Source organism: Polypterus senegalus, chromosome 10 (genome assembly GCF_016835505.1).
Source record: "Polypterus senegalus isolate Bchr_013 chromosome 10, ASM1683550v1, whole genome shotgun sequence".
NCBI classification, from domain to species: Eukaryota; Metazoa; Chordata; class Cladistia; order Polypteriformes; family Polypteridae; genus Polypterus; species Polypterus senegalus.
Window position 1 is genome coordinate 11,649,547 of NC_053163.1, and position 119,443 is coordinate 11,768,989.

The 119,443-nt window shown below is 41.1% G+C and overlaps 8 protein-coding genes and 1 pseudogene across 9 annotated transcripts in view; 3 read left to right on the forward strand and 6 right to left on the reverse strand.

Moving 5' to 3' along the window:
* The window catches only part of LOC120536720 (zinc finger protein 232-like), an 11,682-nt gene extending 1,497 nt beyond the window's left edge, over positions 1 to 10,185 (reverse strand). Inside the window, exons 1-2 of the mRNA XM_039765180.1 lie at positions 10,111 to 10,185; positions 5,979 to 6,518 (exon numbers count right to left, since the gene is read on the reverse strand). Coding sequence (XP_039621114.1) covers positions 5,979 to 6,518; positions 10,111 to 10,177 — 607 coding nt within the window. The 5' untranslated portion in view covers positions 10,178 to 10,185. The remainder of the gene's footprint in view (positions 1 to 5,978; positions 6,519 to 10,110) is intronic.
* Positions 10,186 to 14,677: 4,492 nt separating this feature from the next.
* On the reverse strand, positions 14,678 to 22,565 carry LOC120536728 (zinc finger protein 567-like). The gene is made up of 2 exons (XM_039765193.1): positions 21,872 to 22,565; positions 14,678 to 16,059 (listed from the first exon to the last, which is right to left on the reverse strand). Exons 1-2 carry the CDS (start codon positions 22,251 to 22,253, stop codon positions 15,167 to 15,169), a joined length of 1,275 nt encoding a protein of 424 aa, XP_039621127.1. The 5' UTR covers positions 22,254 to 22,565; the 3' UTR covers positions 14,678 to 15,166.
* Positions 22,566 to 24,574: 2,009 nt separating this feature from the next.
* Positions 24,575 to 33,872, reverse strand: LOC120536735 (zinc finger protein 184-like). Of its 2 annotated transcripts, XM_039765203.1 has the most exons (3): positions 33,027 to 33,872; positions 28,014 to 28,366; positions 24,575 to 25,059 (listed from the first exon to the last, which is right to left on the reverse strand). In XM_039765203.1, exons 1-3 carry the CDS (start codon positions 33,445 to 33,447, stop codon positions 24,991 to 24,993), a joined length of 843 nt encoding a protein of 280 aa, XP_039621137.1. In that variant the 5' UTR covers positions 33,448 to 33,872; the 3' UTR covers positions 24,575 to 24,990. The 2 variants fall into 2 exon arrangements, with proteins under 2 accessions (XP_039621137.1, XP_039621136.1); XM_039765202.1 differs by lacking the exon at positions 24,575 to 25,059 and having other exon boundaries at positions 25,063 to 28,366.
* Positions 33,873 to 37,120: 3,248 nt separating this feature from the next.
* LOC120536723 (zinc finger protein 271-like) lies at positions 37,121 to 43,363 on the reverse strand. The gene is made up of 2 exons (XM_039765184.1): positions 42,705 to 43,363; positions 37,121 to 38,950 (listed from the first exon to the last, which is right to left on the reverse strand). Exons 1-2 carry the CDS (start codon positions 43,204 to 43,206, stop codon positions 37,896 to 37,898), a joined length of 1,557 nt encoding a protein of 518 aa, XP_039621118.1. The 5' UTR covers positions 43,207 to 43,363; the 3' UTR covers positions 37,121 to 37,895.
* A 6,893-nt stretch (positions 43,364 to 50,256) lies between these two features.
* On the reverse strand, positions 50,257 to 60,195 carry LOC120536721 (zinc finger protein 184-like). Its single transcript, XM_039765181.1, has 2 exons — positions 59,690 to 60,195; positions 50,257 to 52,809 (listed from the first exon to the last, which is right to left on the reverse strand). Exons 1-2 carry the CDS (start codon positions 60,090 to 60,092, stop codon positions 51,605 to 51,607), a joined length of 1,608 nt encoding a protein of 535 aa, XP_039621115.1. The 5' UTR covers positions 60,093 to 60,195; the 3' UTR covers positions 50,257 to 51,604.
* A 2,570-nt stretch (positions 60,196 to 62,765) lies between these two features.
* LOC120536719 (zinc finger protein 235-like) lies at positions 62,766 to 71,295 on the reverse strand. The gene is made up of 3 exons (XM_039765179.1): positions 70,620 to 71,295; positions 67,405 to 67,749; positions 62,766 to 64,000 (listed from the first exon to the last, which is right to left on the reverse strand). Exons 1-3 carry the CDS (start codon positions 71,065 to 71,067, stop codon positions 62,940 to 62,942), a joined length of 1,854 nt encoding a protein of 617 aa, XP_039621113.1. The 5' UTR covers positions 71,068 to 71,295; the 3' UTR covers positions 62,766 to 62,939.
* A 10,058-nt stretch (positions 71,296 to 81,353) lies between these two features.
* LOC120536373 (interferon-induced very large GTPase 1-like) lies at positions 81,354 to 89,222 on the forward strand. The gene is made up of 3 exons (XM_039764698.1): positions 81,354 to 81,909; positions 87,496 to 89,146; positions 89,191 to 89,222. Exons 2-3 carry the CDS (start codon positions 87,496 to 87,498, stop codon positions 89,220 to 89,222), a joined length of 1,683 nt encoding a protein of 560 aa, XP_039620632.1. The 5' UTR covers positions 81,354 to 81,909.
* Positions 89,223 to 89,236: 14 nt separating this feature from the next.
* Positions 89,237 to 95,295, forward strand: LOC120536755 (interferon-induced very large GTPase 1-like). Its single transcript, XM_039765240.1, has one exon. The coding sequence runs from the start codon at positions 89,263 to 89,265 to the stop codon at positions 91,084 to 91,086; it is 1,824 nt and encodes a 607-aa protein (XP_039621174.1). The 5' UTR covers positions 89,237 to 89,262; the 3' UTR covers positions 91,087 to 95,295.
* Positions 95,296 to 112,116: 16,821 nt separating this feature from the next.
* On the forward strand, positions 112,117 to 117,025 carry LOC120536374 (annotated as a pseudogene).
* The last annotated feature ends 2,418 nt before the right edge of the window (positions 117,026 to 119,443 follow it).

A 119,443-nucleotide genomic window follows, 5' to 3' on the forward strand; every position in this document is an offset into this window, starting at 1 on the left:
GGTAATATGTGGTTACCTACAAACCCTTTGTACAGCACCGACTCCATCAGCCAGCATACTATTGGCTTTCTGAAAAAGGGACGAGCACAACTATGCTGCAAAGCCATCTTGCTAAATTTGAAATGCCGTGTAAAGACATGGTGCGGGGATGAGATGAGTAACTTCAGACAGCCAGTCTGACATACCCTCCAACTAGAATGCAGGGCTCTCAAACTCTGGTCCTGGAGGGCCGCAGTGGCTGTAGGTTTTCATTCTAACCCTTTTCTTAATAAGTTCACTGCTTTTGCTGCTAATTAACTTCTTTTGAATTAAAAGATTTGTTTCACTGAATTTGTTCCTCATTCCTCTGAATTGCTGGCAGGGCCCTCCTCGCTGTCCTGTTTCACTACGACATGGGCTTTGCCACAGAGGATGGCTAGTAAATAATATATATAATTTTTGGGTGGAGTACCCCTTCAATAAATAATGTGGATGCGTATGACTTGCCAACCAAGGAATGGACAAAGCCCCCTGCCAAGCTAACTCTACACAGCGTTTTACTATTTTATTTATGGATTTATTAATTAACAATATTCTCCGTTCAGAATTTTAAATGTGTTTTTTGAAAAATGCTGACAAAAGAAGGATTTTTCAACATCTTGCAATTTAATCATTTAAATATAATGAAAACAAAGAATCAAAAGGAAAATTGATTTAATTTAAGCAATTTGTACAAAAAAACAATTGAGAAAAAATATTTAGTATTCAGCCAAGTGTTTTCTGAAATCTGGCTAAGAATTTTCATTTTGGTACATCACTAATTGTCAGCCTGCTCATGGTGGGTTCCGGCCTTGTTACTGGGACTGGCTCTTGGACGGATGGATGGACAAAACATTTAATTGGGGGCAGCATGGTGGTGCGTGCTTGGTTCCACTGCCTTACAATTCCTGCTTCACGACTATTCAGCTCTCTGTGTGAAGCTTGCATGTTCTCCCTATGGCCATGCGGGTTTTCTGCAGGTACTCTGGATTTCTGTCCCACCACTAAGACATACAAGTTAGGCTAAATGGCAGTGCTAAAGAGACCCAGTTTTTATTGGGCACTTTGTGCATGTCCTGCTATAGTGTGGCATTTAGCCCAGTGCTGCCAGGATAGGAGATGACTTGGCACAAGAAGGTTCAGTTAACGGATGCCTGGCTGAACTTTTATGTTATTTCTCAATATCTTTCCCCATAGTGCTTCATGTAGGATTGTCAAATTAACTCAGACAGCCATTTACTGAATCTGGTTGGGCCAATTTTAGGTGTTGGTAAAAAGAGCTGAGCACAGCTTTCTGCTCACCGTATCAAGTTAAAATTCAGTAAAATCAGAAGAATGAAAGCAAAGAAGGGTAAGTCTGAATGAAGCATTAGGTGACCTCTTGAACTTGGTGGCTTTGATAACCACAAGGAAAACTACTTTGAGGGGGAAAAAAAAAGGAAGTTTACTTACTCTTCCTACAATTTTGAAATTGCAAGTGTGTGCTAGAAAGGAAGTGAAAGTTGTTTAAAGATGACGAAAAAAGGCAAACCGTTTTATGTGTAAAACAAATTAGTAGAAGATAATTAAAGTCTCTACAGATTAAATCATATAACAACAACATTTATTTATATAGCACATTTTCATACAAATAACGTAGGTCAAAGTATACACGTGTTTAACAAATCGGTGTCTTTATGTGTATACAAGATGGAATTCATATTTTGTGAAGTTAGTAATGCATTTGCAAACATGGTGGCACAGTGGAAGTGCTGCTCCCTCACAGTAAAAAGACTGAGGATCGAAACCTGGGTGTTCACTGTGTGGAGTTTGCACGTTCTTCCCGTGCCCCCTGGGTACACCAGTTTCCTCCCACAGTCCAAAGATGTGCAGGTTGGGTAGAATGGCATTGCTAAATCAATCATAGTCTCAGTGTGTGTGTGTGTGTATATGTGTGTTTTCACCCTGTGACAGACTTACGCCCTGTACAGGTGCACCCTATGCTTGCTATGCCATGCAGCCCTGCCCTGGATAAGCAGGTCAGATAGATGGATGTAAAGATTTACGTGTAAACCTGTCCCAGCACTCTGAGCCCACACTTATAACATCCTCAACCCCATTGGCGAAGGGGTGAAGTGGTGGCTCTGAGACTAAGGATCTGCGCTGGCATCCCAAAGGTTGCCAGATTGAAACCCCATCACTGCCAAAAAGAGATGCTACTCTGCTGGGCACTTGAGCAAGGCCCTTAACCTTCAATTGCTCCAGGGGCGCTGTACAATGGCTGACCCTGCGCTCTGAACCCAAGGGGCATGTGAAAAGATGCATTTGTCCTGTATAACTAAGCATGTAATAAATAAAGAATTATTATTAATTATTAAGAATTATTGTATTGTATCAAACTTAAGGTTGTGGAGGTTTCAACCCAACTCAGGTGAGAACCAGGATGGGACGGGGTGCCCATCCATTACAAGGCCCACTCAGACCCACATGGTGCCAGTTCAGAGTCACCAATTCAACTAACCTGAACATCTTTGGGATGGGGTAAGAAAACCAGAGGGAAACCCACGGGGAGAACCGGTAAACACAACAGAGACATCGTTCAGGCATGGAAGTCAGACACAGAATGTCCGATCCTGTCCAACATGTCACGTTAACATTATCATGTTAACTCAAACTTTTTGCGTAGATGTTTTGGCTATAAATATCAACCTGCAAGCCTCACTCAAGAAACAGAATCAGTTCGCTCACATTTAGGGCAACACACTGAGTGACATGTTATTTTAGAATCTTATCCAAAAACAAATAAATGCGATCAGAGGCACACTTTAAAAGATTCTCTAACATACAAAGAATCACGTCCATTCATTGAACGAAGACAACCAAATCTTTAAGACAGTGTCGAAATGTCCTCTTCTCAAAGATACGTGCATTGGGTCCAACTTGGCCCCATTTAAGCAGGAGTGTGGGCTGCGTGGCACCTCATCCAAAGTTTGTCAAACCTGTACACTTGAGACAGAGAGTCAGATAACCTGGGGGTCTGTCTGGGTCTGACAGTAGATTAAGACTGCCCCATGTAGACAAGAACCAGGGGGCACACTTACACCAGACCACTTTAAAGTCGCTATTAAAGTTAACCTTTATGTCTACAAAATGTGAAATAAAAACTCCATGCAAATACACATACACTTGTGCTTGAAAGTTTGTGAACCCTTTAGAATTTTCTATATTTCTGCATAAATATGACATAAAACATCATCAGATTTTCACTCAAGTCCTAAAAGTAGATAAAGAGAAACCAGTTAAACAAATGAGACAAAAATATTATATTTGGTCATTTATTTATTAAGGAAAATGATTGAATATTACATATTTGTGAGTGGCAAAAGTATGTGAACCTTTGCTTTCAGTATCTGGGTGTGACCCCCCCAATAACTGCAACTAAACGTTTCCGGTAACTTTGATCATTCCTGCACACCGGCTTGGAGGACTTTGAGCCCATTCCTCCGTACAGAACAGCTTCAACTCTGGGATGTTGGTGGGTTTCCTCACATGAACTGCTCACTTCAGGTCCTTCCACAACATTTCGATTGGATTAAGGTCAGGACTTTGACTTGGCCATTCCAAAACATTAACTTTATTCTTCTTTAACCATTCTTTGGTAGAACGACTTGTGTGCTTAGGGTCGTTGTCTTGCTGCATGACCCACCTTCTCTTGAGATTCAGTTCATGGACAGATGTCCTGACATTTTCCTTTAGAATTCTCTGATATAATTCAGAATTCATTGTTCCATCAATGAAGGCAAGCCGTCCTGGCCCAGATGCAGCAAAACAGGCCCAAACCATGATACTACCACCACCATGTTTCACAGATGGGATAAGGTTCTTATGCTGGAATGCAGTGTTTTCCTTTCTCCAAACATAACGCTTTTCATTTAAACCAAAAAGTTCTATTTTGGTCTCATCCGTCCACAAAACATTCTTCCAATAGCCTTCTGGTTTGTCCACGTGATCTTTAGCAAACTGCAGACGAGCAGCAATGTTTTTTTTGGAGAGCAGTGGCTTTCTCCTTGCAACCCTGCCATGCACACCATTGTTGTTCAGTGTTCTCCTGATGGTGGACTCATGAACATGAACATTAGCCAATGTGAGAGAGGCCTTCAGTTGCTTAGAAGTTACCCTGGGTCCTTTGTGACCTCGCCGACTATTACACGCCTTGCTCTTGGAGTGATCTTTGTTGGTCACCACTCCTGGGGAGGGTAACAATGGTCTTGAATTTCCTCCATTTGTACACAATCTGTCTCACTGTGGATTGGTGGAGTCCAAACTCTTTAGAGATGGTTTTGTAACCTTTTCCAGCCTGAAGAGCATCAACAACTCTTTTTGTGAGGTCCTCAGAAATCTCCTTTGTTTGTGCCATGATACACTTCCCCAAACATGTGTTGTGAAGAGCAGACTTTGATAGATCCTGTTATTTAAATAACACAGGGTGCCCACTCACACCTGATTGTCATCCCATTGATTGAAAACACCGGACTCGAATTTCACCTTCAGACTAACTGATCATCCTAGAGGTTCACATACTTTTGCCACTCACAAATATGTAATATTCGATCATTTTCCTCAATAAATAAATGACAAAGTATAATATTTTTGTCTCCTTTGTTTAACTGGTTTCTCTTTATCTACTTTTAGGACTTGAGTGAAAATCTGATGATGTTTTAGGTCACATTTATGCAGAAATATAGAAAATTCTAAAGGGTTCACAAACTTTCAAGCACAACTGTAAGTACCACAGAGGCAATGTCATGGTTGGGATTTCATTCTGGCGCTGTGATACTACATCACCAAACACACCATCCTACCCTTAATCATTGCATCACTGCAATGCTAACAAAGCTAACAAATATTGAGATACTTTACATTCTTGCTGGAATCGCCCCACCGGATGTGAGATGGATAGTAACAAGCTGGGTTGGAACGGTAAACCAAGTCATGGACCCCCAACACATGCTATATGGAAACGAACCGCCAAGACAATGCTGGAAATCACAGAAGAGTTTTCTGACAAAAGCTGACGAACTGGAGCAGTCTCGGCATGTTGACTGCTAGACGGCTGATAACAATGGACAACACCATATGGAGGAACTGGAGCTGAATGACTGCCCACTGGTTCTGATCATGACTGGATGACATGAAAGGCATTGAACAGATTATGAACAGTTGTTGACAGGTTGCGAGTCAACATGTGAAGGTGGGAACTGTCCAGTCAGCCTAAGAAATGAGAATGCGGACATCAAGTGATGGAGCACCTACTCTAAAGTTTATTGTTATAGCAGCAGTGTAGCGAGGAAGCTCTCGCTGGTGCTAACCAGATGTCAGTAGCCTGTGCTCACAAATGGTGGAAGGAGGTGTAGAAACACACTAGGAATTAATTCAGTTTGTATTGGTTTGATTTCAATCATGATAATCATCTGTCATAACCTGTCAATTATAAAATATGCCATACAGCAGGGCTTCTAATTTGCCTGTTGTGTCCGAGTATAAGAAGTGAGGCTCCTGTGTAACAATGGTGGACTTGGGTTCGGCTAATCCTGAAAGGTGTACTCTCACTCATTTACTCTTCAACAAGAAGAGATGAATGATTATGGAATACATAGACATGCATATGGACAACATGGCGGTGGTGGCAATGCTGCCTCTCACTCAAAGTCTGCCTGGTTTTGAGGAGATTGCATGTTCTACCCCAAGTCTTTGTGGGTTTTGCTCTTCTCAAAGATGTGCCCTAGAGACTCTAAACATCGATGTGTTTGTAACTCTATACTGTGATGGACTGGTATTCCATCCAGGGTTGGTTTCTCCCTTACATCTGCTACTAATGGGAAAGGTTGTGACTCCACTAGCAAAGCCATTCAATGGACAGATGATTGGACAAGTGTGAACCGTGAAGCCAGCAGTCAGCTTGCTCTTATTTTCAAACTTACCTTGACCTCCTTTCCAGTTTCCCCATACATGAGTGATAACTGGTAGATTCTGCATCTGGCCGTCTCCATCAACAGATGTCACCCATTTGTCCCCCTCCTTCTGATCCAGCAGGCTGGTGCCAGCACAAGGGGAGTCATCTATCCTATCTTTACTTTCTGAATATCTGGAGGATCCTCTCAGGTCTCCACTCCCATGACATCCAGAAGCTTCCAGGCACTGGGCTCCACAGCTTGTCTGTCCCCGCACAATTCTTAGTTCCTGCCGAGAGATTTCCAGCTGCAGCTTCAGGCAGGCGATTTCTTTCTCTTTTCTGAGGAGCTCTACCTGGAAATCAGCGCACTTGTTGTCCATCGCTTCCATTAATTTATTTAGCAGGACGTCCAGGGCACTCTTATGGAAAGCCATCTTCTGCTTGAAGGTGGCGGTGGTGAGTTGCTCCGACTTTCTTGCCATGGAATCCAACTGTGAGATGCTGTCGACAGATTCAAGGAGAGAAACTGAATCCAGCCGTCTTCGCATTGGATTAATGGTGGCCAGCGCTGTTAATAGAAAACAAGACGGTGAAAACCTGAGTGGCCGACACCTGTGAGTCACCCGGAGGTAGACTCTGGTACTGGTACAAGGTGCAAGCATTGAACTGAACATCACCATTTATTATTATCCATCCATCCATCCATCCATTATCCAGGGTGACCGGGGTCTGCTGGAGCCAATCCCAGCCAACACAGGGCGCAAGGCAGGAAACAAACCCTGGGCAGGGCGCCAGCCCACCTCATGGGATGTGCACACACACACCAAACACACAGTAGGGACAATTTAGAATCGCCAATGCACCGAACCTGCATGTCTTTGGACTGTGGGAGGAAATTGGAGAACCCGGAGGTAAACCCACACATAGACACGTGTTTTTGAAGCAAACCTAGGTCTCCCAACTGCGAGGCACCAGCGCTACCCACCACGCCACCATGCTGCCCCATTTATTATTATTAGAAATGTAAATTAAATAACAGATTGTAGAAATTTTACACCAAAATGCAGTTCACAACATGAAGATCTTATGTTAAAAACTGAAAGTGTAGGCTGTTTTACTTGAAAGCAAAGGTACTTAATTTATGCAGTTATTGGTTTTGCCTAATTTACAAACAGCACAGTGGAGCAATGGCTAGCACAGAATTGGGAGTCCAGATCCCAGGGTGATCACGACCTGTGTGGAGTTCATAAGTCAGGTCTCAAAGACATGCGGCTCGGGCTAAAAAGAGACTCTTAAACTAGTAGTATGTGGGCGAACGACACTCGCGGTGGGCCGCTGTCCCTTTCACTCTGCTGGTTCCTGCCTTGTGCCAGATGTAGACAGACTGGGCTTCAGCTTCAGTGGATGAATATTCCACAACAGTTTCGAACCATTTCATCTGTTTGCTTACGAACCCACTTAGTTCAGCTTTAAGGTGCAATAAGCCACATACTAAAGGATACCTGAGACTCGAGAGTGTGGCCGTCACTTACTGATGTGCACAGGCCTTCATTTTAGAAGCAGGACGGGGCTTTCTCAACTAGTCAGTCATCGTCCAACCCGCTATATCCTAACTACAGGGTCACGGGGGTCTGCTATACAAAGAGGACTGTTTCATTTATGTGAGGTAGAATGCCCAGAGTAGACCAGGTGGTCTCGTGGTCCGGAATTCCTGCAGATTTTTTTTTTTTTTCTCAGGCCGTCTGGAGTTTTTTTTTTTTCTGTCCTCCCTGGCCATCAGACCTCACTCTATTTCTATGTTAATTAATGTTGACTTATTTTTCTTACTGTGTCTTGTATTTTTCTATTCTTCATTATGTAAAGCGCTTTGAGCTACATTTTTTGTATGAAAATGTGCTATATAAATAAATGTTGTTGTTGTTGCTGCTGGAGCCAATCCCTGCCAGCACATAGCGCAAGGCAGGAACAAACCCCGGGCAGGGCGCCAGCCCACCGCAGCTCTCTCGACTAATACCAACCAATTCACCGAGTGCATGAATTTCTGTACCATATGCTGTTCAATGGTGCTCAACAGAACAGAAGGGAGCTTGGATTGTTGACAATGAAGGTAATTAATGAACGACCAGCCAACAAATCATTCAGCAGAAGTGTGTGAAGAAACGCAACTGGGGCTCCTTTATACCGACATAGCCTGTATAGTGCCTCACTGGGACTGGCACTGCCAAGTCGGACATTTTCTTTCTTTTTAATTTCCTTGCTTTATAGTCATCCTGGCATCTCTCAAGGCCAAAGTGTGTGTGCATATTACTTTATTTACTTAGTCATCTACTTAATTATGTAGTTATTTATCTAAAGAGCTTCTGTAAAGAGATGCATTTCCCACTGGGGACAAATAAAATTCTCTCAATCTTTTTTTGTTACAGTTACAGCCTCACGATTGTTTTAAGTTTTTAATAAATGTTTCATTCATTTTTATTTATATACTATTACAACAGTTTTTTGAGCAAAACAATGCAGACTGGCGGGATGGTGACGCAGTGGGTAGCGCTGCTGCCTCGCAGTAACGAGACCAGGGTTCACTTCCCGGGTCCTCCATGCGTGGAGTTTGCATGTTCTCCCCGTGTCTGCATGGGTTTCCTCCTACAGTCCAAAGACATGCAGGTTAGGTGCATTGGCGATCCGAAATTGTCCCTGGCATGTGCTTGGTGTGTGTGTGTGCCCTGCAGTGGGCTGGCGCCCTGCCCAGGGTATGTTTCCTGCCTTGCACCCTGTGCTGGCTGAGATTGGCTCCAGCAGACCCCCATGACCCTGTGTTAGGATCTTGCGGGTTGGATAATGACTGACTGACAATGCAGACTACTGTAATTTAATGTGCTTAGTAAATAAATATATTTCTTTGATTTAACACTGTAGGGGCACTCTTAAAAATCCTGAATCTTTAAAGGCACTTTCTGGTTCTTTTTTTTACTGGTTTGTATGGTTCCTTGTAGAACTACTGCTTGACCAGGCACCATTTCATTTTGGGACGGGTTCTTTGTTAGTTAGTATTTCTGAATATGTGGGGAAAAAACTGAAACCTTTAGTGTATGTTAATCTATTAGCGTCCTGCTAGGCAGCCTAAGAAAAACTGAACTCACCCTAACGATTGTATTCAGCAAGAGTCCTTTTAAAATCATGGCCTGCTGGTAGTTCACAAATCTGTTTATTGCTATTTACTGTATGGAGCCTGTTGCAGATCTAAATAAATAAATAAATAAATAAAAGGTTCTTTCTGGAACTGTCATGTGGATGGTCATTGTGAGAACCCAAAACAGTTCTCTTGTGGCATCGCCTTGAAGAGGTGCTCTGGCGCCATCTTTTAAACTGTGTTCTGTACTTCCCATTAACAAAGTAGCTCAACAGCATATGCAAAGAACGCCATTAGCCCTTCTTTTATTTCCTTCAATCCGCTCACCGACTAGAGAATCGAGGGAGGAACACTGGAGCAGAAATGTAAAAATACAATCTCTGTTCAGAACAAAACAAAATGAAATCGTTTCCAATCCCTGATGCAAAATGTCAGAGGTCACTTTACATCTACTGAGCGATGTATTTAATCTGTGCCAGACATGCGCAGCAATGCATGGAAAGCTGAAATATCCATCTCTGATGCTCACAAAAAAACATTTGTGAGTAGTAAAGCAAACTATTTACAGTATTAAAATCTAAATATAATATATTTAATTATTAAAAGGTCAGCAGTATTCCCTGTCAATTAAAAAACCTAATGACATATTCAAATTCCCTCTGAATTATAATTTATGGTACTTGTGCACTAAACAAACGGCGGTGAAACGTCCCCCACAAGTACCGAATTTATTTTACTAATAAGCTATTTTACTCATGTATTATAATTTCAAATTATGCAGTAACTGATGTAGCCTATTGTGTGAATTTGATATTGTTACAATAAAGGTAATTAAAAAAAAACACTGGAGGAGAGGCTCTATTATTTCCCCACCTAATAATCGGACGAGGAAAATAAAGCTAACATTTTAAAACTTTCCGCTTGTATTTCTGCATAGTTTTAGTGTACCCAAAGTTGCCCTCCACCAACAAACATTTTGAAAAGTACGCTGAGATTCTCCAACTTTGTGATCGAGCGCAAAAGTAAAACGTACCTTTAAAAATGCGGGCTCCAGAGGCCGCCGGGTCAGGAAATGACGTCAAGACACCGTAACCTTTCATTTCTGACACCTGTCTTGTGAACACAAGGACAGGTACCTGTCAATCATTTCGAAAACCACGCCCTAAATGAATGTGTCCGAGAAAACGTCCCTTTTCCTAATAAGTCGGCGCTTGTCTATCGCGAGAGAGACGACTTGTGAGAGCTCACTTCACTGTGGAACGGCGGTCAAGGCCGTTTATTTCATTGTCCATTTATTCCAATTCAAATCCACGTAATATAATTCAGTACAGAGTTAAGTATATAGGCTAACTCATTCGTTTTCCAGGTCTGTTTATTCCAGATTAGCATTAGCTGTAGCCGCAGGCTATCATTAGTGTCGGGCAGGATTCAACCCTGGAAGGGACGCCTTAGTAATTTTTAAATAATCAGCCCTCTCCCAAAATGCATTTTGCATTTTAGTAAGTTCGTAAGTAAAGCGGCAAGAGTCGCTGTTCAGCAGAGACGCTTACTGTGCACATACAGCATACCGTTTCTGTTTTACTGCGTGGTGTGTTATGTTTTCTTAAATGCTGTATTTTTGTGCTTATAAGAGCTTCTTATAAACGCTATGCAATCATTTTTTTTTCCTGACTCGAGAGTATATCATATAAAGTTGACTCGTTTTAAAATGTAGTTATCCAATACATTGAGCTTTTTCTTGCTTCCTCGTATTTCTGTACCCGAAAAACACTCATTTTTAGACGATTTTTAAAATCGTATTTTGGGTAGGAAACCAAAGCCCTAAAATAAAGAATGATCAGAAGGGCTATCAACCGATCCCAGGGGTTCACCCCCATATGGAGACGAAAAGGGTTCAAAGTTACTCCTTTTCATAAAATTTCGAACAAAAAAGGGGGATCGGTTATAAAGGACTGTGGAGTGTCGCTTTATGCCGTTTCGAGGCTGTTGATCACGAATGTAGTATTTTCGACATCTGATTCTTTAGTGGTGGTCCTGGCCCCGTAAGAGCCACTTCCAGAAGGTGAACAGTAATACATTTCAAACATAGGCTGGCGTTCGTAAGACATGTAATGATTTACTTCAGTGGAAAGAAGTATAAACAAGAATAGTTGCATCAGATTTTTGGAATACTAAAATATGTGGTTCAATTTAAATGTCCATCCATCCATTATTCAACACGCTATATCCTAACTACAGGGTCACGGAGGTCTGCTGGAGCCAATCCCAGCCAACACAAGGTGCAAGGCAGGAAAGAAACCCTGGGCAGGGAGCCAGCCCACCGCAGGGCACACACACATAGCACACACTAGGGACAATTTAGGATCTCCAATGCACCTAACTGGCATGTCTTTGGACTGTGAGAGGAAACCCACGCAGACACGGGGAGAACATGCAAACTCCACACAGGGAAGCGAAAACGGGTCTCCTAACAGTGCTACCCACTGTGCCACCGTGCCACCCAATTTAAATGTTTAAAGTCTAAATATTCACGGCAGTAACAGAAATGTCATTTTCACCCTCTGATGGGTGTCCTTAGAATGCTAGATCCCTAGTAAAATATCAAACATAACATATTCGTAAGCACTGACGTTGAAATAGTCTAACGCGATATCCCACACACTTTACGCTAAACTGGTTCCTTTTCAGCTGTTAAAGAATGACTATTTATACCATTTGTCCATAGTTTTGATTTTTTTTGCTGTTTTATTTGAATGAACTTCATTATAGGTAACTGGTGTGGTTACAGCAATATATTCACGTTTAAACTATAGGACACCTTGCCATTTCAATTATATACACACACTAAGTCTCGTGTGGGGTGAGACACATGGAGAATGTACAAATCCCCCAAAGACAGAGATCAGGCTATTATTCTAAGTCAGACTAACCACTGAGCCACTGTACATATTAAAGAAATGTATTAGATACATATTGCTGCACAGTGGTTTAGGGCTCTCGCTGTCAGTTGAACATCTGGAATTTTCTTGTGTGACTGCATGACAGTCGGGCTAATTTGTAACTCAATACAGGCCGTGGATCAGGCTGTGCAGACATGTGACCCATGGCTGTGCCTGTCCTTCCATCCATCCATCCATCCATCCATTTTCCAACCCACTGAATCCGAACACAGGGTCACGTTGGGTCTGCAGGAGCCAATCCCAGCCAACACAGGGCACAAGGCAGGAAACAATCCCAACCCACAGCAGGCCTGTCCTTCCATTCCTGCATTATTCTTGGTTTTGGTACAAGCAGGCATTTCCCTGGCATCAAATGACAAACCAGTCTTTAAAAGTAAAGAATTTCATCGCACTGAGTATGTATATGTGATGATGTTACTATCCGCATACAACCTCAAGGCGGGGTAAACAAGTTATAACACACAAGTGGTGTAAGCAGATTTGACTGTCATTGGGGGCGGCATGGTGACGCAGTGGGTAGCGCTGCTGTCTTGCAGTTAGGAGACCTGGGTTCGCTTCCCGTGTCCTCCCTTCATGGAGTTTGCATGTTCTCCCCGTCTGTGCGAGTTTCCTCCCAGTCCAAAGACATGCTGGTTAGATGCATTGGTGATCCTAAATTGTCCCTAGTGTGTGCTTGGTGTGTATGTGTGCATGCCCTGCGGTGGGCTGGTGCCCAGCTTGTGGTTTGTTTCCTGCTTTGCGCCCTGTGTTGTCTGGGATTGGTTCCAGCAGACCCCCCGTGACCCTGTAGTTAGGATATATTGGGTTGGATAATGGATGGACTGTTGGTTGGACACAATGTTTACACTGTATTTCAAAAATAATTCATGCCTCTGTTTTCAGCCAACCAGGTTACTGTAATGCACTCCTAACAGGACTACCTGAGAAGGACATCAATCAGATGCAGCTAATTCAAAACGCAGCAGGAAGGATCTTAACCAATTAAAGAATATCTGAGCACACCAGTCTTAGCAGTTACTCCGGTTACCTGTGTCCTTTATCATTGATTTTAAAATACTAGAAATGGTATGGAAAGCTTGGTACAACAATTTGGAGCGATTGTCCTCTAAAAATCCCAGTCATTATGTTAACTTCTTGCTAACTTATGGTCCAGATCTAATTATGCAACTTTTAATGCAATGCAGGAAAACAATACAAGAGAAAAGAATTGTTTGAAATATCTTGTAATAAACGAAAATGGACTTGCATTGAATTAATTCACTGATTTTCCATGTAATGTCCCACTTGTCCTCCATTCAGTTGGATACAGGCTCGTAGTAATAAACTTAATAAGTTATAGCGTAATGAAAATTGCTTAATTACATCTGGACCACCCTGATCTAAATCCGTTAAGTAGTTCTGTCATGAAAAGCAGACAGACATACAGACGTTGGATTTTATATATGTAGAGATATAAAAGAACACTAAGGTTTGTGTGTTGTGATAGACGGCCGGGGACCTTGCCCCACCGGTAGACCTGGAGAAGCAGGGGACCGGGAGAGGGGCAATTCCCACCCTGGGACACAATATGGCAGCCCTCTGGGATTGCATGGGAACCACCCTGTCGGGACCCGTGGCCAGGATAGTTCCAGAACTATGGACTTCAGCACTTCCGCTACACCAGGAAGTGCTGCAGGAAGGTCATCAGGGAGCACATGCGGGTACATTATAAAAGGGGAGCCGGAGTCGGGTGGCAGAGGACAGAGCTTGTGAGTGGAGGAGTGAGGGCGGCAGAGAAGAAGGAAAGAAAAGACTGTGAGCAATAGTGCTGGTGGGTTGTGCACTGTGTGTGAGGTGCAAAGGACTGTCTAGTGAAGAAACAAAATAAAAATGTGTCTTTGGACTTGTGTGTGTCATGGTGTCTGACTGATCTTCCACAGTGTCCAGTCCCCTCTGGGCAATCCAATTGGTCAGTTTGGCTTTGGCGGCGCAACAAAAGAGTGAAGTACAAGTGCGAGATGTACGAGGAATACAAGTGTATGAGGCATGCTGGGAAAGATGGCAAGTATAAAACTGGGTATTTGCATATATTTCGGGTACTCAACAATTCTTCTACCCGGTCCCCCTATTTCAGGGCACCATAATGTTTGGGACAATTGGCGTCAGAGGCGTTTGTGATTATTCAGGTGTGTTTCATTGCTTTATTGGTGCAGATACCCTTAAGTGAAAGTTGGAATTACATATGCACTTTAATCACATCTGAATCGTTTGATTTGTAATTTAAAACTTGGAGCCAGAGGGGTAAACCAAAGAACAATGCGTCTTTATCCCAAAACAGTATGGAGGGCCCCATATATATCAGACTGAATGGCAATTCAAAATTGGCCATTCTGAGTAAAATTTTGTGCACCATTATGATCGATTCCTACCCTGTCTACCGTCAGTTCCTATTTGCACCAAACACTGCCAAAATAGGCTCCAAGAACTCCACACGAAATGTTATAAATATTCTTAAATCAATTTAGATTACAATTTAGGTTATATACACCTGCACAAAGTCCTATGAAAATTTTCCATTTTGTTCCAAGTTGCAGGTAATTACACGTCAAGCCTTATATGATCAGCAGCATTAATAAAGGAAAACAAGTGACAATGCCGGCCTGTTGCTTTCTCTTTTTATTGTTCTCTCTCTGCCATTGATTTTCTGAACCCATGTTTTCCATCGTGAAAAGCCGGAGCGGCAGCATCAGACCTGAACAGGACGCTAATCCAATCACAAATCACAGAGACTCCGATTCTGTCAGTTTAGAATGAACTGCGAGTGTTTAGACTGCGTGAGGAAACCTACCTGAAAATAGAAAGAACATGCAAAGTCCACAGAGAAGGCAACCACCATGAGAATCAAACCAGACTGGACCACTGGGAAGTGGCAGAATTATCTGACGTGCCACAACAGAGTATACCGTAACTGAAACACACATATACATACAGTATATGGATATTTTTATGGAAGTAAAACTCTCTTGAACTTGCACTCCATCCAGAAGGAAGGATAGAAGGGTGGAATTATGATTTTTAGTTTACACTATTTATTAAAGGCTCATAGACACCTTTGTTACCTACAGACGATACCATTTGCCTCAGGCTTATTTACACGTGTGTTCTTGAGTGAATCAGCCGATGTTTCTTAAGTCCACCTAACAGTCTGAAGTTCTTCCCACATTCTGTGCACATGTACGGTTTCTCCCCGGTGTGAATCCTCTGGTGCCGCCTCAGGATCTGCGCCGTGACAAACCGCTTCTGACACTCGGGACAGTGGTACGGTTTCTCTCCAGAGTGAATGCGCTGGTGCGTCTTCAGGGCGGGCAGTTGGTTGAAGGCCTTGCCGCATTCGCCACAGCTATACGGCCTTTCACCCGTGTGAATACGCTGGTGCGTTTTTAGGTTGATCAACTGCCTGAATGCCCGACCGCACTCAATACAGCTGTATGGCTTCTCTTCATTGTGAATTTTTTGATGGTTCTGTAAATATTTTTTCAATTTGAAATTCTTCCCACACTCTAGACAGGAAAATAGCTTGTCCGAAATCTGAAGGAGATTACTTCTTTCAGCACTCTCCTCCTCAGCACAACCTTTTCCTGGTTCACAGTCCTCAGGGCTTATCTGCAGGGTGCCTTGCATGAAACCCAGCCGCACATCCTCGTTTCGGAAACAAACACGGTGATCTTCAGATGCTATCAATAAGGCTTTTCTTCCCAAAGACTCACAGCCTGAAGTGTCCAATTCCATCTTGTAGGTCTCCTCTGCGATGCTGCCAGCCTGCTGCTGGTCATTTTTCTGGGTTTCACAGGCATCTGTCCTCGGCTCCTCTTCGCATTCTGAAACTCGGACAGTCTCCTGCTTTACGTCTTTCCATGTCGAGCAGCTCTGTTGCGCAGCGTCAAGGTGTGTCACAGGGTATCGATCCAGAAGATTCTCTGGTGTGCAAGTTCTTGAAGTTGACGTCCCTGTTCCTGCACTGGGGTCTGCAGCTTCACTTTTAACTAAATAAAAAAAAAAGAAAGAATTTAAATCTGTTAAATTCAGTGAATAGATAATTAAAAGTTTATTAACTATGTCACGTTTTTATGCTTGTGCAAATCATTAACTTTTTTACTTACAAAAATAAATACATTGAAATTGATTGGGGTGTCCAAATGTTTACACGTCACTGTACAGCCTCTAATAATAAAAATAATACATTTTATTTATATACTGTAGCTCAAGGCACTTCACAGAGTTTAAGAAGAATGGCAGGGTATACAGTATATAGCATTGTACTAAACCAGATAAATAAATAAAGAAGAGTAAGATAGGAAATTCAGAGAAAATGCCTAACAGACAACATAACTGATGGTCCAGTACACACATACAGGTTACATGAACATCTTGAAATGGAGGTAAACTGAGAGAATGGTAATAAAGTCAAGTAGAGCTAAAAGCCTTCCTGAACAGATGAGTTTTGAGTTGTTTTTTAAAAGAATTCATGGAGTCAGCTGACCTGATTAATTTCGGTAGGTCAATCCAGAGTCTGGGCACTCGCTATACAGCTGAAGGCCCTGCTGTCACCCATGGAGTGCAGATTAGTGTGGGGCACAACAAGATGGCCAGAATCAGAGGACCTTAGTGGGCGGACAGGCACATAGTGATGGAGAAGGTCACTGGTGTAGTTTGGCGCGAGGTTATTTAAGGTTTTGTAGGTTATTAGTAGGATTTTATATTCGATTCTGTAAGACACGGGGAGCCAGTGAAGACGGAGCAGGATGGGTGCGATGTGCTCACTACTGCTAACCGTGTAAGGACTCTTGCAGCAGAGTTTTGAATAAGCTGGAGCTGTGATATAAGATTAGAAGGGGCAACTGCCAGTAGGGAATTATAATAATGTGATGTGATAAAAGCAGGGACAAGTTTCTCAGAGTTAGAAAAGGAGAGGAAGGAGCGAACACGGGATATGTTACGGAGGTGAAAGGAAGAAAGTTTCTTAATGTGATTTATTTGGGCGGAATAAGAAAAGGGAGGAATCAAAAATGACACCAAGATTCTTAGCAGTAGAGGAAGGTCTGATGAGATCACCGCCAAGATGGACTGGGAAGGAGCTCATTTTATTATTAAGTTGCACTTTAGTCCCAATTTGCAGGAGTTCAGTTTTGTTGCAATTGAATTTTAAAGAGTTCTGCTCCATCCAGGTTTTAATTTCACTGAGGCAAGTTGTGAGCTGAGAAAGCTCTGATGAAGTTCCACTTTTAACATTATGCATCGTCTGCATAAAGATGATAACTAGTCCAAAACTATGAATAATATGGCTAAGGGGAAGCATATAAATACAGAAAAAGACTACCAGTAAAATGAGTTTGGATGCATACAACTTTTCAGACCCCTTAACATTTTGCATACTTTACTGTGTTGTAGATTTAATTTTAAAAGGATACATATGTCATGTTTGCCCATCAATCTATACTCAATAACCCATAACGATAAAGTAAAAACATCGCTCCAAAAACCCTTGAAAATGCATTAAAATTAAAAAGAAGACTGAAATCTCTCATTTATAGGATGATTCAGACCCTTAATTCAGTACTTTTTACCAGCAATTCCTGCTTTGTCTTCTTGGCTAAGTCTCCACAAGTTTTGCACACCTGGATTTGGGTAGCTTATCCCATTCTTCCTGTCAGAGCCACTCTGGATGGGAAGAATCTATAAACTGACATCTTTATGTCTCTACACAGATGCTCTATGGGGTGTAACTCTGGGCTTTGATTGGCCACTCAGAGACTTATCTCGAAGCCACTCCGTCGTTGTCTTGGCTGGATTGTACGAGTCATTTCCCTGCTGAAAGGTGAACCATCACCCACAGTCTGCAGTCACATCCACTTCATAGCAAGTGTCTTTAAGGTCCTCTCCCTGTTTGACTGCATTGGTCCTTACCTCAATTCTCACCAGTCACCTCGTTCCTGCTGCTAAGAAGCACACCCTTAGCATGATGCTGCCCCAGACGCTTCACTGTTGAGATGGTATTAGGCAGGTGATCAGTAGTGCCTGGTCTTTGCCAGACATAGTACTTGGAGCTCTTCCCAAATTTTTTTAAAAGCATTTTATTGATTTGATTAAAATCAAATAACATTCCATACAAGCAAGTCAAGTTTAACAAAAGTAGGTTTGAAACAAATCAACCCCCATGACAAAGAGGGCTACACCAATATAGTAAAGCTTTAAACTAGTACAAATACATAAATAGATAAATTAATTAATGAATAAAAATAAATAGAATGAAAAAAGAGGGGAGAGAATCCACTTCCTCAATTGAAATGCTTTTTCTAAAATGTTACGGATTAGATCCTGCCAGGATTTGAAAATGTTTTGCACAGATCCTCCAAGTGAGAATTTGATTTTTTTTTCCAATTTCAGATAATATGTGACATCAGTTACCCGCGGACTGAAAAAGAGGAGAGTTAGGATGAGCAAAATAAGTCCACGTGTTAAGAGTGTAGTAAAGGCCATTGCAGTTTGTTTGTCTTCCTCCACTTTAAACCCATCTGGAAGAACACCAAACACAGCCGTTAATGGATTAGGAGGAATTGTGACAGCAAGGCTGTCTGAAAGGCATTTAAAGATTTTGGTCCAAAATGTATTTAACTTTTTGTCTCATCGGATCAGAGTCCTTTAAATGCCATCTGGCAAATTCCAAGCAGGTTGTCTTATGCCTTTTTACTCAAGAGTGTCTTCTGTCTGGCCACTCTACCATTAATGCCTAATTGATGAAGTGCTGCTGAGATGGTCCAACAACCGAAAGGTTCTCAGCAGAGGACTTCTAAAGTTGTGTTAGACTGACCATTAGCTTCTTGGTCACCTCCCCCTTAACTAAGGTCCTTCTTGCCCAGTTACTCAGTTTGGCTGGATGGCAAACCAAAGGAAGGTTCCTGGGCTCTTGAGGACACTGTGCTTCTGAGAACATTCAATGCTTTAAAAATGGTTTTATTCCCTTGTTCTGGCCTGTGCCTCACCACAATTTGATCACGGAGGTCTACAGAGAGTTCCTTCGTGGCTTAGGTTTTTGTCCTGACAATCCAGTGTGAATAGCAGGACCTTATATAACAGGTGTGTGCCTTTGTAAATGATGTTCAGATTAGTTCAGTTCGACACATCTTAAGGAGAATTAAAGCAAACAGGATGCACGCGACCGTCATTTGAAGTGCAAAACGTTGGAATACAAATTGAAATTTCAGATTTTCATTTTTAATTGAAACCATTCTGAAAACATGTTTTCATTTTGTCACTGAGTTAGTGAGTGTAGAATGATGGGAAAATGGCACATTTACCCTTTAAAAATTAAATCTACAGTCCTATGAAAATGTTTTCGGAACCCCTCTCCGCCTGCATAATAATTTACTCTCCTTTCAACAAAAAAAGAGAAAACAGTGGTATGTCTTTCATTTCCTAGGAACATCTGAGTACTGCGGTGTTTTCCGAACAAAGATTTTTAGTGAAGCGGTATTTAGTTGTATGAAATCTAATCAAATGTGAAAAACTGGCTGTGCAAAAATGTGGGTCCCTGTTTCCTGCAGAGGCATTAGCTCTCTTGGAAATGTGTTCTTTTAATATTGTGGCTTATTAAATAATTAAACAATATCATAATATACCAGAAAAGGCGATATCCCTCCCATAGTGATTACGACTGTACAAGAATCACATGAGAAAAAATATCTTTTAGCTTACATTTACTGATGTTTTACGCAGTTACAGACGGGGAGGCATATGGACAGACTTTTTCCAGGTGGGAATCGGGATCAACACAGTCAGCCATTTTCTCCGTCCCTACGCTGGGAGGTTTTCCAACACCTCGTGTGTCGGCACAGCCTCGAAGGGTCTGGCCACTGTCCAGACCTTTTATATGGTTCTTGCTTCATTTGCTGGTCTTCTCCGTCTCCAAACAAGGTCTGAATTCCTCTCCCACAAAATACAGAAATATCATAGTGCTTACATGTCGATTCTCATTCTCCCAAGAAGGAAAGAAGGTTTGTGCTGATAGAGGACAGAAATACCCTAACCTGTGTTTAAGCTGACTATACAAGCCTCCAGTTGTCTTTGGCTATCTAATCCAATGCTTGGTCAGCAATTCTAACTGCTGAGCCCGTGTGTGCCACAGGTAACATGCACATGTGAATAAAACTCATAACAGTACTGTCCAGATACAGTGACATAAAGAAAAATGTAGTATTACAGTCCCCTTGTAATTTTGCTGACTTGAATGCCTGTCACTGCTCAATCCTGATTACTTGCAACACCAAATTGGTTGGATTAGCTGGTTAAGCCTTCAACAAGACAATGACCCAAAACACAGTTCGAAATCTACAATGGCATTCATGCAGAGGGAGAAGTGCAATGTTCTGGAATGGCCGTCACAGTCCCCTGACTTGAATATCATCGAAAATCTATGGGATGATTTGAAGCAGGCTTTCCATCAAATTGAACTGAACTGGAGAGATGTTGTATGAAGAATGGTCAGAAATCACTCCATCCAGAGTCCAGAAACTCATCAAAAGTTATAGGAGGCGTCTACGGGCTGTTATATTGGCTCAACTAAGTACTGATGTCACATCTCTGTTGGGGTGCCCCTGTCTAATTTTGTTATGATGCATATTGCATATTTTCTGTTAATCTAATAAACTTAATGTCACTGCTGAAATCCTACTGTGTCCATAACGCATGTCGTATATTAAAAGGAAGTCGCTACTTTGTAAACTCAGCCAATGAGAAACAAAAATCCAACGAATTAGGAGGGGTTCCCAAACTTTTTCATATGACTGTATGCATTCTGCAGGGTCTGAATACTTTCCGAATCCACTGTATGTCATGTCTTTATGTTTGTTCTCTCTGAATGTTGTTTAAGGTTCCTTACATCTTTACATAAACCGAATGGGTGTTCAAATTGTTTTAAACTTGTTTGGGCTCTTAAAGACTACCAGCAGAATTATGCTAATCACTCATAACGTGTTACATAACACATTGTAGATGATGCCCCATTAATTAAAACCCATCAGTGTGTTTTTACAGCACCTTGCAGCAGGAATGCCATCAATGTGTTTTATGGAGCTCCGTTCAGAGGAGTACCACCACAGGTTTTTCGACTTTTTATCATCATATTTATGCAGTTCATTATAAAGTGTGGTGCACTTTTACTATCTGACTGAGCAGCAGTGGCCAAGGTATTTGGGCCTTAAACCCTAAGGATGAAAGTTCAGCTCTCACTCTGCAACTCACGCTGTGACCATGAACAAGCCACCAAACTGGTCTGTTTAAAATTTTTAAAAAAGTGTGAAAAAGTTTTAACTGTAAAAAAAAATAAAAAAAATCCCAGTCTTGTAAGTCCGCTTGAAGAAAGGAATCCGTCAAACACATAACAGTAAATAGACAGGCGTTCTCTGTTATTGTTTGCTTTTTTATTATCAATACGTGTGGCGTAGTATTTAAGGCTTTGGGCTTCAAACCCCGAGGTCGTGGGTTCAGATCCCACCATGTGTGACCACGAGCAAGTCACTTGTCTGTGCTTCAACTGGGAAAACAAAAGGAATGTAATCAATTGTATCGCACATGTCGACTCACACGGTTCACGTCCCACTACTCGCACTGTGTGATTATCAGCAAGTCACTTCACCTGTCTGTGATACAACGGTGGAAAAAAAATGCAAGCAATTATAGCTTATAGGGCGTAATCAACTCGGATAAAAGCGTCGGCCAAATAAGAAATAATCGCCTAGTCGTGTCCCGTCGGGTCGAAAGGGTGGGCAGTCAGTCAAGCCGGGGACATCATACACTCACCTTCTTCGGTGTTCCGTCCGTCCCACGCCTCCTGCGCCGCAATCTTCCAGCCGCGCGCTCGGAATCCCCCTCTCGGTTCGGAGCCCACCGTTTGTCTATGGTCGCCACTCACTAAGCCTTCCTCGACTCCTCGGGCGGTCGGCCGGGTGAGAAGCCGGCTGACTGAGCGCAGGTGTCTTTTCATCTCCCTCAGTTCGCTCCGGGAGATCTCCAGCTGAAACTTGAGACTGTCAATCTCCCGCTCTTTAACGGACAGCTCGAGCTGGAATTCGGCGAAGCGGCTGTCCACGAACTGGGTGAAGTTGACCAGGACGCTATCGAGAGCTACCTTGAATGAGGTTAGCTGCTTCTTCAACACCCCGGCGGCTACCCTGTCGACCATTTTGAGGTTTCCAAACGCGTCTTTTTTCCAGATGAAAACACACTTAGGATGAATAACGTCGTTGTGCACGTTTGCGCCCCTTCTACGGTCGGTTCCTGCCTCGTTTCCAGTGTTGCAGGGCTAAACGCAGGCTACAACAAGCAGCGACTCTAAAATGTAACTAAGCGGTAAATATATGGAGGTTGCATAATATAACGGTGTAGGTTAGAATATTTTCTTGTTTTAAGACACAGTGACATCGCGCGAATAAAAGAAATAAAGCCTGAGAAAGACAGCTAGAGGCGGACCCTTTCCCTACCAAATATGTCCGCCCAATGCGGTCGCGCACGTTAGACGTCATGACGGAATGACAAGAGTGAGGCCGAAAGGGTTCAAAAAGCACGCGTAGTGAAAACGATCGGCTTGTGTTGAATCAAGGCACCAAAAGTAAGGTGATTAACCACGAACCGGTTAATGAACACAGCGAAGACCTAAACAAACCACGCTAATCAATTTCCTAAGGGATGTAAACCTTTCTTTTATTCCTGAGCGGAGAAAACTGTGCGACGTGGAGAACCTAAACTGGACAGGACCTCAAAATAGTCAAGGACACGGATAAAATCGATCAGTCGAAATTCTCTCCATTAAATGGTGAATCGCGTACCGAAAAGAATTCTGGTTGAACTGAAGGATTCGCTTATTAACAAAGAGTTGTGGAAATCTGAAAAAAGTAGGAGTCATTTAGTTTAATATAAAACATGGAGAACCGTTAAAAGGTAACTAATGGAAATACTAGGAAAATGGAGCGGTTAGGTAAGAAAATAAATCTAGGCACCCCTGGCACCGAATACTTTCCGTTTAGATTTTACATTTAATTGCTTATCGGACACTTTTACCCAAAGGGACTTACAGTAGGAGTCAACATAACTGAGTAAACAAGAGAACAAATGTGACAGGACAAGTTTAGAAAATCCCATTGTGACATCATCACAAATGAAGACCTCAGAACAAAATACAAGATGGTTAAAAGGACCCTCCATGCAAACGGCTGTTCAGTAACTTCACCATTACACGTTAACTCATCTTGGACGCTTAAATAATCTGTTGTTGCTCATGGGGCCCCTGATGCTTTTTTTTAGGTTTGCCTTGCACTGCTCATCTCACTGCGGCAGGCATGTCCCCTCTTCTCCTAATGCTTCTGCTGGTGTTTCCAGAGGATTGCCACCCAATGAAACATCCCCAACAGTTTGGGCAGCAGTGCATGTTCTCTGATAGAGATGGGATTTCTGGGGCTTTCTCAAGGCATGTGGAATAGTGACCTGCTGTCCACTCCTAACTGGAGTTTCCTGTGGATCACTAGAAGGTACTTTTGACGAAAGGTCACGCCACACTTGCTGCATGTACGTCCAGGGCTTAACTCCCGCATTAATTTATTGTGACCACACGAGGGCGCCAGAGAGCCCGGAACCATAGATCCAGCAATACACCACAAGACCCCCGTGACCCTGTGTTCGGATTCAACGGGTTGGGAAATGGATGAAAGATGTATTAGTAAACAGAATAAAAATATTTTTTTACTCTTCTCCCAGGTACTTTCTCAATCCTCTCCCAATCTCAGGCCACAATAAATTATAAATCAAAACAATTCTTCCTCCTTCTCCACCTGCTGTGAGTTTCCCCAACTGCCTCCAGACTCTGGACTCTCTGAGCCATGGTAGTGGGCTTTCTTTAAAGTGAACCCAGGAGTACTTCCGGTGACGTAATGTGGACTGTTGTAAGCACATTTGGGTTATACACAACCCAAGGAGGTCCTCCAAGGATAACTACAGGGCTGCACATCTGGACTCTAGCTCCCATGCAATTACAGTCTCCCAAATTGTCACAAAATGAGGCTATGCAGGATTAAAATTTGCCAAAGTGCCTTGAGCACGGGAAAGGCGCTATATAAATAAAATGTATTAATAATACCATTCTTATCTAGACTGGTGAGAGTAGCCAAACAGACACAGCGAGCCACAGAGAAGAGAGAGGAATAAGACCACGCGAGAGTGTAGGACTGAGATTAATGGCACGGTGTGGAACCAAAGCTGAAAAGTCCCAAATCCATTCTCTAGGAAGGAAAGGGAGTGCAAAAGACATTGGGATCTCATCTGCTTTAAGCACTGATCTGATTTGAAGATAGAAAAAGGAGGAGGAACAGGAAACCTGCACCCAAGTAACTGGAACATTCGGAGTTACAAATCTTCATGTCACCAAGAATTCTAATGCCCTGTCCAGCCTATGGCCGATGCCTGTCACCAATACAAAGGGCAGGACTCTGGAAGATGGCAGTATGGCAAATGGAATTGTGCCAACAGGTTTCTTTATTTTCTGCCAGATCTGCAGAACCTACAAGACTAACGGACTTAAAGTTAGGGTAGAACAGAGAGGGATCTAGGGGACACCATGTTCATTTTAATAGGAAACCAGGATGGTAGATTTGTGGGAGGATTTAACCAGCTCCATTCTGGCTGAAGGGTAAACACCCGATGATAACTCCAAGTCTGGCAGAGAATCACAAATCAAAGTGGACTACTTAATGGAAGGTGTCTTAGCATTCCATAGGAGGGTATGTAAAAATTGTTGATGAGGATGAGATTTATGTAATCGTGGATCATTGGGTTGGAATGACAATACCTCTCTCTGTCTGGTGAAGGTGTGTCTTGCGAGTCATAAGAGTTTTCCCTTAGAACTGCTGTGAAGTCTCCCATCATTTTTGTCACTCTTCATATTTCTTAGCCACTGCTTTCACACTCACAATCTCTCTTCCTGAATGACCAATCACATGCTGTAGGATTAACAAAAATGAACTTTTTATTATCCAAGGTTACATTACAAAGTATATAAAATTACAAAACCTACAAAGCAGTTTTTAAAAAAAAAAACAAAACAGAAACAACCCACACAAATTCCAACACGATGACCATTCTTTCTAACACTTTGTTAACAATTCAGCTCACATCTTAGTGTTAAATCCCGAACACGCGAACATTAAAGTGGAATGTCTGTGATTTCTTTGGATGATGTTTTGACTGAAACAGGACAGAAAGAAAGTTTAGAAAGCACAAACCTGCCATGTTCTCCACATACATTCTTCTTATGCACAGTTTAACAGTGCAGCTAGTAGTTCACAGTTTGGTTTTATGGAAGCAAGAATTCCAAGGAAAAACATTCATAACACACATTTTCACTCAAGAGAAAGAAACGGGATGGTTCAATGCTTTGCTCTTGCGACACAGACTGCTTTTGTACCAGGACAGAATTATAAATAACAAAGTTTCAAGAATGTTAACTTACCAGCCCCATGGCTTGTGGGCTGTCCCGATTCAAGGACGTAACAAAAACAAAATCTCTGTGGGAGCTAAATCTGGCGGCTTTAACGATCTACCCGTTCTTATGGCCTGCCACTTTAGTTTGAAACTTTAACAAGATTAAAATCTGAACAAATACACAAGGCCAGTCTAAACATTGATGATACAAACATGCATTTGATACATCTGCTCATAAGTGGAGAATTGAACGTCCACCTGGAAATGTCTTGGTTTCTTGTAACCTTGGCAAAAGATTTAAAGAGAACGGTGTGCCAGTAGAGGAGAGACCACCAATGATAAGAAACTGTCTACTAAACATGAACAACAGATCATTTCTAAAGATGCTGAGACCTGCTCAGCCAGGAAGGAGCATATTTCGGCTACACAGGGTAGGGGGATCCCGTTTCAAGGTAATACGTTTTGACAGAAACAGAAGACGCAGAGGACGGGATCACCAGCTCAGAAACAGACAACTGTATACCTTGAGGAAGAGAGTGCCACTAAGTGAAGGCTGCTATATTTTTGACAGATAATATCCAAGTCCCAAATCAGCACTTTCCTCTGTACTTACAAGTTTCGAATTTTTAATCTCACCTAAAAGAATTCAAATATTAGCTTTCCTTATGCGGAGCAGTCATAACTTTTTACAGGCTGAACGATTTATTGACAGGCTTTGCCTTCAGATAGTTTGTATTTAACTTTTTTCTGCTTGCTTAAGTTTATATGTCATGTGCCTCAGAGGCTGTGAACACGACCGAGTAAAAAGAAACCGCAGCTGCCCAAAGACAGCACGATTCCTAACAAGCTCTTCTGTCCTACTTACATAGGAAGGAATGAATCAAAAATTGGAAGTTACAAGTACAAGCTCTTTATAATCATATTAGAATTGTGTTGTCACTGCAAATTAAGTATGAGGACTGTTAAAATTGAATCCAAAAATGCAGTTGCCGTGTATGGAAATCGCCATCCTACCTCTTCAGTGGGTATCTAAGTGTCTAGCCCTTGTGGGAGGGAATAGCATAATTCCAACTTGCATCCTTTAAGGCTGAGAACATGCAAATTTTCATTCAAAAACCAGTGAACATGTCACCAGACCTTATAGCATCCCAGTAAATTGTGCTACTTGTTTCACTTCATGATGATGTGGATTAGCTAGCACCCCATGAAACCTTAACCAGCCACTGGGGGGTATCCACATGTATGCAAACTAACATCATCTTCTATTTCAAATTATTATATGTGCCTAAATAGCTTCAACAAATTCAAATGGGTAATACAGCTAAAAGAACATTAAAACTTATCAAACTATTTAGAAATATCAATCCCCCTACAGAACACGTTCCTTCTGTTCTTTTCGACTTATGCATCTACCAACACCCAGAATGGTTCAGTCCCAGAACACCTCTGTGGCTTCTCCCCACTTATTATCTTGAAATGCTTTTTAAAACTGCTCAGCCTACTAAATGACCTGCCGCACTCGCCACAACGGTGCAGCTGCTCTTGCTCATGGAGCTTCTGGTGATTTTTCAGGTCTGCCTTGCTGCTGAAATGTTTGTCGCACTGGGGGCAGGCATGCAGCTGCTTCTCTTTATGAGTCTTCAGGTGTTTCCGGAGTAGTTCTGATCGTGTGAAGGTTTGGCCACAGTCCACGCATCGGTGTTCCTTCTGCTTCAGGTGGGTTTTCAGGTGTTTTTCCAGGGCTCCTGCAGATGTGAACTGCTCCTTGCACTGAGAACACTTGCTAGGTGTTGTGTCCAGGTGGGTCTGCTGGTGCTTCAGAAGAAGGCACCTTTGACTAAAGCTCTTTCCGCACTTGCTGCAAACGCAGGACTTCCCACTTGCATTTATTTTCTTGTGACGCTCAAAATGTGACAATCTATTGAAAGGGAGGTCGCAATGAGGACATGAGAAGGGCTTCTTTCTGGAATGAGTCAGCATATGCCTTTTGAGATCTGACGCATAAAGGAAGCGTTTCATGCACTGCTGACAGCCATGAGGTCGTGCCTTACAGTGGGTTCTCAGGTGTTTACGGAGCATTGCGGAAGTCTTGAAGAACACTCCACACTGCTGACATGGGCCTGGCTTCTTCACATTATGGACCTTCTTATGCATTCAGGGTAACTGATGAGTCAAAGGTCTCTTTACACTCTTCACAAGTAAGTGGCTTATTTGCATGAGTGGCCTGGTGCTTTTTCAGCTCAAGTCTTTGGTTGAAGCTGCTATCACATTTATTGCAACTGTACACGTGCTGGCCAGAATCCACTTTCTGGTGTTTGAGAGTGCCCCTTAGGTTTTTGAAAGGCTCCCCATTATCAGTGTCTATGGATTTCTTCTTTACTTTTTGAGGAGTTGTAATATCAGAATCCTTTGTTCTACATTTAGTGGGACTGCCTCCTTTTTTCTTTTGAGATCTATCTCTTTTAATGCTCACCTTTGACTGCTTCCTTTTCTGAGGTCCCGGCATGGATTTGCTAACAGATTCAGCCAGAGGGTTTGACTGATTGTTCTCAACCAGACTGCTTGCAGGTTGAGCTGTAAGAGGACTGGTGTAGGTATCATCAACCTTAGCCTGACAGGCTGCCTCTGCACACTGACTTGTGCTACTCTCTGGCAGGGGAAGATCAGAGTCCACTTTGTTTTCATGATCTTCAGAATGCTTTGCTGTTTCTCCTGCTTCATCACAGTGCAGAAGATCTTGATCATCTTCAAGTGTCAGACTCCAAGTATCATCAGGCATCTCTGCATGAACGGTTTCTGGATTTGGGGATGAACCATCATGTGTATCTGTAGAAAATAACAAAAACAGGAAAATAAGTATGTTCATTTTAAAATAGATTAATATATAATTCTTTGTTTGCTTATAATTGGAGCTGGGTCAAGTAAGCCTAAAATTTAATTACTATTTAGGTAATTTTAAGTAAACATATAATGTGTAAATGATGATCATTCAAAAAGTAAATCCTAAAAAAATGAAACAACAAGACACAGGAAAATGTCAATGGCAGATCAACTCTCATCAACTAATGGGTTTGCTTGATCTGACGCTATCTACTAGTTATACCTGTTAGAGCTTTTACATTCTTATTCAAATCTAGAGTATATACCACAATTTGAATATTCAAAACAAAAACAAACTGAATGATTCAAATTAAAATAATACATTTGCTGCAAGCTTTCATGAGGATGAATTCATGATCCGATCACATAGTCTTCTTTCCCTGCATTTCTAACCTACCGAAATTTAGACATATGAACCTATTTTGGCTAGCTAAATCACACAAAACAGCTAAACTGAAATAAACAGTGTATTCTCTGAATATTATAGCATATTTTATGCAAAATATTGTGACATTTTCTAATTGATCATACTGTCAAGTCTATCACTAAGGCAATGCCTGCCTTAAGAGATGACAGCTAAAACCCAAGCAGACTCCAGAGAACAATACCGTGACAATCAAGCACACGTAAGTGCAACTGAAGACAACCAGCTACCCCACATCCCTGTCACTCACATATAGTTACCCACAAGGTCCAAGAGATTCTTAGATTAACAATCCCAAGAATTTACTGGGATTTGCACATAAACATACGAGGGCAGCCTGGCAGTGTTCTTAGTCAACACACATGCGCCTCTTGTTGTGTGTAATGAGTTTAAAGGTGTGCACCACCAGATGCGGTTATTTTTTGTACAAAACTTCAGAAAGACACACTTGACACAATGTTATCCAAAGTATTGACAAATTTAAAAATACCACATTTGAATATGAAACTGTTAACTTAAGATGACCCAGCTGTGATTCGGGTACTTGAAGCCATAAAATACTAGAACTACTATGGTGCAACGCATTGCCACCTGATTTGTAAGCACAAGTTGCTTAACATTTCACACTATGAATAACATGTAAAAATTGAATATCATATTCATAATTTAGAATAGGAAATATTACAGAAAAGGGGATGGCGAGATTGACTGATGGGCCGGGGCAGCAAGCACAGTTACGCAGTCACTGTACTGATCCGTAGTGGTGAAGAAGGGGCTGAGCCAGAAGGCAAAGCTCTTGATTTACCTGTCAGTCTATGCCCCTACCTTCACCTATGTTCATAAGCCTTGGGAAATGACAAGAAAACGGATACAAGCAGCCAAAACGAGCTCTCTCCGCAGGACGGCTGGATACTTCCCTTACAGATAAGATGAGAAGCGCTGCCATCCGGTGAGGGGCCAGGAGTAGAGATGCTAACCCTCACAGCGAGAGGTGCCAACTGAAATGGTCCTGGCATCATATACGGACACCTTCCTGTGAAGGTGTAACAAGCATGACCAGCTGGAAGGAGACCCCAGGGAAGACCCAGGACTCCCTGTGAGGATTATACTTTGGGGTCCTACAGCATGAGCTGGAAAGTGTAGCTGGAGAAAGAGATGATGGGCCTCACTTGTGCCATTGTGATCCAGTCCTGGATAACCAGTGGAAAAGGAATTAATAAATGATTTATACTGGGCAGCTACACAAAAAAAAACATTGTTTTCACTTTTTTTCCCTTTTCAGCCACATAGTAATACAAATCTTCATTAACCCCAATGTGTTGAATAGACTCAAAATTCAAATATACATGCAGGCAACTTTCTAGTAATCTATTCATCCCATCATCTTTAAACTTCCTAGTTCACTGTCAGAAGGAATCAATGTGGACCTTAACAACAAAATACGGGGTGGTAGCTGCCACAGTCACACTGAGACAGGTTGTAATAGGAATTGAAGTCATGGCCTGTCTCTGAACTAATGATTTTGTAAGTCTATATAAGGTGACTCCATCTGGTTATGTTTGCATTTGCAGTAATTAATAGCCCAGGTGGTGGTCTGGCTGTAATGTTTAAATATAAAATATCCACTGGACGTCTACTTTCCTGTAAGAGTGTGGAACCAAAATCGACATCAAATTCCAGTCATAACTCTTTAACTTCTTTATAACCTCCAAATTAAACTGGATCTTGTAGTTGCATTGTTGAAACATGATAGAGAGTGTATGGCTGGTGGTTGTGAGAATCTTGCTGCTGTAAATATTTGCAGCTCAGTAGTTGCATATAAAACCAATAGTAAAAATGGACAATATTTTTCCCCCCTTTACTTCACTAATGTCATCATTATTTTCAGAGGCAAGTCGCAAGAAGTTTTAAAAACAAAAGTGGGTTGCACCCTTAAAAAGGATAAAAACTCATGATGTATGTACATGTGCACTCCTGAGAACACTTGGCAGAGTAAGGGTGGAGCATACGGAGGATGTCCAACGTCAACCGGCAAAGCTCAATGAAATGGAGGGGAAGAACAGGGCTGCTCTCTGGTGTCTAAGAGATGGCAGGGTCGCTGCTTTGCTGCCAGAAGTTAAGTGACCAGGGGACTTGATGAGACTGGAGATACCATCAATAAGGGAAGTATTAGAGAATATACAGAACTATTTTCAAATTATTCTCATATGTTGACAGCTCAACTTTTGGAAGAAATAAGTGGGCAGGACTGGCAAGCTTTGTTGGGCTGAATGGCCTGTTCTCGTCTAAAGTGTTCTAACTCACTTTATCTGTGCTTCTTGGAATTCTGGCATCTCACAGTCCACACAAAATGACTTTATTGTTGCTTCTTTAAGAGATCAAGGGTTAGGTCAAAATATCGTTTTTTTTTGCACGAATATAAGACAGCAGGCATTTCACATTGTGTATAGATGATGTCCATGATAATTAGTTATGTGGATGTTGCTGGTTCAAGTCAGGAATACTTTATTGGTTACTTTGATGCGTAAGATGTAGAAACTGATGAAAAATTCTGGGAAGCTGACAAGATCATAAATATATTTGTTCAGATTAAGCAGTTAAGTATAGATGGAGGTGAGATTTACTGTTATTATTTACTAGCTGTGTAAGTCAGTGCTGTAAAAAGCCTGGTGTCCTAGAAACTATTAAAATCGTCAGAAAAAAAAAAACCTGAAATGTACAGATGTCAGGTAAATGAAAGGAACTACTCTGGGCACCTCTCTCCCAGGAGGATTTGTTTTGCCAACGTGCTCGACTCGCTTGTGCATTAGCAACGGGAGGAAAAGTAAAAGGGATACCGTTTTTTCCAATGTTAAGCGATTTTGTCCTTCTTCTGAGTTTTCGTTTTGCTGGTGTGCTCGTCTCGCTTGTGTTATTAGCGGCTAAGCAAGTTTTCCATTTCCTCGGAGTTAGAGAGCCCTTACCCCGACTCCACCTCTCACTTCTGGGCCGGAGAGACACACACACTTCCACGCCAAGACGTTTATATAGAAGATATTTTCTCTTTCCATTGTTGATAGCAACACAAAGTAGTAGACATACTTGCTAAAGTTCCCAGCAATGTTGTGGCATGATATAAAACGTTCTAAAAATAAAACACTTCTGAAATTACAAGGTGAGTGTGCCAATGAAAATAATGTTCACTCTGTAGTCTCATACAATGGCAGTGTTCAAAATAATGCTGTGTTCATTCTGCCATTAACATAAAAGACATGTAGCATAAGATGAATGTTTATGCATAACATTTAAGTTATAGGGATACGCTATGAATTGAATTCTTGATGTTAAGATCTGTTTGATATTTCATTCAATTAGATGTGAATCCCTTAATTTGCACTTTCATGTTGTTAAGGGTATGTGTGCAGTAGAGGGGGTGTAATGTGTTTCCTGACATATCAGCAATCATGGACAAACATGTATGCCAAGGTCAGCATCCGGAAAAAAAAACGTAGGGGCTTATTTATGTACTGGGAATTAAAATGTCCTCTTCGTGTGTCACTTCCCACCACAATGTCTTTGTATTTCACTAATGGGGCCAGTTTAGCAAAGTGGGGTCACCTAACCTGCATATCTTTAGATTGAAACTGAAGCACACAGAGAAAATTCACAAACACTGGGAGAACATGCAAACTATAGACAGGGAGCACGAATCATATGATTCTCTTTGTGCGGCTGCAGCGCTCCTGCCCGGTTGATTATCTTTATTAAAATAAAAACAAGCAAATAAATAAATAAGAAGTAAAACACAGTAGCACACATGTTCAGTAATCCACATTACTTTAAAATTCACCGGACTAATGAAAACATGTGAAGAATGTTAACTTTAAGGCGATCGAACCTGTTTGGGTAAAACACCAGCACTACGGAATCTGCCACTTTTCTACCGAGATCTGCGTTTTTCGCTTTTATCGCCGTTAACACTGTCTTGGGAGGGCTCCTGGAACATGTGCCTTGTCTTAATGGCGTCTCTCCCTGTCTAATTAACACCCCCGACCCCCACACTTGCAATTCGCCCGCGTTGCCTCGTCGCGATCAAACAACGCGGAGCCGAGAATTACAAAAGAGCAAAGCTGACCTAACGGATGGTGACCGAAGACACGCGTGTTAAATATTACAAAATGCATTCTATTTATTTAGCTTTACCTCCGGGTTCCCATCCGTTTGGAATAACGTGGACTTCTATGAAGAGCTTTTCACTGTGGAAGGGCTCCTGCGGCGCTTCTTCCATCTTCTCTTTGGCTCCTAATTCGGGCTGCGTTGGTAACACCGAATCGCTGCTGCTGGTGGTGGTGGTCGACAGCGCCTCTTCGCGTCCAAGCTCTCCGGGCTTCGCGCCCCTCTCCACCGTTTTCTGATATTCCTTTAGCCTTTTTAATTCGCACTCGGAGATCTGCAGCTGCAACTTGAGACATTCGATTTCTTTCGACTTTGTATTGATTTCGAGCTGAAAGTCCGCCACATACCTATCCACAAAGTCGGTAAACTCGCCGAGGACCGCCTGGACAGACGCCTTCAGGGAGACGTACTCCTGCCTGAACGCTGCAAACGAGTCGCCGCCGTCCATCTTTTACGAGAGGAGCCCCAAGAACTAAAGCAACTCAGCTGGCTAGCCGCAGGACTGCAAGTAGGCGGGACACGTGCTCGAGAAAACTGCGCGATGTTTGGGAGGCGTGGTAGACAAAAATAAACGAAACAAAAATGGAGCTGTCCGTCCTGTCCTATCCCGTCGTTTACCAGCTCCTCCTACGACTCCTGATACTGGAACAAAAAAAAAGCGTATACCGTCAGCAGAGATCACAGCCACTGCCAAGATGGAATTAAAGCGTTAACGCACGTGTTGAGGTCGTTCTGTCTCCCGCCAAGTGAGGACTGCTTTGGAAAACCATGGAGACGGAGTTCTATTGGAGCGCTACGGTGGCTTTAGAGGGATAAAAGGGACGTGCGAGGTTTTGTTTCAGGCCTGTTAGTATCGATCTATTAGTAATTTGCAGAGAGCCCAGTATTTATTTGTATCTATATTTATTGAGGCATCAAATTATTTATACTTGTATTCGAAAGAAAAGTGGAAATGGTCGTAACAATCCTGTTTTTGTTACTAATTGCATTTCCAATTTTGGAATATTAAAGTCTTGATAAAGTAATCTTCAACCTATTATAATAATTCAGTAAACTTAAAAGTGATGTTGGTTTACGGGTTTCGCACACCATACAACAAATATGTATAACCAGTAACATAACTGAAAACGAAATCATTTAAAACTAATATTCAGTTCCTAAACTACAATCAGATCTACGGAATTCCTGGAGAGGGCACAGGTAGAATAAAAATAATAAATGCTCGGGACGATTAACAATTTATTTAAAACGTTCTTTCGACTTATGTAATTGGTGCGCACATTTTCATTGAAACGTTTCCTCGATCTATTTAATTCGTGCACTCGTTTTATTTAAGATGTGTGTAATTGGTGCCCACGCTGTGTACTATACATTCAGCAACAGTCATGCGCTCTGCCGGCACCTTGCAACTAACTGATCATCGGCAATAAAGTGAGTAACTTCTTTACTGTTGCAATGGCGTCATCGTTCGAGCCCTTCAACCCTGAGAATCTTTTGCAGCTGTCTCTTCTTTAGAGTGATACCCCATAAGGGAAGATCGCGGCTGTCAAACCAGTGACGGTCACAGCCTTTTTGGTGGGCAGTGGCTCAGAGAGGAAGAAGGGGCACCATACGAGACAGGATTTGCTACATTTTAATGCAGGACACAATTTAGTGTCCACTTTAAATTCTATGTTTTTAATATCACTGGAAATTTTATTAGGCAAAAAAAAAATGTCCACGATTGCTGATTATGTCAGATTACCAGAAAGGACGCTACCCCCACCCCTTTTTTAATGCACATACGTTCCCATCGATCCATTTTCCAACCCGCTGAATCCGAACACAGGGTCACGGGGGTCTGCTGGAGCCATCCCAGCCAACACAGGGCACAAGGCAGGAACCAATCCCGGGCAGGGTGCCAATCCACCGCAGGACACACACAAACACACCCACACACCAAGCACACACTAGGGCCAATTTAGAATCACCAATCCACCTAACCTGCATGTCTTTGGACTGTGGGAGGAAACCGGAGCACCCGGAGGAAACCCACGCACACATGGGGAGAACATGCAAACTCCACGCAGGGAGGACCCGGGAAGTGAACCTGGGTCTCCTGACTGCGAGGCGCACATACGTTTTATTTTCCTAATGTAATTTAATAGGACAAACGAGCAAACGAAAGAATGACCCTCTATCCATCCATTATCCAACCTGCTATATCCTAACTACAGGGTCACGGGGGTCTGCTGGAGCCAATCCCAGTCAACACAGGGCGCAAGGCAGGAAACAAACCCCAGGCAGGGCGCCAGCCCACCGCAGAGAATGTCCCTCTAGTTATACCTTATTAGCAAGAGTTCCCATCGTAGCACATCAAATAAAAGATTTTGTTTCCTCCATAAAGTGGCTATTGTGGTGCAAATATTCAGAAAGCGATCCGAACCGATGCATCTGGTACCATTATAGTTTCAGAAAGATATTATTATAGTTTGATACAGAACGCTACGTACAATATAAAATTATTTTATATATCTACTAGCTGCGTGTGGTCTTCGAGACAAAAAAATAACCCGAAACCTCCCTAGCAGTTTTACTATATTGGTGAGCCTGCAGAGGTGTCAGCTAAGTTTTGCCGGGACAGGCCGTATCTTGTACGAGTTGAGTGCAGCTGTGGCACAAATTGAGCGGAACAGGCTGGAATCTGCCACAGGGAAAGTTATGGTAGCTCGATGTGTAAATGTACAACGTGCAGGTACAGCACCTCAAAGCTGAGCTGCTTGGGTTGAATGAGAAGTGAGGTGCATGCATGCACCATCTCGCCAAGTGCAACTTGTAAAAGTTTGTTCATCTTCTGCAGAATTCACAGCAACTCCCGTGGCTGCGATTGAACTGACTGCTCCACACACACACGCACATATTTTTGTAGTGAGAGAGGTGCATGCAGGAGCCGAAAAAACGTAAAAGTGCAGGCATGCGCCACAGACCAATTATTTAATTTTTATAATGCATGATGTGTTGCTCTTGCTGAAGATGTGGTAGTAAAAGGCCTGAGCACAATGTTTTTGAGTGTGTTAATTCAGTGACACTGATGCTAATCAATTCATGGCAGAAGCAAGCAAACTCCATGCCTACCCTACCAATGTGAAGCAGGAAATACAGTAACTGTTCTGTGTTACAGCTCTGCGTATATGCTAAAACAAATGTACTGTATTTACTAAACCTCAGCTTGATTAAAATTAGGGGAATTGGCATTGCTGAAGTAGCTCAAGTGTGTGTGTGTTCACCCAATGATGGAGTGATGCCCTGTCCAGGGATTATTCCTGCCTTGTGCCCAATGCTTTCTGTAATGCGCTCCAGCACCCCACAACTCTGACCTAGGTAAGCAGGTTAGAAAGACCGATGTGTATGCTTATAACATCTGATCTGTTTTTGCCACTTGATAGGACGCTACATGCCAGTTTATTATGCTCTCTGGCAGGAGTACATGTGTGCATTATCAATCCAGCAGCAGGAGAAAACATCTTCATGGAATAACGAAAGAATACAAGCAATCGTATGTGTGACATTTTTCAGTTACTATTGTGAATATAACAGAGGTAGCAATTCACATCTTCACATCAACATAATGTCAATAATGGAGCTTGCCGATGACTTTCTGAAGTGACACACCCCAGAGACTGAAAGATGAACGGCGAAATGAAGCACACAGCCGGGTTCCTTTTAAAATGGCTGAATCTGAACGTTTTGCTTTTGTCACTTCTTAAAAAGACAGATGCATTTTTTTCAATATGTATGTAATCAAGACACAGATCAATACCATTAACATCTTATTCGGCAAGTTGTAAGACTTTTTTTCCCACAATGGGATCCCAGTACCCATAAGTTCCATTATGAAATGTAAGAACAGGCCATTTTTCCACCCATCCATTATCCAACCCGCTATATCCTAACGCAGGGTCACGGGGGTCTGCTGAAGCTAATCACTGCCAACACAGGGTGCAAGGCAGGAAACAAACCCCAGGCAGGGCGAATGCCCTGCTGTTTTTTAAAATTTATAAAATACTAGTGAAACATGCAGACCTACGGTTCTAAAATTAAATGCTATGGAGGCTAGATATAAACAACAGTAAACTCGTTGTTTACAAACATAAATAACTTTTACTTTATTATGAATTTTGAACACATATGTACCATGTCCCGGATGATCATCAACAGCTGGGCTTATGGGGAGTGTCCTTTAATTACAATAAACTTCCAGAACATCACGCCATAAGCTTTTAATGAGACCAAGATCAAGGTTCTACCTCCATTATTTTGCGAGTAATCGCATGACAGACTGACATACATTAACATTTTATATTTATATAATATAGATGCTTCAATTTAGAATTAATATATAAAATACTCATAAAGAAATAATTTTGACTTGAAAAATACCAGACGTATCCTTTAAGGTAGGGCAGATGGTTCTTCATTGTTAAGATGCCACAAGGCTGCCAGTTCATTTCTTACCTCCTACTATAACCAAACCTGCAAATGTGCCAAGTGCTTCCTGGATCATTCTATGTATGTGAACCATTTTGGGAAGGTGTTCACTAGAAAAGTGCATATGGTGTGCCCATTTGTGGAGGCCAAGTAGGATTTACCCTAGGATCAGCTGTTCATTTGTATGTGTTGTATGAAGCTACACCCAAAAGAAAACAGGCAGCCCTCTGGGCTGAAACACCAACACAGAAGACATTTATAAAGAACCGTAAATGAAAAGAGGAGTCTGGCACCTGAGACGAATAAGACAACATGAAATGTTATGCTACAGTTTAAAGGCACATCTCAAACGAACCACTTTCTGCACATCTCTCTCTGGACAAATTCCTGCAGAGTTTGCTTGTGTAGGGTTTTAAGTGAGCCATCTTTTCACAATGTCCACCGCTCAGGTACCTCTGAGTGAATTAGGTAGTGCCGTTGACGAATGGATAGCTGGCTGAAGGTTTTGCCACATTTTTCACACGCATACGGTTTCTCTCCAGAGTGGATCTGCATATGTCGCTTCAGGTGGGACAGCTGCTTGAAGGTGCTGCTGCAGTGGGGGCAGCTGTAAGGTTTCTCTCCTGTGTGAATTCGTCTGTGTCTTTGGAGGATGTTCAGCTGACTAAAGGCCTTTCCACATTCAGAGCAGCTGTAAGGCCGCTCCCCTGTGTGGATCCGTTGGTGTGTCTTCAGGTGAGCAAACTGATTGAACGTGCTTTTGCACACGGTGCAGCTGTACGGCTTCTCTCCCGTGTGGATCCTCTGGTGTCTTTTGAGGTGGGCTAACTGGTTAAAGGCGCTATTACACTCTCCACACACAAACGGCTTCTCACCTGTATGGATTCTTTGGTGGTTTTTTAGAATGGACGAGGTTCTGAATTTCTTCCCACATTCCGAGCACTGAAAGTTCTTTTTCCCTGTGTGAGTTCTTGCCTCAGATTTCTGTATAAAATCATTGCCATTTCCAAAACTACAAAACTGCTTCTTTCTGCTGTTGAGCCTATTTTCATTCAGTGCTACATCTGCACCTTCCTTTCTAGGCTGTCGCTCCTTTCCGGTATGAACAAGGCTCCTGTGGATGGACCCTGGCCTAATTTCTTTTCCTCTGTCATTAAGGGAGATGTTTTCAGGGGCAAACCCAGAATCAGGAGTCTGTGGCATAAAGTGTGAAATCACACAGTCTGATCCATAGCTCTCCTGTTTGACTTGGCCAGACTTCTGTTCACTGACTTCTGTTTTATCACAGCCAAGTTGCTGGTCTGCACCCTCTCCTTGTGGGTGGTGGGACTTTGTATTCTCGACTGAAGAGTGCACCAGACTGATCCGATCTCCCTTAAAATATGTCTGCTTCGAGATCCTCCCTACTGGTACGGTGATATCCTGGTTGAAAATCTCCGACGAGTTCGATGCTTTCGTTTCAAAGAGAGAAGCAGCTTCTCTATCTGTGCGAAAGAAATGTAGACATGTGCAGGTTAACAATGCTTGCAAAAATGGTTTAATTTTCAAACTGAGAAAAAGCTTAACTGAAATATTTAAAATAAGGGCATACAGGGTATAAGTACAGCGTAATTTAGAAACTGTAGAGCGAGAAGTACAGTGGAACCTCGGTTCACGGCCATAAGTCGTTCCAAAACTCTGGTCGCAAACCAATTTGGTCGTGAACCGCAGTAATTTCCCCCATAGGATTGTATGTAAATACAATTAATCCGTTCCAGACCATACAAACAGTATGTAAATATATTTTTTTTAAAGATTTTTAAGCACAAATATAGTTAATTATACTATAGAATTCACAGCGTAATAGTAAACTAAATGTAAAAACATTGAATAACACTGAGAAAACCTTGAACAACACAGAAAACTAACACTGCAAGAGTTTGCGCTATAGCGCTATGAACCGCTCGTTAAAAACACTTTTTTTAATGAGTTTTAAGCACAGGGAAAAAAATGAACATTTGAAAAATCCGTAATTTAATACGGATATTTAATACCAAGAAAAGTAACAACAATGCACGCTATGAACCGATCGATCGCTGTAAACAGAAGTGAAGTGGAGGTTAAAATCCAATAGAAAATAGTCTTCAATAAATACAACGAGGTTAAAACAACGCTCGGATCTGTCTCTTTAAAAACAAGCCTGGTGCATTCTTATGCGTCCTGCCATCTCTCTCTCTCTCTCTCTCTCTCGCTTGCCTGTGTGTGTGTGTGTGTCTCTCTCTATCTTGTGTGTAAGTGTGTCTCGCATGCGTGCGTGTCTGCGTGTATCTCTCTCGTGTGTGTGTGTGTGTGTGTCTCGCTTGCGCACGTGTCTGCGTGTATCTCTCTCGTGTGTGTGTAAGTGTGTCTCTCGCTCGCTCGCTGCACAGGGAGAGACAGAACACGTGCGGAAATCATTGGCGCGCACAAACCGAAAGTGAAAATGGCTTGTTCATATACCGAGTGTGTGGTCGTGAACAGATGCAAAAGTTTGGCGAACTTTTTGGTCGTAAATCGATTTTTACGTGTTCCGAGACGTTCGAGAACCGAGGTTCCACTGTACCGCTTAGATTAAATCTGAAGGCTGAAATCAAACAAATCACCAGGACCAGATAATATTTATCCTCAAATTCTTAAGGAGACCAGAGTGTACATACAGTATATAAACCCTTGACACATAATTTTACAAAGTCACTGTACACTGGAAAAATTCCAAAAGGCTGAAAATTATATAAAAGGGAGACTAGGCAGATCCAACCAACTGTAGGCCAGTAAACTTAATGTGCATCACAGGAAAATTAATGGAAGGAATTATTAAGGGTAAGATTAAGCAACACCCAGAAAGGACAGGAGTAATTCTGAACAGTCAGCTTGGGTTCAGAAGAGGGAGGCCGTGTTTTACCAACATGCTGGAATTCTATGAGGAGGCAACAAAAGGATACGATCAAAGTGGAGCTTATGATATTATTTGTCATGACTTCCAGAAAGCATTTGATAAGGTGCCACATGGTGCCCTGAAGTGGGAGTTCAGGGTGGTGTTTGTGGATGGGTGCAGAAATGGCTCAGACATAGGAAGCAGAAGGTGATGGTGTGAGGAACCTTATCAGAATTGGCCAATGTTATTAGTTGCGGGTCTGCGTTAAGGCCACTGCTATTTTTAACATATATAAATGATTTGGGTAGCAATACAAGTAACAAGCTGGTTTAGTTTGGAGAGGATACTAAACTAGGTGGATTGTCGGATAATCTGGAATCTGTTGAATCATTACAGAAGAACTTGGAAAGCATACAGACTTGGGCAGATTTGTGGCAAATGAAAGTTAATATCAGTAAATGTAAAGTATTACACATAGGAAGTAAAAATGATAGGTTTGAAGACACAATGGGAGTTCTGAAAATCAAAAGTACACCTTATAAGAAGAATTTAGGAGTCATTGTGGACTCGACCCTATCAACCACCCGACATGGCTCAAACGCCATTAAGAAGACAAACAGAATGTCAGGTTATAGAACACCTTGATGTGTAGAGTACAAGTCAAAGGAGGTTCTAATGTGCTAAAAACACATTACTTTAACATGGCCTTCTCATAACTTCATTTTAATTGAATCCTAATGCTCTGCATATTCAATTAATTATCATTATGATTCATGGTGGCTCCAAAATCCGTACTAACCCCTACTCTCTCTTCTGTTCTTTTTCCGGTTTTCTGTGGTGGCGAACTGCACCACCACCAGCTAATCAAAGCACTGTGATGTCCCTACATTGATGGATTAAAGGCCACAAGTCCACGTGACCGTCGTCATCAAGTCCTTCCATGAGAACCTTGAATACAATAAGGACTGATCATTTATGTTATGTAGAATGCCTAGAGGGGGCTGGGCGGTCTCATGGCCTGGGACCCCTGCAGATTTTATTTTTTCTCGAGCCATCTGGAGTTTTGTTTGTTTTTTCTGTCCTCCCTGGCCATCAGACCTTACTTTTATTCTAGGTTAATTAGTGTTCTCCGATTTTAATTCTTACTTTGTCTCTTTTCTCTTTCTTCATCAAGTAAAGCATTTTGAGCTACATTATTTGTATGAAAATGTGCAATATAAATAAATGTTGCTGTTCTGCTGAAGCTTTACAATGCACTGGTGGGGCCACATCTGGAGTACTGTGTGCAGCTTTGGTCTAAGACATAACAGCGCTAGAAAAAGTCCAGAAAAGAGCAACTAGGCTGATACCAGGGCTACAGGGGATGAGTTATGAGGAAATATGAGCTGAGCCTTTACAGTTTAAGCAATGATGGATATACAGGAGACATGGTTGAAGTGTTAAAAATCATGTGATTGTTATTTTAAAATGAGGTCATCAAGAACAAGGAGACACAGTTGGAAACTTGTTAAGGGTAAATTCTGCACAAACATTAGGGTGTTTTTCTTTAAACTGAGATCCGCAGACACTTGCAATAAGCAATCAAGTAGTGTGATAGATAGTAGGACGTTAGGGAGTTTTAAAATATGTCTTAAAGTTTTCTTAGAAGAATTAAGTGGACAGGACTGCTGAGGTCTGTTGGGCTGAATGATCTGTTCTTATATTCTAGTCTAGTTCCTGTTAACACTAATATATTTCATAACTGTTTTAATATATTTGTCAAATCAGATATCTTTAGTGAAACGTAAGATCATCAAATCACTTGCACGATGGACAAATCACAGGAAGCTAGTGTACAGTCTAGCAATGTCGATTGAGTGTGGGGGCCCTCATTTTTGAGGAACCCTGTGCCCACATTCATGAGGAGGATTTGGTCATCAGTGCAGGACTACTGTTAAATGCACTCACATTAATGAGTTCTTTTCTTTTATTATTCTCATAATCTAAAAATGATGGGTTCATCACTAGTGACAACTCTGTAAATGCATGTTTACATTTAGATCCTGAATTTTAAGATGACTGTTCCACATCCGTTAAAGGTATATGAATAGAGATGAGTGAAATAAATAAGCTTGTAGATTCGGGGAGATTTCTCAGGTTTTCTGTTCAGTTTTCATATTTTATATTCACTAATGGTCCACTATCAATGTACAACCGTTACTCTCTCTCTCTACACTCTCGCAACGCCCCAAATCATTCATGGTGTCCGTTTGTGATCTTATTCGTTAAAGAAATGCTGAATGTGGGATCGGCAGTGAACTTGACTCTCCCACTGTTCAGAAATGCATGTAAACATGAGTGCTAACCTTCAAAGCCTTCGTCGCCGCCCACTACGAGTACTCGTATCGTCAGGTCCTCTCTCTTACACGCTGTCTCTCCCGGCTCGTTCTGCTGCGCCGGTCTCTTGGTCTGTCCTCCTTTGCTGGGTCTGCTCGGTGACCAGTTGCGACTGCCACTCCACGACTCGCCTTCAGGGTGCTTTGCAGCTTGTATAGCCGGCTCGAGGTTGGCTGCGTCCTCCATCGCCGTTTCCGCCCCCGGAGGCGCACACAATCGCTCCGGGGTCTGCTGTTGTTTATCCCGACCCGCACCGCTACCGTACGCCTGTACGTAGCTCAGTTCCTTCTGGTAGATTCTCAGACGCCGCTTGAGATATTCGATTTCTTTTTCCTTACCGGACATTTCAATTTGTAGGTGGGTAAACCTCTTGTCTACAAAGTCGGCAAACTCGCAGAGCACCGCATCCACTGCCACCCTCAACGACGCGAACTGCTCTTTGAATGCGTTCGCTGAAAGCAAATCGTTCATCTTTTCTTTATGCTGCAGGTGAAGCCAGGTTCGGGAAAAACTCTTTCAAGTCGCTGCCAATTCTGTCAGCAGCACGAGAACGATCAGCCGGTCACTATGTGTGAACGGATACAAAACACCTGCGGTCTTCCTGTTCCTGTTATCGAGCCTCGCGGCGTCTTAACAGGAAGGAAGCGCAGAGCCGTAACCATGACAGCCGGCAAGCGTCTCGTTGATAACCACACCTCCTTTCATGACTTCGCCACATCCAACCACTACGCTCAACTGGGCCCTGACCACAACTACTGTATACAATACTTTTATCTTCATGGAATTGACCGTTTTGGTAGAATTCAACAGATTAAATTAGTCAAAGACACCACGATCATATTAAAGAAGAAACAAGTAAAATACTTGGATAGCAAAAATATACGGCAGCATTTCACCGGTCCGCCACATAAAATGAATTACAACGTGTATACAGTACTGTTTGTCAATCGTGCTACCCACACCCGTATACTATATAGTTCAACTTTCTTCGTGGAATTTATCATTTAACATGTACTATGATTTCTTTTGCATCTATTAATTATCCTGTCTGAATTGTTTAACGACTTGTCATGTAGAATAAAGGCTCACTTACTGACGGATGGCATAACCATTTAATATGGAAGAAAAACTGCACCGACAAAAAGTCTACTCAGGGGTTTTAAAGTGTGCCGAAAAACAAAAAAAAAAAAACACTCTGATTGGTCAGAAGTTGAAACGATCTGTAAAGTATGCAATAAAGTATGCAACACTGTCAAGGATCCCAATTTAGAAGCGCGCTCTTACTGTCTTTATTTATAGTCAAAGCAGTGAGTCATTATGGAGGAGTATTTTGGAAAAAAATAAATATGTCCATAAGTAAAATATATTGTGAAATGTAATTTTTCTAACCTTTTTAATCCTGGGCAGGGTTGGATGGTGCTGGAGTCTAACCCAGAAAGCAATGAGCACAAAGCAGGAACAACCTCTGAACAGGGCGCCAGTCCAAATGTGACACAAAATAATAACAAAACAAAATTAGGTTAAAAATAATTGTCATGAAATATATATATGTTGTGGCTGGCACGGTGGCACACTTGCTGCCTCGCAGTAAGGAGACCTGGGTTCGCATGTTTTTCATGTTCTCCCCGTGTCTGCATGGGTGTTCTGGTTTCCTCCCACAGTCCAAAGACATGCTGGTTAGGTGCATTGGCGATTCTAAATTGTCCCTAGTGTGTGCTGTTGTGCGTGTGTGTGTGTCCTGTGGTGGGCTGGCGCCCTCCCCGTGGATTTGTTCCTGCCTTGCGCCCTGTGCTGGCTGGGATTGGCTCAAGCAGACCCCTGTGACCCTGTGTTAGGACATAGCGGATTGGACAATGACTGACTGACAATATATGTTGTTGCTTACTGTATGTCTTTATGTATTTATTTAATTAATTATTTCTTCCTTTATTTATTTCAATGAAACCACATGCAGGATGAAATAAGCCCGGATATGAAAACTGTCGTTTACTACAATCAAGGGTGAGAGGGTGAATTCTAACAAGTACTGTTTTTTTGATTGGTGAAATGTCTGCAGAGTTGGGAACCCTGAGGCTGACAGGCACGTTCAAAGTTTTCACTGCACATCTTATACGAGTGCAAGAAAAAAGTTGTTCAGAATTACTGAACAAAGCAGCTACTTTAATTCAGGAAACTCCGAATTCACCATTAGGAGTGTGCAGTTGAAGGGTCTGAAGTAAATGTGACACTTGATGGTCAAAGTTTTAATATTTGCTCTAACAATAGTTGATCGATCAAAACGCAGCACTTCCTACAACCTGCCCCCTCAACATTGACAAGCGAAAGTGACGACTTTTATTTTATGTTGTGTGCAGTGTCTTTGAAATATCTCTCTATTATATAAAAAAAATCATGGGACGAGACGAGACTTATTCAAGAGATTTTTTCAAGTCCAGCTAGATGAGACTTTGGCCATGAGATGTTTTCAAGTCACACCATCCTTTCAACCAAATTCAACCACGCACACTGTACTCTCACCTTTCATTCGTGTGAATGCTTTTGTCAGACACAGTTCTTGCTCTCTCATCTCTTATAAATTTTAACCTTTTCCTCACTTTAAGTTCCCAATTAAAGAAGACGTATTATGTCCAAATCTTATTGAAGAATTTCATCACGAAGGGTTATCAACAGAAGAAATGAGTACACGGGCAATTCTAGCACCAAGAAACGATGAAGACAAACGAATTAATGGCAAAAATGTTGATCGGTTACACGGCAAATTGGTTAAATGTGTATCAATAGAGTACGCTGAAACAGTTGGTGGTGATCGTGCGGAAGATGAAAACATCAACTTACAATATCACAAAGAATATCTACAACCGTTAACACTGTCCCGTCTTTCTATCCAAGAAAGGTAACGTAATACATCTTCCTCGGATAACATTAGACAACAAAGGAGATCTTGATATGCCATTTATTTAAAACGTTAACAGTTTCCCGTTAAAACAGCTTTTGCAAAGACAATTAACACATCTGAGCCAAATATTCGAAAAAGTCATTTAATTTAATAGAGAGAAAGAAACGAAATTCAATCACGGGCGTTGCGTTGTCACAATGAAAGTCCAAACCAGTGGCGTAGCGTGGGCTTTCGTCGCCTGGGGCCGACCGGAAATTTGCCGCCCCTCTATTTAGTTATGCTTAAAAAAAATAGACAAAATAAAAAAGGCTGCATTAAATTTTTTTATTGATTAAAAATTTACTTTTCGTATTTTTTTAATAGCAAAATCTTTTATACAATTGTCAATATCAATATGTATGTCATGTTCAATTGCCAGAATAGCTAAATTTGTTAGCCTTAACGTGGACATAGTTGATCTGAGATAATTTTTGATTAATTTGAGCTTAGAGAAGCTTCTCTCGCAACTAGCATTACTGATGGCAGATGTTAAAAAAATTCTCAAAATTATGACAATATTTGGTAAACCATCTTCAAGTTTGGACTCAATAATATATTTTAATAAACTCAGAGAGCCGGACCTAATGAGTTCTTTTTTACAGTCTGGGTCTGTTGCAGCTACAAAAGCTTGTAGACGTACGCGCTCAAGTAGAAATTCTTCTTTATTAATGTCTTGAGAAGCTTGGTCTAAGTTAAGCTCGTCCCTGCTCAATATCACTTCAGGTCTTAAAAAATCATATTTTTGCGCTAGATTTTGCAACTGTTGGAATCTTTCTCGAATTTCAGCAGATACTCTGTCTATTGAAAATTCACTTAGGTAGGTTTTATCGTCACTAGATACTGTCGTAGATTGACTCTACAATGCGCTGTAAAAACGTCTGAGAAAATTTCTATTGCACCACCTGCTTCACCTGCCACCCTTTACGCACCCGCGCTGTCTGCTTGGCTTGAATCAGTGCGGGCGCGATTTGCAGTTTCAAATATACATATATTTTTTTAAATTTAAATATCATGGTGATTGCCGCCGCCCCTTTTGATACGCCGCCCGGGGCCATGGCCCCCTCGGCACCCCCCTCGCTACGCCACTGGTCCAAACATAGAATCACAATTCAATGCAATATTGACCAAAATGTAATTGAAAAAAATTGTTTCTACTGAAGTTTTACAGTAAAAGTATAAGATTAAAAAGTATTTGCAAGTTAATTTCAAAGCCAAGCAGAACAAAATCATATATCAAATAACTCTAATGCAACATGAAACATAGTTTAGTTTCAAATTATTAAGTTTTGTTTTAATATGGTTCATTACTCGCCCAAATGTAAAATAGCTCTATTATGCATATGTAATAATTCCCATGAAAATAAAAATCTGTTTAAATTGTATAACCACATCCCCACATGTGAGCAGCAGAACCGCAAAAAGGCTAGCATGTAGCGTGTAGCGCAGGCCCTGGGGTTGGAGAGCGAAGCGAGCAGGGGACAAAGCTCCTAGTTTAAATAAATACAATAAGAAATAAGCAGCCAAAATATATTCATACACACATTTAATTTTGTTAATTTCTTTTCATATTTCACAATGCTTCTGTTTATGTGTGTATTGGTCAGAAATTGAAATGCTCTGTTTCAAACAGTGGCAAAATAAAGTTCACACCATCGTCAAGTATTCCACTAATTTAGATCAAAATGGAAAAAAAGTTTGCAGAAAATTAAATAAATATCCAAAAGAATAAAGTGTATTGTGAAATGTGACAATAAATAAATAAATAAACACAATGAGATGCAAGCATAAAGTTTCATGATTTGTTTGCTGTACATTTATTTATTTATCACATTGCGCATCACATATATCTGTATGCGTATTTATTAATTTATTTAGTTTTGACTGAAACACCATTTCACCCCAAAGGAAAAAATGTGGCACCACGGTTAGTCTTGAAAAGGAGTGACTGTACTTCAAAATCCTTATGAAAGAAAGCATCATAAAAAATAACACATTTATATCTCAAAGGACCCTACATCAACATCAGAAGATCTGTAGGTTTTCTCGACTCCTGCCAAGGTTGGTCTCCATGACTCTGTTCTCAGAAAAACCCTGGGCTAGAGTGCAGAAACCAGTGCTGACTAATACGTAATAGGAGTGCTCATCTTGGATTTACCTGCATAACTGGAAAAATAAAGTTTGTTTGAAAATGAGTCAACGTAAATTTATTTCCAACATGGGCTTTATTCTGTTAGCAATGCAAGCTGCTTACTCCAAGAAAGGTTGGCTGGGGCCATCTCTGGTAGCACTGGTGCAAGACTGGTATTTATGTGCTCTCAGACAGAAGGTAAATCCGAGTTGGAAATTTTAAATGACTGCCCCACAAACTGGGACATACATGTAGGACAATTTGCAAAAAACAAAGCTACATGAATTGTCCGGAAATGTGACACAAGGCCGATCTTTCACTTTAGTCAGTTGGGTAAAATAAACGATATAACTTGGTCAAACAGAAATGGAATTTTTTGGTCAAATCACATTTGAAGTGAAACAATGCACATTTAATACACTTACTTCATTTTGAATTGCCTTTTTTGCACATTAAGTAACAAATCATGTTTGCTGATGACATTGTGATCTGTAGTGAGAGTAGGGAGCAGGTTGAGGAGACCCTGGAGAGGTGAAGACATGAGAGGAAAGGAATGAAGGTCAGTAGGAACAAGACAGAATACATGTGTGTGAATGAGAGGGAGGTCAGTGGAATGGTGAGGAGTAGAGTTGGCAAAGGTGGAGGAGTTTAATTACTTGGGATTAACAGTACAGAGTAATGGGGACTGTGGAAGAGAGGTGAAAAAGAGAGTGCAGGCAGGGTGGAGTGGGTGGAGAAGAGTGTCAGGAGTAATTTGTGGCAGATGGGTACCAGCAAGAGTTAAAGGGAAGGTCTACAGAACGGTAGTGAGACCAGCTGTGTTATATGGGTTGGAGATGGTGGCACTGACCAGAAAGCAGGAGACAGACCTGGAGGTGGCAGAGTTAAAGATGCTAAGATTTGCACTGGGTGTGACCAGGCTCGATAGGATTAGAAATGAGGACATTAGAGGGTCAACTCAGGTTGGATGATTGGGAGACAAAATCAGAGAGGAGAGCTTGCGTTGGTTTGGACATGTGCAGAGGAGTGATGAGGAGTATACTGGGAGAAGGATGCTAAGGATACAGCTGCCAGGGAAGAGGAAAAGAGGAAGGCCTAAGAGGAGGTTTATGGATGTGGTGAGAGAGGACATGCAGGTGATGGGTGTGACAGAACAAGATGACAAAAAAGAGAAGATATGGAAGATGATGATCCGCTGTGGCAACCCATAACGGGAGCAGCTGAAAGAAGAAGAAGAAGAAGTAACAAATCAACAGCAACCTTTTGTTTCTCTAAACAGTTTGACCAGAAACTCATATGAACACACTGAAGTGAGAAGGTGAAATGTCAGAAGTTGGAGCTTTAGATAGTCTGAGGGCACTTGAACACAACATAATCCAAGACAAGACGCCAGTCTATACATCCACGCTAACTTATGCCAGGCCAGTTTAATGCTGCCAAGCTTTATGTTTTAAAAGGCAACAAATGCTGAAACAGAATACCAAACAAGCATTATCTTAAAGCATTTTATTTAAAAAAATGTACAAAAAATATATACTTTTAAAAAACTGCAACATATAAAATTCCAAAAATAGCTTTTATTAGTTAACATGTAACGCAGACGACTTCAGACACAAGAGTGTGAGTGTGCAGCTACTGCTAGTCTGTTTGACATCATTATCATGGGTAAGGCACCCGTGAAATCACAGTGGCGGCACCGACTTCACAGCTAACGCATAAGCAAGGCCCCCAAAAGGCTACAGTATTATGTTTGAGCACCTTCACTGTTTTATTCTTTGCAGAAACAGATTTATGAGTCTACATGCAGGATAAAACAAAACAAAGCTATGAAATAGCGCTGGGAACCTTTTGTCCCAGAAATTTTCATTTCTTCTAAATGACAGTTACTTTTTTAACAATCACAAAGCATAAGTGACTCACCAGGGTACCAGTTAAACATGCTAAATTGGGATTAAGAACGATTTACACAGGAACAAAAATAACCAGTATAACTAGTTTAGTAAATTAATGCAAACTTAATAAAACACCACATGGTCATTTATTTTACACTCACACTGAGGAAACAAACCGTATTGATCTGAATAAAGTGGCCACTACTTTAGACAGTAGTAATTCTGAAAACTCCTTTAGAGGTGGCTTGGGTTTTGTGTCTCGCACTCATACTGGGTTAAATTCTCCAACAAAATGTTCCTGTAAGTGTTGGTTTCATGGTAGGTTGCAATTCAAGGTAAAAGCCATTTTGAATAATATACATATCCTTTGAATTTTTGTGTTTTATGGTTTGGCCTCATGCTTTAAGCCAAAAATGAGACCTACAGGACCACAATGGTGCAGTTTTCAGGTCCAGCCAATCTGGCTCCCTTCAGGCCTCTGACTCCAAGATTTTTAGTTTTATCTTCTAGCAAATATTGACAAAGGTGGATCTTTTTGTGGAGTCCCACAGTTTTTTTTTGGGGTGTTTTTTTTTTGTCTCTTTAGATCATATCTTGGACTGTAATTTCAAAAACAATTCTGCATGATCATGTCACTCTCATCTTATAATGCAGGAACTGATGAAGAAGGAGATGAATTAGGTAACCATCCACTGGCGGCACAACTAGATGAGATACAAACCTACAGCCAGTCTCATCCAAGTCTACCCACCATTACTCTGGGCTTCCCAGTGGAGCTTCTTATAAAAGTAAGGAAAAAAAAAATTCAACATTTCCAATCTTTGGTTGCATACAGAAGGCATGTCATTGTGTGAAAGCCAGCTACAATACCTAATTGTAAAAAACAGTCATGGGTTCAAAACAAATTAAATACAAACAATAGGAAATCATCAGCTAGTTACCTGGAGGTTTTTAGAGGTTCGTGTGAACTGTACCAAGGCACATGGCAGTAAATGGAAATAAATTGTGGAATGAACTTCCACTCAAAGGCCAGAAAACTGACTGATTAATTATGCTGAGTCAGTCAGGTGGAAAATAAGTTGGCTCGAAGGACACAAGATAGCTGAGTGTGTAAAACCAAATCTTTTACACTCACTGTGTCACAACCCCATGGGATTTTAGAGGTTCATTTGTGTACTACTCAGGCACTTAGGATTAAATGAAGTTAAATTGTGGACATGGACTTCCACCAAGGAGCCACATATCAGTCTGGTTAGTCATGCTGGGTCAAACAACTGGAAAATAAGATACCTTGAGGAACACATGATGGGTAGCTATGCAAAACCAAAAGTTTTACACTCACGGTGTCACATCATCATGGAATTTAGACCTTCATTAGGACTTTTTTTAGAGGTTCACATGTACAGTACCAAGGCACTTGGGATTAAATAAATGTATATTTTGGACGTGAATGTCTAGATAGAAGAGCTGGAAAACTGGTTGGTTAGTCAGACTTGGTCAGGCAACTGGTAAAAAGTTGGCTTGAGGAACACAGGATGGATTGCTATGTAAAACCAAACCCTTTGAACTCATGGTGTCACACCACTATGGGATTTAGACTTGCGATTTCAGGTTGGTTGATCTAAATCGAAAGTGTTGAGCTCTAGTTTGCTGTCCAGATTATGCATTTAGTTTCTTGGGGGTGAAAACCGTACTCTGGCATGGATTGTTTTGTTGCAGAACATGCACAGTGCCACAGATATAAAAAGAACAGCTAAAAGATCTTCACATTTCTCTAGCTTCCGAAATAGTGTCTACCTCTGTAAGGGTTGAAACCAGATCCTTGGGTTCTAAGAGGTGGTCTTCAGAAAGCAGCTCTTCTCCTGCCAACAGGGTTTTCTCATGTAACATGTAAAGAGTACAAAACATAACTCTTCATTCCGTCTCACTTTTGTGAGTCAGCAGATGCTCTTGCAAGTGAGACATCTTAAGAAAGGTTTTAGAGCAGTTGGGGCAGGTGTAAGGCTTTTGTCCGATGTGGGTCTTCTGATGCCGTTTAAGGTCTGAATTACAACGAAATCCTCTCCCACACTCCGGGCAGGGAAATGGCTTCTTTCCCGTGTGAACTAAGTCATGTCTTTTAAGAGCATACAGATATCTGAAATGTTTCCCACAATGGGAACAGAGGAATTGCCTCTCAACCTTATGACTCTTTTTACGGCCTTGCTTCAACATGCCCGTCTCCTCACAGTCCATGCGCTCATGTGGTTTCTCTACAGGTAGAACTGGCTTTTCTTCTGGGGGACTGGATATCTCGGCATCAGCAACCTCAGAGGACACACCACTGGTTGGCCACTCTTGAGGGTCAGGATTTTTTGGTGTGGACTCACTGACAGAAGGCACCTCACTTTCAGGCTGCGGCTTTACACTTGACTTCTCTTCCATGTGTATCTTTTGGTGTTTCCTCAGGGTTTCAGGGGTCTTTAACCACTTCCCACACTGAAAACAGCTAAGCATTTTCCCATTGATGTGCGCTGTCTGGTGTTTCTTAAGGTGGCTCAGCCGGGTAAAGCGACCATTGCATTTGTCACAGTGGAACGGTTTCTCTCCAGTGTGAGACAGCTTGTGCCTCTTCAGTATTTCTGAAGTTTTGAATCTCTTCCTGCACTCTTGACATTCAAATTTCCTTTCTTCACTATCGCTTCGCTGCTTACTTCTGTTCCCTTTGCTAAGTGGTTCCTGCAGGTTTGTATTCTCCAGTTTTGATTTTTCCAACAGCTCGTCTTTAGGTTGAAATTTCTTCTCACTGCAGGTCCCTAACATATTTTCCATAAAAGGAGCAACAGTGGAGGGACTTTCAGACAATGCCTGCATTTCTAACAAAAAGTGTGGTTTGGGGGCTTTATCTTCAACACGCTTGTATTCCTTGTCTAGATAAACAGTAACCAATTCTGACTTTGTTCCAGACTCACTTGGCAGAGAATCGTCAGCTTTGGCACCTCTATAAATGCCCCTGGCATGCTGCTCTGGACGCTCCAAACTTACATCTGGTGTACCATTGTGAGTCACCCTTTGTATCTTCTCAGGAATTTCAGCTGTGAGGTGGGAGTTTGATCCTTGAGACTTCGTCTTATCTGAGTCTGGGCAAGCAGGAGAAAAAAAAAAAAACATGTGAGAATGCAATTAAAACCTCTAAACAGAAAAGATAGACATATTTTACACTGAAAACTTAATAGTTTTAGTCTCAACCAAAAATTAGACTGAATTGTTTAATATGATGGGTTGTTTGGAAGTGATTAGTTTATTTTATTTTTCAAAATAAGCAGAGAAAGCAAATATTTAATGACCAAACTGCTGTGGTTGCTCTGAGGCCAAGGATTTGTGCTGGCACCTGGAAGGTTGCCGGTTCAAGTCTTGCTACTGTAAGAAGGGATCCTACATCATTGGGCTCTTAAACAAGGCCTTTAACGTGACAATTGCTCCATGGGCGCTGTACAATGGCTGACCCTGCACTATGACCCCCAAAAGTCTTGTGAAAAAACAATTTGCCCTTGGGGATTAATATAGTATATCAAATCAAAATTAAAAAAAAAAAAAAAATGGAATTCCTCTAAAATGGCAGGTGAAACCTTTCAGATGTAGCCTTAAAGGCCATGTCGTGACGACTTTTCCAGAGATTTTTAGTTGTAGTCTTGATTTACATAACCTTAGCTAGATGGAGGCAGTGGGCAGCGCACTCCTGTAATGACCTGTTGTCAAGTCTGATTTACTCCTAATAATGACATAATGGGCAGAGTGGGTATTGGATGCCACTGTCACGAGGGTGTTAGTCATTTAACCACAAATCTAAATCCTCTGTCACCCTGACTCAGATCAGGCAGCACAAGTTAACTTGTTTATAGTCATGTAGAGAGGGGGATACCAAGACCTTTAAAGGTCCACTACCAACAACAGTCAGTCAGTCATCGTACAACCCGCTATATCCTAACACAGGGTCACGGGGGTCTGCTCACACACTAGGGACAATTTAGGATTGCCAATGCACCAAACCTGCATGTCTTAGGACTGTGGGAGGAAACCCATGCAGACACAGGGAGAACATGCAAACTCCACTTAGGGAGGACCTGGAAGGCAAACCCAGGTCTTCTAACTGAGAGGCAGCAGTGCTACCACTGTGCCACCATGCCACCCACCAACAACAGGACATACTGTAATACTGAAATGGAAACTGAAATGGAGCCCCTGCAGATTTTGTTTTTTTTTTTTTCTTCTCCAGATATCTGAAGTTGTTTTTTTGTTTTTTCTGTCCTCCCTGGCTATCTCACCTTACTTTTATTCTACGTTAATTAGTACAGTAGTACCTTGACATACGAGTGCTCCAACGTACGAGTTTTTTGATATACGAGCCGTCACTAGGTCGATTTTTTGCCTTGTGTTACGAGCCAAAACTCGAAATACGAGCCATCAAAGAGCTTGTCGCCACACATTCCGAGGAACTGACGAGAGAGAAGTTGACGGAACTACAGAAGCGGAAACATACAGAGGTTTTGCTGGAGATCGGTATCACGGAGGAGGCAGAGGCGGAGGAGGTTACCTCATAAAGTGAGATAAAGGAAGTGTTTACAATGTGGGAAAAAGTTTCGACCTTTAGAGAAAAGAAACGCCTTGAAAAAGTTGCAACTGATAGTGCAGCGGCGCTATTTAATGACACTTGCCTAACTAATTTCAGAAACATTCTAAAGGGGAGGACTAAACAAAACTCCTTGGATAGGTTTCTATTGAAACACCTTGAGAATGAAAGTGAGGAAAGAGTGGCAAACAAGAAAAAAAAAACTAGTGAAGAAGAAAATTAAGTTAAGCAAAAGTGAAAGAAAAAAACATTACAATACGCTAATCAGCCTCACCAACATCTGTTTACTTCTTGAGATTCTCTTTTATGTATTAGGTTTTATTTTGTTTTGTATACAATATTTGTTCATTATAAATACATTTTTCTTATGTTGAAAACATTTAACAAAAAACTGGGGTGGTTTTTTGGGGGCTGGGACGAATTAATCTCATTTCAATTCATTTCAATGGGGAAAATTGATCTGAGATACGAGCATTTTGACTTACGAGCTCGGTCACGGAACGAATTAAACTCGTATCTCAAGGTACCACTGTATTGCCTAATTTATATTGTGTCTTTTTTTTCCTCTTTCTTCATCCTGTAAAGCACTTTGAGCTACATTATTTGAATGAAAATGTGCTATAGAAATAAATGTTGCTGTTGTGAACAAACTGAAATAGAGATAAAACCAAAATTCAGGGTTGATACCAATGATTGATCCACACTGTGTTGTATCTGATGATCGCATTTATGATTTTTATTTTAAGATAAGTGTATATTGTCATTCATATTTTGTAAAAATCACATAATATTTCAACATTATGTTATGTACTTATTGTATTTATTGTAGAGCGTGCACATTAACGTATGCACTCTTTTTTTTTTATATTTAAACAGCAGCACTATAGACTGATAACTGAAATGAGCAGAGACTAAGTTACAGTCTATGATTTGATTTGTTTTCACCTTCTTTGTATAGATTGTAATTTTGCAATAAAGGTGGAATAAGTTCTGACAGGATTTATCTTGGCTTCATTTTTTATTATGCAAACTGCAATTCTGGCAGGGGTGTGCTGACTTGTTATATCCACTGCACAGGATTTTTTTTACTTCTTGTCATTAAACATTTTTACCCTTTACAAATTAGTTTAGTTTTAGAAGCACACAGTGCAATATTTTATACCAGTAACGGCATACTTCACAATAACGTGTAGTGGATACACTTGACTTGAGCATTCCTAGTTTTCCTACTCTTTCGCTGTACGTTTATCATTCGTTTACTCAGAGGTTGATGCGCTTGCGACTTCCTGAGCGGCTCTTCTTTTATCCACCCTAGTGGCCCGCTTCTTCTCTTCTTTCGTCTGCATCTTTACGCATTAAAACTGATTAAGTCAGCTTTTGTGTTGCAATTACTTAAAACATTTTCTTTAATTTTTCACTTAAGCTGGCACTTAAGTCTTCAATCTGCCCCAAGAATGACTTAAGATATGAAGAGGTAGGGGAAGTGACGGCGAAGGTGGTAGGGAATGAGAACGGTGCCTGTACGCATGTGCCGCACGCCCGCCCTAATGCCGAGAGTTGATTCTACAATAAAGTAAAAAGAGGAATAACCTTGGAGGTCAATCATCAACCCCGAAAGCAGATAGAAGACATCGCGTAGTGTATGTGTACCAAATTTCAGGTCAACAGGTCAAATGGTTTGCGAGCTAAAGGTGATTTAAAATCCTGGGCAGACAAATGAACAGCCACCATAGCATTTTATATAAGACGATAATCATACAGCTATGAATGTCAGAGTAATCAGTTTTCTTTCAGACTGTCATAACTGAAATACATTAACATTCTCAAATAAAAGATCAGCTCATCACCAACTAATAGCAGGCCTTGGCAAAGGCAACATGGGCTTTTCACCATTAGCTTTAAAGGCAGGCAGTGTACTTGTCTGTTTCTTTTCCTTTTAGATTTTACTTTGCTCCAGTCTTACAATGTTCTTGTCACTGAAATAATGAGAAAGAGAAAAAAAAAACGGGAGTGGTCTACCCTCGACTTTCTCATATACTCGGATATGGGGATGGATATTTGAAGAGTAAACCGTAAGACAAGGATTATATTTTTATATTATGTACATTAAAGAGCCATCAACACCAAATCAAATCATATTAATAACATATTTAACATGTATTATAAAAGTAAAGTTGAATAAATTGGGCTCTGCAGCTGCATGAATAAAAGGTGAAGTACCACTTCTGGTTATCGGAAATAGCCCAAACGTTGATAGAAGTCTACGTTTGTACCTAATAATTGTATGCAAAATTTGGTTGACCCAAGTGAAAGCCTACTCAGTTTATCTTGTGTACACACACACACACACACACACACACAGAGTCAGGCAGAAATAATTCCAGAAATGGTATTTTTGGACTCAGGGAGGTCTAAAACATGGAGATTCATCAAAATCTCTAAATGGAATTTTTGGAGGAGTCCAATATTTTCCCTATACTTTGTATACGAGAAATTCAAGGAGGTCTAAAACGTCGAGATTCGTCAAAATCTCGACATCGAATCTTTGGACTTCGTATATGAGAAAGTAATGACTCCGAGGGCCACTAGAGGGTGACACTCGGGACCCAAGTTTTATAAAAGCAGGCAGTACCGTGTCACACTGAATAGCACTGGTGTCTCATGGAACCAGAGTCCTGGATTGGAATTTGGCACCCGACTAATAAATCCATGGATTGTTTTACTTGCACACTCACTCTGTGTCTGCGGACCACATCTCCAAAGTGTGGGGTGGGTGAATTATCAATTTTATTTTAGCCTTTGAGTGAGTGTGGATCTTGAGATGGACCTGTTCAAGGATTACTCTTCTCTTGTGCAGGATGCTACTAGGATAGGCTTCATCCATTTATGTCCTCGAATTAGATTAAGCAGGTTTTAGAATGTTATACAATATGTTGAGGTCCACAGATGTTACAGGGTATGGCCCCTCACCTTTCTTTAGTCATTAAGGGATTACTGATATTGTTTGTGCAATTTTGAATTCTGACAATTCAAACTATACTGTACATACATTTCCTGTGAAAGGCATGAGCACAATATATCCAGTGTTACAACTGCCTGCCATAGATGGTCAACCAATTTGACAAATACAGTGGATTCAGAAAGTATTCAGACCATTTGACTTCTGCACACTTTATCGTGTTGTAGATTTAGTTTTAAATTGATACATTTTGCCATGTTTACCCATTAATCTCCACTCAATAACTTAAAAAAAAAGTGAAAACATGCCTTCACACAAGTGTGCAAGTTTATCAAATGCACAACTTGAAATCTCTCATTTATAACTATCGAGACCTTTTGCTGTGACACTCCAAATCATGCCCATGTCCATACTGTTTGTTTTAATGATCCTTGAGATGTTTCTAGAACTTGACTGGGGACCCCTGTGGCAAACTTAATTGAATGGACTTTGCTTAGAGATGAACAAGTGTACATATTACAAGTGTATGTATTATAATGACTCATGATTCACAAAAAAATAAAGTCATGAAGTTCAAGAAACTCCCTGTAGACCTCCACTGTCAAATCGTGGTGAGGTACAGATCAGGGCACAATGATAAATCCATTTCTGAAGCTTTGAGAATTCCTCTCAGCACAATGGCTTCAATAATTGTGAAATGGAAGAAGTCTGGAACCACCAGGACTCTTTCTAGAGTTGACCATTTGGCCAAACCGAATAAACTGGGCAAGAAGGGTCTTCGTCAGAGAGGTGAGCAGCCACAACCCAATGGTCCCTAATAGACATTCAGAAGTCCTCTGCTGAGATAAGAGAACTTGTTGGATGGATGGCCACCACAGCAGCACCTCACCAATTAGGCATTTATGGCAGAGTGGAAGCCACTCTTTAGTAAAAGGCATATGACGGTATAAAGGACTTGGAGAACATAAGGTGAAAGACTCCCCTTATTGAACATTGAACTGTTTGCACTGAATTCCAAGAACAATGTCCAGTGAAGACCAGACACTCCTCATAATCTCACTAATACCCGCCGTATGGTGAAGCATGGTGGTGGTGGTAACATCATGTTATGGAGGTTCTTATCAACAGTAGGGACAGGGAGACTGCTCAGAATTGAGGGAAGGATGAATGTAGCCAAATACAGACAGGTCCTTGAAGAAAATCTGCTCCAGACTGGAGCTATGGTTCACCTTTCAGCACAACAATGACCCAAGGCATACAGCCAATATAATGGTGGAGGAGCTTCTGAACAAGTCTCTGGTTGCTCTTGAGTGGCCCAGAACATCTATGAGAAACCTGGAGATGGCAGTTTACAGACACTTCTTATCCAGTCTAACGGATCTGCCAGGAGGAATGGGATGTGTACAAAGTTTGTGGAGATTTACACCATAAGACTTGAAGCTCGAATTGCGGCCAACGGGGTTTCTACAAAGTACTGAATTTAGGGTCAGAATACTTCCATGAAAGAGAGATTTTTAAAAATTTATAATAAGTTTGCTAAGCTTTCTGAAAACATTTTTTTTTTTCACTTTATCATTATGGATGGGCGAAGTGGTGACTCCGAGGCTAGTGATCTGCGCCGGCAATCGAAGTTTCCCGTTTCGAATCCCGTAAACGCCTATTCCGTTGGGCTCTTGAGCAATGTCCTTAACCTGCAGATACGCTGGATTGGCACTCCAGCCACCGTAAAAACCTCACACTGTTCCAGTGTGGTGCTGAGGTGTCACCCGCAGCGTTCGGATCGTAATCCAGGTTGTTCCTCGTGTGGTGGGTGCGGCAACGCGCGATCAGCGCATGCTCCCAACCTCTCTCTCTCTCTCCTCTCTGTCATTCTGGGTTATTCGGGGTAGATTTTATGGGCCGAAATTGAAAAATATATCCATATAAAACTGAATCTACGTCACAATAAAGTGCACAGAAAGAGAAGGAGTCTGTACACTTTCTAAACCCACCATATCTATATATTTTTCGGTGAAAGACGCTACATATAACATAGGCAAACAATATTAACTCGCATAAAACGGCAGGAATGGCCGATTAAATACACATTCGCAAAACAGTCTCCATTCACCTAAATAGCATTAAGGGCACAGTACGCAAAATCAAGAATGAATCAACACTCAGTTAACCTGCAGAACCGAAAGCTACACGCCCAGCTGATGTTTTATGCAAATCGAGCAGCTGTTTTTCTTTTGCTTATTCAGCATTCATTTAGCATTCTATTTACGCACCTTCATGTGACTACGTGCGCGAGCAGGTCTTTTGACAAACTGCGCCCCTACAACCATATGATTCTTATTTTAGGCATTTATTTGATATTACGAACCAATCTGAGACGCATGCTTTTCGTTACTTTCGATTTCCTATTCCCAAGGTGGTGAGCAGCGCTTACCTTTTACTGCACCCTCGCCCCTCAACATGCGCAGCTGTTTCTGGAGCTCTGCACGGACCCTCGGCGCCTCCTCCACAGGATCTGTGGTGTAGCTGCTTGCCGCTTTCCCTTGTCCGTTATCCTTCTCCCCCTGTTCCTCTTCTTCCTCAGCTAAACCCACACTTGTCTTCTTTTTTTCGTCCACGGAACTCAGGTACTCGTGCATTGCCTTCAGCTCGCACTGGGAGATTTCCAGGCGCACTTTGAGTCCTTCGATCTCCTTGCCTTTACTTGCGATCTCGCGCTCGAAGTCTGCGAACCTACTTTCCACAAAAGCTGTCAGGTCGCCCAGCATCCCTTGCACTGCCGACTTCATTGTATCGAACTGTTCTTTAAAGCCAGCGAGAGGGACTGTGCCGGCCATCGTGTAGCGATTCTCCGCAAAAATAGCGGTTTGCAGCTTTCTCCACTTTCAAACTACCTCAGCGGGACCACGTGGAAAAAAAGACAATAAAAAAAGTGGCTGGAGCGGCTGGACTCGGCAGCGGGCGGGTAAGCTTGAGCCACGTGAGGGTGTAACCATGGTGACCATCAAGCGTGCTCTGCTGTACCGCCCCTCTGACTATGGTGGCTAATTTAGACCAAATTACATTTGTTATGCGTATCGGACAACTGAGATTGTTTTGACTATTGAAAACAATTAAACAAGTGCTAACAATACTTTACACATCATAAAAAAAGATTTAACTGAATCATATTTTTCCGCCCACCCCTCCGTCCCATGTTTTACTCAACATCGAGTGCGTTCTGTGAAGAATTTAAACAATAATAGATGTCCTTGCTTTATGAAACGTTTAAAAACAAGGCCATCCTTCTATCCATACATTATCCAACTCGCTAAATCCTAACTACAGGGTCACGGGAGTCTGCTGGAGCCAATCCCAGCCAACACAGGGCGCAAGGCAGGAAACAAACCCTGGGAAGGGTACCAGCTCACCGCAGGGCACGCACACACACAAACACCAAGCACACACTAGGGACAATTTAGAATCGCCAATACACCTAACCTGCATGTCTTTGGACTGTGGAAGGAAACTGGAGTACCCGGAGGAAACCCATGCAGACATGGGGGGAACATGCAAACTCCACACAGAGAAGACCTGGGAAGCGAACCTGGGTCTCCTAACTGCGAAGCAGCAGCGCTACCCATTGCGACACCGTGCCGCCCAAGGCCATCCTTTTCCTTGCTAATTCTTTTGGCTTCACAGCAAAACAAGCTTTATTCTCTAAATAATCATTCAACAAACTGCTATATAAGGGAAAAATGCTTTCACCTCTTTGCTCAGCAATGGGAGTCTCGTATGTTTGGGTTTTTATTATTTCTTGGGCTCCAAAAAATCAGTTGCCAATTTAGACAGATTATTTACTGTAGTTTGCCAAAAATCCCTGTGAAGAAATGCCTACTTATCACTAAAGCGAGTGCTATCTGTTTGAAAATATTCCTCAGCTGTCTAAATGCTGTTTGTCTGTTGTGCTAAATCGGCTATATGCCGATTTTATTGTTCACAGCCTGCAGCCAAGTCTTTGGTCCCCCATCAGGTCCCCTGATGGATGCTACTGATAGTAAATCAATGAACTGTGAACTGTGTCACTACTGACCTTACATATTATGATAGTTTAGGCTATCTTAATTACTTTGAAAGTCAATTATATCCATGGGGTGTATTTACTTTGTCACATACACTTTACACCCAGAGTAAAGGGGTCAATGTCACTTAACTCTGTAAAGGGTATTCTTTACAGAAAGGCACTACATAAAGTAAAAGGAAGGGTTGCTATCATGGTATTTTCCTTTCTAAAGGTTAAATTAAACGTGTAAAATGACAATAAATAGAGCTCATCATCATTCGTACAGCCTTTGTTGATTTTCATAAAGTGTATGACTCAGTTCATTAAGTTGCCCTGTGGGACATCCTGAGACCTTGTGGGACATCCTGAGACCTTGTGGGATCCCCTCAAAGTTGCTGGATGTAATGGCCAGCGTATACACCAGTACTGTTAGTGCTGTGTCCAGTGGAGGCAGAACTGGTGTTCTTCTCAGTTGATTCTGAGGTTCGTCAGGGGTTTGTTCTTGATCCTGTTTAATGCATGCATGGACTGGGTGTTGGGCAGGGTCATGGGGTCCAGTGGCTGTGGGGCATCTGTTGGTGAAGAAAGATTCACTGATCTTGACTTTGCTGACGATGCTGTGACCTTCGTGGAGTCAATGAAGGCTCTGATCGGGGCTCTCGAGAGACTGAGCGAGGAGTCTGAGGGTCTGGGCTTGCGAGTGGCCTGCATAAAAAAACCAACAGCCAGGCCTTTAATGACCTTTTGGACACAGCTATCATCAGTCTGTCTATTTGTGGAGAGAGTGTCAGTCTTGTTGGGGGCTCGGCAGTGACATTCAGGTCTCTGGTGACTCTTCCTATGAAGTTAGTAGATGGATTGGGAGAGCATAGGGGTGTCATGAGGTTGCTGGAAAGGGGTGTGTGGTGCTCCAGCTGTCTTTACAAAAGGACAAAGGTCCAAGTCTTTAGAGTCCTGTTGCTTCCTGGAGTGCTATATGGTTGCAAGACATGGATGTTATCCAGTAACCTCAGAGAAAGATTGAACTGCTTTGGTACTCTGTCTCTTCGGACACTCCTTGGGTATTTCTGGTTTGGCTTTGTGTTGCTCACGGAGTCCCGATTGAGACAAGTTACCTGCATTGTGAGGGAGCATCAGTTATGGCACTATGGCCATGAGTTGCGATTCCCCCAAGGGTGATCTGACTTGCAGGATCCTCATTGTTGAGAACCTGAGCAGCTGGACCAAACCATGGAGACACTCACGTAACACCTGGCTGTGGCAGAAAGATGGTCATTTCTGGAGGGTGGGGATGGACTGCATGTCTGCCTGAGGGGTCGCTGATCAGGATCCTAAGCGGTTTCGTCATGTGGTGGGTGTGGCAATGCACTGTACCGGTTCATGCTCCTCAACCAGACCTGGCCAGATCATCATTCTTGTGTGAGGCAACCCATAAAAATGAAAAAATCCAACACTTTAGAGTGGCACATAAGAAAAACGCATATTTATTAGTGACAAATAAGTACTAAGAAAAACAGAAATAAGCACCTGAGACGGACAAAACATATCAGTAGAAGGCACATCTTTCAGTGATATCTTGTCTCAAATCACCAAGATTTTCTGAAGTTCAGTTATGTTCAAGTGTTTAAACCAACTCTTTGCATCAAATGGGGTTTTCTAAATGAATCTGATAGTGTCTTTGAAGTACAGACAGCTGACTGAAGGGTTTGCCACATGTTTCACAGGCATATGGTTTCCTTCCAGAATGGACCTGCATATGCCGCTTCAGATTAGACAGCTGTTTGAAGGTGCTGCTGCAATGGGGGCAGCTGTACGGCTTCTCTCCTGTGTGAATTCGTTGGTGACTCTGGAGTATGTTCAGTTGTCTGAAGGCCTTCCCGCATTCAGAGCAGCTGTACGGTCTTTCCCCGGTGTGGATCCGTTGGTGCGCTTTTAGGTGAGACAACCGATTGAATGAACTTTTGCACACCGTGCAGCTGTATGGCCTCTCCCCAGTGTGGATCCTCTGGTGTTGTTTGAGGTGGCTCAATTGGTTAAATGCACTGTTACACTGGCCACAAACAAACGGCTTCTCACCTGTGTGGATTCTCTGGTGGTTCTTCAGTGTGCCTGACGTTTTGCACTTTTTTCCGCAATCGGAACACTGAAAGTTCTTTTTTCCCGTGCGAGTTCTCGCATCTGATTTCTCTGTTATTTTCCTATTTCCAAATCCACACAGTTGCTTTTTACGGTTGTTAAGCCAGTTTCCAAATTGCTCATCTAAACGGACTGTATCTACACCTTCCATGCAATTTATTTGTTCGTTTTCCATGAAAGGCAGACTTCCGTGTAAGGACCCTGGCATAATATGTTTACCTGGATCATTAGCAGAGAAGTGATCAGGGGTGCACACAAATTTAGTAGTCTGTGGCATAAAGGTTAAATCCATGCCATTATTTCCATAACTCTCCTCTTTGATTTGACCAGATCTGTAATCATAAGCTTCCACGTTACTAGGATCACATTGTTGGTGTGTGTCATCACTTTGCAGATCACCAGACTTCACATTCTCTTCTGAAGAGTGGCTGACCTGCACAAAGACATCACTCGTTTCCTTAAAAAGTTCATTCTCTGTGCTTCTCTTTACTGCAATGTTAAATTCTTGGCTGAAAGTCTCCACCGAGTTTGATTCTTCACTTTCAAAGAAAGACGCAGCTTCTGTTCCTGTGTAAGAAGAAATTCAGATATGTAAAGGTTTACAACTGGTGTACAAACTGTGATTTTTCTCAAGTAAAAAATAACAGCCTTTCCTGTATCCAATATGGATTCCCGTGCAGAACTCTGCTGAGATTTGGCATCATTCACCCTATCACCTAAAAAAGCCTGCCCATCCAACAAGGCATGACATGTTTTAAGGTCAGATTTATACGTAGTGACATGCTGGACACCTCCTCACAGCCCTCACAAGGCAAGGAAGCTTCCAGACCCTAAGAGACTCCCCATTAGTTCTTCACAAAGCCAGCCAAATGTTTTGGTCAAACAAAACAGAGAGAAGCTGCTATGTTGTGTTGCATCGCATTGTGTGACATTACAGGAAGAAGATGTGCACAGTGATACTTGAAATCTGCCAAAGATGCAACAAAGAGTTGCATCATGATAAGAAAAAGAAAATAAGTAAGCAATACTCAAAACAACCCTTAAGCTATGCCTAACAAAATATCTACAGGTGTGGCCTAAAGTATTTGCTCTGCTACAGTGTTTTCAGATAATGTATCAATTGTTAAATTATAAAATTATATTTTACTTACTTGCATTAGAAGAACACAAAAACACTGGGGGAAAAAGCCAACTCTAATGTTATTTCATACAGAACCCCTAAAAGGGTATTAACTAAATCATTGGCACTCATGATTTAATATTTGGTGGCACCCTCTTTGGAAAGGACAACTGCAGACAAGTGCTTCCAGTAGCAATTAATGAGTTTCTTGCACCTCCAAACTAGAATGTTTGACCACTCTTCTTCTGCAAAATACTGAAGGTCTTCCAGATGTGATGGGCACTCCAAAATTCCTTGGGAACCTTTGGATTTCATGGCAGTTTACATAGGTTTAAGACAACCCGTGCCATAACCTTTTTTGATCAGGTTATCAATGTGTTGAGTCATGGGATACAAGACCAATCCCTCTGGTGCAGGCTTTCGGCTGATGACATTATGGAAGAGGAAGTGGAAAGGATGTTGGAAGAATGGAGAAGCACTCTATAAGACAAAGTGCCAGGGGCAGCAAAGCAAACCCCAAAACATCAGTGGTCCACCTCTATGTTTGAGTGTTGGGATACAGTAGTTTTCTTTGAAGGCTTCATTTTTTCCCCATAAACATACCTATGATGTGCTTTAACAAAAAAAGGTTTATTTGGGTCTCATTTGTTCAGAGTACCTTTTCCCAGAAGAATTTTGGTTGGTTCAAATGTGTTTTGGCCACTCTAGTCTGGCTTTTTTATGTCCCTGTGTCAGAAGTGGGGTACTTTGTGGTCAGATAGTGCGAGTTGACATGGATGAACCTTGTGTTTGATGGTCAGTTAGGATCTGTTTGACAGTTGTTCATTGGTTTTTCCTCCATCATTCGTGCAATCCTTCACTGCAATCTTTCATAAATTTTTTGTTTCTGTTCATGTGCAGGAAGGTTGGCTGCAGTACCATGGACCTTAAACATCTCGGAAATGTTGTGTACAGTGGACCCAGAAACATGAAGGTCTCTGAGGTTGGACATGGAGCCATGTAATTATTTATACTTTTCTACAATTTTGTTTCTCACCTCTGCAGACAATCCTTTGCTTCTCTGTCTTTTTCTCTATGCTGATTGGGGTACACATGGAACACAAGCCAAATCATCTTTTCTCTGGTGATTTTTAAATTACTGGCACTTGTAACTTGTCACAGGTGATTTGGAATGACCTGCTTAAAAGATACAACTTCGATAAAGGGTAAATTATTTTATTGCTACCCTGTACAGGATTTCTGTATGAAATAAGATTAGATTTGGCCTTTTCACAGTTTCTTTGAGTTTTTTCAATACAAATAAATGAAATACATGTTAACATCGGTAATTTTGTAGCCTCATACATTTTTTGGAAGAATTGGTGCATTATCTGAAAAAACTGCAGCAGTGCCAATATTTTGGCCACAACTATAAAGCATGAGAAATTTGACAAACAAGAAGAGACCATTTAGACCATCAAGCTCATTGTTTTAGTTGCTAACACTGTCCAAGTATCTGCTCCAGATACTTCCCAAAGTTCGACAAGGCAACTGCAGGTCTTGGTAGTTTATTCCTAATTCTCACAACTGTTTCTCTATTATATTATTAAATCCTGCAATGAGACAAGACTTTTTTGAGATTTTTTCAAGTCCCGTAAGACTTTGCCCATGAGATTTTTTCAAGTCACGCCCTCCTCTCAACCATATTCAACCGCGCACACGACCCTCTCGCCTCTCATTAATGTGAATGCTTTTGTCAGACACAGTTCCTGTGCTCTCAGCTCTTATAAATTTTAACCTTTTCCTCATTTTAAGTTCCCAATTAAAGAAGATGTATTATGTCCAAATCTTATTGAAGAACTTCATCCTGAAGGGTTATCAACAGAATAAATGAGTACATAGGCAATGCTAGCACCAAGAGACAATGAAGTCAAATGAATTAACACCAAAAATGTTGATCGGTTACACCGCAAATTGGTTAAATGCGTATCAATAGACTATTCTGAAACAGTTGGTGGGCAATTGTGTGGAACACGAAAACATCAACTTACAATATCCCAAAGAATATCTACAACTGTTAACACCGTCCAGTCTTCCAACGAACTAATTACTGTAGAAAGAAGGATGTAACCAAGAAAGGTAATGTAGGAAATCTTCCATAGATAACATTAGACAACAAAGGAGATCTTGATATGCCATTCATATTAAAACATTAATAGTTTCCTGTTAGAATAGCCTTTGCAAAAGACAATTAACAAATCTCAGAGCTAAACATTCGAAAAAGTTGTTTTATTCAATAGAGAGAAAGAAACGAAATTCGATCACGGCAGTTATACGTTGTGTTGTCACAATGAAAGTCCAAACACAGAATCAAATTCAGTGAGATATTGATGAAAATTAAATAAAAAAAAATTGTTTCTACTGAAGTTTTACAGTAAAAGTGTAAGCTTAAAAAGTATGTGTGTGTTAATTTCAAAGCCAAACGGAACAAAATCGTATTATTCAATGAATCACTCTAACGCAACATGAAACATAATTTACTTTCAAATTATTACGTTTTACTATTTTTTAATATGGTTAATTACTCACTATAAATGTAAAATAGTTTGTTCTATTATGCATATGTAGCAATTCTCATGAAAATAAAAATCTTTTTAAATTGTACATCTGTGTACGAGAGCAGTAGAAACGTAAAGAAACGGGGGTTGGCGAACGAAGCGAGCAGGGGACAAAGGCCCCTAGTTTGTGTAAAGAATGATTTTCTGGTTTCAGTCCAGAAATAATATTTTATTTATACAACACCTTTCCCTTGCTCAAGGCGTACACATTTTTAGACAAGTGAGTGCACAACAAGTAACATGGATTTATTTACCTTGATCATGGATAGAGTAGTGTTCAGGGGCACAAGCAGAATTAGAGGTCTGCGAAATCAAGTGTGAAACTGCCCAGTCAGCTCCATAGCTCTCCTGTTTGATTGGACCAGACTTCTGTGCATGGGCTTTCACCTTATCAAAGTCACTTTGCTGTTCTTTGTTGTTAACTTGCCAGTGGCTCGACTTTGTACTGCCTTCAGAAGAGTGGCTTATATGCACCCGGAAATCTCTCTGTCCCTTCAGCTCTTGTTCTAAACTCCTTTCTCCTCGGATGCTGCATTTTGGGTAGAAAATGTCCTTGGAACTTGATCTTTCAGTTTCAAGGAGAGCTGTAGCTTCAGTGTCTGTGTGAAGGAAATTCAGACAAGGGTTCAATTTCAGTTTAAAACAGCAAAACAAACCTTAGCTCAAGTATTTAGAACAGTGTTGTTGCTTTTATATCAGATCAATCACTGTATGCAAATACGTATTACAGATTGTATATCTGGTTTCAAGTTTGTGGTCAGTTATGTGGCATCTTAAATGACACTGCAGTATCTGCTTTTCTCACAATTTGACTTGACTGCATTCGGATATCACTTCCAGGAAAACCATTTTGGTAATTTTGCTTGGGTAGTTTCTGATGTTAACAATGAATGGACAGGTTTCTGTCTAAGAAGAAAGAGCTGGGGCCAGATTGTCCATTATAAGTCAAGTCTAAGGAGGGCTGTGCGCTCTCCTCTGACTTGGAGAGTAGGTACTGTTGAACTCTGGACATTCGTGAGGCTCTATGAAGAAGATGGCTTTTTACAGGCAACTACAGACTCTCAAAGGAAGACAAAACAAGACAAGAGAGAAAGAAATGTACAGGCAGACAAACAAGGGGGCAGCAAGGGCAGTAGAAAGAGCCAAGACACAGGGTTTGCAGGGGGTGTCTGAAACATTGGACACAAAACAGGGAGAGTGAAGGATTTTTAGAATAGCAAACGCTAGGAACAGCAGATGAAAGATGGGCAAGGTGTGGTCTTGAACGAGCTTGACAGGATCAGGAAAAGATGGAAGTGGTATTTTCAAAAGCTGTTGAATGAAGAAAATCCAAGGGTAGTATTTTGAGATGGAGTCCCAAATGAAGGGCTGCAAACTTAACCAACTTTGTCTTATACTGCTATCCAAATCTTTAATATACATGTTAAAAATAGCAGTAGCCCTAACACTGCCCCTTGCTGGACACCACTCTTAACATCGGCCAGTTCTGATGAGGTTCCTCACACCATCACCCTTTGCCTCCTGTGTCTGAGCCAATTCTGCACCCATCTAGAAAACAGCACCCTGAACTCCAACTTCTTTTAGTTTAATGCCCATCCTTTCATGTGGCACCTTATCAAATGCTTTCTGGAAGTCAAGATAAATAATATCATAAGCTCCACTTTGATCAAATCATTTTGTTGCTTCCTTATAGAATGCCGGCATGTGAGTAAAACTTCCCTCTTCTGAACTCCTTGCCATGAGTTGCTCAGTATTTTCCTTAATAATTTCTTCTATTAATTTATCTGTTCTCTTTGCACGAATCATTCTTGTTTCTTTATTTTCTCCTGGTGCGAGTTTGAAGTTTTACTTTTGTTTTGGCTCCGTTTCCCTTTCAGCAGGTTAGTTATTTATGTTCTTTTTCCATCCTTATTTTGACACTGGCTTGATGCAGAGTTTGGATATCTACATAAGATTTTTCTTTCCATTTCTTCCTTTATTTTGGAAGCACATTGCATTGCTATTATGGCAGTTTTTTTTTTTTAAAAAGATCGTTTATGTGTCTGTTATGAATCCTTACAATATTAGGAAGAAAAATATTGAAGGCTGGGGTTCTGCTGCTCATTGAACTGGACAGCAATTAATTAATTTTGTCGGAGGTGGACTCCGATCAGATTCTTGAAACATCTCAAGGAGAATTCAAGGAAACAGGAGGCACCTGAGCACCATTTGGAGTGCCCCAGCAAACGATCTGAATACTTGTAGGAACGAGATTTTTCAGTTATCGATTTTTAATAAATCTGCAAACCTTTCTGAAAACATGTGGTCACTTTGTCATCATGGTTTATTAAGTGTGAATCACTTGTCAAAAACGGCAAATTTATCCATTTAAAATGCAACCCACAACGCAATAAATTGTGCAGAAAGTGACAGGGTCTGAATACGTCCTGAATCCTCTGTACTTTGCGACTATTCTATATTAGTGCTAATGTGATGAATTTATGAAATCAGTGAAAATTAAAAAAAAAAAAAGTTTTATCACAAAACTAGCAGTCATTTGTATTCTTATTACATTCTGTCATATGTCGTATGCATTGTGTGCAAACGCATCTTTTGACACTGTTGGACACTTCAGTGATGTTCCTGGAATCTTTGGATGTTTTGGGTCTTTCAGCATCACGCCCCTTCATCCAGGTGACCCAGATGGGATTGATCAGACCTCAGCTTTTGTCCAGTTGGCACACCATCTACTTGAACACACTTCTCTCCGCCGCTTCAGTGATCTTGCAGATCTCTCTCCTGTCTCTCATGCCCTTCAATGCCCAGGTGACTGAGGGCCTTAGTCAGAGAGGGGCTGCAAACCTCCAAAGGGATGAACCTGGCGCTAAACTAAGGTTGCCCTCCAAAAAATGCGGGTCTGCCATTGGGTGGAATCCTGGGTGAGACATGACAGGTACACTACGATTCTTCCAGTTATGCAAAAATTAGTCAGTTTACCAACAATGCAATACGGGAAAACACAATGAATTAATCGCTACATATTCAAATAGTATATGACGTTACTTTTAACACAGCCAAAAAGTAAAGGAGTAATTGCAAATCCAACACTGTCTGTGGCAGACAATCAAATATATTCTCCAAAAAGGCCTTAATGTATGGCAGTCCTAACACAAATAACGTAAGGGGGCTGCAGCCACTGCATCCTACACAATTATGGTCCAGAACCCCGTATATTTTGAATAATCTAAAATCTAGAAATACTACCAATATTGTTTTGCTAGCTTTAATACTCAAATTAAGGAAGCTAAGCGGATCCATTTTTTAACAAATTTATAGGCGTGATTAAGGAATTACGTATTTAAGGTGGAGTGGATCAAAAGGTTCAAACACCTCATCAGTATAAAGGACGAGCTGCCTAGGGACTTCAGACAATTAAATTACAAGGATCTGGAATATTAACTCAATTAAATTTTAACGTATCTTTGCCTACCTCCTGCGGCTGCATCTTGTCCCACGACGGGCACCGGTGTCACCTCATCCTCTTTTTTGCAAGCCGCCAGTCCCGGCTTGTCTTGCAGCGGAATCTTTTTCGTCTGATCTGCTTTTCTCTTTCTCTCCACTGGCAAGCAATCGGCTTCGGTGTCCTTCAAAGTCCGTACAGACAGGGCATTGATGCTCCCCTCCTTTACAGATATTAACTCGTCATTCACTAACTTGATACCTCTGCACGCAGGGTTCGAGATCGACTGCTCGTAACCCCGCTCCTTATTGTAGATTGTCAGGCACTGTCTCAGATATTCGATCTCTTTATCTTTGCCAGTAATTTCAAGCTGTAAGTGTGTGAACCGCTTGTTTACAAAGTCTGCAAAGTCGCACAGCACAGCATCCACTGCCGCCCTCAGCGAGGAGACCTGCTCTTTAAATACATTCACGTCCATTATCCGCAGGGTCTCTTACTGAGATTCTTCTTCTTCTTTTGTTATTTGACAGCTTAGATAATTTTGGTATATTCTTACTGAGATTCTATTAGTGTTTCGGCTTTAATACTTTCTTCTTGGTTGCGCTGGGAAACTGGAACTATTTCCGGTTATACAATTTATCAGAATAAAAGTCCTCTTTTTAAAACACGAATGAGGCTTGATTTGCTTACAATAGGTGTGGCCAACTTCGATCTTGGTGGGCGACGGTGACTGCAGGTTTTCGTTTTAACCATTTTCTTAATTGGTGACCAGTTTTTGGTGCTAATAAAGTTATTTTGTCTCAATTTAAATTGACTTTCTATTTAAGACTATGATCCCTTAATTGTTCCTCGTCAACCGAGAGAAATACAACAGTCCAAATTAAATGCTGGGTCACCAACAGGGTCGCCCCGTTTACTGAAATTATAAATTCCTGCAAAAATAACGTGCACGGCAGAGCAAAACGGAAACAAAGTTGCCGTCGGCTTTCTAAAGTTAGTGACAAGGCTTTGAAGAGCAGTGAAGCTTCGGGTAAGAAAAGGGCCGGCGCCACCATTAAGACAAATGCATTCACCTATAGGGCACAGATCATAAGGGTGTAGAAAGTCATCTTCTCGGGTTGGCGTTCTAAGAAGTTTGACCCAGGTCTTAAAATAACGTGGCACCATGAAAGAGCTCCAACCAGCAGGTTGCAAGACACCTCCTTCTGCGAGCGTCTTGCACTTATAATCCTTGGACGGGAACAGGTGGAGTCGCTTGCCCTCATTGCGCATCCTCTCGGAAATATGGGTGGAAAATGAGACAAAGCAGTCAGTGAAAGTGTCTCTTCGGTGTACTGAAGTGGTAGAGCTTACCTCTGACACGCCCGTAAGTTAACCCCCTGAAGTGTATGGTTGACATCATCCATCCATTATCCAACCCTATATATATCCTAACTACAGGTTCACTGGGGTCTGCTGAAGCCAGTCCCAGCCAACACAGGGCGCAAGGCAGGAAACAAACCCTGGGCAGGGCGCCAGCCCACCGCAGGGCACAAACATTGACACACACCAAGTACACACTAGGGAAAATGTAGCATCGCCAATGCACCTAACCTGCATGTCTTTGTTGGACTGTGGGAAGAAACCGGAGCACCCGGAGGAAACCCATGCTGACACGGGGAGAAAATACAAACAACATAAGAATCACAAATGTTTATTACAATCTTCTGCATGGCTTATTTCTGTGAAGCACTGACAAATAAATGATGACAACACCCAATTCATTTTAAAACTGAAAGTGGATGTCCGTCCCGTTATATTTGACTTGCGCTTTGTAGACCGCCAGCGGATTAAAGAGTCTGAAGATCCGTCAGGAGCCTTTACTTCATACTGCGACATCGAAGAATAAGCAAAAAGAAAAATAAAATAAAAAAGTTTGCTGTTTATTCTTCTCTCTGTTTTATACATTGGGAATCTTATCCTAATTTGAAAATAATGGGCTTCACTTTGTACTCCCCACTGTAACATGTCTCTGCATTTTTAAAGCTTAGTTTCTAATATTTGTCATGTGGGAATATAATCAGGCAGAAAGGGTTTGGGTCAGTTCTGAAATACTTCGTCATTACGGAGTGCACTTACTTTTTCTTAGGCATTTTACAGTAAAAGCTAACGAATATTAATTTTGCCGCAGCCTGCTGTCAAGTAACACGTTAACGGCTGCCGCTCCCTAAACCTCTGCAGCTCAGCCTGCTTTAGCGTTATTGTTACTGCATTGCCGTTTTATGCTCGTCCTGACACTTGTGGGGGATTTGCCCAATATGTTACTAGGCATTGCCTTGGTATGGTTGTGAAAAACGTGTATATTGATTTATAGACACGCAGTAATATTTGCGTAGGCATATAATTCAACTTTTTTATTTGAGAAGTTGATCACAAAATATCAGTGAACACATATTGGCAGATAGGACAAGCTATGACTTTTACATTCGGCAGAATTTTAATGCAGCTGATAAGCTACAAGAAATCATTGACAATTTTTTTTTAATGGGTACTGTACAATCGCCTTCATTTTTTTTCATTATAGTTCATCAACATATATTTGAATATGTCTTTGAACAAACTCAGCTATATGGTCAATTTTAATTGTTATGTTTACTGACGTTACTGATGGGTAACGACAACACACTATGAGGAAAGTGATTGACGAAAATGTACCTGACTGTCAGTACAGGATACGTTCTGAAAGCCTGGCACTTAATAACAAAATGAAAAATGTAACTATGGAATGCGATTGTTTTGTAAGGTGTTTAGAACAGTTATTAAACAGCACAGAATGCAGAGAAGTGCATCAACTGTCCAATTCAGTACCCACTGTTTCCCACTGGTAGAAATGTCAATCAAACCTTAAAATCAGTGATGTTTAAAGATCTGTGATTACACAAAAATTAATAGTAGAGCGGGTTCATCTCTACGGATCATTGCAAGGTCCAAACTTCATTCTTTTAGAAAAAATGCAATTACGAAGGCCTCTACTCGCAGGGAAAAATGTGGGGGTTGGTGGCAGAATTGGTACTCCAGCCACCATAAGAAAAACCTTTCACTGGTTCCATTCCGTCTGAACTAGTGTGGTGCTGAGGTATCACCCATTGCATGGCTGCATTCGGGTCTTAATCTGGGATCCTCGGTTGATTTGTCATGTGGTGGGTGCAGCAATGCGCTCTATCAGCGTATGCTCCTAACCTAACCTAGCGAGCACGCACCAGCAGGAGATCAGCTGCATTCCCTCAACGGAGAGCTCAAGATATACGCGGCATTATAGCGCATCTCCTCTGTGTTCTGACAGTCAGGGAAAGGAGTAAAGCCTCATTGTCTGAGTGGGCAAAAAATGTATACAATAATAAAAAAATAATAAAATTGTAATATAGAGGGTAATGGTACTGTATATATTGCTCTAAATGGTCACAAATTGCTCAGATTAGCGTTCATTTTTTGAGTTGAAGTATATTAAAAATCCCAACAGAATAACCAGGCAACAAGGCAGGCTGGATACCTTATCTCAGCTAAGTGAAGAAGCAGATGTGTTATGTAAGATTAGTTGTTAGAATCTGATCAAAGACTTTGCATTTAGTAAAAGCAAGAGAAAAAACTTCAAATATAAATGAACTGGAGCTACACCAAGATAAACATTATTTTCCATCTTACTGTAAGTTTTGTTTCATTAGGAAAAATAAAATCCTATTTTATGGTTTATAATTGTTTATATTTTGAATCAGATACACATGGGGGCACCAAAATCTTTTACGTGATTAGGACTTCTAAAGGTTCTAAAACAACCTTGGTGTTGCCTTAAATATACGTTGGTTTCTCAGTCAAGTTTTCTTTTATAAATGTCAACACCATCTACAGTGGATTGAAAGAGCTAGGACTCTATGAGTGAAGCATCTAATTTTGTTTTATTGAAACTCGTTTATCACATGGGACACTGCGCCTGTCAGAGTTAGTTAAATTTTGTTATACATCAGACACTGGAAGCCTCTGATGAATTATTTTCGTCCTTCCCAATCCTTAGCAGCGAAAAATAAACAGACATCATTGAACTTTGACAGTTTGTGTGACTTTTAAACAAAAGGCCATGAGATGTCACTAGAGAGGTATCAAATTTGTCAAAGCCTTAACACCATTTCCAACATAATTACTTCACATGTACTGATGCTCCATTAGGCTCCAATCAGCCCATCGCTATTTTTTCTCCTCCACTCATCCCCGGCGAGATTTGTACTCTTACACCTAACTCCAGCTCATCTGGGTAAGGCATAGACGTTCTTTTTATACTGGACACAGAGTACTTCAGGTACCAGGACATAGAGAGCACCCAAAAATAGAGATCATAAATCTTCTCAGAACCTTCTGGCAACACCCTCGGAACCCAATGGTTGTTGCATGACCCCACAATTCTCTGCATACCCTGTGGATATCGGAATGGGTACCGACATTCAGGCACTTTGTTTTCAAGCAAATCAGGAGAGCAAATAGAGCACATTTCCTCCACCTGTCTCTATGCACACCATACCCTGTCAGCCTCCTGGCCAAGGTTGGGGGTTATTTGCCTCTTCTTGTTCAAAACCAGGTAAGTAACCTCAACCCACTCTGGCCTGGACACAAAACAGATACCGTAGATAGATAGATAGATAGATAGATAGATAGATAGATAGATAGATAGATAGATAGATAGATAGATAGATGGAACAAACGGGGAAATTTGGCTTTTTACAGAAGCTCACTATATATATATACAGTGGTGTGAAAAACTATTTTCCCCCTTTCCTGATTTCTTATTCTTTTGCATGTTTGTCACACAAAATGTTTCTGATCATCAAACACATGTAACCATTAGTCAAATATAACACAAGTAAACACACAATGCAGTTTTTAAATGATGGTTTTTATTATTTAGGGAGACGATTGTTGTAGACGATTGTCGCGAATTCGCATCAAACCGCTTGCAGGCTGAATGCAGCCGAGGTGGCATGCGTATCCCGCCAATGCCGGTTGCTGCGTATTCGATACGTTCCAAGGATTGAATTGAAAGTGCTTCTGCTCCCATCTAGCGGTCTTAGTGGAAACTACAACCACCTGATTGAAGCGAGGTGGTGGCGTTTCCATGCACGTGGATTTTGGCTGCTCACTTCGCGAAATTGTCCATATCTGAGGTAAATTGCGCTAAGATAAAAATACATATAAGCTTATAGTTTTCTTCTATTGCTGATATTTCAGAATAGACTACATGTGACGAAAATTTCGGAAGTTAGACGCCGTTTTCGCTATGTCGCTTTTTCGCTACATTCGGCAATAATGGCTGCATATGAAAAATAATTGTATTTAGGTGCAATGTCAAGGAAAATTCGAATTCCTGTGCATAGATTTCAAATGCTTTGCATTTTGATCCTAGTTTATTTCTAGAATTAATGTAAAAATAGCATACTGAGATATAAATGTGATTTCTGCCGTTTATTTTGAGGCAGAACGAAATGAACACATCAACTTTCTATGGAAAGCAAGCTGGTGGACTTCAAATCAGGGTTCCACCAGTTGAAAGTGATGACAGCTGTCTCAGTGACAGTGAGGAGAGCGATGAAGACTACATACCTACACCATTATCACAAGGTGAGGTTTCTGAAGATGAAAGCAGCAGTAATGAGAGTACTGACAAAGAAAGCAGCAGTAATGAAGACTCTGACAGCAATCATGATGCACCTGCTAGCACCAGTGCTACTAGTGCAAGAAGGCGACCAGCTGCTACTGCAAGGAGAACACAGCAAAAGGTAGTGTGGAAGACGGTGCAACAACAGAATTCTGCAAAAGACATTCCAATTTGGCAAGCTGCTCTTCCAGATGCTGATGAAATCAGACTGCCAATTCAGTACTTCCGAGACTTTTTTGATGCTGATCTTTTGGATAGTATTGCACAACAAAGTAATCTGTATTGCACACAAAAAAATCCAAATAGTGCCCTCGAATTGGATCGAAAATGAATTGGAGCAGTTTACTGTAGTGTACATGAGTGTTGTACATTTACCAAGGTCAAGAATGTACTGGTCCAGTGAATGTCGAGTAGCACAGGTGGCTGATGTGATATCCAGAGACAGATGGGAACAAATTAAAAAAATCATTCATTTCAATGACAACAGCAACATGCCAGCCAACAATGATGGAAATTACGATAAGCTTTTCAAAATCAGGCCAATTATTGATTCACTTCTCCCAAAATTTCAGGGTCTCCCACAAGATCAAATGTTGTCTATTGATGAGCAAATGGTGCCATTCAAAGGTAGATCTAGTCTAAAGCAATATATCCCCAAGAAGCCATACAAATGGGGATACAAAATCTTTGTGCTTTGTGACACAAAAGGACTGGTGCATTCATTTGATATATTTGCAGGGAAAATAGATCCTGTGCCTGGAGAACCTAACATTGGTGCAAGTGGAAACATTGTGCTAAAGCTTGCACAAGTTATTCGTGGTGCTCTCAATCACTTACTGTATTTTGACAACTGTTTTTCTTCCTTGGACTTGTTTGTTGCCCTTGCAAACAAGGGAATACCAGCCCTTGGGACTGTGCAGTAAAGTCGCCTGCAAGGGTGCAATTTCAGCGTAGACACCGATATGAAGAAGAAGGGAAGAGGGACATTTGAAGAGAAAAAGGTTGTTGTAGTCAATGTAGAAATAAGAGCAGTAAAATGGTTTGAAAATACAGGGGTGATTGTTGCCAGCACTTTTGCCAGTGCCCAGCCTGTTTCTAATGTAGAAAGATGGGATAGAAAGTCGAAAAAGTGTCGATAGAATGTCCAAACATCATCAGCCTGTACAACAAGTTCATGGGTGGCGTTGATGCTCTTGATGCACTAATTGCATATTATTGCATCCACATAAGGTGAAAAAAGTACTATCATAGGTTCTTTTTTCATTTTGTTGATATGGCCATTGTAAACAGCTGGTTGTTGTATCGACGTGATTGTGATTCACTGGATGTTCCAAGAAAGAAGCAGAAGGATTTGCTTGCTTTTAGAACATCAATTGCACAGGCACTCTGCATGCAAGGCAAGGCTATGTCAAGGAAGAAGAGGGGGCGGCCTTCATCTGATGTTGAAAGGTATTTTGAAAAGAAGAAACATCGAGGTCCAGCTAAGGCTATTCCAACAATGGAAGTCCGTTCAGATGCTGTGGGTCACTGGCCAGTGGTTGAAAGTGGACGGCAATGCTGCAAACGCCCAAATTGTAAGGGCCAGATTGTAATAAAATGTTCAAAGTGCAATGTTCACCTGTGCCTCAACAAGAACAACATCTGCTTTAGAGAATTCCACGAGTAAGACTGTTTCTCCTCATGTGACTTTTTGTTAATTTCATGACATTCTACTGATTTTTTGGAAAATTTTTGTAATTTGGATTGTTGACTGGAGGAACTGAGCAATAACAGCATCAATAAAATAATCTACATACCTGAGAGTGGAAAATTTGTTTAATTACTATTATTCCCAATTATGCCTAATGTCGCTAATTTGCATCATACCTAAATTTATATCTAATATATGTGCTACATTCAAATTAACAATCTCCACTTAATTTAGCATCTAGTTGACAGCAAAAACACAAATAATTAATTTTTTTATACAATTGAAAATAAATTCAGGCAACAAGGGGTTAAATGTGTTTGATGATCAGAAACATTTTGTGTGACAAACATGCAAAAGAATAAGAAATCAGGAAAGGGGGCAAATAGTTTTTCACATCACTGTATATATATATATATATATATATATATAGTATATATACAGTATATATATAATGTAATAATTATATATATATAATTCAATGTCTGTCTGTCTGTACGTCTGTCCACTTTTCATAGGAGAACTACTTAATGGATTTAGATCTGTTTTTTTTCTATAATTTGCTTGAACATTCCAGTTGATTAGGCTGATAGTTTGCTTGAGGCACCATTTTTTTTGCATGAATCCTAGAGAGATGCAGTGGGCCGAGTGGAGGGGGCGGAGCCCTCATCACTCACATGCCATCCTCGGAGCAAACCTGACATCCGCTGAGCTAGCGAACGAGAGAACTACTTAATGGATTTAGATCGGGTTTGTTTCTAGAATTTGCTTGAACATTATGGTTGGTTTTGTGACTTTTCTCATCTCGCTAACAATCATAGTTCACTTGCAGGAGTGACATATTCACGCTATTCTAAAAGAGAGGCTGCAAGCCAAGGGGAGGTGAAAGTGTGATGTCAGGAGTGGGGAACCAGGTAGGGGCCTCCTCACTGTCCTGTTTCACTGCTATGTGGCTGGCTAGTATATATATATATATATATATATATATATATATATATATATATATATATATATATATATATATATATATATATATATATATATATATATATTAAAATTAAACAAAAAAAAAATATACAAGAAAAACTCATGACTTTTACAGTTCCAGTGAGCCATTATACAAGTGTATTACTGTTTGTATAAAGGAGCCCCAATGGCATTTCATCTAACACTTCTGCTGAGTGATTCCTTGTCTGAAAATCCTCAGTGTCAGTGTGCCAGAGAGAGGATGTGCAGAATTGTTCATAATGGCACTCAGTTTTGTTTTAATTCTCTTCTCCTTGTATACTTCCGGGGTGTCTAGAATGTGTTTCATACCTCAGTCTGCCATTTTGCTTAACTTGTTGATTTGGTGGGCCTCTCTTGAAGTGATGTTACCAACCCAGCACATCACAGAATTGAAAATCAAACTGGGCATCACAGAGTTGTAGAAGATGTGAAGGAGGTTACTAATCACATTAAACGAATTTAGTTCCCTTATATAAAAGAGCCTGCTTTGCCCTTTCTTATATATTTCCTCTATGTTACAGGTTTGGTCCAGCCTGCCTCAGATGTGGACCCCCAAGTACTTGTAACAATGGACCACCTCTATATCATCCCTTTGAATAGTCACTGGGCATGGAGACTCTTTGGTGTGGCAAAAGTCAATTCCCAGTTCAATGGTTTTGCTGATTTTAAGATGCAGACAGTTCTCTTTGCAATAAGAAACAGATGTCTCCACCTAACTCCTCTACTCTATTTCACCAACCCTCCTCATCAATACACCCCATAAGTTAAGAATCATCTGAGAATTTCTGCATGTGACATGACCTGGTGTTATATTTCTAGTCTGAGGTGTTCAGAGTGAAGAGAAAAGGAGACAGGCCTGTTCCTTGAGGTGCTTCAGTGTTGCTCACACAGTCTGCAGAGTTCATTATCAAGGACACCAAAGGTTCATTCACCTGCATATCTCTGAGTTTACCCCTTAACAGGGATGGTATTGAAGGTGCTGTAGAAATCAGAAAACTGAATCCTCACAGCGCAGCCAGCTTTGTTCAGGTGAGAATAAGCCTTGTGGAGCAGATGGATAATTAATTACTGTACATCCTCCACTCCAATCTTTGTCCAATAGGCACACTACAGGGGGTGCAAGTGGTCTACCACATGGACTCACATAGTCCAGAACCAGCCGCTCATAGGTCTTCATGATATGAGACATATGTCCCGGTGGTGTGTAGTTATGATGTGAAGAGATTCCTGCCTTCTTTGGAACAGGAACAATAAAGGATGTGTTCCACAGCAGCTGTACCTTCTCAAAACAAGGTGAAATGTTTGTCTTTTGTGCTAATTTCTTGACACAGCTGACACATTACCTTTTTTAAATGGTAAAAATGGAATAATCCATCCATCCATTTTCCTAACCCATTTATCCCTAGCAGGGTCATGGGGAAGCTGAAGCCTATCCCAGCAAGCATAAAACACAAGGCAGGAACAATCCCTGACACGGCACCAGTCCACCACAGGGTTAACACACACACACACACACACACGAACACACACACCCACACACACACAATAGGGACCAATTTTCCTAACCTGCATCCGTCCATCTATTTAACCTTCCTATCTTTGGACTCTGGGACGAAAAACAAAATGGATAACATGCAAACTTCAAACTTCACCCGTGTTCTTGTTCTGTTACCACTGTCTAAACCAAATTATTTATATGCTATATATATTTTAACTAACTTACTTCACTAAGTAAAAAACAATAGAATCATAAATATTATTATGAGAAACGTCCTGTAAATGACGTCAACGCCCAGCTCCGTTTTGAAACTGAAAGTGGATGTCCGCCTCGTTTTATTTCACCTGACTTTTGCTTCTGTGATCCATAAGAGGACTGAAGAGTCGGAAGATCCTCCTGGAATCGTTACTTACTGCGACCTGCAAAAATAAGAAAAAGACAAAAAGGTTTGTTGTTTCTGAAAGTCTTCACATGGCCCCGTGCTAGGATATAGCGGGCTGGAGAATAACTGACTAACTGAAAATCTTAATGTAAAGTATCAGGGCGCTGCACTTTTCGGACTCTGTACTTTTTTTTCTTTCAGTTTTAGCAAAGTTAAATATGGGAATACAGTGAAGCAAGACGGCTCATTGCGGAGTGCACCTCCCTTTTCTTAAACATTTTTATAGTAAAAGCCACTGAACGTTTACTTTGCTACACTGCTGTCCTGCAGCAAAGTAATAAACCGAATGCGGGTCTGCATGTTTAGTATTGTTACTGCATCGCCTGTTTATACTCATTCTGGGGTGTTTGGTTGTGGAAATTTATATATTTATTTCATGAAGTGGTAGAAGGCGCACAGGGACGTAATTCAACATTTTTGTTGAAGGAAATGACTTCGAACACATAAACATTGGGATGTGGAAGGAGCACAGTATGCGACCTTTATACAGAATGCTGTCCGAACTTAGTTAAACTTCATTAAAAGCAACCGAGGAATAGTTGCCGATCTTTTCTTATGAATTCAGTCGCATTAATTTGTGCAATTTCTCTTTCTTCGTCAACATTATGCACATTATTTAATTTGAACAATATTCTCAGTTTATTCGTGGTAGTATAGTATGCTGATTTTGTTATTGGCGACAAAGGAGACACGTTACCCATCAGATTTATATTTTAACTTATTTAAAGCGTATCCGTTAATTCCGTTAAATCTCTAAAAGCTGCGTTCATCGCGCACAAATAAGTCAAAGCTGCAGCCTGCAGTAAAGTTATTTTGCCCAGAATAGCGGAGCCCCGCCCTCCCACGTGTGTCTGCTGCAGCGGACCGAGACAGTTATTAGGTGTGTGAGCGAGCGTGCGTGAGGAGGTGAAGCGAAACGGTGGTCGTTACTGACGGTGAAACCGATCATCTATGAAAAGATCGAAACCTTAAGGAGCACGGAAAGTGGAGGAAGACAGGGCAGAGGTAGGATGATATCTTCGAGGTTTTTCACAGTTGCGAGCGGGGTGATGTTAACTTGAAACGGCCAAAGGAATATACTGTATATATATATATATATATATATATATATATATATATATATATATATAAAAAAAAAAAAAAACGGCGCATGCGGTGGCCACGGAAGCGTATTCGGCTTCACGTCAGCGTTTTTTGCTTTATAAATGAAATGTATGTTGCCACTAAAGTGCGTTGTATTGTATAGTTTTTATTGATTCCTACTCTACAGCGCAAAAAAAAATAATAAATAAAATTAAAAAAAAAATTCAGAAATCCACTAAACTCTTTTATCACCGGAAAACGTTATAGTCAGTGGCCTGTTGCTTTCCCACAATATAGTGTGTTTATACCATTCATTAATTTTGAGATTGTCGAGAGGTTTGTCTAGTTCCTCTACAGTAAGAATAACTGGCTGTGGTATTTGTAATGCACCAAAAATATCATTAGATTGTGTTCGTTTCTTTAAAATGAGTAGAATATAAGTACATATAGTATTTTCTACATGTGTGGGTTAAATTTTTATGTGCAATGATTTTTATCTCCATCTGTGTTGGTAATTTCTGTTATTGAATTGCGATCGTCCTGCTTGTGGATTTGTTGCACTAAAATCTTATTAGCCTTCTCTCGGTGTTCATAATAATGATGTTGTGATTTGAAAAATGAGCTTTTCCATTTCTTTTACTGTCAAGAGGTTAAATTCTGATGGCAAAACCGGCATCTTTCCCTATAAAGTGCCTCATTTGATGACCTGTCGTATTCTTGATCTATTCTGGTAATTTCGCTGATTACCTCTGATGCCTGTGTAGCGGCTTTAGAATGGCTGCTGGTGATTTGGAAGAAGACAGACACAGCAATACCCGAATTCTGCCGTTTATTCTACAAAAGCGTCATCCAGCTTTTTTCTACAAGACAAGCAGTAAAGGGCACAGTCAGCACATGTAACGTCAGGCGCTCTCGGTCTCCTGTAGCAAGCCAAACAATATACCAATGAGGTTGAATCTCCGCTAAACCAAACACTTTTAAAACCCATTTCTGCCGACCAAAAGGGACAACAGAACCTTAAAGCACATCGACAACCACATGGCGTGATGGTTCCATTCAGTTTCATACAGAAAACACTTATTTAAAACTTGTCAACTTATACAAGAGACGGATAGCGTTGAGAAGCGCCTTACCTGCAAAAGCGTCATCCAGCTTTTTGCCAGGAGTCTGCTGTACGTTACATGCGCGTCCCGTGGGTGTTGCATCAATTAAAGCGACCCCCCCGCTACAACAGACAAATAGGAACTATATACAACAGATACAATGATTACTTTCAAAAATAAACAAAATTTATAATATATATAAAACAGAAGAATTTCAGTATATATAAAAAAAAAAAGTTTTGAGAATGTTCACAATAAAACAAACTAACTCAGCCACACCTGCATGGTTTCCAAATTATTTTTGTGGGAAAGCTACAAAATAATCTGTCCTCTTAGATAAACCTTCAGAATTTCTGAAGTATTCCCGCAGAGACCTCTGAGGATGCATTTGTCTCTAAAAAATAAGCAATTTGCTTGGATATAAATTCTGTACAGTTTTAATCAGCTAATGGCAGGGCATTAAGATGCCAGCTACAATACGAGTGTATAGGGCATAGTGATTTTAAGCTCCATGATGGATATGATCGGACATAACAATCGTGTTATGATAGTGGGCAATAAATTATTATCAATAAAGAAATAAGCAATTCTTTGGTAACTGTGATGTACTGGTTAGAAGAGGAAATATGCTGTTGAGTTTGGATTTAAAAATCTCCATGGGTCTAATAAATGATGATCCATTACAAACTGTGTGATTATTTTTGCAGTATTAGATGTTATCGCTACTGTAATTGAAGACCTATCCAGGTCTGGATTTTAAAACACAGTTAAAGTCTCCAGCCATTATAACGTTTTGAGTGTTCATAGTAGGAACAGATGCAAATACATTTTGGATGAAATCTCTGTCATCCACATTAGATGCCTATATATTTATCAAAGTTACTTTAGATTTAAACAAATTACCCATCACCATAACATATTGCCCTTCATGATCGAATACTACAAATGAGATTGTTTTATGTATTAAAATTCCCACACCTCTAGTTTTCTTTGTATAGCTGGAGTGAAAGATTTGACCAATCCAATCTCTTTGCATTTAAAACTACTCCTTACTTATTAAGTGAGTTTTCTGTAAACATGCTATATAGCATTTAGGCGTGTTAGATGAGAAAACACCTTTTTTCTCATGATTGAGACCTTTAATGTTCCAGCTCACAAAGTTCAGTGATTGGTCAGGGAAACACTGCTTTTGAGGACATTTTGTAATCTTAAGTAAAGGTAGTATATTGTTTCATACAATAGCTTTAACCTTGGTATCATATTATTGCCATGCAGGTATTATGGCCAAGGAGCGTAATATGTTGGTGTTTACAGTTCTTGGGGTAAAAAAATAAATAAAAATAAGAAGTAACTTGATCCCCTCTCCCTTCCAAGCCCTCCCCCAATTTGCCTTCCAAAATGAGGTTAGACCACACTTCATGAAGTCCCAGTCCTCTGATGTACCTAGAGACAGAGCATGCCCAAAGCAGAACAAACCCCCAGCAGCAGCGTAGAATTGGTTTAAAATGGAGATATCTTATTATAATGGATTCGAAATACAATAAACCTTGGGTATGATGTTAAACAGTCCCCTTAGGAAAAAAAAAGTTACTTAATGGTTACCAAAATCTACATATTAAGTAGAATAAATTTCAATATAATAACTGGAAAAAAAGTTGTTTAAAAGGAAATAAAATGTACAATTACCACAATTGTTGCATTGGAGATGAACCAAATTGTAAGCAGAATATTCTTTGTATTTCCCGGACACAATATGACTCATGTTCATATTTTAGATGATGTTGGGATCAGTCTTTTTAGCTCTTTTTCTGCTTCTTCAGGAGAACTTTTTAGATAATGGCCATCAGTAATCACTTTCAATCTGGTTGGAATCCAGAGTCTGTATATGATTCCAACTCTGTGTAAATGTTGTGTAATGCTGTAGAGTGCAGGTTGTTTGGCAGCTGTTGAAGGGAAGAAGTCTGGAAAAATATGAATGTGGGTATTTTCAGATATAATCTTCTATTTCTGTCTAGGAAACATGATGTTTTCTTTAACCGTAGTTTATCGAATCAGACAATTGGGCTTCTCGGATTTGCATCATATAAACCACGTATGTGATAAGCGTTTGAGATCTCAGTGTCTGATTTAAAGTACTCCCCAATTATTTTAGAAAAAAATTAATCTATGAATTTCACTGGGTTTGGGTTTATAAGTTTCTTAGGGAGACCTTTGATTCTGATGTTGTTCTTTCTATATCTGTCTTCCAACACAGCTAATTTATCACTGAGCACTTTGCTTTTGGATTCTACCATGGTTGCTTTTTTATCAGTGGTGGATGTCTATTATTAAACTTCTTCAGTATGAGCTGTAAATGTTTGCTTAACTTCAGTTTGAAATTACTTGAGAACATTTAAACAATTGTGAGAGTAGTTCTTTTATCCCAACAAGCTCATCCATCCTATTCACCTCAACTGTCCAAAATAAATCTAGATTTAAATGTCCCAAAAGTCCTGCTCTCCACCATAATACTTGTAATTTATTCCATGTGTCTATAGCTGGCTCTTTGCATTAAGAAATACTTTCCAACATTTGTATGAAATCTACCCTCACCAAGTTTCCAACTGTATCCCTCTGTTCTTGTTGCAGAATTTATTTTAAAATTTAATGCGGATGTTGGGGCTGGGAATGGCATCACACATGAGTTGACGGCATTCTAGTAAAACATTCAGGAAATCAGGATGGATGTCTCCAGGAAAACTGTTTTTGTGCTTGTTTCATTGGAATAAATAGCAGTTGATAAAAACACAATGCGCTGTATTTTGCACATCCAATCACTGTAGCAACATGTCCGCAGGTAGAAGTTTGACAGTGCCGATTTATTGAGACACAAATCGACAGAAGTGGTAGTAAACAATTTAAACCTACAGCTCTAACTAAAGTTTGTCGTGTATGTTGCATTTTAGATTGACGTCATGATCAGAAGTTAGGCAAATTTGGGCTTGACAGACCAGCCACTAGTTTCAAAGTTGGAAATCTGACTTAAGGGGGCACTCCAGTTGCAAATTCCAACTAGGAACTCTGAAATAGTTCCCACTTTAAATGGAATGCAGTATAATTCCCTTCATAATTTTAAACACCTCAATCAATTCACCCCTCAATTTCTGCCTAAACTGTAAATGTTCAACTCCCTCAATCTCTCATCATATTGAAGTAGAAGGAAATTTTCATTAAACAATTGAAGATTATGAGATGACATGATTGAAGTGTTTGAAATTATTAAAGTTACTGTAGCACAGTGGATTAAGGCTCTTACTTTAAAATAAATTCTTCAAAAATAAAGATTATTTCCACTGTGTGTTTAAACCCAGTCACATTTTTATCTGTATTTTACCTGTAAACTTAAAGAACTTGGAGGCTGTAGTTCATGAAGAGCAACATACAAAAATTAATCAAATAAGTTGAAGCTGATTTAGAAACTTTTGTCAACTCAGGGTATGAAAATCCTCACAGAGAATTTACAAAATCCTCTTTATATGATGTACTCATACTGTGGTTAGTGATATTATAGCTCAAAGATTTATAAATAACCATTGAGTAATCTGTTAAATACTAATGCAGTGTTTGCTTTTTATCTGTCAAATAAAATTCTGAGTTCTGTGATTAATGACACTTTTTTGCTTTCCAAGCTCAGCAGTAAAATATAAAAATTTTGTATTCCAACAAATTACGTAACACTATTGAACAAACAAGTAACTCATTCAAACAAATTACGTAACGCATTTGAATCAATTATTTAAATTTTTTTCCTTCACTCTTATATCACTTGTATGGAGCCTGTTTTGTATGAATTAATTTGAACAGATTACTATTATTATTATAATTTTCCCCCTTGCTGTCCAGTTCTTATTACGGAGACCCGTATGGTTTTTCTGGCCTACAGTTCAATGAACTGTAAGTGAATTGTAAGGTGTGTGTTAAAATCAGTGAGGAACTAGTTTGAAGACCACCACGGTAAAAACGGTTATTTTGAGGAGTCCTGAAATGTGTTTGAAATGCTCGAGACATTACGACAATGGATTTATGGAATCTTCTCTGAGAATGTGTTATTCCGGAGTCAGTTGTGGAAACGTTAATAGAAGAAAAGGTAAGATTTAAAATCTAGTCGATAATGGCACTGAACAGCGTAGAATAGATGGAAACTATTGGCTGGGTAAACTCTTATGGTTCTGATTCATTAAACTGAATACCAGGAAATATAAATAGCTACTGAAAGAAGAAAAAAATGATAAGTAATCTGTTTGAGTGAGTTACTAATTCATTTGAAAGTTGTTTTTTTTTGTGGCTTGACACCTATGGGGCTCCGTACACAAACAACAGTAAGTAACAATAATAAATAAACATTTTCCTTTGTGTTTCTTTTAAGATGTCAGACAGCTCTATTCCAGAGCAGGAAGCAGAAGGGCTTCAGAAGCGTTTTAAAGATGTCGGACTTGACCCTGCCTATTGGCTTCCAAAATTGAAAGTAAAGCTGGGTATCATTTCTGTCCAAGCCTTACCATATGTGGGAAGAGAAGACTATGAAAAACTCTTACCATACTGCAAAGCAGATTGGGAGAAAAGAGCACTTAAAAGTGTATTTAATATAAAGGATGACAAGTCTGAAGTTGAAAAATTACAAAAGGAACGATTAGAGAAGGCCAAAAAAAGACAAGAGGAGAGCAGGTGTATGCTGACAGAACTTAGAGCGTTGTATGAGCAGGGCAAGGAACGGAGTGACCATGACGTAGAAGCCATAAAGCAGAAACTTCAGAGAGAACTTGAAATACCCCCTGAGTATTGGTCAACCTCAACTGTCCCATTGAAAGCTGTGATAGAAAATATGCAGAAACATCTGGACTGTATGGAGTCCTCACTTCAAAAGAGTGAGAACCTGTCAGATAGAGAGATTTTTAAGAATGCATCAGGCGGTCTTGCCTTAGAGGGAATTTACAAGACAAACAAACTTGAGGACCTTATGAATAAGAGGGAGCAATTGATAGATCTCCATCAGTCCTTCTCTCTTGCTGGACCACAAGATACTCAGATCTTTGAACAAGTTGAGGTTTCATCCCATGAATCAGAAGCCACTTTTGGAAAGGTGATGGAAAAAATGGGAAGAAGTATTGCTGCTGAAGTTAAAGGTGGTAGATGGGGTTTCAGCTTAGATGTGCAGCTACAGCAAAAAACATCTTCAGAATTTACAGGGGCAAGTAATTCATTGACAGAGAAGAGCTACATCTGCACCACAAAATATAATTACATTCCACTCGCCTCATACTTTATTAACAAATCAGATCTGACTCTAACAAAAGCAGCACTTGATGAGCTCAAAAAGATTGAAATGCTTGTAATGAATACCAATGACAAAGAGCTTCAATTGAAAGAGATGCAAACATTTTTTGACAGATTTGGAAGTCATGCAAACCAAGGCCCTCTTCATTTTGGAGGTATATACTGGTGGAAGGCCTCCTGTGAAGGATTTCACTCTCAAGAAACTGAAGAGGTGAGAAGGATTGTATCAGAGTCATTAAATTCTTACATTGGTGCCAGTTACAGTGGATTTGGCTTAAATGTTTCAGCAGGAGGTGGCATAGAGATGTCATCTTCAGAAGAATCAGTTACTGGAAAGACAAAGGACATTCTGAAAAGTAAAATTCAACTTACAGTGTCAAAAACTGGTGGCCCAGAAGCAGCTGATCAGCTTTTACAATGGAAAACTGGACTGACATCCAGCAGCAAGACTTGGTCTGTCATTGACAGAGGACAGCATTTGGTGCCAGTGTGGGAAATAATCTTGTCTAGTCATAGTACAGAATTTAGAAATGTACAAACAGTTGCAGATTGTCTTGCTAAAGGATATGAAACTTTATCTGGATTAAAGACAAGTGATTTAACTGGTGCAGAGCTGGGCATCATCTTCAAAGAAGTTCAAGAGGTCTTGAGTACCATTAAGTCATGGAATGCCTCTGACCCTGAGCAGCACTTGATACAGCTATCAGAACTGAAAATTAACCTGATTGACAAAACAAAGAGCTGTAAGGTGTGGATCAATGAATGTCTTTCAGACCCTTCACTGCAGGGTTTTTTATATTCTATTGTGTCAACACATAAGACATCACCAAATAAAAACAGCGCATACATAAAATCACAGATGCGCTTGCTTCTCCTTCCAGATATTGAGGAATCAGAGAGCTTTCTGGAAAGAGTTTTCATTATGACCTGGCTGAATGAATCAAGACGGGAAATAAAGAAGGAAGAGTCTGTGAAAAATGTGTCTCAACTTTGCAATATTTTACAGCTAGCAAAAATGGAAATTCAAAATACTTCTCCTCTGAAAGACTTGCAGGAAGTGAAGGTAAAACTGACCAGTGAAATAGCATTTTCAGTTTTTATGTTATGTAAACATTTTAGGGAGATGAAGCAAATGGAGGAGTTATCATTGCTACTGTCCATTGTGACAGTTGTGGGATATTCGGACACAGCTAACACATTTCAGTCAGTTCTTGATTATCCAGAAATCATCTTCTTTCATGATGAGCTTAACAAAGCAATGGAAAAGTATTCATCTTTAAGAAGGGAAAGCATCTTAAAATCACAGGCCTTTGTGATCATCACTGGCATCACAGTAACAAATAGATTAACAAGAGTGACTCCTGAAGTGAAGAAGAAACGTCTGTCGTTCCTGGAGTCAAATTTAAAGGATGTCTTGCTTGAGGATATTGGAAACCTTCTACAAGAATTCAGTGAGGGGCTTATTGTCTGGAACAAATTAGAGGACCAGCTTCACTCCATAATGAATGGAACCTACCAGAAAAATACTAAAGACGAAAGTGCAGAGTACGTCAAGACAAAATTAGGGACTGTTTTGAAGAGGAGACCACGTTCAAAGAGTGAAAGAAATGAATCTGAACCAGTGATGCCTCCACTCACAGACTCGCCGTGCTGTAATGTGATTGAACGGCTGCAGCTGAAGCCTTTTTTTCCAAAGAAGCTGACAATGTCTGATGTTTTGTTGATTGACAAATTCTCTCTGTACGAGTCTCAACCATCCTCGGACCATGACATTCCTTTTTGCTTTCTCCAGAAACTTCTCATGATTGATTACAAAGCAAGACAAATTGTATTTAAAACAACAAATGCAGAAACTGAATCTTCTGAAAGTAATGTTCAGACAACTAATGCAATCAGTCTGGAAGACTTTTTGGGTGCCACTGACATTTTTAACGATAATACCGATTGCAGTGTCAAACCAGCAAGCCTTCACTTCATGGATGTCCAGATGGCTGTCTATCACTGCTCTGACATGTTTCTCTGGCAGTACATCACATCCAAGCTCTCGATTTGCCAGTTTGCTCTTCCATTGTTAGTGCCCAATCCGTCCACTACAAAGATTGAATTGCCAATATGGTCCTTTAGACCACTGAAAAGGAGTTGGAAATGTGCAGATACACTCAGCAACCAAAGTGCTCCCCTGAAGAGCTTCACTGCTAACATCTGTAGCACACCAGTGCCTATGGTGACATTCATGCGGTTTGGCCGTTGCACTTCATCAAAGTCCCAGATCATGAATGGTTTATTAAACCATCAAAAGCATGACACTTTTTATCACAGGGATTGCAAAGGAAGCAGTAATGAGAGTCTGCTAATGGATGGGGTTGTAGAGATCTCATGGTACTGTCCAGCTGGAAATAAGGATGACCAGTTTAATGAGTGTATTGCATTTACAAATCTCCGAGGGGATGCACGAAAACATGACAAGCAAGTCCAGTTTCTTTTAGAAACTTCAAGCATCAATGTTGTTGTTCTGATGGAAGATTATCTGGATTCAATAGGTAAAGAAATATTAACACAGCTTGTGCAATCTCCAAATCCTCTAATCTGCTTGTATGCAGATAAAACAAACCTTGCAAAAGGAAATCACAAGACCAAAGTGAAATTAGCTCTGAGGAATCGAAATCAGTCTGAACTTATTTAAGAACTAGCAGAGTGCATTCAGGGCCTTCTGACAAAATCCAATGTGAAATTCAGCATTGAACAGGGTGCTGATGTTGGTAGAAGATTTAATTTTTTAGTAGATGAAGATGACAAAGATTGCACTGCCGCTAAAAAGATGGCAGAAACTGCAGTGAAGCCATTAAGAGAGATGTCACTGTCAGATGCTAAAGAAAAGTTCATTCCACTTCAAGGGAATTTATGGCACAACTGGTGTAAAAAAAATAAAGAAACCAATCACCTACGGGCAAATGAAAATCGAACCATTGAGCAACAAAGAGGTGACATTGAAATGGAAAAAAATCATCTTCGAAAAGAACAGTATAAGAGAGCTTTTCCACTAAATAATGTAATGAGGGAATTTATTAACAATCTCAACACTCAATCCACAATAAGACAAAAGTTCTTCCTGGCATGGTTAGGACAAATTCTTAATGATTTAACATCAAGAAAACTTCAAACACTGGAGGAAAAGCATTCAGAATTATGTGCAAAAATGGAAGAGCAAAAGCGAAAGAGGCAAAATACACAAGTCATCAAAAAAGAAATTGAGGTATCTTCAGGTAGACTTGCGGCTTCCACTTTGGGTTTGGAACATCTCCTTCGAGAAGTTGGTCAGATCTATGAGACGTTGGCATCCCAACATATGAAAAATGAAATGTTTCTGTGTCTACCACAACTTGCTGCTGACCTCATGATTTCTGGGCATTCCATTGAACTGATGGATGGAGACGCTTCTCATGTTTCTATTACCTGGGTGAGTTCAGTCCTTGAACAGGTTATTGCTAAGCTGGGAGACAAAAGAGTTTTTGTTCTTTCTGTTTTAGGAATTCAGAGCACTGGGAAGTCAACTTTGCTGAATGCAATGTTTGGTCTTCAGTTTGCTGTGAGTGCTGGTCGTTGCACCAGAGGAGCCTTCATGCAGCTACTTAAAGTCAAGCATGAAAATAATGAACTCAACTTTGACTATGTGCTGGTGGTCGACACTGAAGGACTTAAAGCTTTAGAGCTCGGAGACAAAGCTACTCTGAAACATGACAATGAGCTTGCAACATTCGTAATTGGCATTGGCCAGCTGACTCTGATCAATATATTTGGGGAGAACCCTTCTGACATGCAGGATATTCTTGAAATATCAGTGCAGGCCTTTATGAGGATGAAAAAAGTTAAACTGTCTCCAAGCTGTATTTTTATTCATCAGAATGTTGGAGAAATAACAGCAGGAGAAAAGAATGTGGAAGGAAGGAGGCGGCTACTGGAGAGGCTCGATTTCATGACGCAAACTGCAGCAAAACAGGAGATGTGTGATATCTCACGATTTACAGAGGTCATCAAGTTTGACATCAACAGGCACGTCCACTATTTCAGTCACCTTTGGGAAGGAAACCCTCCAATGGCCCCGCCAAACCCAAGATACAGTGAAAATATTCAGAAATTGAAGCAATCTCTATTTTCTGAAGAAATGCAAGAGGGGATTATAAAGATTTCAGAATTTAAAACCCGCATGGAGGACCTCTGGTCTGCTCTTCTGGATGAGGACTTTGTCTTCAGTTTCAAGAATACATTGGAGATTGCGGCGTATAGGAAGGTGGAGGAGAAGTATGCAGACTGGAGCTGGCGGCTGAGGAGCCACATGCTTGAGATTGAGAACGAGCTTCGCAACAGCATTGAAAATGAAACAGTTCAAGATATGGGAGATTTCAAATTGGATGAAAAAATTCAGGTGATATATGAAGCAATTACAAAGGAGGTGAATGATTACTTCGCTAAAGAAAAAGATAAAGAATTAAAAATTCAGTGGAAAGCAAAACCTGAACTTGGTTTGAAGGATCTCCAATCAGAGCTTGTCAAAGGGACTGAAAGGAAATTAACTGATTTCATTAAAATGAAGCAGGGTCTGAAAAAAGTAGAAGAGCAGAAAGGAAAGTACGAGTCGGAGCTGATGAAGAGCAGCCAGGTTTTGGCACAAGACCTTAAAGGTAAAAATTTGACATTACAAGAACTAGAAAATGCCTTTCAGAAGATGTGGACTCTGTGGGTGACTCGAGTGAAATCAGAGATGCCCGATGTTCAGCCACCCAACATAAAGGCCCATGCTGATGCGGTTTTGTTGGAAACGTTTGAAAGGAAACTAATTGACTCCTGCAAACAGAGCAAGTCTTACATCAGAATCCTTTACGTTGATGATTTTTCCTTATATCTACAAATGGAGAAAAGATTAAAGATGTGGGAGTATTCCATAGTCCAGCAGGATCAGCTCTGTATTAGAAACCTCACCAGCAGCATAATACAGGACATTAATGACTACATTAAAGAAAAGGAGGCAGCCAGAGTCGATTACAATAAAAGCTTTATGTATGAAATCGTCAACACAATTGTAAAAGCAGTAAACAAATGTAAGTGTAACCAAAATAGGTTTAAAATTAAAAAGGAATACGCAATTGACATAGCGTTGCATTTAAGAGGTGATGTCATACGGCGATTTCAAAAGATGAACCGTGTATTTCAGAAGGTTAACAATCCTCTGGAATATCTAGAAAATAAAAAAGAAGACTACTTTGGGCGTTTTCAGATATACTGCAGCGGGGCGAGCGCAGCTACTGTGCTAGCAGACTGCGTCACTCGAGAACTAAAAAAAGCCATCCGTCAGGAAGTCTACAATAAAAGTTCTGCACTACTAGCTACAGAAATACGATGTGGTGATCAAGCGTTAAATGGAAATAAATCCAAGCTTGAGAATCACATCTTACTGTCTCTTTTAGAAAATCTAGATTTTAGAAGATGTGAGCAGTACATTGATAACCCAAAGGCATATTATGAGGCGTTTATTAAAGAACGAGAAGAGGCCTATTTTTCAAGCCGAAATCCTAGACTTTTTCGTATATGCACAGAAAAACTTGAAAACATCAAGAGTAGCGTTTCTTTGGCCATTTCTAAATCAGCTGCTTATTTTGGAAATACTCGTACAAAAGCAACTGCTTGGATAGAAAGGTTTTGCAAAGAACTTAAAAATGAAATAGTTTTCTCTATTAATAATGTACGAGGCTTCGAAGGTCAGGATATTCAGAACATGAATTTCTTTAAAGAAAGCATCAATGACTTACTAAATAGTACATATTTAGAATTTAAGGAAGAGTTTAGTGGCAAGACCCCTCTTGATAGAAAGCTGTTTAGGTCTCAGCCTCATGAGGAATTGTTCAAACAGTGTTGTGGTTGTTGTAAAACGTGTCCTTTGTGTTCTGCCATGTGTATAAACACAATGCCAACCCATGAAGGTGACGATCACTGTGCTCAGTTCCATCGGCCCCAGACAATTCGTGGTATAAAATGGTACAAAACTGACCGACTTGTGACTGATATTTGCTCAAGTCTTGTCGCCAGTGACTGTCTTCTAGTGCTTTCAGAAGACAACAAAATTCCTTACAGAGATTATCGGCAGGCAGGTCCCGAGTACGCCTGTTGGTCCATCACACCAGATAAGTCATTGCAGCCATTCTGGAAGTGGTTTGTATGTCACTTTAAAGAAGACTTGGAGAAGAAATACAACGGGTGCTTAACTGACATCCCTGATCATTGGAAAACCATTACAAAGGAGAATGTCATTGAAGCACTGAAGAAATAGTGGGGAATGATTGAAAATTTTATAAGAATGAAAAATAAATTATAACACAAATTAATCTTAATTTTGGGTGAATGACCTCATCCCAACCTACGAGTGAGTTCAGTCACTTTAAATTCACAAGCAGTTACTGGTCCTATGCTGTAAATCTAATTTGGACTAAAGTGTATTTTGCTTCAGTATTTATCTCTACTGCCTAACAGCATCACTCTGGGTGATCTCTGCACATTCACTCTGTGTCTGTGGTTAACTTTTTCCTCCCCATCCCAAAAGTGTGTTGTTTAGGTTCATCGTCAGCTCTGAGCTGGTCCAGTTATGGATATTTGCTTGAGTGTGCCTTGTGATGGACTGACACCGTCTCCAGGGTTGGTTCCCACTTTACCTCAAGATCCTTCATTCTACATGTTTGCAAGTGGTATTATTATAAAAAATATATTTAGATGACCAAAACTCTTCTTCAAGTTTAATACAATCATTTATTTTGTCCATCATTATATTCTGCTTTTTATTGTATATGCAATAATTTCTGCATTGTTTCATAATCTAATAAAATTATTTCAGCATGACATCCTCTGCTGTTACTGTCTCATGAGTGTTTTTCTTACTTAAATGTCATTTAACGCCACCACCACCTACTTAATGCTACAACATTGATGGACTGAAAGCCAGGAGTCTACGTGACCATCATCATCAAGTCCTTCTATGAAAACCCTAAATACAAAGAGGACTGTTTGATTTATGTTAGGTAGATTGCCCAGAGGGGATTGGGCGGTCTCGTGGTCTGGAATCCCTACAGATTTTTTATTTTTTTCTCCAACCTCTGGAGTTTTTTTTTTGTTTTGTTTGTTTTTTCTGTCCGCCCTGGCCATCAGACCTTACTTATTCTATGTTAATTAATGTTGACTTATGTTTATTTTTTATTGTGTCTTCTATTTTTCTATTCTTCATTTTGTAAAGCACTTTGAGATATATTTTTTGTATGAAAATGTGCTATATAAATAAATGTTGTTGTTGTTAACCAAAGTACAGGGTGGGCCATTTATATGGATACACCTTAATAAATTGGGAATGGTTGGTGATATTAACTTCCTGTTTGTGGCACATTAGTATATTTAAGGGGGAAAACTTTTCAAGATGGGTGGTGACCATGGTGGCCATTTTGAAGTCGGCCATTTTGGATCCAACTTTTGTTTTTTCAATAGGAAGAGGGTCATGTGACACATCAAACCTAGTGGGAATTTCACAAGAAAAACAATGGTGTGCTTGGTTTTAACGTAACTTTATTCTTTCATGAGTTATTTACAAGTTTCTGACCACTTATAAAATGTGTTCAATGTGCTGCCCATTGTGTTGGATTGTCAATGCAACCCTCTTCTCCCACTCTTCACACACTGATAGCGACACCGCAGGAGAAATGCCAGCACAGGCATCCAGTATCCGTAGTTTCAGGTGCTGCACATCTAGTATCTTCACAGCATAGACAATTGCCTTCAGATGACCCCAAAGATAAAAGCCTAAGGGGGTCAGATCGGGAGACCATGGGGGCAATTCAACTGGCCCACGACGACCAATCCACTTTCCAGGAAACTGTTCATCTAGGAATACTCGGACCGGACACCCATAATGTGGTGGTGCACCATCTTGCTGGAAAAACTCGGGGAACGTGCCAGTTTCAGTGCATAAAGAGGGAAACACATCATCATGTAGCAATTTCGCATATCCAGTGGCCTTGAGGTTTCCATTGATGAAGAATGGCCCCACTATCTTTGTACCCCATATACCACACCATACCATCAATTTTTTTGTTCCAACAGTCTTGGAGGGATCTATCCAATGTGGGTTATTGTCAGACCAATAGCGGGGTTTTGTTTGTTAACTTCACCATTCACATAAAAGTTTGCCTCATCACTGAACAAAATCTTCTGCGTAAACTGAGGGTCCTGTTCCAATTTTTGTTTTCCCCATTCTGCAAATTCAGTGCGCCTATCTGGGTCATCCTCGTTGAGATGCTGCAGTAGCTGGAGTTTGTAAGGGTGCCATTTGTGAGTAGCTAATATCCGCCGAAGGGATGTTTGACTAATGCCACTCTCCAGTGACATGCGGCGAGTGCTACGCTGTGGGCTCTTGCTGAATAAAGCTAGGACAGCCACTGATGTTTCTTCATTAGTGACAGTTTTCATGCGTCCACATTTTGGCAAATCCAACACTGAACCAGTTTCACGAAACTTAGCAAGCAGTTTGCTAACTGTAGCATGGGAGATGGGTGGTCTCGTAGGGTGTCTTGCATTGAAATCTGCTGCAATGACCTGGTTACTGCGTTCACCAGACATCAACACAATTTCTATCCGCTCCTCACTTGTTAACCTCTGCGACATGTCAATGGCTGTACACAAAGAGAAACTTGTAAATAACTGATGAAAGAATAAAGAAACCTCAAGGCCACTGTATATGCGAAATTGCTACATGATGATGTGTTTCCCTCTTTAGGCACTGAAGCTGGCACATTCCCTGAGTTTTTCCAGCAAGATGGTGCACCACCACCAACTTGTAAATAACTCATGAAAGAATAAAGTTACATTAAAACCAAGCACACCATTGTTTTTCTTGTGAAATTCCCAATAAGTTTGATGTGTCACATGACCCTCTTCCTATTCAAAAAACAAAAGTTGGATCCAAGATGGCCGACTTCAAAATGGCCACCATGGTCACCACCCATCTTGAAAAGTTTTCCCCCTCACATATACTAATGTGCCACAAACAGGAAGTTAATATCATCAACCATTCTCATTTTATTAAGGTGTATCCATATAAATGGCCCACCCTGTATAATTAATATTATTGTTTCGGTTTGCATGTATAAAGTGGAATAGTTTCATTTTCAATTAAACTTAAACCCATTAAATTCACTTGGTCAGTCACGACATTATATGATAGACTCTAATGTAAAATTATACTGCTGCAGTGCCCAGTAGTGTGTAATGTAAATGAATGCCCATTAAGATAAAAAAAAAGCACAACACTGTTCACAGGCCCAGACACAAGCTAGAGCTTTATGTTTGTCCACAGAGTATTTTTGTTCAGCTGGACTTAGAGCCCAGGAGGTGAAGCCAATGGGTCATTCTCCACCATTCTGTAACTGGAACAGCGCTGCTCCTAGAACTATGCTGGAAACTTTACAGAAGACAAAAAGTGAGTTAGGAGGAGATGTGAGCTGTACCTTCGAGATGGGCAACTTCTGAGCAGGTGGGAGTCCAGGACCAAGGTACATCCTTCTTCAGCAGTTGATGTAGTGGGGCTGTGAAGGTGGAGTACTGCAGCAGAAATTCAAGATAGTATGTGGTCTTTTCCAGAAGTGAGGGCGTCTGTGCTACATTTGTGGGCTTGGAGATGTGCTGGACTGCTTCCACATGAGATTGGAGTGCAAAGAGGCCATCATTGGCAGTCAGACAAAATCCCACAAACTTAATGGAAGGAACTGATAAAACCCTTTTATCATCATTTGATGTGAGGTGATGAGTAGACAATGATGAATAGACTCTGCGTAGGAATTCATCATGGGCAGCTGGGGTTGGACCATGCACAACACTGTCATCCATATAGATAACCACCCCAGAAGTCCTGGCAAAGATAGTAGACATTGTTATATATCTGCACTGTGATATTAATTGCAGGGTTCGATTATGCAGCCATGTGCGGTAGGTCTGTTGTTTGGTGAGATGAGCTTGATTACTTTGGTCTGGGTAAAAAAAGGAAGGAGAGCAACCAATAAAAAGGTTTTGAAGTTGTTGCACTTACTAGCTGTCAGCGTCTCTCTTTCCTAGACATAAAATTTGGCGACGAGAATGGCTGAGTTTTCCCTTTCACCACCGCCTCCCTTCCTGCTTTTACCCGGTGAGCCTCCGATTCCGTGGACTCGTTGGCTACAATCCTTTGAAGTCTATCTCACTGCCTTGGGGCTTGAGGATGTTTCGGCCGCTCGCAAAAGGGCGCTACTCGTTCATTGCTTGGGAGCGGAAGAGCAGCTAGTGCTTGGGACTTTGGGACTAGCTGACACATACGATACTGCAGTTACACTTTTGAATGCCCACTTCTCTGCCCCACAAAGTGCTCTACTACGGAGATTTATTTTCAGACAGCGCCGTCAGCTTCCTGGGGAGACTATGCATCAGTATGTCGCAAACTTAAGAGGACTAGCTAGCTCATGCAAGTTCGGGGCATTACAAGAGGAAATGATCCGCGACCAGCTAATCGAATGCACCAGCAATGATAAAGTTCGCGAAAGACTTTTGCTTGAAAGGGATGATTTGACATTACCAAATGCAGTCGCAATAGCATTCAGCGTGGAATCTGCAGCTGTTTGTGCGGCGGAGCTTTCGAAACGCTTTGCTTCTGCCTCCCCATCAGACAGTTACACGCAGCACTCGCAGACGGACGATTCCGCAGCATCCGAAGTCAACGCAACAGACCGAGAACAGACAGTGCAGTTTGTGCAGCGCAGGCGTTCAGGACAATTTCAGCAGCACTGTGGAAACTGTGGATCACGATCACACGCGACCAGAGCTCAAAGCTGCCCAGCACGCGGTCAGACCTGTCGTAGCTGTGGTAAACAGAACCACTTTGCTAAGGTATGTCGTTCTTCTCCAATCAGTGCGCACGGACAGACTGCAACTATAATTCACAATGTGATTTCAGGACCAGCAGCTTTCAAGTCATGCACAGTTAGTTTAAATGGTGTAAACATTTCCCTCTTGTTGGACACTGGTGCTACAATGTCCCTCTTAAATATACACACATATAAACAGTTTTTCAGTTCTATGGCCTTGCCTTCACCTACCACTACTGCCAATGGTTATGGGGACTCTCCGATCTCCCTGATGGGTTCCATCTACCTCACTGTTCAGTATGGCAAAGATATTCTGCCTAATGTTTGTTTTCATGTTACAAAAAAAGGGGCAAATCTGATGGGGCTAGATCTGTTTCTTGCCCTGGGATTTTCTGTCTTAGATAAAAGTGGCATGCAAATCTTACAGGTAACCTCACTACAACAACAAAAATGGCCTGGACTCTTTACAGGTTTGGGATGCGTCACTGCCTACACTCACAAGCCTTTACTCAACCCCACTGTCACACCAGTTATACAGCCTTTACGACGTATCCCGCTGGCCTTTCAAAATGGGGTGTCCACTGAGCTGCGGCAGCTACTAGCAGCTGGCATCATTGAACCAGTCAACGCCTCCCCATGGGTCTCCAACATAGTAGTAGCTAAGAAGAAGTCTGGTGGCTTGCGCATCTGCGTCGATCTTCGTGCAGTAAATAAAGCAATAATTCCAGACAAATATCCACTTCCCACTTCAGAAGAACTCACAGCACAGTTATATGGTTCTATCTTATTTTCTAAATTGGATCTTAGGCAAGGCTATTGGCAAGTGCCCCTCCACCCCAGCAGTAGAGACCTCACAGCTTTTGTGACACATGATGGCATGTTTCGTTATACAAGAGTACCATTTGGGTTATGTTCAGCACCAAGCAGCTTTCAAAAAGTCATGTCCTCAGTGTTTGCTGGCATCCCTGGAGTGGTCATATACTTAGATGACATTGTTGTACATGGGTCCAACACTGCTGTTCATGACAAACGTCTTCACATGGTCTTTTCAGCTCTGTCTAAACACAAACTCACATTGAATGCGGAGAAGTGTGTCTTTGCAGTGCCAAAGATAGAATTTGTTGGATTTCAAGTATCAGCTGCTGGCATATCTCCACTCCAATCAAATGTTGATGCAATCCACGCCATTCCGGAGCCTACATCTGCAGCTGAGGTGGCTTCCTTTCTGGGCATGGCCAGTTACTATTTGAAGTTTTTGCCCCAGTATTCTGTTACTACAGCACCATTGCGCCAGCTTCTGCGGAAGGATGAGCCATGGGTGTGGTCTCCTGATTGTGCCAAGGCTGTTCACCTCCTGAAATCACAGCTTACTTCCCCTCCAATTCTAGCCCACTTTGACATCTCTAGCCCCACGTTTGTCACCTGTGATGCATCTGCTATAGCAGTGGGGGCCGTGCTATCACAAAGTCAGGATAAAGTGGAGAAGCCCATAGCTTTTGCCTCTCGTGCCCTCACTGAAACAGAACGGAAATACTCGGTGGGTGAACGTGAGGCACTGGCATGTGTCTGGGCATGTGAGAGATGGCACCTTTACCTGTATGGCCGACATTTCACACTAAGAACAGACCATCAAGCTCTCACTACCCTGCTGTCGGCATCTGGCACTGGACACCGCCCATTGAGGTTACATCGTTGGTCTGACCGTCTTCACCAGTACCACTTTACTCTCCAGTTCACTCCAGGGCGTGAAAATGTTCTTGCAGACCTCCTGTCTCGCTCAGTTACATCTTCAGCCCAGCCTCCTGACTCTGACCAAATGGAACATGAGATTGTCCAAATGATGCACATGCCTCTTCAGACTACTATATCTCCAAGAACTCAAGGAGGCCTCTGCACATGACCCAGTACTATCCCAGGTATGCCACTTTATCAGGAATGGTTGGCCTAGCATGGCACCTGAGGATCTGTTACCCTTTGCCAGAGTGAAAGAAGAACTCTCCTGCTGGAATGGTTCTTGTGTGGCACGAGGGTTTCGTACTGTGGTTCCAAATGCGCTTCGTGCACGTGTGTTGTCAATGGCACATGAGGGCCACTTAGGTATAGTGAAACTAAAACAGAGATGTCGTGACTTGGTGTGGTGGCCTGGCATAGACAGGGACATTGAGACTCTGGTTAAAGATTGTGTGGCCTGTCTGGTAAGTTGCAAGACAGGTCTCCAGGCCCCTCCCCCATTGCAGCCTATTGCCTGGCCCACCCTACCCTGGGAACATATACAGATGGACATCTCGGGAGAAATCCATGGTGTCCCTCACCATCAGCGGTATTTGGTTGTTGTGTATGACTTACACTCAAAATGGCCAGAGGTTACTGCAACTGGCACAGTCACATCCTGTGTCGTCATTAACATTCTGGAATCACTGTTTTCTCGCTGGGGTCTCCCTAAGACCATTTCTACGGAAAATGGGCCTCAGTTCACCAGTAATCAATTTACCTCATTTCTGGAATCAAAAGGCATTAAACATGTTCGCACTGCATATTACCATCCACAGTCTAATGGAAGGGTGGAACGTTTCAACCAAACACTAAAAAATGGCCTTAGGGCACACCAGACACAAGGGTGTTCTTTTGATCAGGCTCAGCTTAATACCCTCTTGCACTACAGATCATCCCAGCATAGCACAACTGGAGTCTCGCCTGCCTTCCTCATGCTAGGTCGTGAGCTTACCCTACCTCTCGACAGACTTCGTCCTTTTTTCGGTCAGAGTATTCCCTGTGCCCTTCCTTCAATTCCTCACGTTAAGCACTCTGTCACCAGAAAGCAACACAGAATGAAACAAAGGTTTGATCAATCAAAACGGGTCAAGGAGGTCAGCATAGCAGTCTCGGACTGGGTGAGTATTCGGAAGCCTCATCGCAATAACAAAATGGCCTCTTTCTGGTCCTCACCAGTACAAGTCACCCGACAGCTTGGCCCAGCCACATTTGGTCTGGCTGATGGTTCTCGGTGGCATGCCACATGTCTTCGAAAGGTGTCACCACCATCATCTGTTGTAGAATTTCATCCTGCTGACAAACACAATGAAAATTCTTCGGCCATTCCAAACGCATGGCTGGGTGACTCTGTTATCCAGTCTGATGTACCACAAAATGAAACCGAGCCTGTTATTCAGCCCCAGGAGCCATCTCCACGTCCCACTCGGTTGCGTTCTCGCCCTGGACACTTGCAGGATTTTGTTACTACATTTCATGTTTAAATGTTCTGTTATATACTTGGATTTCTTTGCTGTTGGTGGAAGCGGGGAGAAATGTTATATATCTGCACTGTGATATTAATTGCAGGGTTCGATTATGCAGCCATATGCGGTAGGTCTGTTGTTTGGTGAGATGAGCTTGATTACTTTGGTCTGGGTAAAAAAGGAAGGAGAGCAAACAATAAAAAGGTTTTGAAGTTGTTGCACTTACCAGCTGTCAGCGTCTCTCTTTCCTAGACATAAAAGACATCACCTGAAGAAAACAGCTGATGGCAGTGCCGGGAGCCTAGTATAATGAAACACCCCATTTTGGGTGACAAAGTTAGTTAAATCTGTGCTTTCATGGAGGAGGGTAAACTACAAGTACTCCTGGCAAAGGTACAATTTGGAAAATACCTTAAATTAATAGAACTGGATGGTGAGCTCCTCAGTGGTGGAAATTGGTATTTATCCTGGAAGTATTGCTGTGTCCACAGCACTGAGGTCAATGCAGAAGAGCACCCCCATATCTATTTTTGGCTGTCACTAGGCTGGGACCACAATGTGAGGCACTAACTTGTTCAATGATGCCCGCCTTCAACATGTTGTGTACTTCAGCAGCCGCAACCTCCTAGAGGGCCAAGGGAACTCGACAGAGAGGTTGAATGACAGGACGTAAGAACTGACTGATAGGCAAGAGTTTGTTAGCAGATCCAGCTCAGTGCCAGTCACACAAGGAGTTCCTCAGAGCTCTGTCCTCTGCCCTCTTCTCTCCTGTATTCATATGCTTCTCCTTGGCCACATAATTGGTAGCTATAGACTGGGTTATCATTTTTATGAAGAGAACACTCAACTCTATTTCAATGTCAAAAGTGCAACTTCATCAGAGTTTTCTCAGGTCACAACTTGCCTCAGTGAAATTAAAACTTGGATGGAGCAGAACTCTTTAAAATTAAATTGCAACAAAACTGAACTCCTGCAAATTGACACTAAAGCGCTACTTAAGAAAATGAGCTCCTTTTCGGTCACTCTTGGCGGTGATCTCATCAGACCTTCTTCTGATGCAAGAAATCATGGTGTCATTTTTCATTCCTCCCTTTCTTATTCCGCCCACATACTGTAAATCACATTAAGAAACTTTCTTACTTTCACCTCCGTAACATATCCCGTGTTCGCTCCTTCCTCTCCTTTTCTAATGCTGAGAAACCTGTCCCTGCTTTTATCACATCCCACATTGATTATTGTAACTCCCTACTGGCAGGTGCCCCTTCTAATCTTATATCACAGCTCCAGTTGATTCAAAACTCGGCTGCAAGAGTCCTTACTCGAACCAGCAAGAGCGAGCACATCACACCCATGCTGCTTCGCCTTCACTGGCTCCCTGTGTCTTACAGGATTGAATATCAATTTCTGTTAATAACCTACAAAGCTTTAAATGGCCTTGCGCTGGACTACATCAGTGATCTTCTAAATCACTCAGCTCCTGTTTGCCTACTAAGGTCCTCTGATTCTGGTAATCTTGCTGTGCCTCACACTAACTGGCACTCTCAGGGTGCCAGGGCCTTCTGCTCTATAGCACCCAGACTTTAGAATGACATCCCGAAATTAATTAGATCAACTGACTCCATTCATTCTTTTAAAAAACAACTTAAAACTCATCTATTTAGGAAGGCTTTTAACTTAACATTCTGCCCTTTCTTTCATTTTACCTCTCTGTCCAGGTGCTCGGGATAAGTTGTGTGTCTGGTATATCACAAATTAGGTTATTTTTTAGGTTTTTCTTTTAGTATTGTAGCAGCCAAGGTGTAAGGCATTGTCAAGCACAGGTAAAACGTGTGCCGAAAGAAATCTCAAAGTCCAGAGGTTTGTTTTAAAATATTTAGTGAAAGTTAAATGCAAACAATCCACACAAGAATAAAAGAAAAAATAGTTACACACGTAGAATAAAATGCAAAAAAAGGAAAAATATATCTTCTCTAAACTTAGCTTTTCTTGAGAAACTTTAGTTACTGTATTTCTGTACTTAAAAGTCCTTTACTTCTTCTTCTTATATACTTAAAGATTCTTAGCTTCTTCTTCTGTACTCTTTAAATGTATGGCACAGCACATAAATTAAGTGCTGTTTTCTTATATATTTACTTCACACACTCAAAAGACCTGTAGGCCGGTTGGCAGGTAGGCATGTGCCCAGGCATGACTACATGCACAAGCACGAGCACGATCACGGGCACTGTTTAAAACCATATGCCACTATACCTTACACATGGCAAAGGTGTCACTAACTGGAGAATAATGTTTACTGAAAGCTGTTAGAAATGGCAAGAATATACCAATACAGTTCTACTTATGGGGGTTATAGGAACCTCCCATAGATTATGCATTGTCATCTAGTAAAATATTCATTAATCTTATAGAACTAGGAAAATGGCTCTTACAAGTATTGAATTTAGTATTTTACTCTGGTTTATTGTCCTATATTCTATTTAATGCTTTGTTATCTGTTTCATTGTTCTATTCAAGAAAACATTTGTATTTTATTTTACATATACCCTGCTGTTTTTTTTTCCCTAAGACTCTGTGAAGCCCCTTGAGCATGTGAAAGGCGCTATATAAATAAAATGTATTATTATTATGAAGTAGTGGCTCTTGGATAAAAGCTGAGAGACAAACCAACCCTGTAAAAGATCAAACCAGGGTGTGCTGCGTATCTAGGAGTGTAAATCTCAGAGCTGTAAATAAGGCCAAACCTAACAAGTTAACACAGACGACAAGAAATGTGACGTCAGGCAGTAGTTTTGGCCTTAACGTACAGGCAAGGAGAGAGTGTCCACTATTTCAATTTTAGTGCCGCTATAACCACATGGAACAGCAGAGGGAGCGGTGATAGGCAGGTGACGCAAACTTTGACGGTACCAAAGAGACTGAGACACTGCTGCCCTCTGCAGTCCTGCAGTAGGAAGATGCACGTTGTCCAATTCCAAAGTACAAATTTTAAAGGCGGGAATTGTGGAGCTCACTGAGTGAATGGCTGTCGATGCAGCCTGAGTGGAAGACTATTGTTCCCTTGGTACAGAGGAAGCGGCAGTTGAGCAACAGACTTTAGCAAAGTACTGCTTAAGCTTTCCGCAGTTTCGGCAGCCGTGTCTCTCTGCGGAGCTGCTCGGAGGTCTCGACTTAAGATCGGCCCAACCACAATTCGCGCAGCACCTTCTAGATACGGACTTCAGCCACCTCGTATAAATTGAAGCTGTCCGGAAATGAAAACGCACGCCCACCGTTTTATGTCTAAGAAAGACAGACGATGACAGCTGCTAAGTGCAACAACCTCAAAACCTTTTTTTATTGTCCCTTTTCTTTTTTCACCTCTCAGACCAAAGCAATCAAGCTCATCTCACCAAAAAGCAGACCTACCGCTCATGGCTACATAATCAAACCCTACAATTAGTATCACAGTGCAGAAATACAACATTACCCAACCCCCCCAACCCCCAGCAAAAAAATCCAAGTATATAACAGAACATTTAAACATGAAATGTAGTAACAAAATCCTGCAAGTGTCCAGGGCGAGAACGCAACCGAGTGGGACGTGGAGATGGCTCCTGGGGCTGAATAACAGGCTCGGTTTCATTTTGTGGTACATCAGACTGGATAACAGAGTCACCCAGCCATGCGTTTGGAATGGCCGAAGAATTTTCATTGTGTTTGTCAGCAGGATGAAATTCTACAACAGATGATGGTGGTGACACCTTTTGAAGACATGTGGCACGAAACCGAAAACCATCAGCAAGACCAAATGTGGCTAGGCCAAGCTGTCGGGTGACTTGTACTGGTGAGGACCAGAAAGAGGCCATTTTGTTATTGCGATGAGGCTTCCGAACTCTTATCCAGTCCGAGACTGCTATGCTGACCTCCTTGACCCGTTTTTATTGATCAAACCTTTGTTTCATTCTGTGTTGCTGTCTAGTGACAGAATGCTTAACGTGAGGAATTGAAGGAAGGGCACAGGGAATACTCTGACCGAAAAAAGGACAAAGTCTGTCGAGAGGTAGGGTAAGCTCACGACCTCGCATGAGGAAGGTAGGCGAGACTCCAGTTATGCTATGCTGGGATGATCTGTAGTGCAAGAGGGTATTAAGCTGAGCCTGATCAAAAGAACACCCTTGTGCCTGGTGTGCCCTAAGGCCATTTTTTAGTGTTTGGTTGAAACGTTCCACCCTTCCATTAGACTGTGGATGGTAATATGCAGTGCGAACATGTTTAATGCCTTTTGATTCCAGAAATGAGGTCAATTGATTACTGGTGAACTGAGGCCCATTTTCCGTAGAAATGGTCTTAGGGAGACCCCAGTGAGAAAACAGTGATTCCAGAATGTTAATGACGACACAGGATGTGACTGTGCCAGTTGCAGTAACCTCTGGCCATTTCAAGTGTAAGTCATACACAACAACCAAATACCGCTGATGGTGAGGGACACCATGGATTTCTCCCGAGATGTCCATCTGTATATGTTCCCAGGGTAGGATGGGCCAGGCAATAGGCTGCAATGGGGGAGGGGCCTGGAGACCTGTCTTGCCACTTACCAGACAGGCCACACAATCTTTAACCAGAGTCTCAATGTCCCTGTCTATGCCAGGCCACCACACAAAGTCATGACATCTCTGTTTTAGTTTCACTATACCTAAGTGGCCCTCATGTGCCATTGACAACACACGTGCACGAAGCGCATTTGGAACCACAGTACGAAACCCTCGTGCCACACAAGAACCATTCCAGCAGGACAGTTCTTCTTTCACTCTAGCAAAGGGTAAAAGATCCTCAGGTGCCATGCTAGACCAACCATTCCTGATAAAGTGGCATACCTGGGATAGTACTGGGTCATGTGCAGAGGCCTCCTTGAGTTCTTGGAGAGATATAGTAGTCTGAAGAGGCATGTGCATCATTTGGACAATCTCATGTTCCATTTGGTCAGGAGGCTGGGCTGAAGCCGTAACTGAGCGAGACAGAAGGTCTGCAAGAACATTTTCATGCCCCGGAATGAACTGGAGAGTAAAGTGGTACTGGTGAAGATGGTCAGACCAACGATGTAACCTCAATGGGTGGTGTCCAGTGCCAGATGCTGACAGCAGGGTAGTGAGAGCTTGATGGTCTGTTCTTAGTGTGAAATGTCAGCCATATAGGTAAAGGTGCCATCTCTCACATGACCAGACACATGCCAGTGCCTCACGTTCACCCACAGAGTATTTCTGCTCTGTTTCAGTGAGGGCACGAGAAGCAAAAGCTATGGGCTTCTCCACTTGACACTGACTTTGTGACAGCACGGCCCCCACTGATATTGCAGAAGCATCACAGGTGACAAACGTGGGGCTAGAGATGTCAAATTGGGCTAGAACTGGAGGGGAAGTAAGCTGCGATTTCAGGAGGTGAACAACCTTGCCACAATCAGGAGACCATACCCATGGCTCATCCTTCTACAGGAGCTGGCACAATGGTGCTGTAGTAACAGAATACTGGGGAAAAAACTTCAAATAGTAACTGGCCATGCCCAGAAAGGAAACCACCTCAGCTGCAGTTGTAGGCTCCGGAATGGCGTGGATTGCATCAACATTTGATTGGAGTGGAGATATGCCAGCAGCTGATACTTGAAATCCAACAAATTGTATCTCTGGCACTGCAAAGACACACTTCTCCACATTCAATGTGAGTTTGTGTTTAGACAGAGCTGAAAAGACCATGTGAAGACGTTTGTCATGAACAGCAGTGTTGGACCCATGTACAACAATGTCATCTAAGTATATGACCACTCCAGGGATGCCAGCAAACACTGAGGACATGACTTTTTGAAAGCTGCTTGGTGCTGAACATAACCCAAATGGTACTCTTGTATAACGAAACATGCCATCATGTGTCACAAAAGCTGTGAGGTCTCTACTGCTGGGGTGGAGGGGCACTTGCCAATAGCCTTGCCTAAGATCCAATTTAGAAAATAAGATAGAACCATATAACTGTGCTGTGAGTTCTTCTGAAGTGGGAAGTGGATATTTGTCTGGAATTATTGCTTTATTTACTGCACGAAGATCGACGCAGATGCGCAAGCCACCAGACTTCTTCTTAGCTACTACTATGTTGGAGACCCATGGGGAGGCATTGACTGGTTCAATGATGCCAGCTGCTAGTAGCTGCCGCAGCTCAGTGGACACCCCATCTTGAAAGACCAGCGGGATACGTCGTAAAGGCTGACTAACTGGTGTGACAGTGGGGTTGAGTAAAGGTTAGTGAGTGTAGGCAGTGAGGCAACCCAAACCTGTAAAGAGCCCAGGCCATTTTTGTTGTTGTAGTGAGGTTACCTGTAAGATTTGCATGCCCCTTTTATCTAAGACAGAAAATCCCAGGGCAAGAAACAGATCTAGCCCCATCAGATTTGCCCCTTTTTTTGTAACATGAAAACAAACATTAGGCCGAACATCTTTGCCATACTGAACAGTGAGGTAGATTGAACCCATCAGGGAGATCCGAGAGTCCCCATAACCATCGGCAGTAGTGGTAGGTGAAGGCAAGGCCATAGAACTGAAAAACTGTTTATACGTGTGTATATTTAAGAGGGACATTGTAGCACCAGTGTCCAACAAGAGGGAAATGTTCACACCATTTAAACTAACTGTGCATGACTTGAAAGCTGCTGGTCCTGAAATCACATTGTGAATTATAGTTGCAGTCTGTCCGTGCGCACTGATTGGAGAAGAACGACATACCTTAGCAAAGTGGTTCTGTTTACCACAGCTGCGACAGGTCAGACCGCGTGCTGGGCAGCTTTGAGCTCTGGTCGCGTGTGATCGTGATCCACAGTTTCCACAGTGCTGCTGAAGTTGTCCTGAACGCCTGCGCTGCACAAACTGCACTGTCTGTTCTCGGTCTGTTGCGTTGACTTCGGATGCTGCGGAATCGTCCGTCTGCGAGTGCTGCGTGTAACTGTCTGATGGGGAGGCAGAAGCAAAGCGTTTCGAAAGCTCCGCCGCACAAACAGCGGTAGATTCAACACTGAATGCTATTGCGACTGCATTTGGTAATATCAAATCATCCTTTTCAAGCAAAAATCTTTCGCGAACTTTATCATTGCTAGTTCATTCGATTAGCTGGTCGCGGATCATTTCCCCTTGTAATGCCCCGAACTTGCATGAGCTAGCTAGTCCTCTTAAATTTGCGACATACTGATGCATAGTCTCCCCAGGAAGCTGACGGCTCTGTGTGAAAATAAATCTCCGTAGTGGAGCACTTTGTGGGGCAGAGAAGTGGGCATTCAAAAGTGTAACTGCAGTATCGTATGTGTCAGCTAGTCCCAAAGTCCCAAGCACTCGCTGCCCTTCCGCTCCCAAGCGATGAACGAGTAGTAACCTTTTGCGTGCGGCCGAAACATCCTCAAGCCCCAAGACAGTGAGATAGACTTCAAAGGATTTTAGCCAAATAGTCCACGGAATCGGAGGATCACTGGGTAAAAGCAGGAAGGGAGGCGGTGGTGAAAGGGACAACTCAGCCATTCTCGTCGCCAGATTTTATGTCTAAGAAAGACAGACGCTGACAGCTGGTAAGTGCAACAACCGCAAAACCTTTTTTTATTGTTCCTTTTCTTTTTTCACCTCTCAGACCAAAGCAATCAAGCTCATCTCACCAAAAAGCAGACCTACCGCACACGGCTGCATAATCGAACCCTGCAATTAATATTACACTGCAAATATACTGTACAACACACCGGCAGCGCATGATCGAGGCTTCAGTCACTTGTCGTGGGGAGGAAGAGTGCTGCGCCAGGGAAAAAGAAAGCCTAGCGGCTTCAATTTAAAAGGCCACGTTGATTGCTTTCTCGAGAGACGTATCATCTGGTGATACCAGGAATCTTTCACGAACGTTAGGGTTACTAGCATGTTACCTCAAGCTGGTCCCTGATAATACATCATGTAACTCGCCGAACCTGCAACAGTTGGTTATGAGCCCTGCGTATTGCATCACTTTGAAGGGCCACTTTTGAACCTTTTAAGAAAGACTCACTAGTGTTTAGGTGAAGATCATCTTCTGTGTTCAAATTTATAAAACATGCACATGCACAAAAAAGACGACTGAAGGGTGTGTTTACAACTTTCCTTTCAAAGGTTAGGATTTATAAAAACAAATTGATAGAAAAACTTTTACATATTTACGCCATCTGAACCTTTCAGAGAAAGTGGAAAATGACGACCCCCTGACGAAGTAGGAAGATGCAGCCAATGAAACCAACTAAATGATGAGTCTTTCTTATAATATGCTTTAACAAAAATATTAGAAGACTTAGACACTAGACAAACGGTCATACACGAAAAGGGGGAGTTTTTAGGAATTGGAATGATGTGTCAGGTGGGCGGCTACTCCACCAGCCAATGAAAATCTTGCAGGATTGTAATGGCATATGTATGAAGTGGATTAGCACAGGTAGCAATGTTTGTCTTTTGCAACAGGACAGATTTTGAGGTGCATTAATGTGCGCAGTTATTGAAGATGACTGTGATTTATTAAGGGTAAATTGCACAGATACAGTATGTGAATATGTATTTTTGTGTATGCATTTTCCTGTTTTTTGGCTAATGCATACTTTCGCAGTTGAATCCGCACAAACTTTTATAAATTAAACCCTGTGGTGTTTTATATATTTTGGAATTGTGGATTAGGGCTACTGAACCTGTATAAGATCTTCATTTATTAAATTTTGAAGAAACAGATCAGTATTAAGAAAGTGTAAAGTCTATTTTGTTCTGAACATCAAAATGGAAGAGACAGGCTCACCACACAATATTAGAAATTAAGAGACAGGCTCACCACACAATATTAGAAATTCTGCACATAAATAAGTAAATGTATTTATAGTTTCAATAGACTAAGGCACACACTAAGCCACTGTTGTTAGGGCCATATTGGAACAGCTTAAAACCCACAAATATGGACCTTAACAAAGGGAACAGTCATGGCTGACCTTGTTTTGTCCATATGAATGTGTGATAAATTGCTTATCAACTCTGCTGCACACCCGTAAATGAGATGTTGGACTCCTTGTTAGTCCTGTTTGGCATGCCGTCTGTCTTTATACTCACCAGATATCACTTCTAAAAAGCTGTGGAAAGATGAGAGGCTTTTAAAGAATTCATAGTCACTAACAAGTAACAGTCTCCACCTCGTTTCAGTTTCTGGAGATTGCAACATCAATATTTCATCATTTTCTAAAAACAGATGACTGCAATGCTATAGAAAAAAACAAGACTCTACTTACCTAAATAAATCAGAAATATCGTTTTTGACTGTCTTACTGTTTCTGTATAGTCATTTACACTTGACTTTAATGTCCATCAAAATATTATTCATTTACAGACAAACTGGGACTGTGCTTAAGTCTCTTAGTTCATGCATACTGTTTTTGAAATTTGAAAATATTACTATTCTGGAAGTTGTTAATTTCCTTGTGAATGTGACCTAATCTCTAAATCTTACTGAAGCTACGGACACACATATCAATAAGTAACATTCATTTCTGTTTATTTTGAGATGTCTGAACATACTGAGTATGAGCAGGAGACAGAAGGCCTTCAGAAGCATTTAAAAGAATTTGGACTTGACCCTGCTTATTGGCTTCCGAAGCTAAAAGAAGAGTTGGGAATTGTTTTTGTTCAAGCTTTGTCATATGTGGGAAAAGAAGACTATGAGGAACTTTTACCACACTGCAAAGCAAACTGGGAGAAAAGAGCACTTAAGAATATGTTTAAATTGAAAGATTACCCCTATCAAAAGACTAACGCAGGTACAAATATCCAAAATGTTGAAACAAAATTAAAAGCAAATTTTAAAAGATATCCCCTTATAAAGAGAAAAATAAATGAATATTCTGCACTCACTAATTCACCCTTCATTGGTGTCATAGAAAGACTGGGACTCAAGTCATTTTACCCCAAGCAACTGACAATACCTGACATCCTGGTGATCGACAAGTTCTCCTTACATGACTCTCAGCCATCCACAGAGCAGGAGCTGCCTTTTTGTTTTCTTCAAAAACTTCTCATCGTTGACTACAGAGCAAGAGAAATCACAATTGAAACATCAGAAAAAAAATCAAAATCCTCTCTGAGCAACCTGCAGATTGCAAGAGTAACGAATGTGGACGATTTCTTAGATGAAGACTGCAGTATTCAAGATGATGATATTGCCACTGAAGATCCAACAAGCCTACACTTCATGGATGTCCAGATGGCCATCTATCACTGTGCTGACATGTCCGTCTGGCAGTATATCACATCCAAGTTGTCATTTTGTCAGTTTGCTCTTCCTCTCTTGGTTCCAAACCCTTTTGACAATCACATGGAATTTCCTTTATGGTCGTTTAAACTGCTCAAGAAAAGCTAGAAGAACTTAATTAAATCAGAAAGTGGATTCAAAGGAAGAAATAAAAATGTGTGTAAGACTCCTGCACCAGTTGTTTCATTTCTACGTTTAGGTCCCTGCTGTTCCTCCAAGTCGCAGGTCTTAAATGGCTTACTGAACAAAGGTAAACACAACACTTTTTACCATCGGGACTGTAAGGGTGCAGGAGAGAAGATTTTGTTCATGGATGGTGTTGTGGAGATTTCATGGTATTGTCCTGCAGGTAAAAAGGACGATCAGTTTCAATGAGTGCATTGCATTTATGAATCTGCGTGGAGACTCAAGAGAGCATGACAAACAATGTGAATTTCTGTTTGAAGTTTCATCTGTAAATGTTGTAGTTTTCAAAGTTTCTCATGCAAAGGACTGTAAAGGAAAATACATTTTACAGAAGCTGCTGAAATCACCAATTCCACTGATCTGTTTGCTTGATGATAAAGAAAAATGATCAAAAGTGAGTAATGAGTCTATAGTGAAGATACCACTTCTAAACAGAAACCAAGCTGATATTCTTCAAGAATTGACAGCTTCTATACAACATCTCCTAGTCAAGTCACAGCGCTCTTTGAATATCCAGCAGTGTGCTGATGTCGCCAGGAAACTTGGTGTTAAAGTGGATGAAAACGATGAACAATGCAAAGAAGCCAAGACTGCAGCAGAGAGCCTGGTGAAGCCATTAAGAGGTCAACTATTGTGCTCAGTTAAAGAGAAGTTCTTCCCTCTTCAAGCAGATCTGTGGCACAACTGGTGTAGGAAAAATAAAGAGCTCATCCATCTACAAGTGAACTAAGAAAAGAACAGTGCAGAAGAGCTGATCCTCTAAATAAGGTGATGAAGTGCTTTATTGAAAATCTGAATTAAAACTCATTAAAAAGTAAGAGACTCTTTATTAACTGGCTAGAGATTGCTTTGGATGAGTTAACATGTGATAAACATTTTAAAATAGAAGAAGAGCTCACTTTAATGTGGTCACAAATGGAGGAACTAAAAGGGAAAGGTAAGAATATGGATTTACTAAAACAAGAATTTGAGGAAAAATCAACAATGCTCATGGCTTCATCCTTGGGCATAGAACATGTGCTTAGGGAACTTTGTCAGATATTTGAGGCATTAATAACACAAGAGAAGAAAGAAATATTTATGTGTCTGCCATTACTTGCTGCTGACCTCATGATCTCTGGATATCCCATTGAGCTGATAGATGGGATGCTTCTCACGTTCCTGTGACCTGGGTGAGTGCTGTCCTTGAACAAGTTATTGAGAAACTCGGTGACAAAAGGATTTTGTTCTTTCAGTTTTGGGAATTCAGGGCACTGGGAAGTCCACTTTATTGAATGCCATGTTTGGTCTTCACTTTGCCACAAGTGCAGGCCGATGCACCCGAGGAGCCTTCATGCAGCTGATTAAAATCAAAGAAGACCTGCTATATCTCGACTTTGACAACTTGCTTGTAGTTGACACTGAGGGTCTTCAGGCTTTAGAGCTTGCAGACAAAGGCACTCTGAAACATGATAATGAGCTTGCAACGTTTGTGATTGGAATTGCTAACCTGACTCTAATCAATATATTTGGGGAGAATCCCTCTGACATGCAGGACATTCTTGAAATTGTCATTCAGGCCTTTCTGAGGATGAAGAAAGTACGTCAATCAGAATGTTGGTGAAATAACAGCAGTAGAAGCAAATATGGAAGGAAGAAGACGGCTGGAAGAGAGACTGGACTTCATGACTCAGACAGCAGCAAAGCAAGAGGAGTGTAATGTCACTCGCTTTAAAGATGTCATCAGGTTTGACATCAACAGGCACATTTATTATTTCAATCACATTTGGGAGGAAAGTCCACCAATGACCCCTCCAAATCCGAACTATAGTGAAAATGTTCAGAAACTGAAACAGATGCTGCTTTCTGAGGAAATGAAAGAAGGTATTTTAAAGATTTCAGAATTTAAAACCCGTGTGGAGGATCTCTGGTCTGCTCTCTTGGGTGAGGACTTTGTCTTCAGCTTTAAGAACACCTTGGAGATGACAGCTTACAGACAACTGGAGCAAGAGCATGGTAAATGAACCTGGGAGCTGAGGAGACACATGTTAGAGACTGAAAATCAGTTGCTCAACAGCATTGAAAATAATAAATTAAAAAGAAAAGAGGAATTTAACTTGGAAGGAGAGGTTAACAAGAAATATGAGGCACTTGCACAGGAAATGGAGGAGTATTTTTCTAAGGATAAAGACAAAGACTTGATGGTTCAGTGGAAAGAAAGGACTCGACTGAACTTTCAGGACCTGAAAACAGACCCGGTGAAAGTAGCTGAAAGAAAATTGAATGAGTTCATGGAAATGAAAGAGGGTGTCAGAAATCTAAAGGAGAAGAAAGGCAAATATGAAGAAGAGCTGATGAAAATGAGCCGGGAGTTGGCGTTGGAGCTGAAAGGTAAAGATCAAGAACTTGAAAACAAATTTGAGAAAATGTGGATTGAGTGGGTGACTCGAATCAAAGCAGAGATGCCTCCTGCAATAGAGACACACATAGAGATGGATGTGGAGAATGTTCTTAATGAGAATTTTGACATGAAAATCATTCGCTCCAGCAAAAACACAAAATCATACACAAAGTTTAAAGAAATAAAATTAAATGATTTTTCTGTTTATATAAATATGAAACTGCAATGCAAGATTTTAAATGCTGTCACGTATGTATCACCATTTAAGAATGATGATCAGGATCAACAGTGCATGAGTGACCTCACTAGCAGAATAAAACAAGACATTTATGGTTACATTAAAGACAAAGAGGAGGCCAGAGTCGATTACAATAAAAGTTACATTTATGAAATTGTGAAGAAAATTAAGGATCACATCAAACATTTTGACTGTAATGGAGGCAGATTTGCCATCAAAAACGAATTTCCTGCCAACATGGCTCTGCTCTTATGTGAAGAGGCAGTGGTTCCAAGATTTAAGGAGATGCACCGCACATTTCAGAAAGCTAATAATCCCTTAGAGTATCTTGACAGGAAGAAGAAGGAGTACTTGAAAAGTTTTAAGATGTTCAGCACAGGAGTGACTGCCACAGCTATGCTTACATTCACTGTTGCTGAAAAACTGAAATTAGCCATCAGGCAGGAGGTTTATGACTGAAGCCTTATCAAGATCACTGACCAAATAAAATATGATGACCCAGCACTGAGAGGAAACCGATCCAATCTGGAGAATCACATCTTACTGGCTCTAGTGAACGAGCGGAACTTTAACAAGTCTATGCTGTACATACGGTGTCCAGAAGAACATTTTGCTGAGTTCATTAAGACACGAGTGAAAGAATCTTTTGCACAGACAAATGAAGACATCCATTTGATATTTAGAGATCACATAAATCAGATAAAAGTAACTGTCTGTACAGCATTTCTTAAGTCAGTTAAAAACTCAGGAACTGAAAACATTCAGATATCTGTTTGGTTGGAGAGGTTTTGCTCTGCCCTCGGAAATAAGATTGTCTTCTCCGAATCTAACATGAGAGGCTATGACAGTGACACAATTCAAGATGTCAGATTCTTTAAAGAAAGAATGACCACTTTGCTAGAGACAGTCGCTGCTGATTTAAAGTCAGAGTTTAATGACTTGGATTCTGTTGATCGTATAGCCTTCAGGCGACAACCTCATGATATCCTGACAGAGCAGCTCAGTGGATGTTGGGTACCGTGTCCATTCTGTCTGGCCACCTGTGAATCAACAATCCCAAATCATGGTGGTCAGCACAGTGTTCGCTTCCACCGACTCAGTCAAGGGTGATCACTGGCACAAAACAGATCGCTTTGTCACTGAGATTTGTTCCACTCTTGTAGACAGTAACTGCGTGTTCTTGATTGAGGAAGACAAATGGATTCCTTATAGACAGTATCATTTAGGAGGCCCCAAATATGCAAGCTGGAGCATTACACCAGAAAGAGAATTTCAACCAGTCTGGAAATGGTTTGTTTGTCAGTTCAAATCTGACCTGGAAAAACATTATAAACTGCGATTTATAATGGAATGAAATCAAAGATAAAGAAGTAATTACATCACTTAATAAATAGATAAATGCAGTAATCAATAAAAATTGCACATAACATTTTCATATGTATATCCTTTCCTTTTTAACAGCTATAATTTCTTTTATATACATAGCAATGCATGTTCTAGTTTTATTAGGAGATAAAATTGGATAATGCAGTGTTCCAAATGTGATGTGCATTTCTCAATAATAACACGTTCTAATGATAACTCATTGTTGATGCTAAATGTTTGCTTGACCTGACGCCACACTTTTTATCATTGCTGTCTGACAGCTTTTGGGTCCTGTGTTTGAATCCCGACTCAGTCGTCGTCTGTATGAAGTTTGCATGTTCTCACTATGTTCTCCCTCTCGGTACTCCAGTTTTCTGGCACATCCCATAGACATGTATGTTAGGCATATTAACATAATGTAACATTTTCAGACCAACTTCATCAAATCCAGTGTTTTAGGAGGCTGGAGCCTCTCCTGGCAGTATGGTGTGCTAAACAGGAAACAATCCTGGACAGGACACCAGTCCAGCCGTTTACATGGACCCTCACACTAAGCCAGCACTAATTTAAAGTAAGCAGTTAACCTAATCTGACCTTATAGGGGATGTGAGATGAAAACTAGAAGACCCACAGAAAAACCTTCACATGCGAACTCCACAGCAGATGACTTCCAGGTACAGAAGTTTAAAAGAGGGCATTGACTTCCTATGACAGCAGTGCTACCCACTGTGCCACCCAGCACATTTTAAACTATACATTATTATGTGATTAGTTATTTTAGAACTGATTTTAATTGCGCCATTCAATGGACTGACATCTCATCAGCTGGTCCTTCCTTCATTTTGCCCAGTGTTGCGAGATGAGCTCCAACCCACATGACCGCCTCTTTGATTGAGCTGTTTTGATGATAAATGGAGGGATGTTAAACTTCAAAGTTTTCATTGAGTGAAGAGAACAATTGTCATTACTGTCATGTATTTGTAATGCAGTACACCATCATAACCTTTTTTTCCTTTGATAAGAACAGATGAGCAGACAGCGTGTGTCTTTTCTTTCTTGTCTTTATTGAACAACAACAACTAACAAAATGTGCAAGGCATTAGCAATCATATCACTCGGTGTCAGACCACAATCAGACATCAATAGCTGAACTGAAATGTACACTTATACTGATATATAACAATTACTGCATGTCACTTATTGAAATTGTCACTTTTTAAAACGTATAAAAATGTGTAGTATAAAGCATACAATTATTATGTAACATATCTCAAGATGCTTTGAATCTAACAACAGTTAGATTTTCTTGGCTGTTTTTAAACAACATTAACTTTGACTTTAAATTCTCAACTGTTTTATTTTTGACTTTAACCATTTTCATCTATTTTCCTTCCTTCACCTTCACATAAGCAGAAAGCTGAAAAAGCAAAAGGCAGCTTTGATACAAAAGATGACATCAAATTTGCCAACAGGATTGCCTGTTCTTTGTGGGCATCTGCTCTTTTAGGCGTCAGTACCCAGAGACTGGTGGCCATTTTCAGTACAGTACATGGGGAGCAAGTCGACTGCTCTGGCAGTCGGGCAAATCAGTGTTTTGTGTCAAAGAAACTGAACACATTTGAATTACTGGGAGTGGAGTGAAATGTGATGACCAGAGCTGTGCCACGTGTTTGTCCTTCAGCAAATTGACTATGAATTGCAAAGTTCAGTTCATTCTCTTTGTTTGCCAAACATCATTGAAACATCTTGAGCTGTTATCTGGTGACTCATGTATTCATAGTAATATTTATATGCAATTAAGCTGCTTTGACAATATTTGTAAAGAAATGAATCAGTCATGTTGTATAATTTCCACCCAGACTTTCAGGCCAGATTCTGAATTTGTTTCAATATGTTCATCTGTATTTTTCTCATTTAAAAAGATATTTGTAGAAAATGTCATTTAATTAACCAAATAAACTAATTATAAAAAGCTCTCCTTTGTGGAGAAAAATATGTATAAAATGAAAAATTGAACCCGCAGTTTAAAAATGCAATATGGTACCAACAATGCCCATTTTACTCTCTCGTGGATAGGGAAAGTATTGTAATTGTCCAAAGAATCAATGTCGGGATATCCTAAAATACCATTTTTGGAATTATATCTGTGTGTGTGTGTGTGTGTCTCCATTATACTGGCATCCTGGTCAGATAGCAATCTTCAGTTCATCCCTGCCTGCACACCAGCATACCCACTTACACATGGGCATTGCCTCTCAGCCTCTTGGCCAAGGTTGGGGGTTATTTGCCTCTTCTTGTTCATTCTTCAAAATCAGGTAAGGAACCTCAACCCATCCTGGCCTGGACACACAACAGACAGACAAACAGATAGATAGATAGATAGATAGATAGATAGATAGATAGATAGATAGATA

Excerpts from the sequence above, each read along its gene's own strand:
- LOC120536728 (XM_039765193.1), bottom strand. The coding sequence starts at position 22,253 with ATGGTCGACAGGGTAGCCGCCGGGGTGTTGAAGAAGCAGCTAACCTCA. Across the intron at positions 16,060-21,871 it reads CGGACGGAACACCGAAGAAG|TTAAAAGTGAAGCTGCAGAC; the intron begins GTGAGTGTATGA and ends TTTTTTATTTAG.
- LOC120536735 (XM_039765202.1), bottom strand. The coding sequence starts at position 33,447 with ATGGACGGCGGCGACTCGTTTGCAGCGTTCAGGCAGGAGTACGTCTCC. Across the intron at positions 28,367-33,026 it reads AAACGGATGGGAACCCGGAG|ATACACATGATGGTTCATCC; the intron begins GTAAAGCTAAAT and ends TATTTTCTACAG.
- LOC120536723 (XM_039765184.1), bottom strand. The coding sequence starts at position 43,206 with ATGAACGATTTGCTTTCAGCGAACGCATTCAAAGAGCAGTTCGCGTCG. Across the intron at positions 38,951-42,704 it reads CGGCGACGAAGGCTTTGAAG|ATAGAGAAGCTGCTTCTCTC; the intron begins GTTAGCACTCAT and ends TCTTTCGCACAG.
- LOC120536721 (XM_039765181.1), bottom strand. The coding sequence starts at position 60,092 with ATGGCCGGCACAGTCCCTCTCGCTGGCTTTAAAGAACAGTTCGATACA. Across the intron at positions 52,810-59,689 it reads GGGCGAGGGTGCAGTAAAAG|ACTCAGATAAGACGAAGTCT; the intron begins GTAAGCGCTGCT and ends CTGCTTGCCCAG.
- LOC120536719 (XM_039765179.1), bottom strand. The coding sequence starts at position 71,067 with ATGGACGTGAATGTATTTAAAGAGCAGGTCTCCTCGCTGAGGGCGGCA. Across the intron at positions 67,750-70,619 it reads ACAAGATGCAGCCGCAGGAG|ACACTGAAGCTACAGCTCTC; the intron begins GTAGGCAAAGAT and ends TCCTTCACACAG. Across the intron at positions 64,001-67,404 it reads CTACTCTATCCATGATCAAG|GAACAGAAGCTGCGTCTTTC; the intron begins GTAAATAAATCC and ends CTTCTTACACAG.
- LOC120536373 (XM_039764698.1), top strand. The coding sequence starts at position 87,496 with ATGTCAGACAGCTCTATTCCAGAGCAGGAAGCAGAAGGGCTTCAGAAG. Across the intron at positions 89,147-89,190 it reads GATTGACAAAACAAAGAGCT|GGTTTTTTATATTCTATTGT; the intron begins GTAAGGTGTGGA and ends CCTTCACTGCAG.
- LOC120536755 (XM_039765240.1), top strand. The coding sequence starts at position 89,263 with ATGCGCTTGCTTCTCCTTCCAGATATTGAGGAATCAGAGAGCTTTCTG.